Genomic DNA, 118,623 nt, shown 5'->3' on the forward strand with positions numbered 1-118,623 from the left:
TTGTGGGTTGTGATGTAATTGTACTCTGTTTGTGAGTTCTTACAACATGTATACTCAGCAATACACAGATGCTTCATGTCAGAGAAGGAGGGCATGTGACTTAGGGAATGGTTGCATTAGAGTTGTTAACACTCTGAACAAAAAGCGTAGGATTTTTCAGGTTTCATAAAAATAATTTGCATAGTGATTAATGGCCTGAGTACGATGCCGGTCGGACTTACGTACGACCAGCACAGTGGTAGAACCAGGTCCACTGGACTAGTAGTCAGTGGTCCTGCTGTCCGAAATTACAATACAATGCCTTAACTGCTATTGCAATGTGTATACTATGTATTGTGGCGTGTGCTGCCAGCTGCAGCCCATGCTGCATTACAAAATATGCATATCTACATTTCCAGGACCGCAGAGATGAGATACCGGCTTTCTAACAGGATCATGATCTTGACCTACGCCAACACCAGACCTTTGCCTTGAAAAAGCCCACGGCCTATAGGCCAACAGGGCAAAACACGTGTCGGCTGCTCTTTATCCACAGATGTAACATGAAATAAAAACTATGCACATAAAACTTTCAAAGAACGTTTGTATTTCATTTTCGGATTACTGCTGACAAAACGTGAGGGCACAGTCCTCCACTTTTCCTCTATACTTACCCCCGCACTATGTGGCAGGCACCTTTCGGTGCCTGCCAAATGGTGCAGGGATATGTAGGGGGCACCATATGTGCACCCGAGGGCCCATAGGGAAGGCCCAGGGGGCTCTGCTAGTGGCCCCCAAGTCACTTTCCGCCTTCCTTTTCATGGCGGTTTAACCGCCATTAAATGGCCGGTGGATAGGGACATCCTAATCCCAGCTCAGGCACTGCCCAATGTAGGGAATAGCAGTTCAACCGCCGCGCTGATGGGATCCTTGATCCTGTCGGACACAGCAGTCTTTACCCCAACAGTCTTGATCCGACCGCCTGCAGCATAATGCGGCAGTCAGATCAGATGGCGATGGCGGTGGGACAGCCAGAGGCAGCCTGATGGTGGCGGTCCTACCGCCATCGTATTCAGGCGCTAAATGACTAGAAACTGTATTACTTAACCTTTGGCCTGACAGTGGCATCACCAAAAATCATATGGGAAGAAATGTGACTCGAAAAGTGAGTGGAAAAGATCAGGTGACTACTGACCCAGATGACAGCATGAGAAATGAATGGTATGAGAGTGCCCTTTGAGCAAGGATAAGCAAGGGGCCCACATGAACCTCATTACCAAAAACATTACGGGACAGTGCAATGTTTTTATTGGTAGCTAGTGATATCTGACATTGGTGTGGTGTAAATACCATCTGGACACCAAGCAGTGACTAAACCTGACTTACTCGAAGGGTGCTTTCTGTGGGGTTCTCCCAAAAGAAGCTCTTGAAAACCTGGATCCAAAAACATCAATTTAGAACAGTATTTTCGTATAAATATGGAGAAAAGTGATAGGTTTGGAAGTGTCACCTATGAAAAATTCCAATACTTTCAAGATGTGGCAAGTAAAGTTGAAAACTTGGTTTATTGGAGTTTTTGTAACAAGTAAAAACAAGACAGTACATTCAGGGCGACAGCACAACGGTCAGAGCCTGTGGTTCAGAAATCAACAACAAAGTGGGATCAGGAATCTCAGTACAGTGAATTATCTCTAAACGGCTCGGGCAGCTACAATGCAGTAACATGCAAGTCATACATCAGAAACAGGAGTAGATCAGCGGTAAACAAGCACAGGGTACAGTCACAGGGGTAATACAAAAGACGTCATGGGGTCAAAAAACATTCAGAGATACACCAGAGCAACAGCAGTATTTCATCACATAGGTGGCAGGAGGGCATCACAGCAAATGCATTCGATGGACAGTGCAGCAGGCATATTAGCAGAGACAATGCATATGATCGGGTGACTGAGGCACCTTACACTAGGCCATCAATACCAGCACCAGTGGGATCTCCCGGTAGTACTGCATCACACGCGTTCTGGGCTAGAAGATAGGTTACCAAGGGCTGCCAAATGTCTTTCGGCCTACTGGATACGGGAAGGAGGTCAGCAAATGTCGTGTGCTGATCCTGACTGTGTGTCATATCAGCAAGCCAGTCTTTGAACTTGGGAGCTCTGCCACGCCCCCATCTGCATGCTACGCGCCTCTTTGCCAGAAGGAGCGCAATGTCCACAAACTTTCTGTGTAGCGAGGGAATGTGTGGTGTGTGCCCCAACAGTATGAGCAGAGGGTCAGGTGGTATGGCCGACCCAATCATGGATTCCAGAGCAGCACGTACTTGCTGCCAGTAGTCCTGTAAGGGGGGGCATTCCCAGGCAAGGTGCAAAAAATCTGCATGTTCCGCGTGGCAGCGGTCGCAGCGATCTGAGTCAGCTAAATGAAACTTAAATTTTTTGACGGGGGTATAGTATAATCGCTGTAAATACTTATAATGAATCAATTTGAGCCTACTGCTCGCTGATATACGAGCCGTAAGAGTACAGCAGTATATCCATTGGTCCTCAGTGATGTCAATTGCTAGTTCCACAGCCCAACGCGCTCTCGCAGGGGTCAAAGGCTGCGGGCTATCCGTGCGGATATGGCGGTACATTCCCGAGACCAAATGTGAACCATCACTCGAGTTCAGCAGGAAATGAAGTGGAGGCGAGACGGCAGGTTCCGCAGGGTAGTCAGGAAGGATTGCCCGCATGCCCTGGCGGAGTCGCAGATAATAAAATACCTCGAGAGGGGTGCGCGCATTATCCTTGAAGAATGCATCAGCGGGTTTAAATCGGCCCCCAGTAAACATGTCCCCCCAGCTCATGACCTTCAGGGCCGCACAAAGGCGCTGGAAGCCTTTCTCCTGCAGGAGTGCAAGCTCGGGATGATATGTTAGTGGCAGCAGGGGAGAGTATAAAAGTTCACAATGCAATCTCCTAGCCAGCCGTCGCCACGCATCAACAGTACACGTGACCGACGTGTGAGGCGTCGTAATGGCGGAGGGCTGACAGTGCAGTAGACCCTGCAATGGCAGGGGGTCGGCAATCCAGTCCTCCACCGCCAGCTGAGGCATAAAGGGGGTAGGGCGAAGCCAGTGGTACGCATAGTGTGCCTGTGCACAAAGATAATAGGCTTCGAAGTCCGGAAGGTCAAACCCCCCTTTATCGTACGGCAGGATCAGTAGTGACCATTTAAGTCGCGGGCCCTTGCCACCCCAGAAAAGGCGACACAGCTCAGATCGCAGTGTCTTGAAGAAATAGGCTCCCGGATAAAAGGGGATATTAAGAAAAAGATAGAGAAAGCGCGGGAGCACCACCATCTTGATCAGGGAAGCCCTTCCTGCCATGGAGATGGGTAGGGCGATCCAGCGGTCAACCAGAGCAGTGAGTCTTGTTACAGCCACCCCATAATTAGAGCGAAGAATCTCATCCTTATCTCTCGAGATCTGTATGCCCAAATATTTAAGATCAGACCCGCATCGCTCCAGTGGGTAATCCAGGGGAAAGTCTGGTACAGCAGCAGTGAGTGGAAAAAATTGGGATTTCGTCCAGTTTATCTGAACCCCCGACAAACGTCCAAAAACCACAAATTCTCTGAGTAGAGGGTTCAGATTGTGTACTGGGTCTTTAACGAACAGAGTCATGTCGTCCGCATATAAGGATACATCAATTTGGCGTTGGAGGCAGCGAACCGCTCCCTCACCATGGAGCTGGCGGAGCCGGCAGGCCAGGGGCTCGACAGCAATTGCAAACAATAGGGGGGACAAAGGGCACCCTTGCCGCGTGCCCCTGGAGATATCGAGCGGCGTGGAGAGATGACCATTGATCTGCACCCTGGCAGTAGGCCGGGTATATAATAGACGGATCCAGGAGACAAAGATGGTGGGGAATCCCATGCGGGTCAGAACAGCAAATAAATAGGGCCACTCGACAGAGTCGAATGCCTTAGAGGCGTCCAAGAAAATAGCTGCGACAGGGATGTCAGGGTGAATTGTATGGAGTAGGGAAAAAAGGGTGCGCAGATTATGCGAGGTGGAGCGGCCAGGGACAAAGCCAGACTGGTCGGGCAGCACTATCCGGGTCATAAGAAGAGACAACCTAGTGGCTAGGACTTTTGCCAGGATCTTAACATCGCAGTTAAGGAGCGACAGGGGGCGATACGAGTCACAGGACGTGGGAGCTTTACCAGGCTTCAGCAACGAGGTAATGACGACCTCGCGCATGGAACCGGGGAGGACACCGTCCTCATGGGACTCCGTGAAAACCTCACGGAGGACCGGGGCCATGACATCCACATAAGTTTTGTAGAATTCAGCGGGAAGACCGTCCAGGCCAGGTGCCTTCCCATTACGCAGCGACATGATGGCATCCCTTATTTCCTCCAACTCAAAGGGGGCAGCAAGGAATTGCCTGTCGACATCGCTTAACCAGCATAAGGCTATGTCATTTAGAAAATCGTCGTATTGGACGTCAGGAGTGGTGACTGTGGTGTATAGGGTGCTATAGTGGGATACAAAGGCATCCAACAAGTCATCCGAGTCTCTGACAGTATGCCCTTGGCCATTGACCACTTCAAGGACAGTATTGCCCACTCGCGGCGGGCCCGTCAATATAGCCAGCGCCTTGCTGGGTCTATCGCCCTCACAATATTTCCTCGCCTGCCAATATTTATTCCTGAACCTAGTCTCCCTGTTCGCTTCTTCTTCATAGTGTGTGAGCTTGTCCCTGAATTCAGCGTGTACAGCAGTGTGATCGCCCTCCACCATTCTCGCCTCCAAAGCCCTCAACTCAGCCTCAAGCGTCCGAATTGTACGCTGTATGTCACGCAACACCCCAAAGCTCTTAGACATGCAGTGGCCCCTAATAGTGACCTTGAATGCCTCCCAGATAGTCTCGACGGATGCAACAGAGCCCTTGTTCCGAGGGAAGAAAGCAGCGATCTCATCCCCCAGTTCAATTCGGAAAACCTCATCCAGCAAGGCCGTCGGTTGCAGCCGCCAACGCATCCGAGGGTAATCCCAGCCCGGTAGTAAAACCGACAGCAGCACCGGGCTGTGATCTGAATAGGTTCGCGGGAGGTGAGTCACCGCGTTCACCCCAGGCATTGTTTCACGAGTCAAAAAGAAGTAATCAAGGCGTGCCCAGGTGCCAGTCTGAGAAGTGAAGTGTGTGCCCTCCATGCGGCCAGGGTGCAGCTGTCGCCAGGCATCCAGTAGACTGCCCTCTGAGAGCACCCCTCCTAACGCCTCTCGTGATCTGGGTTTGTAAATTGCCACACCATCAGCCCTATCTAAGTGTGGAGTCAGCGCCATGTTGAAGTCACCTCCCCATATGATGTGGCGGGAACCAACGTCCATGATCTTACCCCATAGTACGGTAAAGAAACAGGGCATGTCAACATTCGGGGCATAGCAGTTAACCAACGTGACCGTGTCGCGGCCTAACCGCCCCCAGAGTATTACATAGCGGCCTTCCTTGTCCGCCAATTCTCCACATACCTGAAAGGGGACATTTCGTTTAACCAGGATGACAACCCCCCTAGCATATGAGGAGTAGGACGAGAATGATCGAGCAGCAGCCCATTTACAACCAAAGGTAGAACGCCCCTGTGTCTTCAAGTGCGTTTCCTGTAGCATAGCAATCTGTATTTGTTGGCGATCTAAATATGCAATTACATTTCTACATTTTTTAGCATCATTGAGCCCTCGGACGTTCCAGGACAAGCAGTGTAAAGGTACAGTAGTTCCAGAGTTAGCCATTATACAGACAGGGCCTAACTAAAACACTGCGCAATCTCAGATTCCCAAATTGCAACATCATAGGTACAAAAGCACAGAGCACCGGTAACAGCCACCTGAATGTCGCCTTCAACAAACCAACCATCCCCGAACGATTCTCCACCCCCCCACCCACCACTGCATCCCAATCATGCCAGTAGCCATTCCGATCCACGCCCGCCCACCACCCACTTCCCAGAAATTCCCACAACTTGAATTGAACATCGGGGTACTCCCGTAGGGGGAACATCAGCATAGGCACACAGCCACCCCCGTTCCCAGACGCCTCACAATCGAAACCATCCATGGTTGAGGCTGGGACAGTGGGGGCAGTTCCTACATATCTGAAACCGCCTGGGGTCTCGGTCTCACTCAGCCCTCAGGCCCTATAACTGCAGCAAAGATCGCAACAATTAATAGTTAGTGATAGTAAGGCAGGTAGTAGACAGATACTTATGGGGATGACAGTGTCCGTCAATCTTCATGAACTGCCAGGGGCATGTCCTCCTCGGGTATCTCACGATACTCCCGCCGTTCCCTCTGCGCTCTGAGATGGTGTTTCAGGAAATCTTCAGCCTTATTCGGATCCGTGAAGAAGCGTTGCTTACCCTGGTGTGTCACCCTTAGCCTGGCCGGATATAGCAATGCATAGTCTATCTGAGCCTCTCTCAATTTTTTTCTTGACTGCCAGAAACTTCCGTCTTTCCTCCTGCACAATGGGGGTAAAATCAGGATATAGAGAGAAAGCAACTCCATTGTAGTGCAGGGTGCCTTTGGATCTGGCAGCCCTTAAGGCGACATCCCGGTCACGGTAGTTCAATAGTCGGGCTATGATAGGCCTGGGCGGGAGGCCAGGCTGCGGCATAGGTGCCAGGGATCTGTGCGCCCTTTCCACAATAAACTGAGAAGAGAAGGCATCTTCCCCTATGGACGCCCGGAGGAGGGACTCGATGTATAATTCCATTCTCCCAGTAGCCGTGGATTCCGGAATGCCCGTGACGCGGATGTTGTTGCGTCGGCTACGGGCTTCCAATTCCTCATTCTTGGCCGCTATGACCCTAAGCAGGCCATCCATGCGAGCAATTTGGGAGGTGTGGGTAGCAGTGAGGTCATCGGCGTCCGATATACGTTGTTCCGTTGCGGCCAACCTCTCCTCATGCTGGTCAACTTTATGGACTAGTGCGTTCAACCTAGATGAAATACCGTCCACCTTCTCCACCACAGTGGCAAATCCTTGGCGCATTTCGTGGAACAGGTTTTGTAGATCTGACGCGCTCGTGGGGGAGGGCGCAGCAGCAGAGCTAGTGCCGCTAGTCCCAGGGCCCCCCCCCAGTCGACTTTGAGCCCTTCTTGGCGCTCTCAAAGCTGAGCTTCGCTTGACGGTGCTCCTGGCGCACCATCGTGCCCCTGCGCCGCACGTGAGCCACCGGCGTGGGGTCCGACAGGGCAAGAACCGGTCACTACGCGAGCAAGGATAGAAGTGAGGGTCGTCCCCCGTGGCCCCCGCAGCAGGCAGTGTGGTATGGCAGGGATGCAGGGGAACCACAAAGTACGCAGCACCCGCCCGTTCCACACGGGCTGGAGAATCGCAGGTCAGCCTATGGACACCCAGGGCCCCCCGCAGAGTGCACCCGTGGTGCAGAAAGTCAGCCGGTCAATCCGAGCAGGCCGGAGGGGTAGACCAGTCCACTGCGCCTGCCGGGCCCCGCCGACTCGTAACAAAGGTAGGGCAGGCCGTCCACTGGAGGGACGTCTACAATCGCTAATCAAGCCCACCGCACACTAGCAGCCGCGGCAGGGCACTGCCCAGGGTGTGATCCGGTACTCACTGCGTGGGTCTGGACGCCAAATGGATGTGGGCAGCTCCGACGGTGCAGGTCTCCTCTGCACCCCCATGCACGGCTTGTAGCAAGTGGCCGCTCCCCTCCGTCAATAGCAGTGTCACTGTGGTGTCAGCCAGCACCCACCGCTAGTCCACAGGCAGGGGGGTGTGTGAGGCCCTGCGAGATCGACCGCTGCAGTCGAGGTCCGTGCTGCACAGCCCAGTACTGGTAAACAGGGCGCGGCGGGATCCAGCAGTCAGTCACTTGCCTGGGGCCCTGTGCCTCGTGGTCCGCACCGGCCTCGCGTGAGCGCCGGAGGCCGAAGCCTTCACTTCTGCGGGATCCGGGAATGCGCCGGTGAAAGTACCGGAGCGGTAATCTCGGCGAGGGTAACTCCCAGCGGTCCCAAAGTCGGACCGAGTGCAGATGAGGCCAGTGGTTGTCGGTTCCGCTACTGCGGGGCTGGATAGGTCACCAGACGGCGAGGATTACTGCAGGATCAGTAGCGTAGGAGACGGGAGACGCTCACTCAAGCGGCCATTCCGTTTGCGCGCCAAGCCACGCCCCAAGATGTGGCAAGTAAAGTTGACAGTCCCCAGGGGTGTTGAATATTCACCTGCCTCCAGAAGGCTGTTGCAAAAACAACAATTGATGAACAGAATGCAGCACAATGTCAGACATTCACCCCAGTACAGAGATCAGGGCGTAAATCCATTGTTTTTTTGCTCCCCATGCCATTTCTGTTTGAACCCAGCCTTATGCAAACCAGTCTTGACCCTATACCCACTGGGAACAGTCCAGCCCGAACTGCCAGACCAAGTCCTCCCTGGACTGGAAACAAGCATCCTAGGACCGGATTCAGGATTTCACCTCTCATCAGCCAGGATAGCTTGACACCAGTGGCATGGAGAGCACAGGACCCAAGTCTGGGCATACCCGCCCCACTCGGGGTGATGAAAGCAAAAAGAACAATTGAGGGACAGAATTCAGAACAATGTCATACATTCACCCCAGTACATCGATCTGGGCCTAAATCCATTGTTTTTTCACTCCCCATGCCATTCCAGGTTGAACTCAGCCATATGCAAATCAGTCTTGACCCTGCGCCCATTAGGAACAGACCAGCCTGAACTGCCAGGCCAGGTCCTCCCTGGACTGAAAACAAGCATCCTAGGACCGGTTTCGGGGTTTCACCCCTCATCAGCCAGGATAGCTTGACGCCAGTGGCATGAAGAGCACGGGACCCACGTCTTGGCATACCCGTCCCACTTGGGGTAACAAATGCAAAAAGAACAATTGATGGACAGAATGCAGAACAATGTCACTCATTCCCCCCAGCACAGAGATCTGGGACTTAATCCATCTGGTTGTTTTCCCCATGCTATTCCAGTTTGAATCCAGCCATATGCAAATCAGTCTTGCCCCTGCATCCAATGGGAACAGTCTAGCACAAACTGCCAGGCCAGGACCACCCTGGACTGGAAACAAGAATCCCAGGACCGGTTTAGGGGTTTCACCCCTCATCAGCCAGGATAGCTTGACTCCAGTGGCATGGAGAGCCCGGGACCCACGGCTGGGCATACCGGTCCCACTCGGGGTGACAAATGCAAAAAGAACAATTGATGGATGGAATTCACAACACTGTCATACATTCACCCCTGTACAGAGATCTGGGACTTAATCCATTGGGTTTTTCTCCCCATGCCATTCCAGTTTGAACCCAGCCATATGCAAATCAGTCTTGACCCTGCGCCCAATGGGAACAGTCCAGCCCAAACTTCCAGGTCAGGTTCCACTTGGACTGTAAACAAGCATCCTAGGAACTGTTTCAGGGTTTTATCTCTCATCAGCCAGTAGTATGTGCCAGTAGTATGTCAAATGTGAGTACCAATGTGATTGCAGGCCAAAAGTAAGCGTGCACTCTCTGCCCTGTTGACTCAATAGCTTCTACTTTCACTTTCCCTATCACTTGTGCTTATATCTGACGTCAGGTGGATTCTAAAATGATTACATTTGACTCCTAAGTCCCTATGTGCATGCTATTGCATTTTTCAGTGCAAGACAGTTGTAACTGCTTAGGGCTGTCCAAGGCGCATTAGAAGTGGAAAGAGTTTTTGCTGCAAATTGATAAGGCACGGTGCTGCAGAAAAGTCATATACTTATCGAGCAGGAGATGTCACCAATGCTCAATGCACCACTGTGAGAGTGTCCCTCTGGAAGGAGGCACAGACTACCATATCAGTGCCACAGAGATGTCATATTTTCATATTCAGTGCTTGAGTAGTTCATGCAGCCCAGGTTCTCCCCTGAATTCTGCACTTGCAGTTCTAAATTGATAATAGTTTTAACTAACCTGCAAATATCTTCAGGAAAAATTAAGCGATTAATTGAAAAGCCGTTCACCCATGGAATTAGGAAGCCCATGATATCCGTCTCCTCCCCTGCAATTAAGAGCCAGGATCCCCTGCAGGGCCCTTCTCTGCCCCAAGCCACAGAATGGGCTGTCAACATAGTTTTTCTCTGGAGCCACGTTCCCAAAGAAAAGGCAGACTGAGAAAAACATATGCCACAGGAGAATAGTGATGGGGGTGAAACTATTGAGAATGCATATAGCAGGCCTGGCAACTCACATGATGCCACGGACGGTGTGATACACAATACCTGCTCCTTTTACACGGTTTCCTGGTGAAGAGCCGATCTCACACTTCATCACAGGGTAGAACAAAAGATGATCTGGAAACCCCTTCACGCTATAGGCTTCCAGCTTGTGTTCAGAGTTCCTGCACAGCTGGTGTCCCTAAAGGGGTGTGACATCTGACCAGGATCCCAGCAGCAGCCTTGGAAGCTTTTTGTTTGTCACAGTGTGCTCGGCACTAGGCCCCACCCCATCCAAGGCCCTTCCCCACTCCTCACACAGGGTGACATTTGGTTACAAGTTAGCAAGTCTAGTATTGCAATCAGGTAATGACAGTTACAGGATCAGCAACAGGGCATGGAGTTCCTGACGCCAGCCGTCCACAAACAACTTGATCCATGAGGGGCCTAATGCATCGCAACATTCGATGCACGGAGCTTGATGTTCCCATTATAAGTTACATTATTACTCAACCCCTTATCTTATAAAGCATCCAGGAGGCACTAGAAAGTTTAACAAATTATACATAAAAAATAATAGTTGCTTAGGATGCAGTTTCAAAATGACAACACTTTGTACAAACAAATACATGGTGCATAACTTCATAACATAATTACATAAAAAGAATGGGAGAGAGCTTGGAAATCAAAATGGAGCCAGACTCAAAGTCTATCGGGAACCTGAGCATGTCTTCCTCTGTGGGTGAAACTTGGGGGCATATTATCAAGGACCGGTGTTAAAATTATCGCCGTTTTATCGGCAGGAAACTGCCGATAAAACAGTGATAATGGGCTTGATAATACACCTTTGTTAATTCCCATAGAAGCCCATGTTTTGGTGTTAACATGGGCTTTTATGGGAATTAACAATTGCGTATTATCAAGCCCATTATCGCCGTTTTATCAGCAATTTCCTGCCGATAAAATGGCGATAATTTTAACACCGGTCCATGATAATATGCCCCCTGGTTCTTACATATCTGGCCTAGTTTGGCGGCATACAGTATTCTGCATAGCGGTTTTGGTGATTTGCGTTTGTGGAATATTACCAGTGATTTTTTGACTCTTCGTGGAGTGCTGTGTTTTGCTACAATGGGTTAGCATTCAAGACAAAGGAGGCATGCGGAGTCCTTCTCTTCCTGCCGGGGAGTGACCGTCTCAGGAGAATTATAAAGGAGACGCTGCTGGAGCTTAATGTGGTAAAAGTGCCTCCAAAACAGGTATTTGGCGATGGTTCAGTTGATGTATCCTCTTTGTCTGATCAGGAGCAAACTGCACTCCTGGATGAGACAAAGGGGATGTACATTGGTAAAGGCTTACTTCCTGTACTTTCTCGTGCATTTGGAGAGGAATATGGGGTTCCAGGATGTGGAATACCCTGAACCTCCATCCTCAGGTGTTGGTCTTTTGCATCAGTTCCAGCAGTCATCACAGATGGATTTCACTGTACCTCCTGATATCATTGGAGTGTTGCACAGGCAGGCGTGGCCCATGCAGGTAAGAGCAGTAGGGCGGGGGGGGGGGGGGGGAATTCAGCACACGACAACGAGGGAAACTTAAATTAAAAATAAGAAAACCATAATTTGTTTTTTAATTTAAGTTTCCCTCGTTGGCATATGTCGAATTCCCACCTAAACCACCCCCCCCCGCCCCCGCTCTTACCATCTCAACATTCCAGCAGACACACGGATAAATACAAGTGTAGATCTTTCCAAGATGTCCTCTGAAGTCAAGGATCTGGAGTTTCTTCGAACAGTGAAAATCCAAAACAGGGTAAGAAGGAAATGTACTGAGAGAATGAATCAATCATCACGTAAATCCATTGACAGAGCCATGCCTGACACAACACACCAGGGAGAGGGCTCAACAGTACCAACAGTTCTCAAGCAACACATGGCACTGACTTTAGAGTAGACATTCCACTCAATTTACAGTGGCAATCACTCATTCTATAACAATGACATTAATTATCAAAGTAACTGTGTATATTCAGAAAATGGATTTACAGAAGGAAAATCTCAGAGCTCTTAACCAAATTGTCATTAAAAAGGGAGTAAACTATGAATGTATCATTTATTTAACCTGCATAGGTACGCAGGATGTGAGGCCTTTTTCTTACAGTTTCAGTCTTTTGACCAGCATAAGTAGGCATACACTTATAAGTCTTTCTTTTACCATAATAGTCATTGGGAATATGCTTTCTCTTACAGTAACGGAGGATGGGACTGCATAAGTACACTGACAATGGGTGGGGCAAGCCTTTCCATTGCAAACACAGTTGACCAGCCCACTGTCATGACCACCCTAAAGTCCGGACTATGACTCCGTGGCAATGTCCGTCACTGGTTCTCCTCCTACCTTTTCAACTAACAGCAGTTTGATCACATGAGTACCTCCAGGTCCTGAAAGATTTCTGTCACCTGCAGAGTCCCCCAGGGTTCCACTCTCTCCCCTGTCATCTTTACCCACTACATGGATCCCCTTGGATCTTCACTCACAGATACAGCATTAATATGCTGATCGGTGATGCACAACTCTACTTGAAATTCTCCTCTGTTCCAGACATCCAATACCTAAAACACTGCTTGCATCTCCTCCAGACCGGAATGTCCAGGGTCTACCTGAAGTTCAACTCAACCAAGACAGAATTCCTGCTTTTTGCTAAGAACAACAAGAAGAATTAATACAAACCGGGTTCAACTACATGAACCTTGAAGGCTTCAAAACCCAACTTTCACCCAATGCCTTGCCCAATAACCATGGTGTACCCTGGACACCAACCTTGCTCTCAAGGAACACATTGAAAAAATAACAAGATGGCCTGGTTCCAGCTCTCTTTTCTTATGAAAGTAAAATTATTTCTTCCAGAAAGTGAATTCACAACTGCTGTTTAAGCCCTTGTGCTCTTGCACCTGGATGGTGGCAATGTCCCACTCCATGGCTTTCTAAACTCCACACTGGCACCCTTCAAGTGAGTTCTACATGCTATAGCATGTCTCTTTCAGGGCCCAAAGTAATATGGCCACATCACCCCCATTCTGAACTCCATTGCTTTGCCTTACTGGCCGCACCATATTTAAAATCAGCTAAATCATTTACAAACTCATCATGACCTGCAACCCAGTTTATCTTGCAGAGCAACTCACCATCTCTATTCCCTCGCAATACACTTGCAGCCAGGACACTATCAGACTGGAAGAACTGTCAATACGGAAAAAAGTCAGCAATCATTTTCCATCTTTGCACTCAGGATTGAATAACATCCCTATATACATCAGGACCACCCCAACACTGCAGCAATTTAGGAAATAGTTGAAGACATACCTAATTAAAGAACACTAGATCGCAGTAACAGTCCACAAACCAGCCATCTCTCCTTTGGCTCATTGGCAGTATGCTTGCCTTTGACCAAGTAAAGCATCAGATAGACTAGTGGTGGTCTGACAGCAGACCAATAAGGTCCTGTACTCTCTGTCTGAGGAACCACGAGTGGAGGCACATAATCCCATGATTGCGGGTGACAACAAAAATGATCAGATCCATATTCAGCGTGACACACTGGTTTATTTTTTACTATCTAGTATTATTTTTAATGGGCCCTGACTTTTCTTGCAGAGTGAGAATATGCTAGATTTGGTCCTGAAGAATGCCATACAACTCATAGAGGGGTTTTAGAGGGCAGAAACATTTCAACCTTTTCATAACTGATGTTTAACTTCATATCTCTCTTATATTTTAATATACTCCTTGGGATTTTTAATAAAGTGTAGTTTTATTCCACCAAAACATATTTTTAATCTTTGCACCACCAACACTACACTCTGCCAGACTCATCTATACCCTGTCATCTCGCACAGGGCCCTAACTCTAAGAAAAAGCTGAATAGCCCCCCCCCCCCCAACCATCCCCCCTTCCGAGTCAGAATTTTAGCTCACACCACTGACCTTTGGGATGTGGTGTGAGGAAGAACCCCATGACAAAGTATGCCACCTAAGGGGGGGTGGGAGGGTGAGTGTTTTGTTCCTTAAAATAGAAATGTTTCTCAAATCAATAGACATCCTGGTTTTGCGACTTATTCAATGTGACAAGTTCTATAGACTTGATGCATTTCTTTTATTGTTGTATTAGGTTATTGTGTTGGGAGTTATGAATCCTTGGTCCCCCACTGGATCCCCTTTGTGATTACAAGATCCTTTTTAAAAACAGGCACTGAAGACCTGTTTAGGCTACCGAAGGATCAGGAAGGTCACAAGGACAGGAAAATTATATTTTCAATTAACTTACAGAGAATGAAATAGACACAAAATAAATACAATATCTGGAATTAAGAGCAAGAGATACACATTTTTATTCATAGAAAACACGCCATCTCTCTACAAATCAGTAGATAAAAACACCCAATAAGAAATCAACCAGTTGGACATATTCATTCATCTATTCAGCAAGCTGTAAAAGGATCATAAAGTGTAGCTAGTCTAGTTGGAGAGGCTGAAGGAAAGAGATAGTTTGGTTTATTTTGCAACAATCTTGCAGCAGTGAGCGTTGGTCCAGTCAATGCCACCGCACTGGCAGTGACAGGTCTGTTTGTCTCTGATGTCCCAGGAGCCACAGGCCATCCCACACGCACAGGCATAAGGAGTGTAATCTGCAGAGTGAAAAGACAAAATTGTTACAAAAGACAGTCTGAAAGTGGTCAAGATATCTGGATGCTTGAAAACATTAACAGAACACCGAATGGCAAAAGTGGAAGGTCATTCATAAAAGGCTATATGGTTGAAACTGCCATTTTCATTAATTTTATAGAAGCAGGCAAGCCAGAACATTTCACCTCTAGTGCAAGATAGTAGGCCACATCTAACATATGACTGCTTTTGGGTTCAACAAATGCATATAGACATGTACAAAGAACCAACGGCGTACTCCAGGTGCCGCACTTCCTCTGTGTGTTACCCCAGGTAGTATTTCAAGCATCAGATGGTAGTTGGTGTGCACAATCAGCTCCTGCACCCGCCGTTGTGGGATGCCACCAGTCATGCAGGAAAATTGAACTATGAGGAAAGTGGAGCGGTGCACTCCCAGGAAGGTATTTCATCAATAAATAAGCTCGATCAGTGTCTTCGTTGTATCAATCTTTATTTTTGACAATCCATGTGGTTATTAAAATACATCAGCCAACGCGTTTCAGTCAAGGATTGAACTTCGTCAGGGCGAATTGGATGTAAGAAGGATGATGTAGTGAGGCCGTGGGTGCAGTGAGCCCGGCCTGGGCCGCTCCTGGTTCGTGGAAAAGGAATCAGCGGCACTCAGAGTAAATTCTGGCGTGAGTGAAGAGGCCACCTTGATAAGTGCCGGTGAAGAGAGACCTAGAATCTCCGTCTCAGTGTATCCGCTATCCGCACAGAACTGCATATAGAGCCTGCTGCCAAGAGGCGTGAAGACTGAATGGATTGCCAAATTGACTGTCACCTTGAGGGCTGCTTAGGCTCACAGATTAACAAGACACACAAAACTCATGACATGGTCAGTAACATCACTGATTACATCCTTCAGTGATTGAGAGTGTTTTATAAAGTTAAACATGTATACTAATTTACCACAAAAGGTAAATGTGTATAGTTTGTGCACTACTAATGCGTGATTCAATTGTTTAACATATATTATGTTAGTGGCTTTGTGACTGTGCGTATCCGTGTGTGAGTGGATGTGTGAGTGACTGGGTATGTCAGTGGCTGAATGGGTGAATAAGTGGGTGGGTGAGAATCTCAATGGGTGAATAAGTGGGTGGGCGAGAATCTGTATCAGTGAATAAGTGGGTATGTGAGTAGCCATATGGGTCTGTGAGTGAGTGTGTGAGTAGCTGTATGGATTAGTGAGTGGCTATATGGGTGGATGAGGGGTGTGTGAGTGGCTGCATAGGTAAATAAGTGGCTGTTTAAGAAGGTTTTGGATTAATAAGTGGTTGTTTGAGTAGCTGCATGTGTGATGGAGTGGTCTTTTGAGTAGCTGTATTGATAAATGAGTGGGTGTGAGAGTGACTGTATGTGTGAGTGAGTGGTTGTATGGTTAAGTAAGTGGCTGTTAAAGTGGGTTTTGGTTAATTTAGTGGATGTGTGTGGCTGTACTGGAGACTGAGTGTCTGTGTAAGAGGCTGTATGGGAGGGTGCGTAGACGTGTGAGTGATTGTATGGATGTGTGAATGGATATGTATATGCTTGTATGGATATTTGAGTAACCTTGTGAAGGGCTGTATGGGTGAGTGACGGGGTGTGTGAGTAGGTCTTTTGGTGTGTCGTGGTTGTGTGAGTGAGTGAGTGGGTGTCTCAGTGGCCTCAATGGATTTTGAAGGTTTTCATTAGATTTCTTAACTATAATGTTCCTGAATCCTTTGTTTTTTTCCAATTAGTTTCCAAAGTTTTTCAATATTGTTTCCTAACTATAATGTTCCTGTAACCGTTGACTTCTTTTTTTTATATAGTTTTTTAATGTTATTTCCTAACTATAATGACTTTCTAAGTTGTATTTTAACTTTATTTCCTAACAGTAACCTGTAACCTATGCCAGTGAGTGTGTGAGTGGCTGTATAAGTCAGTGATTGGGTGTGTGAGTGGCTGTCCAGGTCTATGAGTGGGAGTGAGAGTGTCTGTGTTGGTCTGTGACTGGGTATATGAGTTTCTGTGTGGGTCTGTGACTGGGTGTGTGAGTGTCTGTGTGGGTTTGTGAGTGGGTGCTTGAATGTATGAATAGATCTGTGAGTAGATGCATGAGTATCTGAGTAGATCTGTAAGTGGATGTGTGAGTGTCTGACTAGGTGTATGAGTGGGCATGTGAAAGGGTGCATTAGTGTCTCAGTGGGTGTGTGAGTAAGTGCATGAGTGTCTCAGTTAAGGGGGCGTGGCTACAGTGCCGATGTAGTCAGACGTGGGCTCCGGAGCTCCCCCCTGGCTGCCCTCTTCATACACCGATCCTGGCTGGCAAAATCAGGCCCCGGTGCCACATTACACAGCAGAATACCTGCTGCCCCTTCTGAGCTAGGTTGCAAGCGGCGGAGGGGGCGATAATGGGCAGGAGAGTCTCCGTTCTTCTTATGCTACCTTATACCGGCGCGGTGGACAAGATGGCGGCGATGTCCTGAGGGTCCGGAGCTTGACCCTGGAAGTGGCGGCCGAGACCGGAGGACTCTTTAGGGGACGGCGACCCCGCTGCTGGGGACGGAGGGCTGGCAACTGCTTCCTCAGGCCCATTGGGGTGAGGAGACTTTCCCTGTGAGCGGGTGCAGGCGGGGACGCCCTGGCTGAGGTGATGTGGCTGCCTGACCTTGACATGGCGGCCCCCGCGACCTAATGGGCGCCATTTGGAGACCGGCGCGAAACCACTAACTGCCAACAGCCCTCCACAGCATCAGGTAGGGGCCCCTGAGGCCTTGGGACTGCCTTGGGGAGACCCGCTTCCAGATTGACGGGCCGAGGCGCCCAGGAGCGGACGGCGGAGTGCCCAGGACTTAATAAAGGGGTCGGAGAGTGTGGGCTGGGACTGCGGCCTGCCCGGGACTGAATTTGTTGGCTTCGCAGCCCGGAAGCCCCACTGAAGGGCCCCCTGGTGTGGCCCTGTGAAGTGTGCCTTGAGCCCTCAAATTCACCTGTCGCTGACTTACCCCCGATGCTTCCTGGACCGGCGAGTCTCCCTGGGGGTGCTGTTTGTGGCCCCTGAGTCGTGGGTGCGCCTACTCCCTGTACCTACCTGCGGAGAAGGGGGCTTGCCAGGGCGGAGTGAGGGCGAGTTTCTGTGGGCTGCCTGGCGGGCAGCCACTGGCAATGGGGGCGAGATTGATGCATCAGGCTGGGGGATACCTTGGCCGGCGTCCCTAGACGACCACCCTGAAGGACACTTGAGACATAGGAGGTGGCACTGGTAGTGGGTCGGGATACCATTGTGCTGGTGACGAACTGGTGGCGGCCGTGGACGGGTGGAGTGCTGGGCCATCTTTTGACAAGCGGGACACTGGAGGCACCGTGTGAACAAGCTCTACGACGGATCAGACAGCTCGGCGTCGCAAAGCTCCTCTGAGAGGTGTCACTGCGCGACATTGGTCCGGTACCTGCTCGTAGCGGTGTTTGGGGTGGAAATCCTCGGAGCGGACGGCCGGAGACAGTAGGGCCCTGCTGGGGCGGAGTGTGACTGCGGGCTCCCCCGACACTGCCCATTTTGACTGTACCTGACCACTACAATGGGCCGCGTATCGAAAAAAAGAAGGGCTTTGAGGTGCTCTGCCTGGAGGAACCGGACCAGCACACAGAGGACGAGGATGGCGATGAGGTGAGACGGAGACCGGGATGGCCTGGGGATCCCACCCTGGGAGAAATAATCCAGGCCATAGTGGCCTTCCGGGAACGCGATTGAGAAAAGGTTGTCGCCATCGGATCAGATCTTACCCTGCTGAAGGATGATCACCGGAAGCTCAAGGAGAGAGTGACGACCCACGAAACCACCATGAAGGACATTCTGGATCAGGTGACAGCTCTGCATCACTCTTTAAACGAGATAACTCACAGAGTCAAAGTCCTCGAGATGCGTGCGGAGGACAGCAAAGGGCGTTCCCGGTGTAACAACCTCCGTATCGTGGGGATCCCGGAACGCGAAGAAGGAGCTCATGCAGTCCGGTTTCTGGAGAACTGGTTGCAGGCAGAGGTGGCGCCAGAAGGCCTCTCCCCATTCTATGCGCTGGAGCGGGCACATAGGTTCCCGGCCCGTCCACCAAAACGTGGAGTCCCTCCACGGCCAATGGTGGTGAGACTCTTGCATTACCGTGACCGGGACTTCATCCTGCAGAGAGCCCGAGAACAACAGAACCTCCAAATAGGGAACAGTAAGGTGCTGATATTTCCGGACTACACCAGGGAGGTCCAGCGTCCACGGTCCTCCTTCCTGGCTGTCAAGAGAAAGCTGCGTCAGCTCAGTCTCCCTTATGCTATGCTGTTCCTGGCGCGTCTGCGGGTGACGGCAGACGAGGAGACCCATTTCTTTCTTACCCCGCAGGCGGCGTGGGACTGGTTGGAGGTTCGCGGAGGTGCGGCTGTGAGTGCCTCGCGGGCGGCTTCCCCTGCAGCAGCATGAGCGAGACAGGGCGGTGCGAGCGGTGGCGGCCATCAGCCGAGGGGTGGTCAGCCCGGCGAGTACTGACACCGACGCGGAGAAGAGTGTAGCAGGGAGCCCGGGGTCTGGATGTTCCCAAGGACTCTCTGACATGGAACTGCCGAATGTCATCCCACAGACAGCTGATGGGATGTTTGGTTGATGGGGCCAATGAGGTTGTGTGGGTCGTTTACTGCAGGGGTTGTTGCACTCACTGGTACTGGGGGCAGCTCTGATGTGGGCTGTACGGCAGGGGGTGATGTTACAAGGCTGCCGGGGTCCTAGCTGGCTATGCAGATTTTTCATACAGGGGGGGGGGGCCTCTGGGGGCATTGTGCGTGAGCTACGAGTCTCCTCTTGGTTATGGTTATGGATATGAACAGTTCGGTTTGGATGGGAACCTGTTTTTGTGTGCCTGTCCTGGGGTGTGGGAGTTGGGGGAAGTTTGAATGTTGGGTGGGATGGGGGAGGGTCAGAAATGTCGCTAGAGGGGGTTTAGGCAAGCGAGTGCATGCGATGGATCCATGGGCACCTCCATAGGTCTTAAAGTCATGTCTTGGAACATACGGGGGATGCATACCAAGTCTCGGCGACACAAAGTACATACTTATTTAATATGCAGGGGAGTGTAAATCGCACTACTTCAGGAAACTCACTTGACAAAGGCGGAGGGGGTGGCATTACAATTCCGCTGGAGGAGGCAGGTCTTTCATACCTCTTACTCGGCTTATGCAAGGGGGACATTAGTCTGGGTGCGGGCAAGCGTTCCATTTCAGTGTGTGAGGCAGGTGATTGATACAGAGGGTAGGTTTACGGTAGTCACGGGGCGACTGGATGGGCAGGACATTACACTGGGCAGCATATATGCCCAAAATATTGACCAGTCCACCTTTTTTACACAGCTCTCACAGACATTGGCAGGGGTGCTGACGGGTCCTGTTCTTTTAGGGGGAGACTTTAATTGTGTGACAGATGTAGATTTGGACCGTTCCCACCCACCACTCCCTGACGTCCCTACTCACAGACTAGTGGAGGTCAGGAGGGACTGGCAGCGGAGCTGGGGGCTTACAGATTCCTGGAGAGACCATCAGCCTGGGGAGCGCGACTACTCTTATTTTTCCGCAGTCCATGAGTTACACGTCCGGCTGGACTCGGTGCTGTGTTCCCCTGATGTCCATATAATGATCACGATGAGTGAATATTTGTCCAGGACGACTTCTGATCACAACCCCCTACTAGTAACCCTGAATTAGGTTCGCATTAGAACAATGATTCCCAATTGGCGACTCCGGCCGGAGGTCTTGGAGGATCAGGTCTTCCGAACCACCATAGCTACTGCCATAGAGGACTACTTCCAGAACAACGTGGGCACTTCTTCCAGTCTGCACAATGAGTGTGATGCATTCAACGCGGTGATCCGTGGGCGGTGCATTGGGGAAGCTGTGGGAGTGTGCAGAACTCTATTGAGCGAGGTGCAGCAGGAAGTATTACGGCTCCGGGAGAAAGAAAGAGAGAGAACGGGGCGGGACGACCTTCAGGAGGGGCTATTGAAGGCGAAGGAAGAGCTAGCATCATAGGTCGAGAGGCTGAGATGTTTCGACTACAGGGCCTACCTGGTGCGGGCGCATGAGGAGCGCGATAAGTCAGGGGCACCGCTAGCCTGGTTGGCGAATCCGGCACGCAGGGGCACACCGTTCCTTGAACTACGGGAAGAGGGGGGACGACCTACTATGGGCAGCAGGCCATTAATGCGCAATTCCTGGATTACTATTTCACCCTTTATAGTAGCACATTGGACCCCAGGGAACTAGAGGAAGGGGATTTCCTGGACATAGAGTTACCGCAGATCGAGGCCAGAGAGGCGGAGAACCTGGGTCGACCGATAGAATTGAACGAGGTCAGGGGAGCTCTCAAGCGTATGGCCAAGAAGAAAACCCCAGGCACTGACGGACTACCCTCGGAGTTCTACGTCACTTACATCGACGTGCTGGCTCTGCAGCTGGTGTCTCTTTATAATCGTTCAAAGCAAGTGGGCTATCTGCCTGCTTCGACGAGGGAGGCAGTGATTGTACCGCTCCTTAAACCGGGTAAACCGGAATGGGACCGAACCGCGTATCGACCCCTGGCGATGTTAAATATCGAAAATACTGAGCGGTATTTTGGCCAGTCACCTGGTGGCGCACATGACAACTCTGGTGCATGGAGACCAGTCTGGGTTCATCCCTACCCGAAACACGGCCATGAATATTCGAAGGCTTTGTCAGTTACTATACGAGGCGGGTGCAAGAGATGGTGAGGCATGTGTACTATCCATAGACATCGAAAAGGCCTTCGATAGTCTAGAGTGGCCATATCTGTTCCGAGTTCTGAGGGCCTTTGGCTTAGGTTAGGAGTTTGTGGCATGGACGAAGATTCTCTACTCTCGCTCAACGGCCAGGGTTCGGATGGGGGGTGTAATCTTGGCTGCTTGTGACGTGGGCAGGGGGACGAGACAGGGCTGCTCGCTGTCTCCCCTCCTGTTCACTCTATCAAGGGAGCCGATGGCGGTCCGGGCACGGACAGGGGGACATTATAGGGGTCTAGAGGGGATGGGTCAGAGGCACTATATTGCCCTGTTCGCCGACGATTTGTTGATGTTCCTCGCCAATACTACTGATGAGCTCCGGGGAGCCCGGGTTTTGCTGGAGAGATTGGGGAGAGTTGCATGGCTGAAAGTCAATTGGGCCAAGACCTGCCTGTTTCCGATGCATGGGGAGCGCTTGTGATCCTCCCGAGGGGGTAGATGTGAGATGGGAGGATAGGTGTTTGCCGTATCTGGGGGTTAGAATTTACCATGAGGCAGCTGACTTCTTTGAGGGTAACATAGGGCGGGCCCTGCGCACCACCAAGAGTAACCTTGACTTCTGGGCCGCTCTGCCTTTGTCGGTTGCGGGACGTGTGGCATTATTAAAAATGATAACCCTTCCCCGTTTACTTTATTATTTTGTTACCCTGCCAATTTGGATACCTGGAAAGTATTTCGCCCAACTCAACTCTATGGTCTCGAGCTTCTTATGAGGAACGGGAAGACGGAGAGTAGCTCTGCTGACCATGATGCGTCCACGTCGGGAAGGGGGCTTTGCAGCACCTGATTTCGAGGCTTACTACCATGTGGCCCAGTTTCAATGGTTCGCACAGCGGTTGGCCGGGAAGCTAGGAATGGAGGCAGACCAGAGAGGCGGGGACCTAGGGCTCCACCACTTGAGTTGGATTTTGCTACAGCTTCCGGTGCGGGAAAGGGAGGTGTCCAGGGAGCTCTGGGTCTTGAGGCAGTGTTGGTATAGGGCTCTGCGATGCAATAAAGGGAGCCCAGCCTATGTTCCTGAGATTCCGATGTGGTTCTGCGTGGAGCTTCCCCACGGAGGAGACTGGCAGCGGCTACATGAATGGGAGAAGCTGGGGATCTCCTCCATTGGTGATCTGTATGAAGATGGTACACTTCTACCATTTCAAGATCTCATGCAGAGGCATGAACTACCTGCTCAGGACTTTCTCTTACATGTGGGTGTAACGGCCGCTGAGCGCAAACACTGGAAAAAAGGGCTGGAGGAACCCCGGGTCTTCCTCCCTTGCCAATATATGGTCACCTCCGCAGGTAAGATTAAGGCGTTGATGTGTTTATATCAGAGGCTGACGCAGGGCTTGAGGACTCCTCTGGAGAGAAACTGGAAGTTTTCCCGAAACGCGAGGTTTCAACGTACCTAATTCTATGTGTTTCATCGGGCGTATCTTACGCCTCACAAAATGAATGAGTTCTTTGGCTCCCACGCTACCTGCCCACGATGCAGATTGGAAGGTGCAGCATTCATGCACATGTTCTGGGATTGCCCTTTGCTACAGGGATACTGGGGGAGGTACTGGCCAAATTGACAGAGGTGACGGTGAGGGACTAGCAGCATACTCCAGGGGTGTGCCTGTTACACTGGTTTCCCCACACTTCCCGCAACAAAACCACCAGTAGGTTCCTGGACCTGGGATTAGTTCTAGCCAAGCGGGAAATCACCAGCCATTGGAAGGCGGTCACGGCCCCCAGTGTTGCACGCTGTCTAAGAGACGTCATAAAGTGGGCAGACTGCGAGGGGACACTCCGGCTCCAACTGGCTCGGAGGACTGACAATGACAAATTGTGGGACTCGGCGAGATCCTGGGTGGCGATGGTAGATCTGCTCAAAAACCCGACTGATGATGACGACTGATCTCTCTAGCTATGAGTGCCCTCTTTACTACATGTGATCGCAACAACAGGTAGCGTGGTGAGAGAAATGGGGGGATTGATCGTGAAAGTGGATGCGTCCTCTCAGAAGAGATGTGGGCTACTGTCATAGGACTCGAATGGAGTGTGCGGACACATAATGAGCAATAAATGCGCTGTTAGGGAAGAGATATGTCTGAGGGGAGGGGGGAGGTAGGGGTAGGAGGGGGGGTCCGGGGGGGGAGTGGAATTGAGGGGGGAGATGTTCTTTGTTCTCGGCTATGATGCATAGAGGTGGACAGTGCTGACACAAGCAAGGAACAGCGTGATTCAGCCCTGTAGGACTGTACCTCAGGTTAACTAGGATATGCCTCTTGCCACAGGAAAGGCCTCACCCCTTATGTGGAACAGACTGACGGACTAAACAAGTTTAGCTGAGGTGAGGCAAAGTCATGATATGGGCTCAGCTATGAGACAAAGGTTGTAAGGCCAATGTATTGTGTTTGAATGCCTGAGAATTGTTTGAGCACATTATGAAAACTTAATAAAATCTGCTTAAAAAAAATACAAATGATTGTCTCAGTGAGTGTGTGAGTGAGTTCATGAGTGTCTCAATGGGTTTATGTAGGTGTGGAAGTGTCTCAGTCGGTCTGGAAATGGGCGCGTAAGTGTCTCACTGGATGTGTGAGTGGGTGTGTGAGTATCTCACGGTGGTCTAGAAGTGGAAGAATGAGTCACTGAGTTGGTCTGTGACTGGGTTTGTAAGTGACTCAGTGGAATATCAGTGGCTGCATGAGTGTCTGGGCAGATCTGTTAGTGGGTGTGAAAGTGTCTGAGTGGGTTTGTGAGGGCTTCCATGAGTGTGTGAGGCAGTCTGTGAGTGAGTGCATGAGTGTCTGAATGAGTCTGTGAGTGGGTACATGAGTTGCTGAATGGGTCTGTGAGTGGGTGTGTGAGTCTCTGAGTGGGTCTGTGAGTCAGTCCATGGGCCTCTGAGTAGGGTCCCAATATGGTTGCTAACACTTCCTATATTAATTAATGGCAGCCAATCCGAATTTTGCACGAGATTGTCAATATTTGCATAGGTATCACAACTAAAGATATACAAATTTGGATTTTCTTTAATATCTCAAAAATGACAGAACCAATTTACACCAAATAGCAAAACGGGTGCTTTCTCGACCGAGAACTAGAACTTGAACTACCTTTCTGCCAACTTTGGTGTGATTCCGTCTCTGTGTAAAATATATATGTGTGTGTGTGTGTGAGAGAGAGAGATACGTCAGTCAAAACATACCGTTTTACATGGACAAAATCACAGAATTTTACTAGTCATAATTATCTCAAGTAACCATACCTTGTGCCCTAAAGCAACTATAACTCGCTCCCCTGCCATGCACTGCTAATTACCCCATCCATTACATTCCTCATGACATGATCTACGACATCACTGGTAACATCACTGCAACATCTGAAACAACATCATTGATGAAAACACTGTCATGTTTTTCCTGCATGGCCCATTGTAGTTTTCCTTCTGTTAGCCTAATTATACACATTGTAGACCTCATTTTCTTTTACACACGTTACTATATAAACATTCTTGCTTTTGTGCCACATTGTGCTTTGACACAGAACCTGTATATGTTTTCATGTTCTGTTCTTTTCCTTCGATTTAGTCTGAACACAACCGACAAGGTCAAACAACAATGTCCCTTGTTCTTTCTGGCCAGGCACTAGCACCTAGACATAACATAAGAATCCAGTTGTCGCTTATGTGCACACATGTCCTTTCATATAGATGACTCCATGAGCCACAAACAATCACATGAGACTGGAGTTCTGAGACAAAAGAACTGAGCCTGCTGAGATGTAGAGCGTCCATCTGGGTATGCTAATGTATGGGGTTTGTCAGCAACCCCAGAGATGTTTTATATATAATCATTTAGCTTTAGTAGTAGGGGAGGGGAGTTTCGGTCAAAAGTCTTATAATACGACAGGGTTTTACAGGGTATCTGGATTATTAACCATGCTAACAGTATTTCTGGAATGCATTTATTTTCCAATTGTGCTTGAATACTGCATTTCAGAGCACAATAGTTTGAATAAATAATCAAAACTTTCTTCATGTCTACTGCTTATCTTATTGTGGACAAGTACGAGTGAGGGAGCGAAAGGGTGTGCCCTGTTACCTCGACCCCAGAGAGTGTAGAGAGTGTTGTGTTCTTGGTTGCCAATTGACTTGTCTCCCTGGTATGGTTAGGGGGACTATTGCTAGTCAAACTGGGGCCCATTGATACTGAGGTGGTATTGTGACTCAGCCCCTACTTGCTGATGTCCTATGGTCCCAAGCATAGTTCTGTTTCTGAGTAGAATCCATGCAACAACACTGCACATGAGGAGGGAGTTACATGGGGGCTTTGGTGGCTTTGCCCCTCCTGCAGACCCCAATGATTTCTCTGCTGTGGGTGTCCCTGGTGAGAACCGGTGGGACAACGCAAATATAATGCCAGGCTCCTGCCGGCTCTCACTATGGGTGCTGGTTGGAAAGCTGGCAGGGGCTGTGGGGGCCTTGGATCACTGCAGCATCCTCCAACTTAAAAAACAAATCAACACACTAGTTAATAGGAGTCTTGTTTCTAGCAGAGCTGATCTGATTTCCATTGATGTGAAGTGATGCCACTGTTTGTCACAATCCTAGAAAAGGTTGAAAATTAATGTCGGCGGGATTGTAGATGTTTCATTCGAAAGTAAACATGAGCTTGGTTCATCACACGAGGCATGAGCATTATCTCTGACAGAACTGGAGAAGATGAGAGGGAAACATATCTCCCCACACCACCTGTAGTGACGTAGCAAGCGGGCATTGACGCAGCGGCAAGCAATACAAATGAATCCCTGTTCACTGATTAGATGGTCTAATACAGCCATAACTTGGTTGAAGTGGATACCTAGTGGCCCAGACTCCGTGCCACTACTCCTGCTGCACTATTGATAACCTTCTTCCTAATCACCAGGTGTTTGTGTCAAATTCAGGTGTGCAATGTTGTTATTGCGTAAGCAAAGTTGACGCAGTTCATCGTGGTCTAATCATAATTGTACTGTTTGCTTTTCCTTTATTTGCCCCATGACGTAGATTTTCCAACATTTTGTCCAAATTTGTAGCTAGTGCTAAAAATGGTTCAGCCATTTTCTAGTCTCCTCAAAATCTCATATTCCGCCTTTTGCCTTTCATGGGCCAATATTGTCCCTCAGTGTATTTAACAGTCATATAGTTCACTGAGTGAGCGCCATGTTTTTCACTAGCAGAGCACATACATCTTACTCCTGTCACTGAACCCATACAAAGGCTGGCTCCTGCCCTATCACAACCACAGGGACACTGCTGCAACCTCAGTGAGGGACATTGACCTTTTAACTGTATCTTGGGCAGACAACTCTAAAGCCATCTCAATGTAAACTCCACTTAATCCCCATCATTTGAATCTGTAATGTGCCTCTGTAAGTCTGCAAGTAGAGGATAAGTTGTGACATATATCATACTTACAGGGCCAGACTGGCCGGACCGGGAATCGGACATTTTGCTGGGGGGCTGGAATGGTGGGGGCCGTTTTTGTTAGTGAGGCCCTGTTTTGTAGCAGTGCAGCAGTTTTAAAAACACTGGTTTGTGTAGTGGCAGCTTTAACTCATCTAAGGTAGCACAGAGGGTTAATATACCTGCTACAAAGAGGGTGTAACATGCATACCAAAGAACAATATTTTATGAGGATATCTCAGTTGGTTACTGCTTTTGTCACTGCAATTGTTTGGTTACTGTGCAGTCCATATTTTGCAATTGTAATCTACACAGTGAGCTATGAACTGCCATCAAAAAGCTGCATGCAAGCTGCATGGTTCAGGTTAGAAAGTTATGTTTTTTTCACAGTCTTTCATTACCCTGATGTTTCTAAAAAGCATTTGTTTAGGTAGAAATGCCTTCTTATTATTAAAGCCAACCCTGAACTCCCTTGTTATGCTCAGAATCCCGAGTTTGTGGTTCTCCAGGCCAAACCCAGCACAGCACATGTAGTTTAAGATGGAAGTTTGATTTCATGTTTGCTTGTGGGTGTGATATTCTCTCTCCTGCCTTTTGGCTAGTTTTGTGCTTTAGACATACCACATGTATACATACATTCCCCATATAGGCTCCCGTGCAGATCTCAGTAGCTCACATGGAAGGGCTGTGAAAATCCAATGTCAGTCTCACCAGGTTAATGATGGAGAAATAGAGGGAGATCAAAACCAGTTTACTGCTTTTGTCAGCTATCTCTGCAGGACTGCCAGGCAACAGGCTGATGCATGATAGTGTTGGGCCCATCTCTCCTCCAATTCACATCCTCTGGCAATCCATGGCCTTTCTCTTTTGACTTCGACTGTGAGATGTTGGTAAATCACAGACACCACTCTCAGGATGCCTACGGTTCACCCTTGGAATATACATTCCAGTGACTTGTAGTTACTCCTCTGTGGAATAACTTATGAAATAAATAAATATTTATATGCCTAACAGTAAAACCCCTAATTGTCAGGAAATGTTAGTAGCCCAATTGGCGAGTACAGAGATACAAGCTAACAACAAAGCTGTGCTAACTACTGAATGGGACTACTAAAGTTGATACTTCAAGGTATCAAAATGATTGTTGCATTAACCTAAATTTGATGCCCAAGTCAAATTTAATTCAACTTTGTAAGAAATGCAACTTTTAGAAAGTTGCCAATCTGTTGCCCAAGTTTTCCTGTGGGCATTTGCAGGTGTTGGCCACAATTCTTAAACCACCAAACATAGGAAGAAAGTGCTTAAAAATGTGTACTATTGCTTCATAATCCATGCCTGATAGTTAGGCAATGGTAGCAAAGCCATGTTAAAAGTGAATTTGGACAATATTTGTATCAAGTCTTATTTAAATGTCACGCCCAGGACTATGCAGAATCTTAAAACATTTGGCCAGTATTTTTTTCTGGGAAAAGTGGCAATCCTACTTGTGATAAGTGGTGACCTATTTTCTTTTTGAATCAAGATCTCAATGAAAATGTTTGCCGCACCAAAATAAGCAACATGACATTATCTGGCAGTTGCAAAAGTGAGATGTGGTTTGTGATGAAACCTAACAGAATTCCACTGAAATTGGTCATCTGTCAGGCATAGTGTTTAGAAACAGCAAGAGTTCAGTATGAAGCACTCTAAAAACACATATTATTATAGTATGCGGGCTATTCACTTAATAAGGTAGTTCACCTTGTCAAACAATTGGGCATTCTTCTTTGATATGTGTGGTGTGCCTGAGGACCTGTGGAAATAATTCTTCCTTGGGTCTTCCAGGGTGGGCAGGTGTAATCCCAATATATGTGAACTCTTGTTCGGAAAAGTTTGTCAGGTATTGTTGCTGAAGCCCTCCTCTATTGCCACTTGAGTGAACTGTGACTTCTGTCTGACAGGTTTGTTGGTGCCAAGAACTGAGAGATCAGGGCCCATACACTGGGGTAGATTTACTAAATTTTGACGCAGTGCAGGAAGGGAAGGTGCTGCCTTGTGTCAAAGAGATAGAACAGAAATATGCCATGTCTACTAAGATGTGGCACAGTTCTGCTCTCCTGTAGCTGGCACAGTTCTGGCTGCCTAGCGCCAACACAGACACTCTTGTGTCACGATGCAAGGGTACATGCATTATATCACTATGCGTTAAATGGCAGGCATAGGTCATAGGAGTAAATGTTAGCAGTGAGGCCCAATAGTATATAAAAAATAATCATGCATCTTGACTTCTAATAAACAGCCATGCACACTCTGTGCCCAGGTGAGCACTTAACAAGAGTGGCTTTCACCTACTTTCTAATAACAGGACAAACTGTCTGACATGACTGCCACCACTTTTTTCATATTTGTCCCTCAAGTAAGTTACAAGCTAAGAGTGGCAATTCAGTGCTGTGGATTGCTGTGTCTGCTGCCTTCCTTCCTGGTAATGAGCCATCACTTTCCGAAATATGCAACGGTGTTACAATAGTTTACATAATTTTTTTCAGGAATTAAATTTGTATTTGATGATGTAGTTTCACGTTGGTTTACAGTAGAGTGCTCCTAGCACACCGGTGCTTCATCTTTATGTATATGTTTATGCATAATACAGCTTCCTATTAGGGAAGCCGTGTAGTCTAAATAAAAAACATAATATTACAGTGGAGAAATAAAGTGAGTGTTGAACTCACCTGACATTATTGTGTCCAGAAGTGCGGCGCCTCAGCACTGGTTGCCATGCAGCTGTTCTGCTTTGACACCATCAGGGCTGGCAGAACCAGAGTGTACTTCCGGTGAAGTCCTGTTTAAGCTGGCCAGAGTACAGTGTGCTAAGCTTGGCCTGCGACGGTGAGAAGAGGCAGGCTGGAGCAGGAATGGGCTTGGGAAACGACTGATGCAGCAGCAGGTAGGCCCACAGAGAGTGGCATAATGTGAAAGCATTGGGCTGAGCCCACTTTGACCAGCATGGGCACAGGCACCGCCACTTGGAGGCCAAGAAAAGGTTGGTCTCAGGCTTGAGTTGCCGCGAGTGACCATTAACTGTGTGGTACGCCTGAAAAATAACAAAGGCGCTGATAACTCCCCTTGCGTTGGGCCTGGCGCTCGCTTGCTGCTGTTGTCGTTTCGAAGGGCGGGCAGTCATGAGGGACAGCCCAGTGGAGAATCCAATGAATCCCCAACAAGACTGGACCGGACCACTTCTTAGCCACAACTACCTACGATGAAGCGTGTGTGGATTTCTAACCTCAGATCCATGGAGAATACTTTAATAAATGGTTGCAATACAAAGCAGTTTCTGTCTTCCCCGACTTCAGCCACGGTCTGAATCATGATTACGATGGCCTTGCGGTTCAAGTTGCAGCAGGCTCCTGGCTAGTCAGGCTGGCTGCCAAACAACTGTGCTGCGCTTGCGCCATAGACTGGCCGCCCTCCTAGAGGTGAGTGGGAAAATCATGACATCATGAGACTAAAGACTCTGATGTGACGACGTTAGCAAATTTAAATTGCCGCTAAATCCTGAAACATTGTGGCCACTACCAGTTGCGAGCTGAGCCATCCCCAAGCACTGCTTAGAGCTTTGTACAGTCAGTGGAGGTGCTCATAATAGTACTATAGCACACAGCAGAGCCTCTTTAAATGTGTGACAATGCATTTCAGTGCAGTGATGCGGACCACCTCACTGAAAAGCGTTAGGCTAGCGCCTGACGCATGGTACTTGGAAGGGCTGATTAGGGTTGGTCTCATGTTCTTTCTTTCTTCATTCCACTAATGCTCTCAGGCAGGGATGCTGGTACATGAGAAATGTGATGGCAAGATGTACCATTTGTGAATCAATATTATCTAGTTATAAGCTTAAATGCATTAATTCATCTAAATATGTGCAAATAGGGCCCTTTCAATACATGCAGTTAGAATTGAACACTAAGGGCCCTATTTTGATGTTGGGCGGAAAGGCATTCAGCAGCTTATCAGAGGTTTCCGCCCGACCGCCATATTAAGATACTGGAGGTCGGAGGGAAACCCATGCTGGAATTCCGCTCTGCTTCCGACAGGCTCACATAGCTGTCGGGCAGCGATTGGAAATTGTAGAGTGCGCATTCTAGTTTACGTACGTCACGTAGACGTGACGTGCGGGGGGCCATGTTGGCGCGCTGCGCGCGCATCGTGATTAGCGCGCTGAGGAAGGCTTATACCGGCAGCACTGGCCGGCGCTCCTGATAACTGTTGAAATCTTAATAAATAACACCTGTTAAACCCTCAACCAGCTTCCAGCATATTATTGAGGAAACGAACTTTACAGTGGCGACGAGGACGGGAGGCTCCAGCTGAAACCCAGCAGGAAAGGGAAAGCAGGAAAATCGGACCCCCCCTCCTCCCCCCACGTGGGCAGCAACAGGGTAGGCGACCCTCAGACCATCTGGGCACAGCACAGAGTTGACACACACGGCCAGATGCAGAGGGCATAAGGGGGCACGGCTGAGCCCACCAAGGAACGACAGGGTTGAGGAGCGTGGCAGAGCCACAGCCATCTGAGGGGCGGCGAAGGGGCCGGAGAGGCAGCACCGCGCCCCGCGAAAGTGAAGCCATTGCGCAGACCTCCCCACGACACAGCGGAAGGGCAGTACAGCGCTGGCTACCAAAGAGGAGGAGGCGGGGACCAACACTAAGAGTCCCCAAGAAGACGCCATTACAGAAGCGAAGGACAGCACCCCAGGGAGTCCCACCAGCAAAGAAGTCAAAACGACAACGACCAGGGAGGTGAGAATGAGCACACCAGCAGGCTATGCAATTGCACCGGTGCAATTTTTACCGAAACCTGGGGACCCCCTGATGAAATGGGAGGACTGGAAAGAATATATTGATAATTTCATAGGGGTCCTGGAGGACGAAAATGAAGAAACATTCACACCCCAAAGGAAGAAACGTATCCTATTACTGCACCTGGGACCGGAGGGTCTCAGGATTTACAAGAGTCTGGTGCCCAAGAAGAGAGAAGACACTGATAAGGACGTGTATGCCCATGCGTTGGAAGATCTGGATGAACGTTATCGCCCCACCATCTGTGTGTCAGTGGACAGGTTTAATTTCCAGCAGAGGAAGCAAAGGGCTGGAGAAACCATAGAGGAATACGTAGCGGCCTTGAGGAAGCTGGCTGCCCCATGTAAATACGCACTGTGGGAAGACGAGTTCATAAAGGATCAGATCGTGATGCACACCACGAGTACAAATGTCCAAGACAAGTTGTGGGCAAGCGGAGACACCACGCTCAAAGATGTAATGGTCATCGTAAAGAGGGCGGAACTCGCAAGGAGGTGTGCTGTCGCAACCAAGAAGGACGTAGCTACCCCAATGATGGTGAACAGAATACAAGAGGGAGACCACCGCAAAGACCAGAGAGGCAAAGACCCAGCAACCAAAGGAACCAGCAGATGGCAAGGGAAGCAAACAGGCAACGACGGCAAGAAATCATGTTACAAGTGTGGCAGTTGGTCCCACGACGCACGAGATAGAAGATGTCCCGCGTTCCGAGCCAAGTGCCTACACTGTGGTATCTTAGGCCACTATGAGAAGGTGTGTAGGAAGAAACATCCCAAGGAAACGGTGAAATGTGTCGATCAAGGCGAAGAAGATCTGGAGGAGGTTGCAGAGGAAGAGGTGGTCACCGTCTTATGCATATACGACCAGGTAATGAGCGTAGAAGGGAGGAAATCCACAAAACCCATCCTGGACATGTCTATGGGCGGAATCACCATCACCGTGGTGGCAGACACTGGATCCCCATTTACCATCATCCAAAGGACAGTGTGGGAAGAAACGTTCAGACCCAAGTTGGGCCCGGAGTTGGAAAAACTAGACATTCGGCCGGTCACTTACAATGGCGACCGCATTCCAATGGTGGGGTTCCGCCGCCTATTGTTCGAATTCAGGGGCCGATCAGCATGGTGCAAGCTGTACATCGCAGAAAAAGGACCCTCCGTCCTGGGATGGCTAGACCAGGGCGACCTAGGAATAAAGCTGGATCCAGGAGGAAAGGAGCAAATATTACTCACAGAGCAAGAGGAATGGCCAGACCTGAACAAATGGAAGGAGAACTACCCGAAAGTGTTTGGAGGCACAGTGGGACGGATGGAAAACTTCCAACACAAGATAGTGCTCAAGGAAGGGGCCATCCCGGTAGCTCACAAAGTGAGGAATGTACCGACTGCGGTAAGAGAAGTAGTCCAGAGAGAACTCCAGGAGTTGGAAAAGAAGGGAATAATAGAGCCGATAACCTGTGCAGAATGGTTGGCGCCCTTGGTGGTTGTAATGAAGCCCAATGGGAAGGTCCGGCTCTGTGTGGACCTGAGAGAACTGAATAAGAATATTGTTGTGGAGAAATTTCCCCTCCCCAGAATCGAAGAAATGTTGGCCAAGACCAGAGGGGTAAAGTGGTATTCCACTATCGACTTGACCTCGGCCTATCACCAAATAGCACTTCACCCGGACAGCAAACGTCTCACATCCTTCATCACTCCGTTTGGGTGTTACCAGTTCTGTCGTATGCCATTTGGGCTGGCCTCGGCGGCTGCAGTCTTCCAGAAAATGATGCATCAACTATTTAGAGACTGCAAGGACGTCCAGTATTTCCAGGATGACATCCTGGTGATGGGGCGAGACAAGCATGATCACGATCAGAAGCTGGGAAATGTGTTAAGGACACTAGAGAACAAAGGTCTCACAGCAGAGTGGACGAAGTGTTGGTTGGGCCTGCAGTCAGTAACGTACCTAGGACACGAGATCGGACAACAGGGCGTCACCCCCAAGTTGGAAAACGTTAAAGCCATCGCTGAAGCACCGCCGCCCAGGAACAAGGAAGAGGTCTGGTCGTTCCTGGGGATGGCGGAGTACTACAGCAAGTTTGTGGTACATTTCGCCTCCAAGACCCACAACTTGAGGCTGCTGACCAGGGAAAGCACTGTGTTCCAGTGGACACCAGAAGCCCAAGCAGAGTTCGAAACTATCAAAAAGGATGTCACAGGAGCAGTTCCCCTCAAAGGTTACGACCCACAAGGCACCACCGTACTAACGACGGATGCCAGCGACAAGGGCCTGGGCGCTGTACTTATGCAAGACAGGGGAAGAGGGGAAATGGAGACCACCAGTTTTGCGTCCAGAGCATTGACAGATACGGAGAGCAAATACAGCGTGATTGAGAAGGAGATGCTGGCGGTCGTATGGGCCATGGCGAGATTCCGGCAATTTCTGTGGGGAACACGCTTTCTACTCAAAACAGATCACAAGCCTTTGGTGAAGGTGCTAACATCGAGTGGACACGCCAGCGCCACTCCCAGGATATCCAAAATGTCTCTAAAGTTACTCGAGTTCAGGTACGACGTGGAGTACATTCCCGGGAACCGGAACCGAGTAGCGGATTACCTGAGTAGGGCAGCCGCCATGGAGCCAGGAGAGGACGACCCTGCTGGCAGCGGGGAGTTGGTAGCTCTGATAGAAGACCAAGAGAAACTAATCAGTCAACAAGAATGGGCAGAGTCATACGAAGAGGACATCGACATGAAGGAAGTGAAAGGGCATATCGTACAAGGATGGCCGGACAAAAGAAACGTGAGGGCGAGCCTCAAGCCGTACTTTGAAGTGCGGGAAGAACTGTCGGTAGGAGACAAAGGGATATTCCTGTACAGGGGAGATAAGGTGATCCCTCCAAGGAACCTCACCTCAAAACTGTTGGACTTGCTACATGAGGGACACCTGGGCATAGGGAAACTCAAGGCAAGAGCAAAACAAAATTACTGGTTGCCAGGCATGGACATAAGGGCCGAAAGGCATGTCAGGGAATGTCCACAATGTCAACGGGCGGACAAGTCTTTAAAGCCTTTGAGGCCAGCGATAGGGAAGTTCGATCCTCCTTCAAATCCGTGGGAAGAATTATCTGTAGACATTTTGGGACCGGTCCTAGATGACCAAGGCACGCAGAAATATGTGTGTGTACTCCTGGATCGATACTCAAAGTGGCCGGAGTTCAGAGTAGATGAGTCCATGGACACGGAGAACATCATTAAGTTTCTGTCAGAGACTTTCACTAGGGAAGGAATACCAAAATCGATCTTGAGTGACAATGGGCCCCAGTTCACGTCAGAAAGGTGGAACAAGTTCATGCAAAGAAATGGCATCACTGTCAAACACACGGCAATCTACCATCCGGCCGGTAACAGCTTAGTGGAGAGATTTAACAGAGTAGTGATGGGAGCCATACAAGCAGCCATATCAAGTGAACAGAACTGGGAGAAGGCGCTAGAGAACATGGTATGGGCCTACAGAATAACCCCCACTGGCACGGGGTATAGCCCATTCCAAATATTGAGAGGACGTGAACCATTCACGCACGACAACAGGGTTTGGAAGGAAAAGCTCATCACCAGTGAATGGTCCCCTGCAGTGGTGCGGGCCAACCTGGAAAGAGCACAGACAATTTACAGCAACCACTACAACAAACGAAGGAATGTCAAAGGTACCGGCCTGGAGAAAGGAGAGTGGGTAAGAGTAAAGTTGGCCACTCTACAGAAGAAAGGAGACAGCAAGTACAGCAAGCCGATGCAAGTTGTGGAAGTGTATGATCGAGCGGCCCTGCTGAGTGACGGGAATGTGTGGTCCCAGGACCGCATGGCCAGGTGCAACAAGGTTTTGGGCTGGGAGCAACAGGGAACAGACTGGGAAGACAAGGAAGGTTCGGACGCGGAGAGGAGGCAAGATGCCTGTGAGCAGCAAGGCGGAGTAAGAGCTGGAACAGAGAGTGAAGAGGAAAAAGAGAACGGAAGTCAAGGAATAGAAAGGGACAGGTTGGAGAGATGCATGAATGAAGATGGAGCCGTGAGTGAAGGAGCAGTAGACTTTGAGATGCAGAGCCAAGAGACTATGGAGAACCCCGTCAGGGTCACGAGGAGTGGAAGGCAGGTGGTAAGACCCTCCAGATATCGAGATTTCGAATTGGACAATGAACTGTAAGTGACTCAGTAAAGTTTGATAAAAAGGGGAGATATGTAGAGTGCGCATTCTAGTTTACGCACGTCACGTAGACGTGACGTGCGGGGGGCCATGTTGGCGCGCTGCGCGTGCATCGTGATTAGCGCGCTGAGGAAGGCTTATACCGGCAGCACTGGCCGGCGCTCCTGATAACTGTTGAAATCTTAATAAATAACACCTGTTAAACCCTCAACCAGCTTCCAGCATATTATTGAGGAAACGAACTTTACAGAAATGCAATCCCTAAATTGCAGCAGAGCCAGGCTCGGCTCCGCCGTCGGGATTACAATGCCGCCCAATTTTTCTATTGTGGCTGCTACTGCAGCCCGCAGCACAAGACGCAATAGGAATAGGAAATTTGCACTTTCTAAACGCTGTGAAGGAGGTTGCATCTTAATTAGGGAAGCGGGACGCAAACTCCTTGTCGGGTGGTCCCGTTTTCGACACAATGCCGGTCAGATGCTCGTTTGACTGGCATTGTAATGGGGCCCTAAATGTCGGCATTTCAATATTTTTTAACACCACAGTTTATTTTTAAATATGTACTCCCAAGTAGCAGCACACAAGTGTCACCTAATTCGTTGTGTGAGACGTGGTTGTGCCATCGGTCGTGAGATGAGGTTGTGTAATTGGTCATGAACACATTCTGTTTTCCTGCCAGTGTTCAAATGGAACCCAACAGAAATGGCATACTGCTCAGTAACAAAGGCTTCCAAAAGAACCAGATCCATACAGAGTGAGCACAGTGTGTTCCAGCCTTCCTGGGACGAAAAATATATTTTTGTGGAATGCCCAAAAGAGAACGCTACTTGTCTCCTTTGCAGGGAAAAGATTAATGTCCTCATAATATCGAACACGTCGCGGCATTGCAAAACCTGGCATTCTGACTTCACAGAAAAAATCAGAATGTCCTCAAAACTGCATTCTGCGAAAGTGGTATCACTGAAGCAAGCCCTTTTATCCCAACAAAAGCTCTTTCTGTGTCAGATGGAAAAATCTGAGGCTGTAATTGAAGCATCTTTCAAAATGTGGTGCTCACTTGCAAAGCATTTAAAAACATTTACAGAGGTAGAGCTGGTTACGAAATGTTTTCTTTTGGCAGCAGATATTTTATTTTCCAACTATTCTAATAAATCTAATATTATGAAGGAATAGGGGCATAACAACTGTCTCATTCAACATGCGCACATAGAATTGAGTCACTGGTTGACAATGTTCTAGAACAGGCCATTAATGCACTCAAAATGCCCCCTTTCTCTAGCACTGATGAGTCAACAGATTTACTCGCCATTTTCTGTCAACACTGTACTTCTTGTGCCCAAACCCCTAATATCTGCCACAGCACTGTTTATTGCTGAATGTGCGGAGGGAGATGAGGGAGATTCTTTTGTGCAGTTTTACCTTGGCGGCCACCATTTTAGGACGGCTGTGGTCTAGCTGTTTTGTTCGATGTGCATAAATAGAGCCTGGCGCCGAAGCGCAGTGAAAACACTAGTCCGGAAGCAGCTCTACAGGTCTATATGTCTCCTCGCTGAGGTTTTAACAGTTTTTATTGCACTTATGTTAAGCCCAGCACCCTACCTAATACTGAATTTCAGTTTCATTCCCTTTTAAATTTCACTTCTTGCATATTTTCTGCCACACTGGTATACACGCTACCTCTACTCAGCACTCTGTTTCTTGTGATCCCCAGTCTGCCACTGCACTGTTCATTGCTGATTGGGTGGAGGGAGTTAAGGAGGATTCTTTTTGTGCAGTTTAACCTTGGCAGGCACCATTTTAGGATGACTGTGATCTAGCTGTTTTGCTCTATTTGCATAAATAGAGAGCCTGGCGCAGCTGCCCAGTAGACGTGCACAGCAGCTGCATCGCCGGAGCCCCAAAGTCACGCGAAAGACAAGCCCCTGCATTTATGCCCCCAGAGATAAACCTCTTATTAAGGAATTTTCATGACAGCAATTATATCAAGAAACTTCGGATCAGTTATATGCACTGCTCCTCCCAGCCTTAACTCTGTCTGAATGGGCCATTTTCTTCCGACACATGTAAATTCTTCTGTTCCATTGGTCGCGCAACCTTGCCTTCTGGCAACAGAGAGAGCCCTATCTCTCCTGGCTTGTGGCCTAACACTCCAAACTATTTCTGCCTCTCAAACTAATCGCTCACCTATTGTGCCAAAGTCTAGTCCTTCTTCATTAAAAAGTCTCTCCTGTAACGCTAGGTCCATCCATAAACATGGAATAGAAATATGTGACTTACTTACACACCTACAGCCAGTCTTATGCTTTATTACGGAAACCTGTCTCCACTCTCTAGCACTTCCCTGCATTCCCACTGTATTTCCAGACAATTACAACCTAGTCAGACTGGACACGGAATCAAAGCCAGGAGGTGGACCATTTCATGGCCTTCTGGGGGTTCCCTTAAAGTGGAAATCATTGACTCTGCACCTATTGACTGAGCGGAGATAGCGGTATTTAAACTTGAAACCCCCAATGGCCACATATGGAAAGGTGATTTAGTATATCCCCCCCAACCTGGCCCCCCAAAAAGATTTGGTTTTAAATTAACAGAACAAATAGCACCTCACAGGCTATCCACACGGAACTTCCTTTTGATCTGGGATTTCAATTATCATGTAGACATAGCCACTGACTCGGACGTATCCATCCTGCTGTCCAACCTTGAAATTCTTGACCTTCACTTGATAAAGACAGGTCCTACACACTCAACCGACCACACTTTGGACCTCATTTTCTCTATCTTCAAACCCTCAGGCTGAAATGTATGTACCTTTAACCAGGACTGATCATTTTCTGATCAACTTTCAAATCCCTACTAGGGCGCTCTTTACAATACCTAAAACAGTAAATTGTTTGACATCAAGACCATGTAAGCAGATTACTTTGGAAGGTTTCAATCTACTTTCCAATCTCCCAATTTGGATAACTCACATGATATTAACTCTGCATTAGCCATGTTTCAAGATTCCTTTTCCCAGTCTCTTGACATAGTTGCCCCCCATAAATTACAAACCCCCAAAACCTGCTGAGTCAATGCTCCTGGGTACACAGCTGAATTGAGAACTGACAAATCAAATAGCAAAAGACTGGGATAAAAATGGAGGACCTCAAAAGATGACTTGGACGAACATCAATGCAAATTAGTGCTAGTAGCTTATCATAGCAAAATTAGGACAGTACGTTGACACCACACCATCAGTAGAATTGATCAAGCGGGAAATTGTGCAAAATAATGATTTAAGATCCTAAATGACTTTACTAAACCACAATGGGAATATATAGGCCTGCCTGTCAGACACTCTGCGATACTTTAGCCACCCGCTTCGAAACTAAAATATAGAATATCTATTATAGTTTCCATACCAATTCTACTTTGCCAACATACGCCTGTCCTAAATACCCTACCTGTAATGACACTTTAGTAGTGTTTGAAAGGTTTGAGCCCATTACCCAAAATCAGCTGCTGGACTTGCTGACAAACATCAAATCTAGTTCTCCCTCCAATTTGTGTTCCCCACATGTTATAGCTACCATTTCCACCCTTCTTGTGCCCACCGTTACATCTTTGTGCAACAAATCTCTGACCCTAGCAACTGTCCCTCAATAATGGAAAGCTGCCCATGTTACACCTATTTTAAAAAATCTTCATGCTGATTCTAAGGAGCTGAAGAAATATTGCCCTATGTCTCTCCTCCCTCTGATAGGCAAAGGTTTAGAGTCCTAACTAAACAAACAGCTCTTCTTCTATTTGGAGAACTACCATCTGCTGGATGCCTCTCAATCGGGCTTTTGATCCTCCCATAGTAACGAGACTGCCCTTTTAGCGGTAGCAGACTCACTTAGTCTAGCTTTGGATGCCAGAAAACCATCTATGATGTTTTTTCTTTCCCTGTCACTGGGGTTTGATATCGCTTCACATTCTATCTTGATTCAATTCCTCTATGAGATAGGGTTTCAGGGCATTGCCCTTAATTGGTTCATAGACTTTCTCAAAGACAGGGCTCGAACGATTTCCATTGGCCACCTTCAACCCAAAACCCTTTACCTGGACAAGAGGGTATCCATGGCTCTGCCTTGAGCCCCAAGCTCTTCAACATCTATGTTGCTGCCCTTGCCCAGGTTGTCAAGTCCTGTGGGTTTGAAATACTTTCATATGCGGAGGATACCTTTTTCGTTTGGTAATAACATTGAGAATATTAAACATCGTTTTATTGTCTGCATGCAAAAGTTGCCACTTGGATGACCCTTAACTGTCTTCATATAAATGGAGATGAAACAGAGATCCTTCTGTTTGGCAAAGCTCAGCTCCACTGGACTGATGAGGAATGCTGGCCCTGCTCCGTCTCCCAGAGACACAGCCAAAAACCTAAGTATAATGCTAGATAAGAAGTTATCAATGAAAGACCAGGTTATGTCCACCCGTGGCATGTCTTTTGGGACAATGCGCCTTCTCAGGAGGATTTTTCAGTGGCTTCCACTGAGCTCTCGAAAAACCCTTATCCAAGCTTTGATAGTCACCTGCCTTCATTCTGGAAATTCTTATGTTGTAGCGTCTAATGAGTCCCTTCTATCCAAAATGCAGATGGTTCAAAACACTGCAGCTCTTTTAGTTAATAAACTGCCACCTGGTGCACCTTCAGTCCCATTTCTCAGAGCCCTTCACACGTGAAGAAAAGACAATTGTTCAAATTACTCTGCCTGACTCAAAAAGCCTTGTCAGGAAATGGACCCAAATATTTTCAGGATAAACTCACCCTTTATCTCCCCAGAAGAAATCATAGATCAAAAAATCAACTTCTTATGTGCCCTCGGCACATTCAAACGTCCAAGTATGGTGGCCGAGCATTTTCTTATCCCACTCCCTACCACTGTAACAGGCTCCATGTGTTCATCCAGGCATGCACTGATTTCACCGGTTTTAAAAACATCTCAAGAACTGACTGTTCTAATGGCTGCTTCTCCGTCTGTCTGTCGTCTCTGAGCCGAGATGCTCTTCCTGAGTCGAGCTGTTGCTCTACATCAAGAATGTATTAACATAATATAACATGTGGCTCAATTAATGGTTTGGGTGAGGTATTTGGAAAAAGCAATCATTTCAATGGGAGAGCTCCTCTGCCTTTTGCAATTTCATTGTCATACAAGAAGACAGTATGTATTGAACAGCATGTGCAATTTTTTTTAAACTCATCACCTGACATTTAACAATCTTGTAAGTATTTCTACAGATGGAGTACCCGCAATGATTGGACATGAAAGGGGCTTTGTATCGCTGTTAAGAAAAAACTTCCATCACCCACATTCATTGGTTATCATTGCATAATCCTTCAGGATGCATTGTGCACAAAAATAAAACTAGGATAACTAAATGATGTAATGAAGCAAGTAGAAAGAATTGCCAATTCTATTCAAGCAAACACACTCAACCAAAGACTTTTTAAATTATTGCTGAAGGATACAGAAACTGGATATACAGACCTGTTGTTGAATGACAAAGTAAGGTGGTTGAGCAAGGGTAGACTTCTAGAAATATTTATTACTTTGCTTCCAGAAATTGAACCATTTTTAACCAGTCAAGGACAGACCTTCCCAGAACTGTCCGACTTCCAATGACTCACCATGCTCCATTTTCTGTGTGACATTTTCTCACATTTCATCACTTTTCAAACTGGTACATCAAGGTAGACAGAAACGTGTATTCTCAATGGTGAGTGCTATATATATTCTTTCGAAAGTAAACTTGACCTGTTCAAAAAGCAGCTGGAAGACAGTGATCTTACACACTTTCCTAAATTGCAGGCTTTAAACCCAGAGGGGTGAAGAAGCTCAAGAAATATTGTTGAGTCTCATTATGTGAGCTTATCTGGAGGAAATTTATGGGGACATTAAGAGGCGATTTTCTCAGTTTAGAGTTCTCACCCCACTTTTCAGGCATGTGAAAAATCAGTGGATGGTTAGTGCAAGGAATCTTGAAGCTGTTGAACTTCTAGGTTTGAAAAGTGCACAAGCTGAGATGGAACTAATTGACATGCAATACAGCTCTATGTTTGAGCCTGCTTTCTTGGGGAAGGAACCAGAGGATTTCTGCCAAAGTGTGCCCTCTGAAAAATTCCCTCTTCTTTTTACTTTGGCATAGAAAACAACTGTGTTTGTTTGGCTCCACATACGTAATCGAGTGTTCTTTTTCCAGAATGGCCATTCCTAAAAATAATAAACTAAGAAAGACACTGACTGATGTACATCTGTATCACCTCTTGAGACAAGATATTGATGCATTTGCTTCTTAGAAGTGGCGCAGTGAAATCTCATAGATTTTACTGGGTCACTTTTTCAAGGCTTACTTGCGTCGGAACGCCCACCCTGCATACATTATACCTGGCACAGGTATAATGTAGCGCAGAGGTTTACAAAGTGACAGATCTGACAAAGTGACGCATCTACCTAGATGCGTCACTTTGTAAATATGATGCAACATGGTACATTTTTTACCTCGCTGGTGCTCTGCATGCCTTCTCCATTGAGGGCCTCCTTTATGAAAAGTGATGCATCACTTGCTGAAAACAGTGATACGTCACTTTTCATTGCACCCTCCTTGCGACATGCTGGATGCGTCATATTTACAATATGACGCATCATGTCACAAAGAGTTACAGATACGTCAGTATTTCTGACGTATCTCTAGACTAAAAAATGATGCATTGCTGGAGTGTGTCACAAAAGTGACGCAACTTCAGCAATGGGTCATTTAACATGGGCAAGTCCCATTTCAATGGACCTAAATAAGTCTTACGCCTGCTGTGAGGCAGGTGTAAGATATTAATGCATTTGCTTCTTAGAAGTGGCGCAGTGAAATGTCATAGATTTTACTGGGTCACTTTTTCAAGGCTTACTTGCGTCAGAACGCCCACCCTGCATACATTATACCTAGCACAGGTATAAAGTAGCGCAGAGGTTTACAAAGTGACAGATCTGACAAAGTGACGCATCTACCTAGATGGGTCACTTTGTAAATATGACACAACATGGTACATTTTTTTCCAAGCTGGTGCGTCACAAAAAGTGACGCACCGACGGCGCAAAAGTGAAGCAAGGGCTCATAAATAAGCCCCTGAATCTTTTCATATATCATATGACGGAACCAGTTATACCTCAGCTACTTTCCATCTTTGTCTTTCAATATTAATTTAATTGACGTTTTTCCAACATTGCCAGCAATATCTAATAATCAAAATGCATTAAGTACCTAATCTGACCGCAACTCTTTATCAGATTAAAAATCATTTTTAAAAGTGTTCATTCTTAAACCAATGTGTGTGGTTAATATCACAAGGGGCACATTCTCTATGAATTAGTTGAATATCTTTTGGAATGGTTACATTTCAAACCTATCCACATGTTTGTTTCAAAATGCATCATTCTCTCAATCTTTTGAACATTTCATTTAAAAGATGTACTTTGTGAGTGTCATGCATGCTTTTACTTCCCGTTGTAGAATTTGTCCACCAAACTCCCCACCATGCCATGTTCAACCCACCACGGTTATCTGTGTGGCCCCTGAAAAATACTCAAGACAGTGCATTTCGACCCTTGAGAAAAGGTTTGTGAGCCCTGTTCTAGTGCTAGTTTCTTCATCTACATTCTTCTCCTAACTTCCTCTGCTAGCCTTTTTGGCCAGCCTCCTCTGCTAGCATTTTTCAGCAGCCTCCTCTGGCAGCCTCTTCTGAGAAAAGAGGCCTCAGCTGTGGAGGAATTCGACCTTTTCTAGGACTAAGTACCACTATTGTCTACAGAAAAGCTGTGGGATCTTGGTGAGGATGCTGGTGTACTAGGCCATTAGTGCACCCTGTGAAGTGAAAGGGCACAACCCCAGGTCTGGGGCAAGTAAATGCTTCGGAAACAAAGAGGGACTTCTCACCTGAAGGGCAGGATGCCAGGGCTCCAGGGGCATTGACTTCCACACATTCTGTTTTGGCTTGTTCCAAAATGATAGATGCTAGAATTAAAAACAAGAAAAACATCTGAATGACAGAAGATCATCTTTACTCTGCAAAGCATAGTGGATAGGTGAGAGTGCTGGGAGAGCATAGGAAACATGGAGGAAGAGAGTGCATGTAGGTGGGTGTGAAGATGTGCACATATTAATCAAGGGTATTGTACTGTGGAGGACAATGCGTGTGTGCCTACCAAGCGGTGACCACCTAGCGTCAGTGCTCTGCCAGACAAGTACGAAGAGGCTGGTCTGCTACTCTCACTATATTCACCTGAACACATGTTGAGGACAACTTTTCATATCTCACCTCTTCCTCTTCTCATTGGCTTACCTCTTTACATGGCAGCCAATGAGTGGAGAAGGGCAGGGAGGGGCAGAGTGTGAATAAGCCATTGTGTCCCTCTCCTCACACTGCCACCTGCAGATATAAATGTGAGGAGCAGGTGTGCATGTGAGTGAGAATTTGTGAAACACAGTGTGTGAATGCATATACTGATGTATCTGCCTGACTTAGGGGGTTTACACAGGTTCCTGCAACCCCTGCAGCGCAAGGAGGGGAAGCCCTCCAGGGACCCCCAACCGTTTAAGGGGACCCCCATTCAGACCAAGGCAAGGGAATATGGGAGATCAGGGGGCCCTCATTTATTTATTATTTATTTATTAAAACACTTATAAAGCGCGAACGAAGGCCCTAGGGCATCTCGGCGCTGAAGTTTCTACAATGTATAACCACCAAGGGGACGGATCACATTCTGCCACTTTATGTATGTTTATGACTAGTGTGTGGCGGTGGAGGGTTGGCAGAGGGGCTGGCGACAGGTCAAGGTTGCAATATCCAATGGCATGTCATGGTCATTTGCACATCTTTTATGAGCATTCCTGGTGGCATTCTGGGTTGCACAGACCTAATAGTGGTCCACCGATGACATCCTTTGCACATTTATTGTGACATTGTGCTATCTTAGGCATATGAGTGAGACAGCATGAACATTTCCTATAGAAGTAAGCACTACAAATTACAAATGTGCCTCGGGCTTCAGACATAAAAATGCATTTTAAAACGTGACACGTAGACATTTGGTGCTGGAAAATGAAAATGAGGCCTTTACTCAGACGCTTTCCCCTTAATAAATCATGTGAAACATCCACAATTAATTTATAGTTTGGCTTTAATGTGACTAGTTTAGATTTTGTCACCACTATAGAATGTGGCTTCACCTTACAAAAATGTTTAAACCTGTGTGCTGTGTATTGAATTAACACGAATTGCTGGAGAGGGCTCCAACTTGACCTTCTAGTTAACAGAGGAATGTTTCTTTTTGTGTGAGAGATGCCTTGTATAATTTACAGCATGTACCCTCGGAGCCTTATGGTATTTAGTCCGTGGTAAAATGTTTCAAAACAAAGCCTCGTTTAATTATTTGCCTCAGACAGAACTGGAAAGCAACGTATTTTCAAATGTATTTCCATATTATGGTTTAATGAATCCTGCTTAAATAGTTATTTTTCAGCTAATGTTATGTGTTTTGTAAAAAATAAAATGCTTCTTTACCAGAAGGTTAGGAGATGAAGTCATTTTAAGTAAGATTCAAATGTGCCGAGAGAAGAAGTCCAGCGCCTGACGGATGACGTGTGGAGAGCAGAGGAGAGAGGTTTAGATGAGCTTTTGAAGAATGCTGGATTTCATTGGCTGTGTTCCTAGTTTAGGGGTTTAGGACTCAGACTTAGATTAGAGACGAGACCTGCAGAGGAACAGACTTTGACTTAGATGCAGAACAGAAGGGAGAAGAACAGAGGTGATTCGCAGATGAAGAGGAGAAGAGGGCAGACTTTGATGGAGAGTAGAACAGATTCAGATGAGGGCAGATTAGATGCAGGGCAGGCTGTGTTCATTTTGCCTTTTATTAAAAACCCCAAGCTTTATGCTTTGACTAACTGGCTTTGCCAAGACTTATTTGCTCTATGCTTTAATTCTCTTCATAGAAGATTCTGTATTTTTTAATTATTGATTTAGCTTCATGCTAATCAAACTCTTGCTTTACTTTTGAACCGTTCTGACTGACTTCCTTTGCCCCCCATTGTTTTAGAATAGGGAGTCTTTCCTTTATGGAACGCACTGTATGCAAATTATGATATGCTCTGCACTAACTTTATTTTTTCTATGATCAATTCTGTAACCTGATTAATATATGACCAATGAATGAAGAATGAAAGAACCATAAACTTTAATTAGAAAATAAAACACTTGAAAACCAACTCTCATTATTGACTAAAATATTTATTTGCATTTGATTACTTGCCAGTGTTTATGAGGGAGCTCTTTCGGTCAAAATACTGTGGCCAAGATTCATCACCTTGAGAATAGATATTGGCTTGGAAAGAGGGTAATGGTAATTAAAGGTAATCCTGCCACATTTATACAATCTTCCAAAGAGAGATTACCTCGAGATTTCCGCACCAGCACTAGTGATCCATTAATGACATCCATCCTGTAAAATCTACTGTTTTTTCACCATTTTGCCAAGGTTTTTGGAGGGGATGGTGAACCTTAAGTACACTGTGGAGGGTTAGGCTTGCCTGGCATACAGCAAACAAAAATATTGGAATATTTGTTATTTGCCGTTTCTTAAGCTTTGGTTTTTGAACAGTTTTGGGAAAATTGTGCTGAACAATGCCCCATTTGTTCTCATGATTTTCTAAATGCTTCATCCCTATTCCCCCATCATCACTGTAGAAGCTGAACATAACGAGAGTGTGGGAATAAGTCTAAAGGTTGTAGGAGTTCTAGATGTAGTGGGGTAGGAGTTTGTTGAAATTGTTTTTTTTGTGTGTTGCTGATGATATGCACTGACACTGGCTGTATATAGTATGGCAGGGTGCATGAGTGTAGTAATGTTGCATCATTTAGTGCAGTGTAGTTAAATGATTGAGGGCAGGCATGGTGAAGTGTGAATGCAGCATGGATGAAGAAAGGGAAGTAAAGGCTTGCATTGACAGGGTATGGGTGAATGAATGAAGAGAGACAGGTAATTTGTTTGAGTCTAGAAACAAGGAGAGTAACGTATTGGCATTGTGTGTGGAAGGGTGACTTCAGTGGGCCTGGTGTTTTATGATGATAGAGCAAGCTTCGCATCGCGACTTGCTCGAGTCATGAACCTCGCCCGTGTGTAATCAATTAATAAAATTTGTACGTCTTACTAATCTTTTATTTTTATATTCGAACGAAGTAGAGGAAGCTTGCGTACGTGTATTTCTAATAAAACTAATCCGTGTTTCTAAAACATGGCCGCCGCTTGGTAAATGGCTTCTGCGCATGCATCAGTCACACTCACGTGACATGACGTAGTTATAAGTTTGGTGGGAAAGGGTGCGCATGCGTAATACACAGCTCTCGTGAATAACGTGGTGATGCTCTTGTGACAGTGTATATGTTGCTAACATTTAAACTGCATAGTATATTTTTATAATGATAAGTTTAAAGTACAAAACCAATGATGTGTTTTTCATACCGTCACTTCTATGTTTTAATTTGTTTTCGCTTACTTTTCATGTATCCTCGACTCGGAGGGGTGCTGGGCTGGGGAGTCCATCTTGGAGGGTATTTCTGCGCAGAATCTAGAAGCTACCATGGCATTGAACTCAGGCCAAAGAAGGTTGATGCCAGAGCCACCCTGGGAAAGAGCACCTTCACCCAGCAGAAGCCTCATGATTATGTTCTATTGTATCGAAATGTATTCTTTTCATTGTATTCTGTGCGGCTTTCTCATGGGAACCCCAATCTTGCTAGGCGGTGCCCAGAGATGTAAATTAGGCCTCCAAATAGTCTATTCTGATTGGTGTGTTACCCAAAGCCTACCTTAGGACCAATCCAAATTGAGGGATTCTGACACTTTGCAACATTGGGGGGTGGTACACCGTCCCAAAACAGTAGATCTACCCTGGGTTCACCTAGGGAAATTGTCCGACTTGTCTGGTTTAGCTGACCTGTCACTGACCCAACGCACTCAATAGGTGACTGAAGATACAGATTACTGCGGAGCACTCTGTCCGAAATTGACCATAGACTAAGGTTTTACTAAACCTTAAAAGTGCTGGCGGAGCACTTTGCTGGGAGTTCGCTGACCCAATCGGGGTCGTGATCGATAGCTGCAGAGAGGGTGGAGCGCAGGCGTTGCTTCCGAACTGCGGGTGCCGGTCCTGTCCTGAGGGTCCTGTCCTGATCCTAATCTGGTCTTCCTGTCCTGTCCTGGGTGTCCATTCTGCACCTGCTGTCCATTGAGGGGTATCCTTCCTTGAGGGTTTCCTGTCCTTAACTGACCCGTGGCCAGGGTTTGGTTTCCACACCAGTCTAGGTAAATATCACTCTGAAAACTCTGAACCTTGCACCTTTCTGAATTTCTGTCTTTTGCTTCAATAAAGACATACCTTTGCATATGTTAATTTTCCATGCTTTCCGCAACCATTGAATCATAAAGTCATTTGCATTTGTTTCATAACGTGTTCCTATGTTACCCTACCTGTTAGAAATTATATTTTGCATTGCAGTTTGTCATTTCCTGATATGGTCTAGAACCTCCTTACTTAAACTGTCTAAAGAACTTTTGCCTTAAAGCATAGCGTGTCTCTCTCCATAGACTCTCCTATAGTTATATGAATGTCCCGAACTCCTGTCTCATTCCCTTGAAATAATTCTAGAATACTAGTCCTAATCAAAGCCTATCCCATCTTTAGTGATTCATCTTAAACGTTCTAATTCTTGATCCTTCATTTAAGTGTGTCCTGGTTCCATTAGTTTATAAATGGTTGCTCTGACTTATTTGCTATTCAGCTATGTACTTTCTGTTATTCTGATTATCGATTGCTTAATTACTGTGAAGTTGATGATTTCTGAATTTTACTAAATTAGATAAAGACTTTAAAACTTCCAGTTGTCTGTGGTCATTTTACAAAGAGTATTGAATGTTATTTGGTGGGTTTGTATTTTGCTGCCTTTCCTTTTACAGCTAGCTCCCTGATCCATTGTGGTCATAGGTACCCGCGTCGGTGGATGGTAAGTCGGGTACGCTGAAGAATAACGAAAGGAACTCCCAAATATCTGATAGCAGACCGTGAGGTCATCCGATCAATGTATATGGTGATTTGAAATATATTGGTCGGGTGACCCGCGCGCTCTATCAGTATTTTCTGGTAGCAGAGTTATGGTTAGGGAATAGTTAGAGGTTAGGTAGGAAGTCGGTAGCTGCTAGTATATTGATGCTGCTACAAGAGCGGCCATTTCGGGGGACTTGATCACTCTCTTGAGATGAGTTGCTTTTGAAATTTATGAATTGTTTGAAATTTGTATTTCTTGTTCTTATATTGTTATATGTATTAATCCATGCGTATGTAAAACGTTTTGTTAAGTGTTGTCGGAACTCCCCGGGGAATTGAATGGCAAAGTGGTGAATAGAATCCATTTGCCTTGAGGTCGCAGGCTCAAGGAAAGTTAGGTGCAGGTTAGGAAGAACCGGAAGCACTAACTAGGGTTTTTTCTGAATACATGTGTGAATAAATGTTAGTAACGAGGTTCATTGGCAAAATTCCAATAGTGGCGTAACCTAGTAAGGGTCACATCGGAAGAGTAGCAGGTTCATCGGAGCTTGGGTGAAAGCAAAGGGGTCCGCTGGGAAACCTTAGACTCGGATATATCCCGGAAAGAGTGGATGGGTCTAGGGAAGTAACAGGTTCACTGATGCTAGAGTGAAGGGTAGGCGGAAGAGATCTACCCGCAGCGTGTGAAAAGTAAATGGAACAACTCTTTCCTGTCTAGACACTTGAGCACTGTGGCGAATGTGTATTCGTTGTAAAATAACCAAGCACTAGCACTTTAGAAAGAAAGAAAGTTTCCGTTACCTTGTGAAGGGAGGGAGTCAGTCGCGAAGCGTCTCTGACGTCACTCCGAGCCGCGCTGGGATTGGTAGAAACAGCGGGCGGGTAGCGGGGCTGGAATTGTGAAGGAGGGGTGAGCGCCGAAGCGTGAGAACTGTCTCGCGAAAAGGCCGCGCACCCATTGGCCGAAATTATTTGAACTCGTGCACCCCATTGGTCGCACGGAATTGCAAGACGCATTCTGATTGAAGGTAATTTTGTAAACAAAGTTAAGCGTAGAAATCGTAAGTGGCACTCGTATACTCCAGAGACTAGACCCGATCCAAGAAACCTAGGGTTTGAAAGGGATCAGTGGAAGGCTAATAGATACGGCATTATGTACGGAAATAAGCGAAAATTGTCCCTTGTAAATAAGGTAAAGAATTACTTCAAAAAGGACAAGCCGATTAAAACTAGAGAGGGCATTGTTATTCCACCACCAAATACTCCCGCCTCTTTCATGATGTTTGACAGAGGGTACAATACATGTGTGTGGCTAGAAAATTGGGTGAAATACACAAAAGACGACGGAATAATGGCCTTTCCGTTAGAAGGTACCTTTAATGGTAGGATCTTATTCAACTTAAGAACCCGAATGAATGAATTACATCCCAGACCGAGACTAACGCAGTATGAGGCATTAGAGGAATGGGAGATTGAGGCTTTCCAAAGAGAAAAGCCCCGAATGGATAAAGGGCTGACAAAGTATTACCCAAAACTGAAACAAGAAACCAGAGACAAAAAGATGAAACAATGGAGACAGAGTATGATTGTTGAGGGACTGTTTCCCATGATGCCATCAGAAGATCCTCCTGGGGGGGGGAAAGAGCAGAAAAGACCAAACATTGGGGGCCCCTGGGAGAATCAGATGACGAATTGTTAGATGACATATGCATGAGAAGTCCGCCTCCTTATAATGAGGGACACCGACCTTCGAGTGCAGGAGATATTCCCCGGAGACCCCTACAAAGGGAGGAGGTCAGGTCCGCAAGTGTAGGAGGGGATTATCTAATTCCTCCTTATACTGAGAATCTGGGACCCGTAGAAACCAGAAGTATTTACCCCAGGAGACCCGTGGGTGGGGAGACGGGATATTCACGTGAAGGAGATTTTTGCTCTCGTCCCCCCTACGGAGGAGAGGTGAGGTCCTTGAGTTCAGGAATGCCACGATTACAGTCCCGGGATGAGGAAGATCAGAGAATTCTAGGCACAGGAAGTCTGTTTCAGAAACCTAATTATGGCGGAGGACCAAGTGAGACACATCCCACTGCCCCGAGTTATGCTCCCATTCTAACCCCGCAGGTGTTACATGGAAACACTTTAGACAGGTTATTAGAAGAGAAGGAGCGGGAAGCGCTAGGAAATCAGAGAGCTGAGATAATACAGAAAATGTCGCAGCTAAATGCAAGTCCTGAAGCCTTGACGATCCCAGTAACCATCGGACCGGTGGTTCCGCTGTACGGGGACCGTCAAGGAAGTCCGAAACCTCCCGTAATTACTCCTGTCATTGCACCGACCAGACCAGAACCCTTAATTATAGATGACCAGACAAGTGAGTGCGAGTCGGAGGTCTCGCTAATAGATCTGCCCATTAGAAAGACTGGAAAAAGGATACCGAAAGGACAGAATACTTTTAATGCGAGGGAAATTCAGATGGAATCGACCTCAGGTACTAAGAGTGTCACATTGGTGACTCCTGAAGAAATCGAAAGATGGAGTCAAGAATTGGAAAAACAAGCGTCCCCAACAAAACCTTTAGATCTCTACAAGCTGAGAATAGAAATAGAGGAATTGATGGCAGGAAACGTAGGATTAGACAGATTAAATACCTACTCTGAAGACGAAATGCTGTTTATCTGCAAGAGTCTCACTCGAAATACCCGAGTGCTTCATGAAAAACTGACAGACACTGCTGCTAGCATGGGAATAGATATTTCAAAATCAAAACCACTGCAGAAACCATATAGGGCAGATTTCTCAGACAAGGATTTGGAAAACTTGAATGTTTCAGGGAAGAAAGCACAGGTCAAGGAACTATTGACAGTATTGCAAAAATGGGGAGATGTGGAAAGGTGGAAAGCCAGATGGGTCAAGAAAAAGGATGAGGCCAGGTCTAGGCAGGCAACTCCCGAATTCTTGCTAAAAGAAGCTGAAAAACCAGAACAGTTATGCCCTATGCGCGAAGTACCAGGTGGAAAGTATGTGCACGTTCCATGGTCCAGACAGGATATTGTGTCTTTTACTAACGATTTCCCGAAATTGCGCGAAAAGCCAGTTGACTGGTACAGGCAGGTGGAAAGGTTCGTAAAGGTGCAAAAATGCCTGTGGAAAGACCTGGATGGGTTTTTCGACATTGTGGTCCCGGTAGATCTGTGGACCGAGTGTAAAATAGCCATAGCTTGGCCTAGTGAGGAATACCCAAGAGATGACAAAACAGGGGAACCATCGAAGGAAGTAATGAGAAAATATGAGCAGGTAATACAGCATCTGAAACTAAAAGTGCCAGCAAAGGAAACTGATTGGACCAAGATAGATAGAACCACACAGGAAAGAGACAAGACAGTGCACTCCTTTTATGAAAGGCTGTTGCAGGTGTTCAAAACATACAGTGGTGTAGATAACATCGAGATGAAGGATATGACACATTTTATTTACAGGTTTGTAAATGGTTTAAGACCCGAAATTTGTCTGTGGATAAAAGATAACAAAATCTGTTGGCATACTAAAAAGATGGATGAGGTCCTACGGTACGCAAAGTACTGTGAGGACGAGATGGCAGAAAAGAAAAAGGCTCTCAAGGAGAAGGTTATGTGGGCTCAAGTGAAGCTCGCAGAACAGCAGGAAAAACAATTGAATAAAATGGCCAAAACTACTCAGAACCAAGGTCCTGGGGGTGGGGGAGGAGGAAAGCCCCGGCCCAAAATGAGCAGGGAGGAGGCTAAGAAGAAATTTCCCTGCCACCAGTGCGGAGAAATTGGACACTGGCGAGACGAGTGTCCCTATTTGCCGGATGATAACTCCAAAACACCTGATTTAACTCCACAGACGCAGAATGAAAGACCAAAACGATTCAGTTGCCCCGAGCACCAAAGCAAGTATTTAAGGGAAAATCCACGCAGGGTGATGACGTAGAAGTCTGGGGGAGCGATGAGAACAGAAATACAGCAACTTCGCAGTATTTACTAAATGATACCTTCCTTTGTGATGACCAGTACTGACGGGGCCTGAGAGGGGAGGACGAGGAGTGCGTACTTGGCGCCTCCTTACCGGTAGACCAGTCGGGGCCATACATTGAAGGAAAGGTTGACGGAAATGATGTCACTTTTCTGTTGGACACTGGCGCTACCCGTTCTACTGTGAGAACAGTGGACGTTCCAAACCTACCCCTCTCGGGAAAAGCCATCCAAGTAGTGGGTGTATCTAATCAATTGATTAGTACTCCTGTTACCGAGCCCATGGAGATCTCAATTGGAAACTTTAAAGAAATGCATAGATTTGTCGTTTGTGACACCAGTCCAGTGAACTTACTGGGACGTGATTTGCTGTGCAAAATGAACTGTACCATCTTTTGCACACCAAAGGGTGTTGAAATTCAGACCCCAGATGAAGATGGCATTTATAAATTAATGTTAATCAGACCTGACTCAGAAATTAAGCGAATGACTATGCAGGATTTGCCCAAAGAACTCCAAGAAACAGTGAAGCCAGAGGTATGGGACTTTACCGGAAAAGATGTAGGATTAATGAAAAACGTAGACCCCATACAGATAGCCATCAAGGACAATGCAGTATACCCTAATACTAAACCCTACAGAATGAATGCAGAAGTGAGAGCAGGTGTTGCCCTGGAAATACAAAAATTGCTAGAAGGAAACATCATACAGGAAGTAATGAGTAGCCCATGCAACTCACCGATTATGGGCATCAAAAAGCCTAGTGGCAAGTACAGAGTAGTGCAGGACCTAAGAAAGGTAAACAAAATAGTGGTTCCTTGCTGCCCTATTGTCCCGAACCCAGCAGTGATTCTGTACCAGATTCCCTGGGATGCTGAGTGGTTCACAGTGATAGACCTATGTCATGCATTCTTTTCCATTCCCTTGCATCCAGACAGCAAATTTCTTTTCTCATTTGCCTTCAACAGTCACGTGTATGTCTGGAACAGGGTCCCCCAGGGGTACACAGAGAGCCCCTCTATCTTTAATCAGATCTTGAAAAAATGCTTGGAAACTTTGGTCTTACCTGGAAATTCTGTCTTGGTGCAATACATTGACGACCTCTTGGTGGCGTCCAAAAGTCATAAGGACTGTGTGATTGACACCATTGCCCTACTGAATCACCTGAGTGAGAAGGGACATAAAGTGGCCCCTGAAAAATTACAGTTCTGTGCAAAATCAGTGAAATATCTGGGGCACCAGATAGAGAAAGGCATCAGGAAAGTAACATCAGAAAGAGTGAGAATAATTCAAAAGATGCAGTTACCCCGTACTCAGAAAGAAATCAGAATGTTCCTTGGAGTGATAGGATACTGCAGGCAATGGATTGTGGGATTTGCAGTCCTAGCTAGGCCCTTGATAAAAATGACCAAGAGAGGAACACCAGATATTGTAGAATGGGATGATGAAAGCTTAACAGCCTTCACAAAATTGCGAGATTGTCTGTGTACAGCCCCTGCGTTGGGAATGCCAGACTATTCCAAGGAATTTGCCCTGTTCTGTGACACGATAATTGCGCGTTGTCAGTCCTAACTCAAGAACATGGCACAACCAGAAGGCCAGTGGCATATTTCTCTGCCACCCTGGATCCAGTGGCTGCTGGATTACCAGGATGTCTGAAAGCAGTAGCTGCTACTTGCACAAGTTTAGAGCAGAGTGAATCCATTGTCATGGGACATCCTGTAACTGTGTATGTTCCACATGGAGTGGTAATTTTGCTAACGAGAACGAAAACTCAGTATCTCACCCCTAGTCGGCTGACTAAATACGAGAGGATTCTCGTGAGTGCTGCAAATATAACAATTGTCAGGTGCAACATTCTGAACCCCGCCACTCTGCTTCCCAACTCAATGGATATGGAAGATGGGGAGGAAGATGAGCATAACTGCATTGATTTAACTGAATTTTGCACAAAACCACGCCCAGACATTAAAGAAACGCCTTTGCCTAAACATGACATGGAATTGTTTGTGGATGGTTCATGCCTAAGACATGAACAAGGAGGCCTGAGTGCTGCCTATGCGGTAGTCTCCTTAACCAAAATTGTAGAAGCAGGTTATTTATTTGAAGTAAAGTCTGCACAAGTAGCCGAATTGATTGCTATGATAAAAGCTTGCAAATTGGGGAAAAACGTACGCCTAACAGTGTATACTGACAGTCAGTACTGTTTTGGAGTTGTGCATGACTTTGGCCAATTATGGCTACAGGGGGAGTTCCTGACTTCATCAGGTACCCCTATTCGAAATGGAAAAGTTGTTCAAGACCTTTTAGAGGCAATCCAATTACCAAAGGAATTGGCAGTGGTCAAGTGTGTTGCCCATAAGAAGGACTTTGACCCTGTATCTTTGGGAAATGATTTTGCTGATCGAGTGGCACAATTATGCGCCAGGGATCGATATATCATAAATCCAAAACGGGGGGGGCCCGGAAACAGCTGCCAACTTCGAGTGTTTGAAGAAGTGCCTACATGGGATGAAGTGAGAGAATGGCAGCAGGCGGCACCCTGGCAAGAGAGAGAGAAGTGGAAGGAAGAAGGGTGTAGACCAAGACGTGAGGATGGTGTCATCTTGGGCCCAAATGGTATGCCTGTGTTACCCAGACACTTGCTTGGCACAATGGCGAGATTGATACATGAGGGATCACACATTGGTAGGGACGCCATGATTCTGGTATTCCAACAGACTTGGTACAGCAAAAAATTCAGGAAAGTAGCAGAGTCCCTCTGCCAGAGGTGCCTGTCATGTCAACAGATGAATCCAGGCAAGAGAACAATGGTGGAACTGGGGAAAATTGGGAGGTCAGCGGGTCCCTTTGTGAGAATACAGGTTGATTTCATCACCATGCCACGTTGTGAGGGGAAGCGTTATGTCCTTGTCATTGTCTGCCTATTTTCAAAGTGGGTGGAAGCTTACCCTACTCCCCAAAGTGACGCACTGACAGTAGCAAAGTGCTTACTGAAAGAACTGATACCTAGATTCGGGGTTCCAGTCACTATTGAATCAGATAGAGGCTGACATTTTCAGAATGATGTGATCGACCAACTCTGTAAGGCATTTGGGATCTCGCAAAAACTCCACTGTGCATATCATCCAGAGGCTTCTGGAGTGGTGGAACAAATAAACGGGACTATCAAAACAAGACTAGCGAAATTGTGTGATGCATCTGGCATGACCTGGGTAAAGGCCCTGCCTCTGGTTCTGATGGGACTCCGAAGTATTCCAGACCGAAAGACAGGCCTGAGCCCTCATGAAATCCTGATGGGAAGAGTGATGAGACAAGCATGGGTACCAGGAAGCAAATTGTTGAGTATTTCTGATGATTTGGTGCTTGAATACTGCAAGAGATTAGGTGACCAAGTGCGTTATATCTCTCGCCAGATCGGAGAAGACGCCGTCGCCAATCCAACGACTCCTCTCCACAAACTGGTTCCCGGGGACTGGGTCAAAATAAAGAAGCATACTCGGTCGAGCTGCCTGGAACCAAGGTGGGGACAGAAGCGCCAAGTGATCCTGGTAACGACCACAGCAGTGAAGTGTGCAGGTGTTCCCCATTGGATCCACGCCAGCCACACCCAGAAGGTATTACCCGACAAGGAGCCTGGAGAAGAAGGCCGTCCAGCAGAGGGGCCTGCAGAAGCAAGACCAGAAGTAACTGACGACGTACAGCCCAGTACCAGTCAAGCTGAGGGGTCCGCAGACGTTGGTCCAGGAGTAGTTGATGACGAGCTACCAAGAGTCCAGCCTGCTGAGGGGTTCCCAGAAGTTGGTCCAGAAGTAGCTGATGACGAGCTGCCAAGCATATGGCCAGATGAGTGGATACCCTTGATTGACCTCACCGAAGACCCAATCAGAACAAGAGAGCGAATTTGGAAAGGTAGAGAATGGAATAGAGAGGAAAAGCAAGGCACAGGCGAAGAACCTCAGACTATTGAGATTCACATCAAAACTGAGGAAGGAGAAGGTCAGACAGGGACATAACAAGTGATCGATACTCCTCCACTGACTCCTGATATCGAAAAGGGACAGATTAGACCTAGTAAAGAGATTCGAGCGGAAGAAAATCAAGAGAACGAAGTGCTCGAACAGGATCAGACAGGATTAGAAGAACGTGTTCAGGACACAGAAACAGAGACAGTTGAAAAGCAAACCCAAAATTCTCCTGAACAAGGCCAGATTAGTAACCAGACAGAAGAAATAGATGCAAGTCCTGGAACTAGTGAGATAGGAAGGGAAGAAGAAGCAGAATTGCCACAAACTAATGAAAATAAAAGGGCAAGAGAAGAGAACGAAGTCTCAGTGCCAACTAAAAGACTTAAGAAAAAAAAAGCATATTGAGCCCGGATTCATAAAGAAATTGAGACTGAGGATAAAAACGGTAGAAGAAAAACGTGCAGAAGAAAGGAGAAGTTCTCGCATAGCAGAACAACCAGAAGACACTTCCAAAAGAAGGAGCGATCGAATAAAAAGACAAAACAAAAAGTACAAGTCTCCTGAATGGACGCTCGTTTTGGAAGAATTTGAAGATCTTGATATAACTGACGAAAGCGACGGAGAACCAGTCGCTGAGTACTCTGCCGAAGAAGAAGACGAGCCACCGTGAATTTGCACAAAGTAAGCTACTCGTGTAAAGACACAAAGAGGGGTCGAGAAACTTCTTCTGAGCCAAAATGTCTGATTCAAACGTGAATGGTAGACCTAGTCGCAGTTGTTGCAAAACATGCTGCAAGGTATGTGTATGTAGTATAATTATAGTGATATTAGTTTGGATAGGACTAACAGTGTTCATTCCTTTTGCGGTGAGCAAAAATACTAATGTTGACCCTACTGAGATTGTAAATACTGACAATGAAGAACTGACAACACAGAGTGTAGCAAGACATGAGAGAGCACTCAGACAAACAAAACGAGACCTAGAAGCATCAGATGAGGGAGGACTACATTATCATGGAGTTAAGAATAAGACACATTTAAATGTTTTCGCAAACTTGTTAATACACTATGTAGAGACTATGGAAATTGAGGATTGCTATGTCTGCATGAAGCTACCTACCTCTGTAGCTGAAGGCGTGACATACCATCACCTGCCCCTGACATATGGAATATCCTGTAGCATTTTAGCAAGCTTATTTTACAAAAGAGGACCGTTACAGTACTATTACTCTAACAATGACGTGATTTTTTCTGAACTTCCTATACGTGGGAACCTGAATCCTGTACATACCAAAAGGGACGTTACTCGCTACATGGGCGAATACTTTCTGACTATAGGTAATATCGACATAGGTGACGCACACAGGGATAACTTGACCTGCTCTTTGCGTGAACAGGAAAAGATGTTCCTGAACATGGCAGAGAAGAGGAGAATAAAAATACAAAGAAAGGCAGATGACGAAAGACAGAAAACGCCAAAATGGGCTGAGAACATGGAAGGCACCTCAAATGGTGGGGCGGGACCTGCTCTGTTGCTGGATTTTGAAAAGAAAGGAAAGCTATGTCTTCACCGCGAGAAGACTAGCTATTATAATAACATTTTCATTGGTTCCAGTGAATGCGAACATAATTACAAGGTAATTGGAGGATGGGGTTTCAAAAATGGGTCAGAGCCTGTGTTTCCTGGAATTTATTATATATGTGGAGACAAGGCTTATTTCAAATTGCCGGATCACTGGTATGGAAGCTGCTATTTTGGCATTGTCTTCCCGAAAATATACCATGTGAATGAAGTTGCTGGAAGCAGTGAAAATACTAATGGCTTAGTGCGTAGTAAAAGAGAAAGCGTAGGTGAAATAATGGGTAGTATTTTCAGTGCACTGATACCTGGAGTGGGAGTGGTTCTGAACACTCACAGAATTTGCAAATTGTCCACTATAGTGGATGTGTTGTCTACGGACACAGCTCATGGATTTCTGCTGGTCAATACCGAGACGGTTACGATCAGATCAATGGTTTTGCAGAACAGACTTGCTCTTGACACCTTATTAGCAAAAGAGGGCGGAGTCTGCCGGATGTTGAAGGCGCAACATTGTTGCACTTATATTCCGGACAAAAGTGTGCAGCTCAAAAGATATGTGAAAAACATTACTAATTTGGAAAAGGAACTCAAACCACTCGAGGTTGACAGTGCCTGGAAGAGACTGGTAGATGGTCTCTCAAATGTAGGTCATTGGCTTGCTAGTTTAGGTAAAAGCTTATTGTTTAAGGTACTGATGCCAATTGGAATTATAGGTCTTATCCTATTTTTCATATTTGTCTGTTGCAAATGCCGTAAGCACACCAGAAAGCATCAAGTGAATGCCAGAGGAGTGAAACGAAGTGTGGATGAGCTTGAATTAGAGGAAATGAATAATCAGATATACAAAAAGGTGAAAAATTCTCACCCTACCAAAAATGAGAAAGCGAAGCTGAATCGCTTGTTGGAAGAGATAGAGTTGTATAAAGTGTGAAGAAGTTGGCATCTGGTTCCATTATTTTTGTGATGATAGTAAATATCATCAAAGAGGGGATTGATAGAGCAAGCTTCGCATCGCGACTTGCTCGAGTCATGAACCTCGCCCGTGTGTAATCAATTAATAAAATTTGTACGTCTTACTAATCTTTTATTTTTATATTCGAACGAAGTAGAGGAAGCTTGCGTACGTGTATTTCTAATAAAACTAATCCGTGTTTCTAAAACATGGCCGCCGCTTGGTAAATGGCTTCTGCGCATGCGTCAGTCACACTCACGTGACATGACGTAGTTATAAGTTTGGTGGGAAAGGGTGCGCATGCGTAATACACAGCTCTCGTGAATAACGTGGTGATGCTCTTGTGACAGTGTATATGTTGCTAACATTTAAACTGCATAGTATATTTTTATAATGATAAGTTTAAAGTACAAAACCAATGATGTGTTTTTCATACCGTCACTTCTATGTTTTAATTTGTTTTCGCTTACTTTTCATGTATCCTCGACTCGGAGGGGTGCTGGGCTGGGGAGTCCATCTTGGAGGGTATTTCTGCGCAGAATCTAGAAGCTACCATGGCATTGAACTCAGGCCAAAGAAGGTTGATGCCAGAGCCACCCTGGGAAAGAGCACCTTCACCCAGCAGAAGCCTCATGATTATGTTCTATTGTATCGAAATGTATTCTTTTCATTGTATTCTGTGCGGCTTTCTCATGGGAACCCCAATCTTGCTAGGCGGTGCCCAGAGATGTAAATTAGGCCTCCAAATAGTCTATTCTGATTGGTGTGTTACCCAAAGCCTACCTTAGGACCAATCCAAATTGAGGGATTCTGACACTTTGCAACATTGGGGGGTGGTACACCGTCCCAAAACAGTATATCTACCCTGGGTTCACCTAGGGAAATTGTCCGACTTGTCTGGTTTAGCTGACCTGTCACTGACCCAACGCACTCAATAGGTGACTGAAGATACAGAGTACTGCGGAGCACTCTGTCCGAAATTGACCATAGACTAAGGTTTTACAAAACCTTAAAAGTGCTGGCGGAGCACTTTGCTGGGAGTTCGCTGACCCAATCGGGGTCGTGATCGATAGCTGCAGAGAGGGTGGAGCGCAGGCGTTGCTTCCGAACTGCGGGTGCCGGTCCTGTCCTGAGGGTCCTGTCCTGATCCTAATCTGGTCTTCCTGTCCTGTCCTGGGTGTCCATTCTGCACCTGCTGTCCATTGAGGGGTATCCTTCCTTGAGGGTTTCCTGTCCTTAACTGACCCGTGGCCAGGGTTTGGTTTCCACACCAGTCTAGGTAAATATCACTCTGAAAACTCTGAACCTTGCACCTTTCTGAATTTCTGTCTTTTGCTTCAATAAAGACATACCTTTGCATATGTTAATTTTCCATGCTTTCCGCAACCATTGAATCATAAAGTCATTTGCATTTGTTTCATAACGTGTTCCTATGTTACCCTACCTGTTAGAAATTATATTTTGCATTGCAGTTTGTCATTTCCTGATATGGTCTAGAACCTCCTTACTTAAACTGTCTAAAGAACTTTTGCCTTAAAGCATAGCGTGTCTCTCTCCATAGACTCTCCTATAGTTATATGAATGTCCCGAACTCCTGTCTCATTCCCTTGAAATAATTCTAGAATACTAGTCCTAATCAAAGCCTATCCCATCTTTAGTGATTCATCTTAAACGTTCTAATTCTTGATCCTTCATTTAAGTGTGTCCTGGTTCCATTAGTTTATAAATGGTTGCTCTGACTTATTTGCTATTCAGCTATGTACTTTCTGTTATTCTGATTATCGATTGCTTAATTACTGTGAATTTGATGATTTCTGAATTTTACTAAATTAGATAAAGACTTTAAAACTTCCAGTTGTCCGTGGTCATTTTACAAAGAGTATTGAATGTTATTTGGTGGGTTTGTATTTTGCTGCCTTTCCTTTTACAGCTAGCTCCCTGATCCATTGTGGTCATAGGTACCCGCGTCGGTGGATGGTAAGTCGGGTACGCTGAAGAATAACGAAAGGAACTCCCAAATATCTGATAGCAGACCGTGAGGTCATCCGATCAATGTATATGGTGATTTGAAATATATGGGCCCGAAGCCGGAAGTGGCGAAATTATTGGTCGGGTGACCCGCGCGCTCTATCAATGAGAAAAGCTATTTTTGAGATGAACGATGCCGTAATGTGTTATTTGCATGTGCATGCTGTTAGCAATAAGATGATGTGTGATTGTACTGTCTGCATGAGGGTGATCAGCTTAGATCCCTAAGGGCCAAATTCATTTCAGGATATCCATATAAGATTTGCAAACAATACATTTGCTTGTAATGAATCTAAGTGGAAATCGTGTACATTATCTGTGATTATCCTAAAACTCTTGAAAGGACTCGGACCCCATGGATCTATGTTGGAATAATTGGCAGCCAGGATATGCCAGCAAAGAATAAGTTGGTAAGATCTCCAGTATCTGCCAGTTTCCCAACTGTAATTACAATTTTGCTTGACAAAATGTCCAAGCCAGAAGTATGAAGCATTTGCCCAAAAAAAAGACTCTTTGATGCAATAGTGTTTTGTGGAAAGCAGATTGCATTGCCAGCCTAGGGCTGACAACTTTCTGCACTTCCTTATTCTGAAATCACCTGTACAGCAGATCACCATGGAGCAGCCAACGCCCCTTCCAGTTGCACAGAGCAGAACCAATGTGTTGACACACCGGCAACGGCTCTAAAGAATGGGTTGATGTTGTTCTTAGTCTGATCTTGGTGGCCAGTGAGGGGGTGTTGTCTCATCAGTGATATCTTCATCCGAGAAATGTAATGACCACTATCGAGAAGAAGCCGAGCCCGGGAGGTGGTTATTGCTCTATTCACTTTGATCGGTGTGTTGGAGAGGAAGGACCTTCACTGTTAGGTGGGTTGAAAGGTAGGATCTTTAGTTTCTATTGTATGAAAAAAGATTAAATCATGGTCCTCAACTCTGAGGTTTAACCTTCCCAAGAAATAACAGAAATAACAAGCAGATAGTTTAAAATAAAGGTAACTCCATATCTCGTCCAGTCCACCATTTAAATGACAGCCAGCAAAAAATACTTTCTATAAAGATCTTGTTCTTGATTCTGCAGGGAATGTTGGGATTTATATCTTCTGACAATATCCCACTCGCTGGCACTCGGGATAACTTGGTCTATGCATGGAGTCCTACAACTGTGGCTTTGGGCACTTTGTTCAAGAAAGTCTTACATGTATCAGCTCTACTGGACCTTTACCACATTCACCACCCTCCAGTGCTCTGTTGTAGCCGCATCAACACACTAGGTTTTAGGTGAGGGTACGGGCACTTGGATTTCCGGACTGCTATCTGCTGAAGGCGAGCTAATGCTTTATTGAGGACAGCATTTCGAGGAGTGGGGCCTGGAGTTTCCCAAGCCTAGGGTGCTTTTTGCCCACTCATCAGTCTAAAGAGGTGAACATCTTCATCAGGGAAGTTTCTCTTCCAGAGTTGGCTTATATGGTGACCTGCACCAGATTCCACCTCAAACCTATGGTCCAGTGTGTCTTGGAGATCGCGCTTCAAGCATCTCTAAACTACAATTGCCTCATCCCAGTGCCTTCTTTCATGAGGATGCTTCTCTCATGGTGGCTAGTGAAACCCTATTTCCGTGTGAGGTAGAGCTTAACCTTCCTCATCTCAGGCATAGTAAGTATAGTGAATGTGGATGAGTGAGTGTAGAGCAAGTGTATGTGAAAATAAAGTGATGGTGAATGGTTAGTGCATTGTAAACAGTTAAAAGAGGGCCAATTTTATCGGTGCCTGTCATCAAACGTGTTCTACTGCTGGACAGTTCATGAATTTAAATTGCTTCAAGTGTTCTAAAAGAGTTTTCAAAGCCTGAGTCTGGTATACTGGTAAAATGTATTTTGTTTTTTTGAAATGTGTGCACCCATTTAGGGCCCATGGCTCGGAGACCACTGTGTGCATCATACTAACAATGTTGTTATAAATACACGTTCAAGATTTGTCTCTCTGGATCCCTTAGTGAAACTGTCAGGAATGCAGGTTGAGAAGGCCCTTCGAGAAAGCAACCTGTCATGAGGTATGGAAGGTGATAAGGGTTTGTGAACTTTACAAGTGCTAACTAGCAGTAGCAATTTTGGGATTAAATGGAATGGAGTTCGTCTATGCCCCATGCAAAATGGTGGTGGGAGGAGATAACCTGGTTAGGGTGAAGGAAGCAAACCAAGGTGTGGTGGAAAGGTCTTGGGAAGTATATTGTACACATGACAAACAAGGGCAGGAATAGAGCAGAATTACTAACATCAGTGGAGAATCTTCTGGGCGCCGCAATGCTTTGTTAAATGGCTACTATGTGTTAGGTGGCTAGTGATATTAGAGTAGAGATGGCTAGTCTAGTTTTTGTGAGAATAGGTAAGTTGTCGGTCAACAACCCAGTGGAGAGAACCATTGGCTACTGCTACAATGAGCAATACACACATAATAACTTACTAAAGAAAGGAGTGTGATCACTCAATGACTTTGAGGGTGAAAACACTGAACTGATGGACCGAAGGAGGTATTGAATGGAAATAAAGTAGTAGGGCTAACAGACAAATGCACAAATGGAACTCACACTCGCTCCTTCATTTGCTCATTCACTCACTGAAGTTCATGCATAGATGTATAGAAGTTCATATTTCCTCACCCATAGATTTTATTAGGCTGTTTAATGACATGAGGTCACTGAGTGTGCAAGACTCCGAAGAGGCGTCGAGAAAGCCAGGCAGGAGAAGGACAACGATCAGGAAGTGGGCCAACATCATAGTTTAAGAAGTCTTGTTTCTGCAAGAGAAGAATCGGAAACTTGCGATCACAGTTCAATTCTGCCTATACAATAGAACAGGATATGTCAGATGGCTCTAAAACTGGTATGGGTGGAGGAAGGCCTGTAGGGTTCTAGCACAGGAATAGCGTCAGATGCAGGCTTCAGGGGTCTAGCTCTGGAATGGGATGGGGTGCAGACCTGAAGGGTGCAGGTCTGCGGTTACTGAGACCAGAAAGATGATGTCCCCATCTTCTTTTTTATTACCAGATAGGGATGGTTTTTTTTTGGACTGTGACTGTAATGATCCAGGAATTGTGCTGACATGAGTCCATTTCACTGGCTTTACTTATCTCCAGTAGTGGATGAGCAGGAAGAGGTTATGTTTCGGACAGATAGGCAATACTACAAAGGTAACTACTGCACATGAGACCAAATACCTGGTCGGGGGAAACAGCTGGTGCTAAAATTGACAAGAAACATCTTGGCCCACCCGTACCCACAATTCCAGAATGAGGGGCACCAGTACTACAATAGTAGTTTACACCGGAGTTCAGGGGCTAACTTGTGTCCCCATTTACAGGGCTAACAAATTGAGAGAGAGGGAAAAGGACACTCTTGGTCCCCCTGTTAAATCTTGTAAAACAACAAAAGAGTGTCGTGAGAGAAGTGTGTAAGCACTAGACACAGAGAAGAAATCTCCCTGAAGAAGTCACAGTGGAAATCAGCGTTTTTTTTTAGGAAGCCCTCACTCACCACCCTGGGTGGTGACATGCTTTATCATTGGGCCCACCAGAAGCCGAATGCCTCCCTGGTGTGCTACAACGCCAGATTACTGCGGAGCAGGTTCTTTGTGGCAAAAGTATCAAAAAGAAATGTGAATTAAAAATGTCAGAAACTGTACCATAAGGAAATGTTTTTATTCAATGGTCAGTTTGACATAAGTAAAATATGTGTGGGAAACTTACCAGTTAATGACTCGGTTGTTTCCACTTAAAGTGGGGTCAACATGTTTCTGCCCGTCTATGTGTCATTTACTGGGCCTAAGGCTGACAACTTTCTACACTTCCTTATTCTGAAATCACCTGTACAGCAGATCACCATGGAGCAGCCAACGCCCCTTCCAGTTGGACAGAGCAGAACCAATGTGTTGACACACCGGCAACGGCTCTAAAGAATGGGTTGATGTTGTTCTTAGTCTGATCTTGGTGGCCAGTGAGGGGGTGTTGTCTCATCAGTGATATCTTCATCCGAGAAATGTAATGACCACTATCGAGAAGAAGCCGAGCCCGGGAGGTGGTTATTGCTCTATTCACTTTGATCGGTGTGTTGGAGAGGAAGGACCTTCACTGTTAGGTGGGTTGAAAGATAGGATCTTTAGTTTCTATTGTATGAAAAAAGATTAAATCATGGTCCTCAACTCTGAGGTTTAACCTTCCCAAGAAATAACAGAAATAACAAGCAGATAGTTTAAAATAAAGGTAACTCCATATCTCGTCCAGTCCACCATTTAAATGACAGCCAGCAAAAAATACTTTCTATAAAGATCTTGTTCTTGATTCTGCAGGGAATGTTGGGATTTATGTCTTCTGACAATATCCCACTCGCTGGCACTCGGGATAACTTGGTCTATGCATGGAGTCCTACAACTGTGGCTTTGGGCACTTTGTTCAAGAAAGTCTTACATGTATCAGCTCTACTGGACCTTTACCACATTCACCACCCTCCAGTGCTCTGTTGTAGCCGCATCAACACACTAGGTTTTAGGTGAGGGTACGGGCACTTGGATTTCTGGACTGCTATCTGCTGAAGGCGAGCTAATGCTTTATTGAGGACAGCATTTCGAGGAGTGGGGCCTGGAGTTTCCCAAGCCTAGGGTGCTTTTTGCCCACTCATCAGTCTAAAGAGGTGAACATCTTCATCAGGGAAGTTTCTCTTCCAGAGTTGGCTTATATGGTGACCTGCACCAGATTCCACCTCAAACCTATGGTCCAGTGTGTCTTGGAGATCGCGCTTCAAGCATCTCTAAACTACAATTGCCTCATCCCAGTGCCTTCTTTCATGAGGATGCTTCTCTCGTGGTGGCTAGTGAAACCCTATTTCCGTGTGAGGTAGAGCTTAACCTTCCTCATCTCAGGCATAGTAAGTATAGTGAATGTGGATGAGTGAGTGTAGAGCAAGTGTATGTGAAAATAAAGTGATGGTGAATGGTTAGTGCATTGTAAACAGTTAAAAGAGGGCCAATTTTATCGGTGCCTGTCATCAAACGTGTTCTACTGCTGGACAGTTCATGAATTTAAATTGCTTCAAGTGTTCTAAAAGAGTTTTCAAAGCCTGAGTCTGGTATACTGGTAAAATGTATTTTGTTTTTTCGAAATGTGTGCACCCATTTAGGGCCCATGGCTCGGAGACCACTGTGTGCATCATACTAACAATGTTGTTATAAATACACGTTCAAGATTTGTCTCTCTGGATCCCTTAGTGAAACTGTCAGGAATGCAGGTTGAGAAGGCCCTTCGAGAAAGCAACCTGTCATGAGGTATGGAAGGTGATAAGGGTTTGTGAACTTTACAAGTGCTAACTAGCAGTAGCAATTTTGGGATTAAATGGAATGGAGTTCGTCTATGCCCCATGCAAAATGGTGGTGGGAGGAGATAACCTGGTTAGGGTGAAGGAAGCAAACCAAGGTGTGGTGGAAAGGTCTTGGGAAGTATATTGTACACATGACAAACAAGGGCAGGAATAGAGCAGAATTACTAACATCAGTGGAGAATCTTCTGGGCGCCGCAATGCTTTGTTAAATGGCTACTATGTGTTAGGTGGCTAGTGATATTAGAGTAGAGATGGCTAGTCTAGTTTTTGTGAGAATAGGTAAGTTGTCGGTCAACAACCCAGTGGAGAGAACCATTGGCTACTGCTACAATGAGCAATACACACATAATAACTTACTAAAGAAAGGAATGTGATCACTCAATGACTTTGAGGGTGAAAACACTGAACTGATGGACCGAAGGAGGTATTGAATGGAAATAAAGTAGTAGGGCTAACAGACAAATGCACAAATGGAACTCACACTCGCTCCTTCATTTGCTCATTCACTCACTGAAGTTCATGCATAGATGTATAGAAGTTCATATTTCCTCACCCATAGATTTTATTAGGCTGTTTAATGACATGAGGTCACTGAGTGTGCAAGACTCCGAAGAGGCGTCGAGAAAGCCAGGCAGGAGAAGGACAACGATCAGGAAGTGGGCCAACATCATAGTTTAAGAAGTCTTGTTTCTGCAAGAGAAGAATCGGAAACTTGCGATCACAGTTCAATTCTGCCTATACAATAGAACAGGATATGTCAGATGGCTCTAAAACTGGTATGGGTGGAGGAAGGCCTGTAGGGTTCTAGCACAGGAATAGCGTCAGATGCAGGCTTCAGGGGTCTAGCTCTGGAATGGGATGGGGTGCAGACCTGAAGGGTGCAGGTCTGCGGTTACTGAGACCAGAAAGATGATGTCCCCATCTTCTTTTTTATTACCAGATAGGGATGGGTTTTTTTTGGACTGTGACTGTAATGATCCAGGAATTGTGCTGACATGAGTCCATTTCACTGGCTTTACTTATCTCCAGTAGTGGATGAGCAGGAAGAGGTTATGTTTCGGACAGATAGGCAATACTACAAAGGTAACTACTGCACATGAGACCAAATACCTGGTCGGGGGAAACAGCTGGTGCTAAAATTGACAAGAAACATCTTGGCCCACCCGTACCCACAATTCCAGAATGAGGGGCACCAGTACTACAATAGTAGTTTACACCGGAGTTCAGGGGCTAACTTGTGTCCCCATTTACAGGGCTAACAAATTGAGAGAGAGGGAAAAGGACACTCTTGGTCCCCCTGTTAAATCTTGTAAAACAACAAAAGAGTGTCGTGAGAGAAGTGTGTAAGCACTAGACACAGAGAAGAAATCTCCCTGAAGAAGTCACAGTGGAAATCAGCGTTTTTTTTTTAGGAAGCCCTCACTCACCACCCTGGGTGGTGACATGCTTTATCATTGGGCCCACCAGAAGCCGAATGCCTCCCTGGTGTGCTACAACGCCAGATTACTGCGGAGCAGGTTCTTTGTGGCAAAAGTATCAAAAAGAAATGTGAATTAAAAATGTCAGAAACTGTACCATAAGGAAATGTTTTTATTCAATGGTCAGTTTGACATAAGTAAAATATGTGTGGGAAACTTACCAGTTAATGACTCGGTTGTTTCCACTTAAAGTGGGGTCAACATGTTTCTGCCCGTCTATGTGTCATTTACTGGGCCTAAGGCTGACAACTTTCTACACTTCCTTATTCTGAAATCACCTGTACAGCAGATCACCATGGAGCAGCCAACGCCCCTTCCAGTTGGACAGAGCAGAACCAATGTGTTGACACACCGGCAACGGCTCTAAAGAATGGGTTGATGTTGTTCTTAGTCTGATCATGGTGGCCAGTGAGGGGGTGTTGTCTCATCAGTGATATCTTCATCCGAGAAATGTAATGACCACTATCGAGAAGAAGCCGAGCCCGGGAGGTGGTTATTGCTCTATTCACTTTGATCGGTGTGTTGGAGAGGAAGGACCTTCACTGTTAGGTGGGTTGAAAGATAGGATCTTTAGTTTCTATTGTATGAAAAAAGATTAAATCATGGTCCTCAACTCTGAGGTTTAACCTTCCCAAGAAATAACAGAAATAACAAGCAGATAGTTTAAAATAAAGGTAACTCCATATCTCGTCCAGTCCACCATTTAAATGACAGCCAGCAAAAAATACTTTCTATAAAGATCTTGTTCTTGATTCTGCAGGGAATGTTGGGATTTATGTCTTCTGACAATATCCCACTCGCTGGCACTCGGGATAACTTGGTCTATGCATGGAGTCCTACAACTGTGGCTTTGGGCACTTTGTTCAAGAAAGTCTTACATGTATCAGCTCTACTGGACCTTTACCACATTCACCACCCTCCAGTGCTCTGTTGTAGCCGCATCAACACACTAGGTTTTAGGTGAGGGTACGGGCACTTGGATTTCTGGACTGCTATCTGCTGAAGGCGAGCTAATGCTTTATTGAGGACAGCATTTCGAGGAGTGGGGCCTGGAGTTTCCCAAGCCTAGGGTGCTTTTTGCCCACTCATCAGTCTAAAGAGGTGAACATCTTCATCAGGGAAGTTTCTCTTCCAGAGTTGGCTTATATGGTGACCTGCACCAGATTCCACCTCAAACCTATGGTCCAGTGTGTCTTGGAGATCGCGCTTCAAGCATCTCTAAACTACAATTGCCTCATCCCAGTGCCTTCTTTCATGAGGATGCTTCTCTCGTGGTGGCTAGTGAAACCCTATTTCCGTGTGAGGTAGAGCTTAACCTTCCTCATCTCAGGCATAGTAAGTATAGTGAATGTGGATGAGTGAGTGTAGAGCAAGTGTATGTGAAAATAAAGTGATGGTGAATGGTTAGTGCATTGTAAACAGTTAAAAGAGGGCCAATTTTATCGGTGCCTGTCATCAAACGTGTTCTACTGCTGGACAGTTCATGAATTTAAATTGCTTCAAGTGTTCTAAAAGAGTTTTCAAAGCCTGAGTCTGGTATACTGGTAAAATGTATTTTGTTTTTTCGAAATGTGTGCACCCATTTAGGGCCCATGGCTCGGAGACCACTGTGTGCATCATACTAACAATGTTGTTATAAATACACGTTCAAGATTTGTCTCTCTGGATCCCTTAGTGAAACTGTCAGGAATGCAGGTTGAGAAGGCCCTTCGAGAAAGCAACCTGTCATGAGGTATGGAAGGTGATAAGGGTTTGTGAACTTTACAAGTGCTAACTAGCAGTAGCAATTTTGGGATTAAATGGAATGGAGTTCGTCTATGCCCCATGCAAAATGGTGGTGGGAGGAGATAACCTGGTTAGGGTGAAGGAAGCAAACCAAGGTGTGGTGGAAAGGTCTTGGGAAGTATATTGTACACATGACAAACAAGGGCAGGAATAGAGCAGAATTACTAACATCAGTGGAGAATCTTCTGGGCGCCGCAATGCTTTGTTAAATGGCTACTATGTGTTAGGTGGCTAGTGATATTAGAGTAGAGATGGCTAGTCTAGTTTTTGTGAGAATAGGTAAGTTGTCGGTCAACAACCCAGTGGAGAGAACCATTGGCTACTGCTACAATGAGCAATACACACATAATAACTTACTAAAGAAAGGAGTGTGATCACTCAATGACTTTGAGGGTGAAAACACTGAACTGATGGACCGAAGGAGGTATTGAATGGAAATAAAGTAGTAGGGCTAACAGACAAATGCACAAATGGAACTCACACTCGCTCCTTCATTTGCTCATTCACTCACTGAAGTTCATGCATAGATGTATAGAAGTTCATATTTCCTCACCCATAGATTTTATGAAGCTGTTTAATGACATGAGGTCACTGAGTGTGCAAGACTCCGAAGAGGCGTCAAGAAAGCCAGGCAGGAGAAGGACAACGATCAGGAAGTGGGCCAACATCATAGTTTAAGAAGTCTTGTTTCTGCAAGAGAAGAATAGGAAAGTTGCGATCACAGTTCAATTCTGCCTATACAATAGAACAGGATATGTCAGATGGCTCTAAAACTGGTATGGGTGGAGGAAGGCCTGTAGGGTTCTAGCACAGGAATAGCGTCAGATGCAGGCTTCAGGGGTCTAGCTCTGGAATGGGATGGGGTGCAGACCTGAAGGGTGCAGGTCTGCGGTTACTGAGACCAGAAAGATGATGTCCCCATCTTCTTTTTTATTACCAGATAGGGATGGGTTTTTTTTGGACTGTGACTGTAATGACCCAGGAATTGTGCTGACATGAGTCCATTTCACTGGCTTTACTTATCTCCAGTAGTGGATGAGCAGGAAGAGGTTATGTTTCGGACAGATAGGCAATACTACAAAGGTAACTACTGCACATGAGACCAAATACCTGGTCGGGGGAAACAGCTGGTGCTATAATTGACAAGAAACATCTTGGCCCACCCGTACCCCCAATTCCAGAATGAGGGGCACCAGTACTACAATAGTAGTTTACACCAGAGTTCAGGGGCTAACTTGTGTCCCCATTTACAGGGCTAACAAATTGAGAGAGAGGGAAAAGGACACTCTTGGTCCCCCTGTTAAATCTTGTAAAACAACAAAAGAGTGTCGTGAGAGAAGTGTGTAAGCACTAGACACAGAGAAGAAATCTCCCTGAAGAAGTCACAGTGGAAATCAGCTGTTTTTTTTTTAGGAAGCCCTCACTCACCACCCTGGGTGGTGACATGCTTCATCATCGGGCCCACCAGGAGAAGCCGAATGCCTCCCTGGTGTGCTACAACGCCAGATTACTGCGGAGCAGGTTCTTTGTGGCAAAAGTGCCAAAAAGAAATGTGAATTAAAAATGTCAGAAACTGTACCATACGGAATTTTTTTTATTCAATGGTCAGTTTGACATAAGTAAAATATGTGTGGGAAACTTACCAGTTAATGACTCGGTTGTTTCCACTTAAAGTGGGGTCAACATGTTTCTGCCCGTCTATGTGTCATTTACTGGGCTTTCATCAGGACCGTCAGGTGGTGTACCTCGGTGGTATGGGCGCGCTAAGGCCCACCCTTACCAGAGGACGTGAAAGTTAAAAACAAGTGTGTAAAATAAAGTGCAAAAACCAAAACAAAGTGATGGGAAACCTTCAATTTGAGGTCCCTGTACTGTTTGTAATGCACAAGATCCATACCCCATGGGTCTCGGGAGGGGGGGGAAAGCGACAATGGCACACCGCCCGCAACGCCTGCCACCCGTTTTGCACCTAGCGTCTCCTGCTACCGGGAAAAAAAATACCAAACCCCCCCCCCCCCATTTACAGGGCCTCATTTGCGATAGGCATGCACCACCGGTGAGGCAATCATATCTGCAAGGCCATGTAAAGCCACCCTGCTCGGCTTTTCTTGGCCTTATAGGCGTGGTGTGAGGCAATGATGCCTCACACTGAGATAGGGAGGCATGCCATGAGTGTTAGTGGGGTGTTCCAGCGTAACACCCATGACGTTTGGCACATTCCACAAGCTGTAAACCTGGGAATGCTTCAAAAGCCTACGCCCCCCAAAAAACAACCTGATTTCAATGCAGGCACCTTGGTTCAAGGGTGCCTGCGTTGGCGCTAGGCAGTCATTTGTGCGCTAACTCAGTAGAAGAGGAAAGGAATGCACCCCATCTCATAGATATAGCACAGTCCTGCCATTTTCTTTTGACGTAGGAAAGTGCAGCAGGAAGGCTTGTGGCGCTGCCCTATGCCAAAAATGTGTAAATGAGGCACACAGTGCGGCATGGTGGTGTGTGTTAATATGTATAATGAAATAGCTAGAGACATAGGGGCTTATTTACAAGGGATTGGCATAAGGCAGCGCCACAAGTTATTTTTCTGCTCTGCCCCACACCAATTCAAAAGACAGGAATGCACTGTATTTGCAAGATACAGTGCATTCCTGTCCTCTCAGCCAGCGCTGGCAAACAATTAGCAGCTGTTATTTCTTCTCGTTATGCCACCCTTTGGGTGGAGCGCGATTTTAGCGCATTCCCAGATTTATATCATGTTGTAGATCTGGGATTGTTTCAAAACCTATGGACGTTGCTGGGAACACCCACTGCAACACCCACGGCATGCCACAGAGTGAGGCATTCAGCAACTTGCCCTGCCTTGCCACCCTCCATATCTGCCAGGCCGTGAAAAGCCACGCAGGGGACCTTTATGTGACCTTGTAAATATGGCTACGCCCTGTACCATTCCTGTGGTGCTCAGGGCTTGTAAATAAGCCCCATAGAGACTTTAATTTGGCCCAGATGTACTTGTTGCGTCATTATGTGTGCACTAGTACTAAAAAGGTAGCCAGTAATTCATACCTGGAAAGGCATTCCTTGAATGAAAGGTTATGCTTTCGCTGTACCACTAGAGTACTGAAGAAGCTGCCGGTACTACAAAGTAACTCAGAGAAATAACAGACTAGATGTAGCATGTTTGCAACTAAAATCACAGTAGTGATGCCGGAAAGCAGTAAAACAATACAAAATGACCCATCACTACTTGGGATGCCAACCAGCGTGCTCCATCAGTACTGGAAAAGGAACAGAATCACGTACAGATTTAGGTTTACTAAGAATTATGTTGTGTATCACAAAAGTGTGCAGCCACTGCAGCGCTCCATCGCACGAAGGGCAAAAAACAGTGCAGTGTGTGTTTACCAGCTGTAGCGCATCGATGGTGCTATTGGCGATGTATGTGCTAAATGTGCAGTGTTTTCATCACACCAAACATGAATGAGTGTTGCACCTGGCAAATGCCAATGGGCGGTGGCATGCTGCATTTTGCACTTGAAACATACACTCAAGTGCATCAACTCGCGCAGGCGGCCACCCAAAGAAAGGTGAGTCATGCAATATACAGGGGTGCTGGACCAATTTTCATAGAGGGTTTCATGTCAATGAAGTCAAAGGGAGAGTGTAAAACTTATGCATCACACAAAGAGCAAGTGTAGCAAAAATGCCCTCCCATCCTGCAGGAGTGGAAGGGAAGCAATATTGTGTACAGTGGTGCATTTTGGAGCATACTTTCCCGAACATATGACTAAAGCATGTGGTGGTATGACCCTGCCATTTTAAAAAATCGCTTCCCCCATTTAATGAACAATAAGAGGAATATTTATAATGCCCCTGCAACACTTTGTCAATCCGGAGGCGAGTGTAATGGCCCAAATTTACAAGGTCACACAAAGCCACCCAGCCCGGCTTTTCATGGCCTTGTAAATATGGAGTAAGGCAAAACCTTACTCTGCGTGGAAGGGGCGTTCCATGGGTGTTGCTGAGTGTTCCCCGGCAACACCCATGTTTTTTTTACTCCAGCCCAGATTTAAACATAACACAAATCTGAGCCAGTGCCAACATAAATGCATTCCCAAAGCGGGTGTAACAAGGAGGAATGTTACATTTCTCATTGTTTTTACTCTTTCGACATGTGCTGCATTCTGCAGCACACATAGGGGCATTTTTATAATAAACTGGCGGAGTGCGGTGTTACTCCAAAACTGGTAAGCTGCGCCCTAACAGTTTTAAAATGCAGAGATGCGCTGTATTTATAAAAATATGGTGCACCCCACATTTCCCATAATGCTGTCGCAAAAAAAGCTGCCTAGCACCAGCGCAGGCACCCTAGCACAATTTTTCTAGGGTGCCTGTGCTTTGTGGGTGATTGTTTATGTGTAGGAATGGACACCTTCCTGCACATAAACAATCTTAACAGGCGATTTTCTCTATCCATGTGTGCTACAGAATGCAGCACACATGGAAAGAGCAATATACGAGGAGAAATAAAACATTTCTCCTCATATCGCCTGTATAAGACTGTATCTCCTGGTCTTATTTTGATACTGCTCCATACCTTGTAAATATGGGGCAGCATCAAAAAGCAATGGGTGTTGTTGCGGAAAACCCACTACAACACCCACTGCACGCCCTTACACACTAAGGGGCCTATTAGGATTGCAGACGGAAATGTGTCCCGTCCGCCATGGTCGCAGCAAAAACACTCCCGACCGCATCGCGGATAATCCGCGGTTGCGATTAGGATAATAATGTCAAGAAACTCCGACCGCGGCGGACGGATCACATCAAACACCGTCCGCGGCGGACGGCGCACACCAAAGACCGCCGCAAGCGGACGGTAACAAAGAAACACCCTCTGCCACGGACGAACATGACCGCGGGAACAGGCACAACCAACGCCATACCTGCGGAGGCTCCGTCCGCGCGATTAGGATAACGCCGCCATTCCAATGGAACTCACCACCATCCTCTACCGCTGCGGGAACAATGCATCGACAAACGGAGCATGACTGCGGAAGGACCACACGAACACCATCCCTGGCGTCAAACCGATTACAAAATGGCAGACGGAAGTAAATAGAAAACACACTAAACAGGACACCCACCCACCTGAAACACCCACTCCCAGCAACTACACGCCCCAATGACACCCCCCCCAAGCACCGAAAAATGCACCCAAGTCACCACACCCACAGAACACCTGACTGGCAACAACCATTGGGACACAACCACCACACAGATTATAAAATGGATCCCTCCCACAACCACAATCCTTTGCATCACAGCATAGCTGCAAGCAAGAGGCAGAATACCACTAACAGCAGACACACAAAAACACACATACAACCTGCACACAAACACACCCACCACACAAACACCCACCACACCATCCCAACACACCACACACCTGCACATCCCACCCCACCCCACCAACACCTTGCACATCATACACCATGGCACCAAAGAAAAATCCCAAGTTCACAGACAGTGAGTTAAAGGTCATGGAGGATGAAATCATCCGTGTCGAACCACATCTCTTCAGTACCCTAGTCCAACAGACCACCTTGGCAACCAAAAACAACATGTGGGACAGGATAGTGACCAGAGTGAATGCGTCAGGGACCGTGCCACGCACCAAACACGAGATCCAGAGGCGGTAGCACGACCTCAAGACAAGGGTGAAAGGCATCAGGGCAAAGAACCACCTGCGGGCACACCACACTGGCGGCGGCACTCCCCCGGAGCCCATACCATATGCAGAATGGGAGGAGAAGGTGCTGGGCATACTGCACCCTGAGAGCCTGGAAGGAATCGAAGAGGGACTAGAGGCTGGTAAGTACAAACCAATGACCACTATCACACTGCCATGGTCTGCCGTGCACAACTGCCAAGACACATCTCCCAGGCTCCAATCCATGCATGTGGGCCACATAGTCACCCAAATGTGAAGTCCTGGGCTCAAATGCACCCACCATGACCAAACACAAATGTTGCCTCCTACGTTCCCAGCCTTGCATGTTGTCAAAGCAGCCAGCACCACAACTCCCAACAGGCCGCCATGTCTACCGGGAGGGTGGTGGTGGGTGGGGGGTTTGAGAGAGGTGGGTGGGGTGTGTGAGAGACCAGCACTACAACTCCCAACAGGCTCCCATGTCTACAGGGAGGGTGGTGGTGGGTGGGGGGTGTGAGAGACCTGCACTACAACTCCCCACAGGCCCCCATGTCCACAGAGAGGGTGGTGGTGGGTGGGGTGTGTGAGAGACCAGAACTACAACTCCCAACAGGCCCCCATGTCTACAGGGAGGGGGTGTGAGAGACCAGCACTACAACTCCCAACAGGCCCCCATGTCTACAGGGACGGTGGTGGTGGGTGGGGGGGTGTGAGAGACCAGCACTACAACTCCCAACAGGCCCCCATGTCTAAAGAGAGGGTGGTGGTGGGTGGGGGGTGAGAGACCAGCACTACAACTCCCCACAGGCCCCCATGTCCACAGGGAGGGTGGTGGTGGGTGGGGTGTGTGAGAGACCAGCACTACAACTCCCAACAGGCCCCCATGTCTACAGGGAGGGTGGTGGTGGGTGGGGGGTGTGAGAGAGGTGGGTGGGGGGTGTGAGAGACCAGCACTAAAACTCCCAACAGGCCCCCATGTCTACAGGGAGGGTGGTGGTGGGTGAGGTGTGTGAGAGACCAGCACTACAACTGCCAACATGCCCCCATGTCTACAGGGAGGTTGGTGGTGGGTGGGGGGTGAGAGACCAGCACTACAACTCCCAACAGGCCCCCATGTCTACAGGGAGGGTGGTGGTGGGTGGGGGTGTGAGAGAGGTGGGTGGGGTGTGTGAGAGACCAGCAGCACAACTCCCAACTGGCTCCCATGTCTACAGGGAGGGTGGTGGGGGTTGGGGGGGTGTGAGAGACCAGTACTACAACTCCCCACAGGCCCCATGTCCACAGGGAGTGTGGTGGGGGTTGGGGGTGTGAGAGACCAGCACTACAACTCCCCACAGGCCCCCATGTCCACAGGGAGTGTGGTGGGGGTTAGGGGGTGTGAGAGACCAGCACTACAACTCCCCACAGGCCCCCATGTCCACAGGGAGGGTGGTGGTGGGTGGGATGTGTGGGAGACCAGCACTACAACTCCCAACAGGTCCCTGTCTACAGGGAGGGTGGTGGTGGGTGGGGTGTGTGAGAGACCAGCACTACAACTCCCGACAGGCCCCCATGCCCACAGGGAGGGTGGTGGTGGGTGGGGTGTGTGAGAGACCAGCCCTACAACTCCCAACAGGCCCCCATGTCTCATCCCAGAGCAAGATTGAGTCATCACACCATTTGCTGACCACTGCATCTCCTCCTGCAAACTAACAGGTAGATAGACATCTTCACAGGGGGAACATCCAATAGCAGGAGAGGACCACACATATCCAAGTATTGCCTTCCCACCTCCACGCCATCATATTGGCCTGTACTGTCAACCACAACAACATGATGACAACAACAACCATGTCCTGATTACATAGTGATTTGCAATGTTGGTACCAAAAACACGTCATGTCCGTAGCATTGATTCTGAAAATCTTGTTCCTCAGGTGATCGCAACTTGACGGGCGAAAGCAGCAACCGCCAGCACCAGTCGCCCCCCTCACAGCACGGACTCTCTGGGGACGATCCCATTGACGGCTCGGGTGCAGAGGACGATGCGGGCCCAAGCAGACTCCCAGGGCCATCAGGCTCCCAGGACATCCCTGCCTCCACCACCTTGGCCTGTGTCACTACACCAACACCTGACATTGTGAGCTGTGCAGCCACCAACACCACCACCACCACCACTCCTGCCTGTGCCACCCTGCCTGACCCATCGCCCGATGATGGGCCATCAACATCCCAGGCAAGCAGGGAGAGTTGACGGGAGAGGACACAGGTGAGACCACAGCTCACAACCAGGAGTGCAGTTGTTAGGTGAGGTGGGGAAGGACACCCACCCCATCCTGGGGCCGAGACCCTGTAAGCCATCGCCAGAGTCCAGGCCTCCTATGAGCGGTCGCAGGCACAGTCCGATCGGGCCCATCAAGACTCGCAAGAGAGCAGCCAGCTGTTGCGGTCCATTGACACTCGCATTGGCCAAATGGTGGACCTCATGGGCCAGCAAACTGCTCTGTGGAGGGATTGGTTATCCCGCGCCACACCACAACCCCCTCACCCAAGTGCCCAGCGGGACAGGTCACCGACACCACCGACACCCACACCTGAGCCCACGGACAGGGAGGTGGCCCCTGACCAACCTGCCCCCACAGCTGTCTCCGCTCCGGCTCCAAGACGGAGGGGCCGTCCGAGGCTGGGTCCAGGTGAGAGCAGTGGAAATGCCTCATCTACCCGCTCTAAGAGGGGCCGCAACTGACTTCACCCATCCTTGAGCCTGCCATTCACCCTGACAACTATCCTGTCCCTCAATGCCAAGCATTGGCACACGTCTGTTGGACTAGGTGGACATCACACAATGTGGTGTCCCCACGGTGTTTTCATCTGCCATGACCTTCAACTCTCACTTCCCCCCAACACCTAATTGTAAATAGGCACCAACATCAATCCACAACCTGTTAATAAACACCACCTAAACACTCAATGCTGTGTGACCTCCATGTTTAATCACATGATTGTCTTAGAATTTGTCGTTACCAGGTGCAGGGATCAATGTTGTTGAGAATCATGCCTCTGTGGGAGTGACCTAGGGATAATGAGAGAACAACAAACACAGGTCAGGAAAGTGATTCACACCCATCACAACACACTGTACTGCAACATCCCACAAACCACACTCATCACCGATTAAGTGGATCACAGGACACACATCAGGGAGCTTTGCATGTACACCATCTACCACACACATTTGCAAACAGAACATACCAGAACAGGCAGCATAGACACACCACATCCACACTCCACCAGCAAACATACATCACACATTGTCTAGCTGCACAAGAGGTAGTTACTCACATTCAAGGAAAATAGTGATCAATGAGCTGACGCCTCTGGTCCACACCTTCTTCCTCACCACTATCCTCAACAGTGGACATGGGTGGGATGGGAGACGGAGCAATCTGTTGGTCTTCAGGGTCCATGATCAGTTCAATGTTATTGAGTTAGTTAGTGGAGTGGTGTGGCTCACTGGTTAGAGGCGGCAGACCCGTAAGCAGAGGACGGCCCGGGACCAGGGTTCGATTCCCGACGCGGCAGGGTTGTGGACCAGGGTCAGCGGGCTCGATAATTCTCGCCTCGGTGCCTACTCTAGTCAGGGACCACACTCGGCAACTCTGGGCATTAGCTTGCCTCATCTTCACAACGGCCCCCCAGACTGCCGGGGATGCTTGGTCGCACCTTAGAGATACCCATTAGGGACCATCTCTCAGGGTGAGCCAGGACGGGTTCCCCAGCGGTCGAAGCACGGAAATACTCCTCCGGGAGTTGATTCTAGCGCTATATAAACCCACAATTAAATTAAATTAAATTAAATTAAATTGCGCAAGGCCAGGTTGTGGAGCATGCAGCAGGCAATCACGATTTTGCATACTTTGCCTGGTGAGTATGGCAGGGCCCCTCCGGTTTTATCCAGGCAGAGAAACCTAGACTTCAGCAGTCCAACAGTACGTTCCACCACTCGACGTGTCCTCCCATGGGCATCATTATAACACATTTCACCAGGGATTGTAGGATTCCGTATGGGGCTCAGCAGCCACGGCCAGTTTAGGTACGCAGAGTCGCCTAGGTGGGTGGATGACAGACACAAATATGATTACCAGGATTGGTGGGAACACCATGCCACACATACAACACGATTGTCCTCACAGCATACTCACCTACAAGCCACGCACATTCTGGACACAGATTAGCCATCAGTTGGGGGACAATGCTGCTCCGCAGGATGTGTGAGTCATGTGCGGAGTCTGGAAATCTGGCACACACATGGGAGATGATGTTGTCAGCCAGGCACACCACTTGCACATTGATCGAATGGTAGTGCTTTCGATTGCGATATACAGGTTCACGTGCCTGGGGTAGAATGAGACCAATATGTGTGCCATTAATGGAACCCACTATGTGTGGTATCTGGGCCTGGGCATAGAAGTCCCCATTGACTGCTGCCAACTCTGCTGGCCGTGGAAAATGGATGTTATCATCCTTGTAAAGCATCATGGCATTCAGAACATCCCGCAGTACCATGCTGAACATGGATTGTGACATCCCCCCGGCATGTCCAACTGTGTACTGGAAAGTGCCAGTTGCAAAGAAGTGAAGTGCCGCCATCACCTTTGCTGTGGGTGTAATAGCTCCTGGATATGTTCTGCGTGGCTGCAGATGAGGTGACAATTGGGCTACAAGCTCCAGCAATCTCCGTCGATCAAGCCGGAATTTGCGGATCACCTCCTCGTCAACCATGTCCTCCAGCACAGTGTATGGTCGATGCACATTTGGAGCCCTCCTGTGTGGGAGTGGATGGGAGCAGATGTCAATTGACCAACAACGCATAGCTGTGCCACACTATCACATGTTGACCAACACATTGCAAATAAGACATGTTGCAGACAATGATTATATGTGTGACGTGACCAATATTTAATGCAATACAGATAACTACACACACAATGTTCACCCACAAACAACATAATGTGTACAAACATGTCCAATGTAACATGCACACATGCCGAAATAACTGCCAACAACACATGACTGAGGGCCCAAATGTGGACAAGCATCACCACAGACACACATGCACGTGCACACACAACACGAACATTGAAAACACACCCTCCTTGTCTTCATGCACCCATGACCCCACCTACAATGCTGGGCATCCTCACATGACATGCATGGGCACACAACAGGCAACACACATACGCATATACAGAATGCATGTATACCCCCATCATTGTTACTTGCACACACAAACCACACACTCACAACATCTTCTGAATGTGGTTAGACACCCTTGATGTACTGTGTAGATGTGTACAAATGGAAACGTGTGTCCGCCAAACCAAGACGTCAACACGTCGCCATGCACATCTGACGCAACTTGGGTGCACATCAATAGCCTTTGTTAACCACTGGCAAGGTCAATAGTATGAACACACATGCCAAAAATGGACATGAAAGACACACGTGGCCACAGGCCATTGACTTGACATCATCATTCTTGCAGCATTCTGGACATGTCCTAGCACACATGTACAACTATCAACATTACATGTGTGCGGAAACATGCAGTGTGTGTACATACGCCATGTGTGGACGCCTTCCACCTACACAGAAGTTGATCGTTGATCCTGCTATTGTGCATGACATATGCTGTATGGTTAAGGACCATCACGGTCACACCCCGCAAAACGCATGTGCGTACTACCGCGACGGTGCATCATTTGAAAATGATCACTCAGTGGCGTCGCTATGGCGGTGCACGCATTCCGCGGGGCTGTGCAGGCTAACACATACTTTTGAATATGCAATTCGAAATGGCAGTTGATACCCCCCTTACAGTCACATTGCAGCACCCACCGCAGACCGCCAGTCCTGGCCGGTGACCCACCGCCGGGTGCTGGTGGTGGGTGAGCGGCCTGTGCATTGAGGTCACCATGGCATGGATGGGCCTGGCCGGTCACCCACCGCCGGTCCTGGCCGGTCACACACCGCCGGTCCTGGCCGGTCACCCATCACCGGTCCTGGCCGGTCACACACCGCCAGTCCTGGCCGGTCACACACCACCATTCCTGGCCTGTCACCCACTACCGGGTGCTGGCCGGTCACCCACCGTCGTTCCTGGCAAGTCACCCACCGCCGTTCCTGGCCAGTCACCCACCGCTGGGTGCTGGCCGTGGGTGACCGGCCAGGACCGGCGGTGTGTGACCGGCCAGGACCGGCGGTGGGTGACCGGCCAGGCCCATCCATGCCATGGTGACCTCAATGCACAGGCCGCTCACCCACCGCCAGCGCCCGGCGGTGGGTGACCGGCCAGGACCGGCGGAGTGTGACCGGCCAGCACCCGGCGGTGGGTGACCTGCCAGGCCCATCCATGCCATGGTGACCTCAATGCACAGGCCGCTCAGCCACCGCCAGCACCCGGCGGTGGGTGACCGGCCATGACCGGCGGTGGGTGACCGGCCTGGACCGGCGGTGTGTGACCAGCCAGGACCGGCAATGGGTGACCGGCCAGGCCCATCCATGCCATGGTGACCTCAATGCACAGGCCGCTCACCCACCGCCAGCGCCCGGCGGTGGGTGACCGGCCAGGACCGGCGGTGTGTGACCGGCCAGGACTGGCAGTGGGTGACCGGCCAGGCCCTACTATGCCATGGTGACCTCAATGCACAGGCCGCTCACCCACCGCCAGTGCCTGGCGGTGGGTGATCGGCCAGGACTGGTGGTGGGTGACCGGCCAGGACCGGCGGTGTGTGACCGGCCAGGACTGGCGGTGGGTGACCGGCCAGGCCCATCCATGCCATGGTGACCTCAATGCACAGGCCGCTCACCCACCGCCAGCGCCTGGCGGTGGGTGACCGGCCAGGACCGGCTGTGTGTGACCGGCCAGCACCCGGCGGTGGGTGACCGGCCAGGCCCATCCATGCCATGGTGACCTCAATGCACCGGCCGCTCACCCACTGCCAGCACCCGGCAGTGGGTGACCGGCCAGGACCGGCGGTGGGTGACCGGCCTGGACCGGCGGTGTGTGACCTGCCAGGACCGGCGGTGGGTGACCGGCCAGGCCCATCCATGCCATGGTGACCTCAATGCACAGGCCGCTCACCCACCGCCAGCACCCGGCGGTGGGTGACCAGCCAGGACTGGCGGTCTGCATTGGGTGCTGAAATGTGACTGTAAGGGGGGTATCAACTGCCATTTCGGAATTGCATATTCAAATGTATGTGTTAGTCTGCTCCACCCCCGCGGAATGCGTGCACCGCCATAGCGACGCCAGTGATTGATTTTTTCAAATGATGCACCGTCGCGGAAGCGCGCACATGCGGTTGCCGTTGTGTGACCGTGACGGTCCGTGCACATGTAGCCAATGGAAACAGGTAACGCTGGGCGCGTATGCGCATTCAAAAATAGCGATTGAGGCATCCAGGGAAAACCAATTGCTGCAGACGTGTGCCACTGATATGAGCTCAGGGCCCTATATATGTGTGAATTTCTGCAGCACACATTCACTGCTTTCAGCCACTGCTGCCTGCGACCATCACCTCGACCTGCTGCTGCTGAGCTATCCAACAACTGCAGCCTGCGACCATCACTTCGACCTGCTGCTGCTGAGCTATCCAACAACTGCTGCCTGCGACCATCACCTCGACCTGCTGCTGCTGAGCAATCCAACAACTGCTGCCTGCGACCATCACCTCGACCTGCTGCTGCTGAGCTATCCAACAACTGCTGCCTGCGACCATCACCTCGACCTGCTGCTGCTGAGCTAACCAACAACTGCTGCTGTAGTGCCACAGTCCTGGACCTTGCCATGCAGAGAGTGCGAGAGATCCGGTCTTGTCCCTTCACCGCAGTGGAGCTGGATGTCCTTGTGGACGGTGTGCTCAGCCACTATGAACGGCTCTACGGTGCCCCCGGACAGGTGGTAAGTGCAGTGGGGAACATGTTGGTGGGCATGAGGTGGTCACTGACTCCTGGCTTCTACAAGCTTGGCGGTGGGCTGTGGGACCTTCACATGTGTTGTACTGAGCATGGCTGCATGAAGATACGTGTTGCTACGATGTTTGCGAATGTCAAACTGTCCACTGATGTTCCCCTCTTGTCTCCAATCAAGGTAGGTCAAGCTGCACCTTCGCAAGGCCGTGTGGAGGACCATAGCACGTGATGTACGGGCAGTGGGGGTGTGCAATAGACGACACTCACACTGCCGCAAGCGCTGGGACGACATATCCAGGCTAAGCAAGAATGTTGCGGAGATGACACTGGGGATGATTCCAAGATCAACCCGTCTGGCCCGACGCACCATGAGCCCTCTAATGCACCGTATCATTGCTGTGACGCATCCTGACCTGTCCGCCCGGCTGAGAGGGGATCAACAGCAAACTAGCGGTAAGCAGACTGTATGTGTCTGTGACTTGTGAGTGCATGCATGTATTGGTGCTCAGACACAGTAGTGACATCCGTGGTGCGTTTGTTTTGCTGAAATTGCATGTTGGTGCCATTAGCGGAGTGAGAGGTAGCATCCATGTCCACCAGGTGGACATACCACTTGCTTTGTAGTTGAGGGTTCCAGAACATGCCGTTGAGGTCTGTGGTCCCATGGCATGACATGTGTGGTGGTCTGCATGCACTTGTCCTGTTTGTATGATGTACATGTTTCACAGCCCCCACCTGTTCTTTGATATGAGGATGTCTGGTAGGGGTGGGTCGTGTGCAGGATTGGTGCTGCATGTTATTCGACTGTAAGGAAAGTTGTGATTTTGTAACCTTCAGTACGTGAGTGTGGCACTTAGGTAAACCTCTTTTCTCTCTCTTTCAGCTTTGGCAGAGGGCACTGACCCACAGACGACGGAGATGAGTGGTGGCAATGCATCCGGACCCGAGATCACACACACGCATACTGACACTGAAGAGGGCAGCCCCGAGAGGGGGACAGAACCGTCCCTGAGGACTCACATGTGGAAACACCATCGTCCTCATCTTCAGACAGTGTTGGTGAGTCAGCACTGTTGTCACAGACAGGGAGTGGGCAATCAACACCTTCAGTCGGGACACAGCACACAGGGCCCACACTGCCACCAACTGCAACAAGTACTGCTCGTGCTCGCCAGAGTAGGGGGAGCAGAGTTGCCTTCGGTGCAGGCACCGCAGACCCTGCCCCTGTGACACAAGGTGCACTTTGTGCTGAGGCTGTTGATCTGCTGCGACAGCTGTGTGTAGGGCAGACCAACATGATCAATGCATTCCAAGACCACGATAGGAAGTTGGGGCAGGTGGTGGCATTCATGGAGGGGATGCATGGCGATGTTGCTGGTGTCCACAGAACAGTTCAGTCATTAGCAAACACTGTGTCTTCAGCCATTCTACAGTCGCATAGACAGGGTGCTACTTCTAGTGACTGACACATGAGCCATAGACACACTGCCAGCACCAGAAACAGGAGTGTGAGACACAGCCACAGCTCTAGTGACTGACACATGAGCCATAGACCCAGACACACTGCCAGCACCAGAAACAGGAGTGTGAGACACAGCCACAGCTCTAGTGACTGACACATGAGCCATAGACCCAGACACACTGCCAGTACCAGAAACAGGAGTGTGAGACACAGCCACAGCTGTAGTGACTTACACATGAGCCATAGACCCAGACACACTGCCAGCACCAGATACAGGAGTGTGAGACACAGCCACAGCTCTAGTGACTGACACATGAACCATAGACCCAGACACACTGCCAGCACCAGAAACAGGAGTGTGAGACACAGCCACAGCTCTAGTGACTGACATATGAGCCATAGACCCAGACACACTGCCAGCACCAGAAACACGAGTGTGAGACACAGCCACAGATCTACTGACTGACACATGAGCCATAGACCCTGACACACTGCCAGGACATGTCCCTGTACAGTGACCAACGAATACCATGCCAGCATCTGACACATGAGAGTGGCGGACACACACAGTGCCAGTACCTGCAACAGGAGAGGGCACAACTGACACAGTGCTACTACATGATGCAAGACAGCGAACAACAGACACAGTGCCACTATCTGACACATGAGAGTGAACTGCAGCTGCGCCACTAGGACCACTGAAATAATGTGCCACAGGGCTGTATGGGCCAGGAGGCAGGGTGGCTCTGGGAGCTGGGCATAGCTGTACTGGAGCGACATCGGGGTGGCCAGGTGTCAATGGTGTGTGTCTACGTTTCTTAGGGATATGTAAGGGCACCCTGGACATGACTGGACTGGTAAGTGGTGCGGCCTCATCTGAAACATCACCCATCAAAGGTGGATCATGTGCTGGTGGGGGTCTGCTCTCTGGGGACGTGCTGGACCCTGCTTGTCGTTTGCTGTGGGCCTGCCTTCTGCCCTCTGCATCATGTGTAATGGGGGATGCAACAACAGTGTACTCCTTCCTCTGCTTCTGCGGGGCGTGGATGGGAGTAGAGGTATGGGGGGACTCCACAGCTGACACATGTGTTTTACGTTCCTTCAACATATCAGCCTCAGTGCAGCCAGGGGTGATGTATGCCTGTCCTTGATGGAGCTCGTGTCTATGGGAGAACCCTTGGCCCTGGGATGTGCCTTGGCCGTAGGAGGTGTCCTGTCTCTGGAATGTCCCTGATCCTGGGCGGTGCCCTGTCCCTGGGTGCAGCCTTGTCTATTGTAGTGTACCTGTCCTTTGAAGCGACCTTGTCCTTGGGAGTGTCCCTGCTCTTGGGAGTTGCCCTTTCCTTTGAAGTGTCCTTGTCCTTGGGAGTGTCCCTGCTCTTGGGAGTTACCCTTTCCTTTGAAGTGTCCTTGTCCTTGGGAGTGTCCCTGCTCTTGGGAGGTGGCCTTTCCTTTGTAGTGTCCTTGTCCTTGGGAGTATCCCTGCTCTTGGGAGGTGGCCTTTCCTTTGAAGCGTCTTTGTCCCTGGGAGTGTCCCTGCTCTTGGAAGGTGGCCTTTCCTTTGAAGCGTCCTTGTCCTTGGGAGTGTCCCTGCTCTTGGCAGTTGCCCTTTCCTTTGAAGCATCCTTGTCCTTGGGAGTGTCCCTGCTCTTGGGAGGTGCCCTTTCCTTTGAAGCGTCCTTGTCCTTGGGAGTGTCCCTGCTCTTGGGAGTTGCCCTTTCCTTTGTAGTGTCCTTGTCCTTGAGAGTGTCCCTGCTCTTGGGAGTTGCCCTTTCCTTTGTAGTGTCCTTGTCCTTGGGAGTGTCCCTGCTCTTGTGAGTTGCCCTTTCCTTTGTAGTGTCCTTGTCCTTGGGAGTGTCCCTGGACTTGGGAGGTGCCCTTGCCTTGGGAGTACCTTTTGTGGGGGATGCCTGTGTAGCATGTGAAGCCATTTCCTCCAACACCCCTTGAGGATCCTGTGTGTCAACTCCAGTGTAGCTCACGACGTCTTCGGTGAAAGATTTCCCTGTCCTAGGGGATGGTGTCTGTGCCCTCCGTGCCCTGCCTTGCTTCCTGTGGCTGCTTCTAGTGCAATAACCTGTAAATGAGGCCTGGTCTGAAAATTCACTCTCCCCTGAGACATCAAGTGGTGTGGATGGGGGAACAGAAGTAGCACCCTGTCTATGCGACTGTAGAATGGCTGAAGACACAGTGTTTGCTAATGACTGAACTGTTTTGTGGAGACCAGCAACATCGCCATGCATCCCCTCCATGAATGCCACCACCTGCCCCAACTTCCTATCGTGGTCTTGGAATGCATTGATCATGTTGGTCTGCCCTACACACAGCTGTCGCAGCAGATCAACAGCCTCAGCACAAAGTGCACCTTGTGTCACAGGGGCAGGGTCTGCGGTGCCTGCACCGAAGGCAACTCTGCTCCCCCTACTCTGGCGAGCACGAGCAGTACTTGTTGCAGTTGGTGGCAGTGTGGGCCCTGTGTGCTGTGTCCCGACTGAAGGTGTTGATTGCCCACTCCCTGTCTGTGACAACAGTGCTGACTCACCAACACTGTCTGAAGATGAGGACGATGGTGTTTCCACATGTGAGTCCTCATGGACGGTTCTGTCCCCCTCTCGGAGCTGCCCTCTTCAGTGTCAGTCTGCGTGTGTGTGATCTCGGGTCCGGATGCATTGCCACCACTCATCTCCATCGTCTGTGGGTCAGTGCCCTCTGCCAAAGCTGAAAAAGAGAGAAAAGAGGTTTACCTAAGTGCCACACTCACGTACTGAAGGTTACAAAATCACAACTTTCCTTACAGTCGAATAACATGTAGCACCCATCCTGCACACGACCCACCCCTACCAGACATCCTCATATCAAAGAACCGGTGGTGGCTGTGAAACATGTACATCATACAAACAGGGCAAGTGCATGCAGACCACCACACATGTCATGCCATGGGACCACAGACCTCAACGGCATGTCCTGGAACCCTCAACTACAAAGCAAGTGGTATGTCTACCTGGTGGACATGGATGCTACCGCTCACTCCGCTAATGGCACCAACATGCAATTTCAGCAAAACAAACGCACCACGGATGTCACTACTGTCTCTGAGCACCAATACATGCATGCACTCACAAGCCACAGACACATACAGTCTGCTTACCGCTAGTTTGCTGTTGATCCCCTCTCAGCCGGGCGGACAGGTCAGGATGCGTCACAGCAATGATACGGTGCATTAGAGGGCTCATGGTGCGTCGGGCCAGACGGGTTGATCTTGGAATCATCCCCAGTGTCATCTCCGCAACATTCTTGCTTAGCCTGGATATGTCGTCCCAGCGCTTGTGGCAGTGTGAGTGTCGTCTATTGCACACCCCCACTGCCCGTACATCACGTGCTATGGTCCTCCACACGGCCTTGCGAAGGTGCAGCTTGACCTACCTTGATGGGAGACAAGAAGGGGACGTCAGTGGACAGTTTGACATTCACAAACATCGTAGCAACACGTATCTTCATGCAGCCATGCTCAGTACAACACATGTGAAGGTCCCACAGCACACCACCAAGCTTGCAGAAGCCAGGAGTCAGTGACCACCTCATGCCCACCAACATGTTCCCCACTGCACTTACCACCTGTCCGGGGGCACCGTAGAGCCGTTCATAGTGGCTGAGCACACCGTCCACAAGGACATCCAGCTCCGCTGCGGTGAAGGGACGAGGTCGAGGTGATGGTCGCAGGCAGCAGTTGTGCCCTCCCATGTGCTGCCTCAGATGTACCTGCTCTGTTACGACCACTGCCCTGTTGCTGTTCTGATACTGCATTGTGCCCTCTCATGTGCTGCCTCAGATGTACCTGCTCTGTTACGAACACTGCCCTGTTGCTGTTCTGATACTGCATTGTGCCCTCTCATGTGCTGCCTCAGATGTACCTGCTCTGTTACGACCACTGCCCTGTTGCTGTTCTGATACTGCATTGTGCCCTCTCATGTGCTGCCTCTGATGTACCTGCTCTGTGCCATGGACTGTAGATGCACTTAGCCCCTCTCATGTGCTGCCTCAGATTTGCCTGCTCTGTGCCATGGACTGTTGATGCACTTAGCCCCTCTCATGTGCTGCCTCAGACGTACCTGCTCTGTGCCATGGACTGTTGATGCACTTAGGCCCTCTCATGTGCTGCCTCAGATGTACCCGCTCTGTGCCATGGACTGTTGATGCACTTAGCCCCTCTCATGTGCTGCCTCTGATGTACCTGCTCTGTTATGGACACTGCCCTGTTGCTGTTCTGATACTGCATTGTGCCCTCTCATGTGCTGCCTCTGATGTACCTGCTCTGTGCCATGGACTGTTGATGCACTTAGCCCCTCTCATGTGCTGCCTCAGATGTACCTGCTCTGTGCCATGGACTGTTGATGCACTTAGCCCCTCTCATGTGCTGCCTCAGATATACCTGCTCTGTGCCATGGACTGTTGATGCACTTAGCCCCTCTCATGTGCTGCCTCAGATGTACCCGCTCTGTGCCATGGACTGTTGATGCTCTTAGCCCCTCTCATGTGCTGCCTCAGATGTACCTGCTCTGTTACGACCACTGCCCTGTTGCTGTTCTGATACTGCATTGTGCCCTCTCATGTGCTGCCTCTGATGTACCTGCTCTGTGCCATGGACTGTTGATGCACTTAGCCCCTCTCATGTGCTGCCTCAGATGTACATGCTCTGTGCCATGGACTGTTGATGCACTTAGCCCCTCTTATGTGCTGCCTCAGATGTACCTGCTCTGTGCCATGGACTGTTGATGCACTTAGCCCCTCTCATGTGCTGCCTCAGATGTACCCGCTCTGTGCCATGGACTGTTGATGCACTTAGCCCCTCTCATGTGCTGCCTCAGATGTACCTGCTCTGTTACGACCACTGCCCTGTTGCTGTTCTGATACTGCATTGTGCCCTCTCATGTGCTGCCTCAGATGTACCTGCTCTGTTACAAACACTGCCCTGTTGCTGTTCTGATACTGCCTTGTGCCCGCTCATGTGCTGCCTCAGATGTACCTGCTCTGTTACGACCACTGCCCTGTTGCTGTTCTGATACTGCATTGTGCCCTCTCATGTGCTCCCTCAGATGTACCGGTGCCTTGCCATGGACTGTTGATGCACTTAGCCCCTCTCATGTGCTGCCTCAGATGTACCTGCTCTGTTACGAACACTGCCCTGTTGCTGTTCTGATACTGCATTGTGCCCTCTCATGTGCTGCCTCTGATGTACCTGCTCTGTGCCATGGACTGTTGATGCACTTAGCCCCTCTCATGTGCTGCCTCAAATGTACCTGCTCTGTGCCATGGACTGTTGATGCACTTAGCCCCTCTCATGTGCTGCCTCAGATGTACCTGCTCTGTGCCATTAACTGTTGAGGCACTTAGCCCCTCTCATGTGCTGCCTCTGATGTACCTGCTCTGTGTCATGGACTGTTGATGCACTTAGCCCCTCTCATGTGCTGCCTCAGATGTACCTGCTCTGTGCCATGGACTGTTGATGCACTTAGCCCCTCTCATGTGCTGCCTCAGAAATACCTGCTCTGTTACGAACACTGCCCTGTTGCTGTTCTGATACTGCATTGTGCCCTCTCATGTGCTGCCTCAGATGTACCTGTGCCTTGCCATGGACTGTTGATGCACTTAGCCCCTCTCATGTGCTGCCTCAGATGTACCTGCTCTGTTACAACCACTGCCCGGTTGCTGTTCTGATACTGCATTATGCCCTCTCATGTGCTGCCTCTAATATACCTGTGCCTTGACATGGATTGTTGATGCTCATAGACCCTCTCATGTGCTGCCTCTGATGTACCTGCTCTGTTGTACCCAATGTCCATGCTCTTGGCTACTGTAAGATTATACCCCTATTATGTTTAATAAAGCAAGTCAATCATGTGTAGTGGTTTGTCGTTGTCATTCCTGGTTGTGTACTTGAATTGTGGATAAATTGGCGCGATCGTAAAGGAAGTTCCTCAAACATGACACTCCCCCTCCCAACATCACAGCCCTGGCAGGTACTCCCCTTCCGACAGCAATTGGTGTGTTGGCGTACCTGCGTCGTCGTCGGTGATGGTCCATGACTTGCTGGTGGAGGAGCACGAAGAGTATCGTAAATGCGTTTAGCGCTGGGTCCATGACGGCGAGCTGCTTGTGGTGGGTTTCTCTGCAATGTGTTGTATCTTCGCTGTGGGGAATCCGCCGTGGTCAGGCAGGTTGTTTTTCCGCAGCGATTTGATGTGTGTTTTCCGCCATCGTGATTTAGAGGACAGTCGGAGACGTCATTCCGTACGGCGGTGTCTCTGGATTGGTTACGTCCGCCGCGGGGTCGGGTGTAGTTCCGCGGCGGTGCGTGCTCTTCTGCCGCGTATGGACTTTTGACAGTGTTTCCCATCCTAATATGGCGGACGGAGTGACCGCGGCAGGCGGACTGGAAAAAAGCATTTTCCGCCTACTCCAGGCCGGCGGTCGTCCTTCCGTCCACCATCGTAATCGACCCCTTAGAATGTAAAGGGACAAATACACACCGGGAATAAAATGAAGAATTCAATGTCCTAAGCCAAGAAAAAGTCCTAAGATTTTTCAGAAAATGTTTTTTTGCATGTATCACATTGTGGAACCACATCCTCTTCACTTCTCTGTAAAGGAACATGCTTGTCTTATTCAGCTTCAACATCTAATATAATATTTCGAGCAATCAGGAAATCCAATCGCATTAGATCAGCTTCCAAACATCAACAACACCCTGTGGGTGCAGAGACAGAATATTGAGTATAAAAAATCGAGTTGCACAAATATCGAGTCATTAATATTGTGGGTTAGAAATATTGACAGCAAGGATATCGTTGTCCTGAATATCGACTGAAGGTAAGTAAAATCGATTTTAAAAATATTGAAGTATGGAGGGGCCCATTATGATAACGGGCGGTGGCGATCCACCCGCCAAAAAACCACCGCCCGCCTCTACTTTCCCCCCGCCACATTATCTTAGCGGGGGGGACCCCAGCGGACGGGGAGACCGTCTGCCGGTTTTTCGCCGGTAGCCAATCCGCCCAATTGCCTACCGGGCGGAAAAGCAGTTTATATGGTGGCGGTGTCTGGTAGACACCGCCATCCATATTTGTATGCAGGCTGGGATGTGCTGTTGCCGCCACAGAAAGGCAGGCGGTTCTTAACATTGGGGACCCGTAGCGGGCCCGCAGGGATTCTGGGGGGGTGGGGGGTGCACATTGGGGGTACCTATGGTACCCCCCCAGCAGTTCAATGCACAACATGGCAGGCACCGCGCGGTGCCTGCCATGTTGTGCATGGAAGTACACAACATGCCTTCCTGGATTGTGGCGGGCGGTGCTGACTGCACCGCCCACCACAATGTCAGGAATGCTGGATGCACCTGCCACTGTGGTGGGTGCATCCTAATGTCTCCCACAGGACCCCCGCCTTTATGGCGGGCGGTCCCTTTTTGCGTCGGGATGGCGGGCGGACAAAGTGCCCCTTAGTTGTTAAAAATATCGTTTTTTATTATTGTTATGTATTTTAGTAAATATTTTATATGCATGTGATGTATGTTTTTGTATAAGTATTGTTTGTATGGTTAATGTATGTGTTAAAGTTTTAGTAGTTAGAAATGTTTATTTTTATTTGGTGCTTTTAGTTTCGTAGTGGGTTGTGGGTTTATAGGGAATAGGGTGGGAAGTAATTTAATTATATTAAATTAATTAATTTTATATTATTTGAATTTTACCTTTTTAGTTCTGTAGAGGGTTGTGGGTTTATAGGGGAATAGTGTGGGAAGTAATTTAAATATATTAAATGGATTGATGAATTTTTATTTTTAATATGTGTTTAATTGAGATGTTATTGACAGAAATGTTCAAAGTGATGTATTATTAATTAATTAATAATTGGTTGTTAATTAATTTTAATTATTAATTGGTAATTAATTATGGTACTTGTGTAATTAATTGTTTCTGTGTGTGTTGCGTTTATAGGTGTAAAGGGTGGGAAGTAATTTATTTTTTATTTATGAATTAATCATTGTTAATTAATTTTAATTAATTAATTTTTAAATAATTTTGCTAATTGTGTAAATAATTTTGGATGTGTGTTGTGGTTTTTATAGGTGGGACGGGTGGGAAGTAATTTATTTTTAATTGATGAATTAATAATTGGTTCTTAATTTTAATTAATTAATTGGTAATGAATTATGGTAATTGTGTAATCAATTTTAGGTGTGTGCTGTGATGTTTATAGGTGTAAATGGTGGGAAGTAATTTATTTTTAATTTATGAATTCATGATTGGTTGTCAATTAATTTTAATTATTATTTATTTTTAATTCGTTTTGCCAATTGTGTAATTAATTTTAGGTGTGCGTTGTGGTTGTTATAGGTGTAAACGGTGTAAAGGTGGGGAGGTGTTTTGTTTTCATTTATGAATTAATGATTGGCTGTTAATTTATTTTAATTAATGTAATTGGTAATTAGTTATGGTAATAGTGTTATTAGGTTTAGGTGTGTGTTGTGTTGTTTATATGAGTGAAGGGTGGGAAGTAATTTGTGTTTAATTAATTATTATTTAGTTGTTATTTAATGTTTGATATTTATTTTGGGTAATTATTTATTTTTGTGTGTGTTGTTTTACTTTTAAAGGGGTAAAGTGTGGGTATTAAATACATTTTAATTATTAAAATATTAGCTGTTAATAGTAAAAGTTTTTAATTTTAAAATATGTTTTAATTGTGTTTTCTTATTTTATATTTTAATTTAGGTGTGTTGTGGATCTTATGTGTGTGTAGTCAATTAATGTTTATTTTTTATATTTTTTTAATTCATTATTAATTGTGTTAATTATGTAAAGAAATGCAATTAACCCCTTAGCTGCGGCGGCTATTCCGCCGCAGCGCTAAGGGGGAGGCGGGGACGCGCGGCGCTCCCATACTCATGACGGAACCGCTCCGTCACGGCCCTCGGGTGAGCTGTGCTTGTGTCGGAACGGTTCCGTCTCGGCCCCGCCCGCTCTTTAGAACGTCGGCGCAGGCGCAGAATTCGCGCCGTGCAGGCGCGGCAAGCGGGCCGTGATGGAACCGTTCCGTCACCAGCACAGCCCACCCGAGGCTCGCGACGGAACGGTTCCGTCACGAGCACACAAAGGGTTAAAAAGGTTGAAGTGTTTTGTTATTGACGTTGTGTTATAGGGTTGGAAATAAAATAAATACATTTGTTTTAATTAGTTTTTGTTTGTAAATACTTTCTAGTTTAAAAGAATTATTATTTGTAAATGTATTTATTATTTTATCTTATATAATATTGGTAGGTTTTTGTTACATGTAATTAATATTATAATAGGTGTTCTTTTTATATGTTTAATATTCTTTCAATTTATTTTTTAAATGTTATTAATTTGTATTATTTTTTATAAGTGTTTGAGTGTGAATAGTATTTTTTCTCTGTTATCCAACACTTTCTCTACTGTTGCATTCATTGGAGTGGGAATAGTATTTTTTACCCCTCAGTTATCCAGCATTTTCCCTAGTGTTGCACTCACTGAAGTTGGAATAGTAATTTTTACCCCTCCGCTATTTAGCGCTTTTCCTGCTGTTGCACTCACTGGAGTGGGAATAGTCAATTTTACCCCTCCGCTATCCAACACTTTCCCTACTGTTGCACTCACTGGAGTGGGGATACATTTTTTTATCCCTCTGCTATCCAACACTTATCCTACTGTTGCATTCAGTGGAGTGGGAATACTAATGTTTAACCCTCCACTATCCAGCATTTTCCCTACTGTTGCTCTCTTTTGAGTTGGAATAGTAATGTTTGCCCCTCCGCTATCCAACACTTTCCCCACTGTTGTACGCACTGGAGGTGGAATAGTAATTTTTAACCCTCCGCTATCCAGTATTTTCCCTACCGTTGCACTCACCGGAGTTGGAATAGTAATTTTTGCCCCTTCTCTATCCAACACTTTGCCTACTGTTGCACTCTTTAGAGTGGGAATAGTAATTTTTACCCCTCCGCTATCCAACACTTTCCCTACTGTTGCACTCACTGAAGAGGGAATAGTAATTTTTTTTCCTTCCGCTATCCAACACTTTCCCTACTGTTGCTCTCGCTGGAGTGGGAATCGTAATTTTTACCCCTTCTCTATCCAACACTTTGCCTACTGTTGCACTCTTTAGAGTGGGAATAGTAATTTTTACCCCTCCGCTATCCCTTTCTCTACTGTTGCACTCATTGGAGTTGGAATAGTAAATTTAATTATTTTGCTATCCAACACTTTTCCTACTGTTGCATTGATTGTATTGTGAGATATAAGTTTAAATATGTTTTATAATTTAATGCATTTTATTTGTATTTTAATCTATTTATATATATATATATATATTATTTTTATATAATTTTAAAGTTTTAAAAGAAATTAAAGATAATAGTTCATTAATTATTTTAAAGTAAATTTATATATATGTATAAATTATTATGGGGCCTATTAGGACCCTTGCAGTGCTGGGACCGGCCTCCAGTGGTGCGGCGCTCCCGCACCGGCAATTAGGATGCCACCACCATGGTGGCAGTGGCAACCCATTCACATCATTGTGGAGGCGGTGCACACAGCCACACCCGCCACAATGCTGTGGCTGCACCCTGTGCATTTGCATGCACAATGTGGCAGGCACCGCACAGTGCCTGCCACGCTGTGCATGCAAATGCAGGGGGGTACCCCCCTATGCTTCCCCCCACCCGCCCAACATCCTGGGGGCCCGCAGCTGGCCCCCAACTGTGAAATCCGCATGCCTTTCCGTGGCGGCAACGCCGCCACAGAAAGGCTGATTCCCGCATCCATAGTAATATGGATGGCGGTGTCTAACAGACACCGCCACCATAATCAACCCTTTTCTGCCCGGTCGACTTATTGACCCGGTGGAAAAGCGGCAGATGGTCTTACCGTCCGCCGCGGTACCCCTGCCATCATAGTATGGTGGGGGGAAATGGAAGGTGGGAGGGCGATAATGTCGGGCGGATCGCCACCGCCTTAGGGGCAGTGGGGATCTGCCCAACATTGTAATAGACCCCTATGTTTGTGTGTTTATTTTTTTAATTAAGTTTATTTGAATTATTTTGTAAAAATGTATGTTAAGTTAAATTTATTTTGTTAAATTAATATTAATATTTAATATATATTCTTTTATTTTATATATATATTTAAATCAATATTTTTGATTCAATATTTTTGTACTTGCCTTCATGGATATGGGAGTCAATATTTTTGCAGTCTATTTTTTCTCTATATATTTTTAACAGCGATATTTTTAACATCAATGTTCTATCAGTGTACCCATTATGTGTATCTCTTGACATAATGGCACAGTGCCATCTCTATAAATGTCAAGATATCAGTTGCATTCATGTTGTGCTCATTTTGGTCAAACAAGAATGTCATCCTCGAATTCCATTGCAGCTATAGAGTTGACTACCTGAAGGCTGTAGGTGGAGAGGGGAGGTCTTGCCAGTTCTCAGATTTGGCAGCAGTCAAAAACGTAATGGGTCTCATCCGGGCTCTCCATTCATGATCTTTACTTTTTAGACAAAACACTGATAGATCTCTTAACAAGCACTGCAAAAACCCATAAGGTAATCCATGTCAGTGTTCACATTTAACGTTCCCAGTTTCACGAAGGTCCTGGGATTCTGATCGTGGATGGTATTGCCCAAATATGGTTTGGGTGGGTGGAGGAGATTGGCTCGAGGCACTGGACCTTTCCAGTCTCGTTTATGTAACAATATGGAATGAGTTGAGCATATTCTCCTCCTTAATTGGCATGTGTTTTAGTAATCAAGAAAGAATCCCATTTGATTTATTTTGGGTTACATTGTAGATACTGCACTTATTTCGCCCCAAGTGGTCAATAGGACCAGGTCCTTTTTACCACTTAGGGCGAAACATGTGTCAGCTGTTGCAGTATCTACAATGTAATCCAAATAACATTCTGGAAAAATAAGGATTAACCAATATGTTTGTTCAAGACAAGAATATAAAAAGAATAAAAAAAGTTTCTTTCAAAAAGAAAAATACATCAAATGGGATTCTATCTTGATTACTAAAACACATGCCAATTAAGGAGGAGTATAAGCTCAACTCATTACTATGGGCCCCATTAGGATGGCGGGTCGTACAAAGGGACCGCCGGCCATAAGGGTGGGGGTCCCGTGGCTGCCATTAGGATGCACCTGCCACAATGGGGGGACGCATCCTGCATTCCTAACATTGTGGCGGGAAGTGCACAACATGGCAGGCACCGCGCGGTGCATGTTGTGCATGGAACTGCTGGGGGGGGGGGGTGAACCCCCACCCCCCAGAGTCCCTGGGGGCCCGCAACAGGCCCTGCAGTCTATTCCCGCATGCCTCGTAGTGTTTACATTTAACTTGTGTTTACTTTATCTTGCATTTCGTAGGATCATTTGCTTTTTCCATATGTGGTGTTATTGTGGTTTATTTTCTTGCTACACATGACCATATGTAATATAAGTACAGTTTGTGTTGTGAAATGTATAGCCTCTCGATTTTGGGGTGAGTTCAGTTTGTGTGTTCATGACTGGGCATTATTGAGAGCTTGGAGTTGAGGCTGTAGACAGTGCTGGTTTCCCACTATGCCCCACAGTGGATCATAAAGGTGTTTAGACCTTGACAACAATTCAGGATGTACAGAGCAATGGCTACATATGTGCCATTTGTAATTACAGTGTTGAAGGAGGTTAACAGCTGTTGATATATTGACAGAGCTGAAGGAAAAGAGGATGCAGTGTTTACAGGTGAGGATAAAGTTGCAGTATACAATTTCCTTTTCTTTTTGCAATGATATGTCTATATGCTAATCTCTGAACACCTAATTACCAAAAAAACAGATAATAGAATTGTCCTTATTATAGAAATGTGCACAGCTTTCCCTCTCCTTTTTTCTTTCGTACTCCCTACATGCTGGTGTAGATGGTTATTACATCTCTTTTGATTAACTTAGTTCAGCCACTATCTTTAGGTTTATTATTTTGCAAAATTCAATAAAAATTATTTGTACTGAAGAAGTGTGTGCGTGAGAGAGAGAGAGAGAGGGAGGAAGAGAAAAGAGAAAGAGTGAGGGAGAGAAAGAGGGAGAGAGACCTGGGATGGATGGTGAAGGGCAGCTGACTCAAGAAAGTACATGAAGAAGAACAGAGTGAAAATTCGGATGATATGGAAGGAGATGAGGTGAATATGGAAGGAGATGACGTGAAAATGGAAGGAGATGACGTGAGATATACAGATGGGAATTTCAGGCAGAAATGCAGAGAAAAGAGGACTAAATGACTAACAGACTAAAGAGGAGGTGGTCTAAAGGGGAGAGCAGGAGTGACTGCGACACTCCAAAGACCACTGCACCCTTCCACAGCCCTTAGTAATGTTTAATTCACAGTCACATGTTTTCACAATTCTTTCCATGTGGGTGCAAAAAATCATTTTGTTACTCATCTGATACTGCAAACAAGCTTAAGCAAAGCCAATAGGATTGGCTTGTTTTAGGCCTATGTTTGTCATTGTGTGATATGTCTGGATAAAATAACCAAAACTCATAGACAGGCACCAAATGCTAGTCAGATATTATGCTGCGAAACACTGGATTTTAATTCACATGTTTTAAGTCCTTAGTTACATGACCAAGTATCTTGAAAATGCTCCTAGTTATGCTTCTTTGGCCACACCCTTTTAGAGTCCCCCATATTTTTTAACCCGTTTCAAGCACTGGTAGAGTAACCAGGCATCCGCGATTTTCCCTGACGGTCCCAGTGTTTTAAAAACTTTTGTCCCAACGCAGGGACCCCGAGTTAACAATGGCCAGGGCTTTAAGTGGGATAAAAAAATTGGGGGGGGTCTCTCTAAGGGGCGAGGCCAATGTAATTAAGGGTGTGGCTTAAAAACATGTAAGCTAAAAATCTGTGCTTAGCATAGTGTGCCGCCCGACTTGTATTTTGCTGTTTCTATCGTTGCATCCACATATATGACACAACAAGTAACATCATACCTACAACAAGGCGGGACTATTGGCATTGTCAATGGTTGTTAGTTGCATAAGATAAATAAGCAGCAGCTATGGCATGTATATAATATTGAAAAAGCTTCCACTTAAAGCCGTGGTGACACCACGACAATGTTGCTGCTCCTGCGTTTTCAAAAGAGAAGGGAAATCCAGAGAGAAAATGACTCTTTGGAGGAGTTCCCTTCCCCTACAACACTTACCTGGCATGACGTCATGGCGTAACTTCTCCACTAGTGAGAAGTGAGCAGTGTGAGCACGCGCACATCCATGTGCCTGCTGTCACTGCTGTCTGGAAATAAACGGACCGCCTGTGCCAGGGCACAAAACAGAGCCCGTTTCGAGGCCCCCTTTAAAAAACAGCCTGTGCTCAGACCCAGTGGGACCCGGCTCACTAAAAGCCGTGACAGAGGCTCATGGACATCAGCTACCCCTGGAAATGCTTTGACGAGCACTCTGAGCTCTGGAAGATCGCCTTGCCTTCCTTTGCACCGAATCAAAGGCTGCTGAAGAAACCAGTCCAACAGATCAGACCCTCCAGATTAGCACAGAATCACCTCCTCCACACCCCTGCAAAACATTCAGACACATTCCAATGAGGGGCACTGGCATTATTCACTTTTCTGGAGCTCAGAGGAGGAGAGAGGGGTGCGGTGTTCAATCTATGGCAGTCAACAGATGAGATTTGTCCCTGCCAGGTACCCGTAGGCTTTGACTGTGACCAAGAGAAGGCCCAGTGACATAGGTGGTGCACGAGACGATGTAATGTTACCGAAAATATGGATATCCATACGATTATTTTACTGCTTATGTGCAGCAACTTGGAGTACTGTTCACACTCACACCCCAACCATGTCCTGGTAGAACTCAGTCCAGGAAACCTTGCCAGATATCGCAAGCCAGGCTTGGCCTTATAAGGAGCTGTTATCTGTTTGGAGTTTCTGAAGGAGTGGACATTGAGTAAAAGAATGGTATGCGTCTGTTGAAAGACTAACTGACGCCAGAAAAGACCTCAAACACCCCTCCCCGCCCCCAGAGCTATTTAGAGAGGCGGCAGAGGCCCGCGGGCAGGAGAGAGCAGAGAGACAGCACGCGCCCCCAGCACCAGGTAAGGGAAGCTGCTGCTGTGGTAAGGGAACAGTCCTAGCCGGGGCTCAGTTAGGAGCCTCGTGCGCTGCTGGAGCGTCACTTTTAATGACGTTCTGGCGGCGCACACTGCAGGGCCATATCTACGAGGGCAAAGCCACCCTGCCTATGTTTTTATTGCCTCCTAGGTAAGGTGTGAGGTCGCTGCGTTGCCTCACACTGAAATGGGTGGGTCTGCCATGGGTGTTGTGGTGGGTGTTCCCAAGTAGCACCCATGTCATGTGACACCTTCCCAGATTTGCAACATGCTGTCAACCTGGGAATGCGTCAAAAGCCTAAGTCTCCTCAGGGGTGGTGCAAGGGATTTTTTTCTGAAAGAAGGTGTCCCTTTTCCCACAAAATCAACCTGATTTCAACGCAGACACCCTTGCACCTGCGTTGGTGCAAAGCATTCATTTGTGTACCAGCGCAGTGGAAGTGGACAGAAATGCACTGTATCTCATTGATACTACTCGTTCCTGCCATTTTACTTTGACATTTGCGGAGCAGCAGGAAGGCTTGCGGCGCTGCCCTATGGCAAAAATTAGTAAATTAGTAATACCCTGAGGGAACTGATGCAGGTCAGCATACTCTCAACCCTACACTTCGTAGGAGAGTACTTTTCCCAGCAGTGCTTTTACAGTACCCTGGCCCAATTCATAGCACCGACAAAACGGGTACAGCTTGTTCATTTTTTATCACTGCAATTCTATTCCAGAACAAACACTGATTATAGCACAAACAGCCCGGATACAGCTGAGGCACTGTGGCCCACATTTACTAAGACGGCCGCCGTCCCAAGTGAGGCAGAGCAGCACAAAGCAAGGCACTGGTATTTACAGCGCAGTGCAAAAGGAACATAGGGGCATATTATCAAGGGGGTTTATCTCCGCTTTTTTGGCTTTAAAAGCCAAGAAAGCGGAGATAAAATTATCTCCCTATTACCTAGCTGTCGCTAACACCAGTTAGCGACAGCTAGTAGGAGATAGCGACCATCTTGGGCCCCACTTTGCATGTCAGTGATATTCATCACTAATGACATGCAAAGTGGGCGTGCCAAGATGTTAGCGACTGGAAACAGTCGCTAACATCGCTATCTCCTATTACCAACTTTTGGAGATATTCGCGCTAAGCGCGAATATCTCCAAAAGCTAACACCTGCCCTGAGCAGTTCTTAGCCATGTTATCCAATGGGAGGTGGATAACATGGCTAAGAGCATTAGCTCGGTAATGCAAGAATATCGCGGACTTTTCAGCGATATTCATGCATTGCGGCCGTTTTTTATCGCATTTGCGATAAACCTTGGTAATACCAAGGTTTATCTACGGTAAAAATCGCCGCAGCTTAGCGGTAAGATTTTCTCTCTAACCAAGCAATAGCGATAATTATCGCTATTGCTTGGTAATATGCCCCATAGTGTGTCACAAACAGTAGCTCTGTGCAAGATTTTTGTACAAAAAAAAAATATGTTATGCTGAAAGCAAAGCTTGATGTGAATTCCGCGGTAAATGCCGTTGCGCTGTGTCCTTTCAACCCCTCTGATAACTCACGCAAGGGTGCCGCAAAGGAGAAGCAAAAACACACGCACCACCCCCGGGATTTCCAGGAAACGTCAAATAGTCGTAAGTTTTGCAAGGTAACGTGACCTGTTTTTTAGTGGAATCCTAGCTCCAAAGGAGAACATGTCCAAATAATGGACGGAAGAAAATTGCTGGGTACTACCTCGCATAATAGATGTAATTTCAGCAAAAATGACACCTCTTGCCATGGGCGCTGGCAGTAGGGGCGTGGGAGGGGTGCCGGACCCTCATAATACCCTCGAAGGAGGAGAACGAGCAATAAAGAGTTCTTTACATTTTGTTTTAAATAATCATGTTTGCATTTTCAAAGGCAGAGGTCAAATGTCAGGCAAACTATTCTGAAGAATGGCTGATGATTCATTTAACATGGAGATTGCTGTTTTCTTTTCCTTTCCCTAGCTGCAAGGTGAGGGAAATTTGGAATGTAAACCTAGTGTCACTCTTACTAGGGTACCGGAAGCTGTGAAAGGAAAGAGTGCAGGTCCTAAAATGTTTTCATACACAATACAACATTTAAATAGTTGGAAATAAACTATTAAAAATATTTCAAAATAGTGGAGGTTCCCAAAGTTCAAATGAGGCACGTTGAGGCGTTTTTTTGTAATTCTGAAGTGTGATAGAAACAAGGATTTCGACAGGATCAAAATGAATTCAAACAAATCATGACACTTTACTTGAGTGATGCGCAAATGATATATATTCGAAACTCGGGGGCATATTTACAAGCCCCTTGCGACACCATTGTGCCTGCGACACAATTGCGCCTCCTGAGCTTCACTTTTGTGACACTACTGAGGCGCAGTGTGTAGACCCATATCTACGAGGTCACGCAAAGCCATCCTGCGGGGCATTACATGGCCTTGTAGATAAAAGTAAGGCAAGACAGCGCAAGTTGCTGCTTTGTATTATTATGAGTTAAAGAGGCGTTTCATGGGCGTTGCGGTGGGTCTTCCCATGCAACACCCATGGGTTTTGATGCATTCACAGATTCATCACATGGCCGAAATCTGGGAATGTGTCATATTCTTACGCCTTCCCAGATAGGCTTAATGAGGATTTTTTTTTCATTTTTCCTAGCTAAAGAGGATAACGCCTCTTAGGATTGTTTTTATGGAAGAATGTGCCCTTTCCTGCACAAAAACAATCCTGCCAACAACGCAGTGTTGGTGTTGGCACTCAGCTGCAGATGTGCTCTGGCACTGGCTGTAAGGACAGGAATGCACCATACCTTTTAAATCAAGTGCATTCCTGTCTTTACGAATTGGCGTAGGGCCTACGGCAGTTTCTTGTAAATATGCCCCTCTATTTCCACATGTTAGTTTGTGTGCGCCATATAAGTTTGGAAATAAAACTGCATGTCTGATGCAAATGTGGGGGCATGGTTACAATATTTTGGTGTAGGGCAGCCCTACTTCATAACAAAACGGTTGGAATGCACTCTATCTAAAAGATACGGCGTATTCCTGTCCTTTCTGCCGGTGCCAGCACACAAATTGTAGCCAAGCGCAAATGCAAGCGTGTCTGTGTTGTTGGCATGTTTGTTTTTGTGCAGGAAGGGACACCGTCCTGCACAGAATCAATCAAAGGAGGCGTTTTCCTTGTTCTGTGGGTCATATTTACAAGGACTTAATGCCACCAGAGCGTCACTTTTAGTGATGTTCTCGTGGCAATAACTCCTTCACCTTATTGACAAGGCAGCCTTAAGCCACTTAACGTGGCTTAACACCGCCTTTTAAAAAATGCCCTTATTTACGCAGCACATAGAGTGAAAGGGGCATGCAATGGGTGAATGGGTGTTGTAGTGGGTGTTCCGCAGCAACACCCATTGCTTTTTGATGCTGTCCCGTATTTACAAGGTATGGAGCAGTATCAAAATAAGACCAGGAGATACAGTCTTATACAGGAGATACAAGGAGAAATGTTTTATTTCTCCTCGTTTATTGCTCTTTCCATGCGTGCTACGTTCTGTAGCACACATGGATAGAGAAAATCTCCTGTTGAGATTGTTTATGTGCAGGAAGGTGTCCATTTCTACACATAAACAATCACCCCCAAAGCACAGGCACCCTAGCAAAATTGTGCAAGGGTGCCTGCACTGGTGCTAGGCAGCTTTTTTAGCGACAGCATTATGGGAAATGTGGGGTGCACCATATTTTTGTAAATACGGCGCATCTCTGCATTTTAAAACTGTCAGGGCGCAGCTTACCAGTTTTGGAGTAACACCGCACTCCGCTAGTTTATTATAAAAATGCCCCTATGTGTGCTGCAGAATGCAGCACATGTCGAAAGAGTAAAAACAATGAGAAATGTAACATTCCTCCTTGTTACACCCGCTTTGGGAAGGCATTTATTTTGGCACTGGCTCAGATTTGTGTTATGTTTAAATCTGGGCTGGAGTAAAAAAAAACATGGGTGTTGCAGGGGAACACTCAGCGACACCCATGGAACGCCCCTTCCACGCAGAGTAAGGTTTTGTCTTACTCCATATTTACAAGGCCATGAAAAGCCGAGCTGGGTGGCTTTGTGTGGCCATTACACTCGCCTCCGGATTGACAAAGTGCTGCAGGGGCATTATAAATATGCCTCTTATTGTTCATTAAATGGGAGATGTGATTTTTGAAATGGCAGGATCATACCACCACATGCTTTAGTCATATATTCGGGAAGGTATGCTCCAAAATGCACCACTGTACACTGTACATCCTGCAGGATGGGAGGGCATTTTTGCTACACTTGCTCTTTGTGTGATGCATAAGTTTTACACTCTCCCTTTGACTTCATTGACATGAAACCCTCTATGAAAATTGGTCCAGCACCCGTGTGTATTGCATGACTCGCCTTTCTTTGGGTGGCCGCCTGCACGAGTTGATGCACTTGAGTGTATGTTTCAAGTGCAAAATGCAGCATGCCACCGCCCATTGGCATTTGCCAGGTGCAACACTCATTCATGTTTGGTGTGATGGAAACACTGCACATTTAGCACATACATCGCCAATAGCACCATCGATGCGCTACAGCTGGTAAACACACACTGCACTGTTTTTGCCCTTCGTGCGATGGAGCGCTGCAGTGGCTGCACACTTTTGTGCTACACAACATAATTCTTAGTAAACCTAAATATGTACTTGATTCTGTTCCTTTTCCAGTACTGATGGAGCACGCTGGTTGGCATCCCAAGTAGTGATGGGTCATTTTGTATTGTTTTACTGCTTTCCGGCATCACTACTGTGATTTTAGTTGCAAACATGCTGCATCTAGTCTGTTATTTCTCTGAGTTACTTTGTAGTACCGGCAGCTTCTTCAGTACTCTAGTGGTACAGCGAAAGCATAACCTTTCATTCAAGGAATGCCTTTCCAGGTATGAATTACTGGCTACCTTTTTAGTACTAGTGCACACATAATGACGCAACACGTACATCTAGGCCAAATTAAAGTCTCTATGGGGCTTATTTACTAGCCCTGAGCACCACAGGAATGGTACAGGGCGTAGCCATATTTACAAGGTCACATAAAGGTCCCCTGCGTGGCTTTTCACGGCCTGGCAGATATGGAGGGTGACAAGGCAGGGCAAGTTGCTGAATGCCTCACTCTGTGGCATGCCATGGGTGTTGCAGTGGGTGTTCCCAGCAACGTCCATAGGTTTTGAAACATTCCCAGATCTACAACAGGATGTAAATCTGGGAATGCACTAAAACCGCGCTCCACTCAAAGGGTGGCATAACCAGAAGAAAGAACATTATTTCTCCTTGTTTTTCCTCTTTCTGTATGTGCTGCATTTTGCAGCACATATAGAAAGAAGAAAATGCCTCCAATGATTGTTTTTGTGAAGGAAGGTGTCCCTTCCTGTACAAAACCAATCATGCCAACAACACAGGCACCCTTGCACAATGGTGCAAGGGTGCCTGTGCTAGCGCACAGCTGCTAATTGTGTGCCGGCGCTGGCTGAGAGGACAGGAATGCACTGTATCTTGCAAATACAGTGCATTCCTGTCTTTTGAATTGGTGTGGGGCAGAGCAGAAAAATTACTTGTGGCGCTGCCTTATGCCAATCCCTTGTAAATAAGCCCCTATGTCTCTAGCTATTTCATTATACATATTAACACACACCACCATGTCGCACTGCGTGCCTCATTAACACATTTTTGGCATAGGGCAGCGCCACAAGCCTTCCTGCTGCACTTCCCTACGTCAAAAGAAAATGGCAGGACTGTGCTATATCTATGAGATGGGGTGCATTCCTTTCCTCTTCTACTGAGTTGGCGCACAAATGGCTGCCTAGCGTCAACGCAGGCACCCTTGCACCAAGGTGCCTGCATTGAAATCAGGTTGCTTTTTGGGGTGCGTAGGCTTTTGCAGTATTCCCAGGTTTACAGCTTGTGGAATGTGCCAAACGTCATGGGTGTTACGCGGGAACACCCCACTAACACTCATGGCATGTCTCCCCGTCTCAGTGTGAGGCATCATTGCCTCACACCATGCCTATAATGCCAAGAAAAGCAGTGAAGGGTGGCTTTACGTGGTGTAGTGTAGTTCCTATTATCCCAATAGGCTCTGCGCATTGGAATAATATCTTCAATAGTATAGACCTAGGGCAGAGGTTAACTAGGTCTTCTACCGACGATATTAGACTTAAAGTTTTGTGTTTGCCAGCTAGCTCAGAGTTCACTAGAAACTTTCTCGAATAGGCAAGGAGGGTCTGAACCTCCCTGGATAGACAAGAAGGGATTTAGTTTCTGACAACCATAGAACATGACAACTTTGCTCTCCCCTAATCAAGAGTGTATCTCTAGAGTCGTGTGAAAACAAAAGACAACTTATTTTACTCAGTCAGTTCAGTGCATTCTTAGTTTCACCAGTTTGTAGAGAAAGGAAGAGATGGGCGTGTTCAATAAAAGATGTTATTTATTGATCAGTCTCTTTTCTCGTACAAGAGAAATGAATCGCTATTATTGCAATACTTATAGTTAAGTAAAGTGCATACAGTAAAGACAGAATTATAAAATAATACTGTAAAAGCATTGATATGGTTTCTGAGCCATATGATACTTTAAAATGGATAAAATAGATACATACATATATACATTGACTAATCGTACTCAACTGGTGCTTCTAACCATGCCTACCCCAGTGTACCTGACCTAAGCCTAATACGTGGGCGGGAGTAGATAAGTAGCAGTTTAAGTTAAGTTTGTTTTGCCAAGGGACTGACTCAAGAATTCTCTGCAAGGGGTTATTCAGTTCTGTACCTGGGATCTAGAAGGTTGGAGGGCTGGTATCTCTTATCCCAGGTCTTGATATTCCAGCTGCCTGCGAGGGCGGCTTGGAAGCGCCGGAGCTGGATTTCTCGGCAGGAGAAAAGCAGCGTCTCTCTCTCAGCGCGTCAGGAAGGAGGGGCAGCGTCTGTGGGCTTCGCTCTCAGCTGGGCTCCTCGGCAAGTCTCGCTGCTCCAATCTCGTCACCACCGCGTGTGTTTGCTTAAGGCAATGTCGGTAATATTTATACCTGAAAGGTGCCGAGATTGACGTAAGGATGGACATAAATACGTCAATAAGGATGTCATACGAACGGGTTCGTTCGCACATTCTTTACTGAAGTTCTCGATGAAATCAAAACAATGGCTGCGGGGATTTTCCCAGGTCGCTGTAGGTTTGATTTGTTTTGAGAACTCCGTATGCCTATCAGGGGGCTGGAGGAATATTGCTTGCCTAATTAGATGGCATGCGTTATGACTTAATCAGATAACGCGCTTCTGTGCCGTGGTGTGGCTCAATCAGATAACGGGTTTTTGCGCCGTTAGATGGCTGCTAGTTAATTATTAACCAAACCAGGGTCAGGAATAGGGGGATCGATACAGTACCCATAGAAATACATCACACCCACTCCACGTAGACTATGTCCATATTTACAAATCTAGGCATAGTAAAAACTAGTAGTGCATGTGTATACCGTACCACTCCAAAATACATTCATATGCATTCTGAAAACTGGAAATATACGAAAGATAATTATATGTACTATATGCACTCAAGCAGTATAATAATGCTAAATCTATAACGCATATTTTAAACTCAGCATGAATAAAATGCGAAAACTACACATGAAATGGCTCTTAATACAGAAGAAAAGTGCGAGACCATTTCATCACAACATAAAATTTGTATGAACATGCTAGAGGGTAGCTAATGTCTCTAGAGTACCTAAAATAGAAATTCAGTTCTTTAAGAATAGTTTCTACTTTAAGCAGAAGATAAGTGTCCCAAAAAATTGTAAATATTTTTGGATTGGGGAAAAAGGTTCCCGCTGTCTGAAAAAACTGATGAGAAAAAATTCCCATATCGCTTTTTAAAAGTTGAAGGCCAAATTCAGGATGTAGGGAACTCCGTGTGCTAGCTTGCTCAAAGTCATTCCTTCTGTTCTGGTGAAAACAACATATCATTCAGACTGTTGAAAAAACTGTCAACAGCTTCTTGCGAAAGATCCACTAACTCGGAAAAAGTTGTTACCATGCATTCATGAGCATGATTGCCTCCATTGATGTTTTGATCAGCATAGCTCACTGAAGGTCGTACCTCATCGATGCTGCTTTCATCTCGTACTTCACTACCCCTCAATCGCAGTGGTGAAGTCTCCACGAATGCCGTCATCAGGATAGGTAGCCGCAGGGGACAGCACAATGTATGAGCCGTTACCGGACCCAACAAGGTTTCTGCGTCCATTGGCACATCCGATTGTAGTGTCAGACAGGTGTCCAACACGCATTCTTCGCCACATAGCAAGCACCTTAATACAGGCATAACACAACGTTGCCACATCGGTCTAAATGAAAGAAACCAAGTCATGTTCAAGTCCCGAAGCCGTGCTAGTCCAAGGACTTTAGTTATGCGGTCCCGGTAGCCAATGGCTAGGATCGTTTCTTCCCTTGTCGCAGGTGTTTTTTCTGTGACATGGTTTGCCATAGCGAAGTAACAGGATCAAAAATAGGATGCCTGCCACTAGTCCCAAAAGGAGAGGAAGTCCGCCAAAAATGGAATGGACAAAGTCTGGAAAAATACCCAGGATGGCTTTGAATGGTGTTAAAGCTCCTGAAAACACTGTCTTAAATACACTTGAGACACCACTGGTATCAGAAATATTTAAGATTTTGTTCAGTATTTCTGCGAAATGTATGGGGGAATTAGTTGATAACAATGAATGAATCTCTGCCGTTGTCCTTGCAACTTGGAGATCATACGTTTCTTTAGATGACGTTAGCCTGGTCGGCGTCTGTAGGAGCACTGTCTTCATTCTGCTTAAAGTATCAATTCGAATAGAAGCAATTTTCAAGTTGGGCCATAACCTTGCCTCCCTGTCTGGAGAATCGTTAGGGAACAATACTCGTTCACAGCACATGACCTTCCTAGTCACGGTTATGAGATAAGGTTTTCCGGGCAGCAAACTACAACATCTGCGATCTACTATTAGGATGTAACTCCCGTTCGAGAGCCTCCTAAAGAATGGTTCTATTTGTGTTGCAGGTGTGCCTAGCTGGTAACATGAAAGGTTATTTGAAGTCCCTTCACAGGCTCCATGCAAACTAATACCCTGACACAGAAGTGTACCGCTTAGTGACCTCGCACAATTATTGCCACTAAGAAACACACTCTGGCCTTTATTACTGACACATGCGTGTGTATAGGGCAAGTTCCATGTTGTCTTAATGTACCCTTTACCCAACCTTTCATACTGGCCTGCCTGTATATATTTTTGGCAGTATTGAAACCTGAAAGTTGATATCGGAATATTAATTATCCCATGTATTATCCATTCAATGACAGGTCGTTCTGACATTGTCAATGGTAATCTCTCGAGTTTCTCAATGCTCAGAATTGTATAATCAGCACCCTTCTGTGCCATACTGATTTGTTTATCAGTAAGGTTAAAGATATTAAATAATGACGTTGTGTTGATTAAACGCCAAGGCACATAGCCTGAACGCAGATTTTGTAACGTCCAGCCAAGCTGTACAATAGAACGCAATTGGGACTGACCGTGTTGTAACAACAGTAAGTCTTGCGATATTATATCGATTGCTGAAGACACAATGCTGTCCAGAGAGTATATTCTGGAGGACAGAGTCATTAACCCATTGTCCACCACAGAAAGTGATGTTTCCAAATTAATACGGTCAATTTCCCGTATTTTCTCTGCTGTCTCAATTTGAGTTTCTTTCCAGGCTTCGTTATAAGCTGCATATATAGAGGCCGCTATGAAACGTTTTTGACGCTGTTTGCGTGGTCCCATAATGAAATCACGCAAGTCAGCACCTTCTGTAAGTAAAGTTAGGTGTTGCTTAATTTCTGCCAGTGTGGATGTTTGTAGCCATTGAAGGCAGAGCTTGCCCACACTGTAGGTGGTAACTATCCCTGGATGTTGTCTTTGGGAATATCTAGGGTCTGGCCTGGTCAATGTGAACCCCTGTATTTTGTTCAGGAATCTGTCTTGACAGTTATTTGTATCTGTCGGCCAGATCAACCATTTTTCCATTCAGGATGTGTTCTGTTTTGGTTTAATATATGGTTCACGTCTATCTCAACATCTATAGAGCTATTACTGTTCACTGTTGGCTTTGGAATAGACGGTTTGTTTAAATCTTTGATTTTGGCTAAGCCAAGACAGGTAGTTTGTTGAATAGTGTCATTCAAAAATATAATTTGTTCTGGGATCATGCAGGCTCTAAACAGTGATTCTATACCTTGTACTTGCCAATCTCTTGTACCCCAAACAGTTTTTGCTTCAATATTATTGTTCCAGAAATCAAAACCAAATGTATTCATTTGCTCAAAAAATGAATCTGAATATATCAATTTTGTGTTTGTAAGCATGGTCTTCATACCTGTCTTATTTGACAATTTGAAATAAAATGTTTCTGCTTCACTTGTGTTAAACCCTGAAAAGTATGAATATTTATCATAAAATGTTTTCGAGCTACCTTTTGGAGGAGTAGCACAATGTTCCCATTGGTTATAATTTAAAACATTTCTAGGTTGTGCAGATTTATGTAGATAATGGTTACCATAGTGGTTGTAGCAGAACATCTGATCATAATTAGACGAACCCTGCAAATAATCATGTTCTGTAAATTTAGCAGACATCACTAGGTCAGACATCATATCATTAATACTTTCAAAGTCCCAATCATCAGCAAATGTGCTTGGTTTAACAAAATCACTCAATGAGATCTTGAATTGGTGTGGATACTTCAGGATTTCAACCGGACCATAGATTTCATAATCAGTATTGTCCCATGCTACCCCGCCGGGTATAGGGTTGGCTGTGAAGTTGACTGAAGAAAGTTCTCTTTTCTCGACGTGTGAAGATGTGTGTGGTTTAAGGACCAAGTTGATTTTCTGGCTTGCTGTGTCCATTTTAGCATATTTTCCCTCAATGAAATGTCCCAAGCATAGTACCATGATGAGCCAAAGTATGAGGATAAATGCACCCTAAGGCCACCCAAAATTCAATCCATGGAGAAATCAGATAGGTTTCTTTCAGTTGTTGAAAAAGTTCCTTAGATTTATCTTTAAAAGTTTTTGTTGATGGCTGTTTCTTAGATTCACTCAGATCTTCAGATGAATCATCGAAGTTGATGAAGTAGCCGGATGCTGTTCTGTCAATTGTTCCAATTGCTTCTGGATTACTTTTTGTTTTATGAGTTTGCTTTGTTTCATCAGCATAGTCTTTTGTTACATCATCGTAGGTTGGTGTGTCTTGACTAAATGTTTTTATTTGGGTTTTTAGAGGTTTAAGTTCCATTGCTTTGTTGCATAGTCCTTGTTGATGTTCTGTAGGCATTTCGAATGTGATTAGCCTCTTAGTTTGAACCTCTGGATTTGTAGCAAACATTGGTGTTCTACTACTTCTTGGGAGTCCACTTGGCCTACTGTTTGTTATCGGCCACATGATTGTGGTTTTACCAGGTCGATGGATACAACTCTGTTCTCCTTTTTACCAGCAAGGGGCGGTAGTACTACTGATCTTGTCCCGTTGACAGACAAGACAGGAACTGCTTTTCTGTAAGAAGGCCCAAATTCCTTCTTTACCGCGATCTTCTCTCTGACTAGATCCCCGACTTTTGGAATCCAGACAGGCCTTGCTGGGACAGGTGGTTTCTCTTCAGTGGTTGTTGGCTGCTGTTTCAACGTTATGTTGCTCAGGTCTTTCCTTGTTTCATTTAAGTCCTGTAAAATAGCCAAACGATCTTTGATATCAAAGCATTTATCTTTAACCACTGAAGTCTGACTATCAAGATCTTGGATCATCATTCTAGTCCCGAACAATAGTTCGTACGGACTGAATCCTTTCAGAGAATTTCTTGGCAGGTTATTTAGACTACGTTGGACACTTATTAAATGTTTGATCCACCCAGCTCCCGAACCTAATACCTTTTCCATTATAGATAGCTTTATGCCTTGGTTTTTTCTTTACACCATCCCGTATCCCTCAGGAAGGAAGTGAGAAGAGTCCCGCTATGCAATGCTCATTTGGCCATGCTTCCCCATAAGCTTGAGGGCTAAAGGGAAAATATTAGTCAAAACGTAGCATGCTCCTAGCGTATATTCCATTATAGACTCGCAAATCTTTTTATAACAGTCCAGACGTCAGCCGAGCGCTGGAGTCTACATTATAAGTGAAAATTAGTCTTTTTATGTTAATATGACGCTTTTTTTCATGATGGGTACTTTCTTATTGTTGTTGTTTATCTGGAGCGAAATGCCATGGCAATAGTCCTCCTCGCTCGCCACTGCGATCTCTGTTACAGCCTGGGCAGTTTTTTGCAAAAATGTGATGATGCAGACTCATGCCTGGCCACCAGTACACTGATTGTAATTCTTCTAGGGAATGTTTTAGCTTGAGGTGTCTAAGACCCTCACCCATATGTGCGTCTGCGATTAACAAGCCTCTCCTGTCCATGTTTGGAATTACTCTGTCCCCCACTCCAGGGATTCGAGCAAAAGGAACGGAGTTTGCATCGATTATGTATGTATAGTTGAGTGGGTAATTGATCGGTAGCGCTGAGCAGTCTCCTTTTGATGACGTTCTTACCGCCAGCACTGTCTCACCGTCAATGTATTTTACTGTACGCTTTTTTGTAGCTACGGAAGCCGATTTAGTTGCAACCGCTGTGGCTGTCTCAGCCAATGAATTCCCTGCAACGTGAACGCCATCACGCCGATGACTCACTGAATGTATCACGTGAGTTTTTGGTAGTTCTTTCTTTAAAAGAACTACTTGTTCCCAAAGCGCTTTCTGCTTTATTGTGGCACCTGTGTCATCTTTGTAACCATTCTGAATCCATTTCTGCAAATCGTTATTGTATGATTTGACGCAGTAATGCGAATCGCACACTATAAGTGTCGGGAATTCGCGATCGGCATCATCTAGTGCCATTTTTAACGCTATAATTTCAGTTTGTTGTTCTGAATTATTCTCCACTGAGTGTGTTTTTGTCAATAGAGGTCTTAATTTACCTCCGCGCCACACTTCTTTTGTAACTTCACATGTGGGGTTGTATGCTTGTTCTCCCCAAACTGAGGGTTGAGCATATCCGTCTGTATAGATTACACAGGCGTACTGTCGTAAGGGCAGAATGTCGATTGGCAGAGGGTATGTTTTTTCATAATCTAGATATTTTAATTCTGGATCAAAATAGTAGTATACTTTCTCTGTAGTAATTGAATTTACCCATTGTATCCACTCTGGATTCAATGCTGTGGTTGGTAAATTACTTGGGGTTGTTAATGCCTCAAAGGCTGATTCTGCTGTTCTGACTGTGATACGTCTACCGTCAGCTTTGTCTTTTTCTCTTGCTATAGCCGTTTGAACTGCATGAACAATATTTTCTTTAATACTGAACTTCTTTTCAGCTTCTGTGTACAAGTGTGATTTGTATGCAATTGGTACCTTTTCTCCCTCATTGGAGGTCAGGTATGTGAATCCGCATCTTCCTGGGATGACTCGAATCACAAGGTTGCGTGTGTTATCACGTGTTTGTAATTTTGTTTTAACTAACATGTCTGTTTGTAAAGATCTCAAAATTTCTGTGTGTTTTTGAGTCCAGTTGATTCTTTTAAAATCTGGTTTTATTAGATCATAAAGGGGTTTGACCCTTTCTGCGTAATTTATAATGTAAGTTCTTCCGAAATTCAGGAAGCCTAGAATTGATTGTAAGTTTTTTAGTGTTCTAGGTGCTTGGATTACAGCACATTTCTCTAGAAAATTGTCAGCCAGGCTTTTGCCTTCACTTGATAGTTCATATCCTAAAAACAGGACTGTTAGATGGGCAATTCTTGACTTTTTAAAGTTGAATTTGTAACCCTCTGCTGCGAACCCAAGTATTATGGTGTTCACTCGCTTCAAGTGAGTATCCAAGTCATCATCTGTTAGATAGATGTCGTCGACATAAGATAATGCCTCGTCATCATATGTTTGTAGTAATTCTGTTACTCTCGCTGAGAATAATCCTGGGCTGTTCTTGAACCCCTGGGGCAAACGACAGAAATTATGTTTGCGCGCCATTTATTGAGAACGCCGTCAAATATCTGCTCTCTGGTGCTATATTTTGACAAAAGAATCCATTAGAGATGTCTAATGTTGTTTTGTATTTTTTGCGCACTATGTTATTCATTAGTGCAGCACTATGCGAGTTTTGTACTGCAAAGGTTTTGCAACATGAGTTAAGATGTCTGTAATCCAAAACAAGACGATATGAATTGTCTGGTTTGGAGACAGGAAACAAAGGATTATTCATTTGTGAGGTGCAAGTTTCAATCACCCCCTGGTATTCAAGTTGATCTAGGATCTCTTTTACCTGTTTTTTAGCTTCTTGCTTAATTGGGTACTGCCTCTGTGCAGTAGGTTGTGATTTTAACTGGATTTTGTGAGGAGGAGAGTCCTCATCCCATCCCACATGATTTTTATATAAGGCAGGGGCTTGAGCTACTGCCCACTTTCTTGCCGGTGTATATTTTTTATGAATTGGAATATGATTTGAGAAGGCAGGCATAATTATTTCTTCGCCATGTGGGCACTCCCTGACAAACTCGGGTGGCCAGTCTCGTTCAGCTAGAAGGATGTCATAGCCCTTGGAGAGATTATCCCAAAATAGACCCCTTATTTTTCTAGTCTTATCCCCCTCTATACGCAATGTTATTTCATATATTTTATGAGGTTTGCTAACTCTGGTATCTGCAGTTTCCACTTGAATGTATTCATTCGTGTCCACTGTCTCCAGATGATTCATAAGGACTTTGCGAGCTATGCTCACTTCTGCTGCGCTGTCTAGCATTGTCTGAGCCCATTCTCCGTTTTTCAGCTGTGTCCTCAGTATTCTCGGCATGATTTATTACTTTAATACTGGCTACCTTCTTCTTTGGAAATTGTAATTTTTTATTTTGATGAGCAGGTTCCTTGTCTTTGGACTTGACGTGCTCTTCCCTGTGTTCTGATCGTCCTCTTCTTTCCGATTTCTGCGAGGAAGTCTCAAAAGATTGAGAGGGACGTGTATCAATATCTTGATATCTATCAGGTTTTTTTATATTATCCCTATTTCTAAGGTTGTATTTTTTCACAGAGTGCTCCCTTTGGGGAGACTTGCGTCCTTGGTCAGGAGATCTTTCTCTCCGCCGAAGAGACATTCCTCTGGATTGGAATCTTTTTTCTTTTGGATTGGATTGTTTATTTCCATCCCAGCTCTTTTTTTGAGTGTTCAGATTATTTTTAATAAATACCTTTTCAGGACTTTCAACTAGTTGGGGTTTCACTGGTATTCCACCCAAACTATCTCTTCCTAGTTCTTCATAGGATTTTTCTATCATTCTGGCAATTTCAGATGGTTGCTCTGCTATATTTGTCTCTTTTAACCTCTGGCGGATCGCCACATTTGCTGCTTCTCCCTTTATGTTGGCTAATAATATTGCCGAGACCTGCTTGAAGTCTTTCAGTAATTTCATACCGAGAGTTAAAGCGGGCTCTGGACTGTATTCGTCTTGAATTTGTTTTAGCGCATCTGGTATTACTGACATGGATGGTACACCATGTGTTTTTGTGTAAATGGAAGCAAAGACTGTTCCCCAAGTGTCGCAGTCCTCCACATGTGGTGCGATTCCCATTGGAAGACAGATTGTCAGAATCCTGTGTTTCTCAACAGGGGTGGTATCTGGAAACACCGCCTCTATTTGAGTGATTTTTTATGCTAAACAGAATGGAATTTGTTCCCGTTTTGCGGGTACTTTACCTAGACAGGACTGTATGTTCTTTGGTGTAATTTTATTTGTGTTCCCCTGATGAGGGGTCAGCTGTGGAATTTTAATTGCTGGTTGGACTGTTGAAGTCCGCATTACATATTGGACTAATTGTCTATGCATTTTTATTAATTGTTTTAGCTGTGCTAAAAGGTCTGCTGCAGGCATTTCTTCAATGTCTGGATGTGGTGTGTATCCGGCTAGGACCGGCCACGTCGCTCCGGGTCTACCTAGTGGACCGAGCCTGGTGATGTGATTATTATGTTTTAGGGCGCCATTGAACAAGAGCAGGTGCTCTTGGAATTTGAGTGGTATTTCCAACTCCTCGAAAGGAGTGTACTCATTAGGAGGTTCCTCTATTTTGTAATAGTGGAAGTCCTTTGTTACAGCGTTTGCTGCTGGAAAGTTTATCCATGAATAGGATACCTCTGTCTGCCGATATTCGTGTGCCTCAATTACGAATATGACTGTACCACCTCTTGGTGTCAGCCCATTTTCTATAAGTTTTAAAGTTATAGATTTTCTTATGTTGACCGGGATGAGTATTATATCCGGGTCATTTTGCAGCAGAGTATTATCAGCTGCTATGAGCTCAGCTGCTATTATAGCTGTCTCCCTTTCTACTTCACTGTCTGACATTTTACTGTTAGAAAGGTTATTTTGTCTGTTTGCAGATCAGGTTTCCACGGAAACACAGATTAGATGCACAATATTTTGGAACAGTATATCCTTCAACGTTGAATAAACCAAGAATCATACATAGGAGTCTCCTCCTGCGAGGTTTGGCGGATATGACCTTTCACCCACTCCAGACGTCTTTGGAGTATTATGGGAAAAAAGGGGCTCTGTGTGAAAAAGCACGACTGAGTTACTCAAATGTCTTGCGTTAGTTTTATCGCCTTTCCAAACGGTTGGGCGCCATGTAGTGTAGTTCCTATTATCCCAATAGGCTCTGCGCATTGGAATAATATCTTCAATAGTATAGACCTAGGGCAGAGGTTAACTAGGTCTTCTACCAACGATATTAGACTTAATGTTTTGTGTTTGCCAGCTAGCTCAGAGTTCACTAGAAACTTTCTCGAATAGGCAAGGAGGGTCTGAACCTCCCTGGATAGACAAGAAGGGATTTAGTTTCTGACAACCATAGAACATGACAACTTTGCTCTCCCCTAATCAAGAGTGTATCTCTAGAGTCGTGTGAAAACAAAAGACAACTTATTTTACTCAGTCAGTTCAGTGCATTCTTAGTTTCACCAGTTTGTAGAGAAAGGAAGAGATGGGCGTGTTCAATAAAAGATGTTATTTATTGATCAGTCTCTTTTCTCGTACAAGAGAAATGAATCGCTATTATTGCAATACTTATAGTTAAGTAAAGTGCATACAGTAAAGACAGAATTATAAAATAATACTGTAAAAGCATTGATATGGTTTCTGAGCCATATGATACTTTAAAATGGATAAAATAGATACATACATATATACATTGACTAATCGTACTCAACTGGTGCTTCTAACCACGCCTACCCCAGTGTACCTGACCTAAGCCTAATACGTGGGCGGGAGTAGATAAGTAGCAGTTTAAGTTAAGTTTGTTTTGCCAAGGGACTGACTCAATAATTCTCTGCAAGGGGTTATTCAGTTCTGTACCTGGGATCTAGAAGGTTGGAGGGCTGGTATCTCTTATCCCAGGTCTTGATATTCCAGCTGCCTGCGAGGGCGGCTTGGAAGCGCCGGAGCTGGATTTCTCGTCAGGAGAAAAGCAGCATCTCTCTCTCAGCGCGTCAGGAAGGAGGGGCAGCGCCTGTGGGCTTCGCTCTCAGCTGGGCTCCTCGGCAAGTCTCGCTGCTCCAATCTCGTCACCACCGCGTGTGTTTGCTTAAGGCAATGTCGGTAATATTTATACCTGAAAGGTGCCGAGATTGACGTAAGGATGGACATAAATACGTCAATAAGGATGTCATACGAACGGGTTCGTTCGCACATTCTTTACTGAAGTTCTCGATGAAATCAAAACAATGGCTGCGGGGATTTTCCCAGG

The 118,623-nt window shown here is 46.7% G+C and overlaps 1 protein-coding gene across 2 annotated transcripts; it reads right to left on the minus strand.

Annotated features, from left to right (window-relative positions):
* Positions 1 to 14,557: 14,557 nt before the first annotated feature.
* On the minus strand, positions 14,558 to 67,844 carry LOC144823741 (resistin-like). 2 transcript variants are annotated; one of them, XM_078682534.1, is made up of 3 exons: positions 67,705 to 67,844; positions 44,100 to 44,177; positions 14,558 to 14,878 (listed from the first exon to the last, which is right to left on the minus strand). In XM_078682534.1, exons 1-3 carry the CDS (start codon positions 67,820 to 67,822, stop codon positions 14,745 to 14,747), a joined length of 330 nt encoding a protein of 109 aa, XP_078538660.1. In that variant the 5' UTR covers positions 67,823 to 67,844; the 3' UTR covers positions 14,558 to 14,744. The 2 variants fall into 2 exon arrangements, with proteins under 2 accessions (XP_078538660.1, XP_078538651.1); XM_078682525.1 differs by lacking the exon at positions 67,705 to 67,844 and adding an exon at positions 64,443 to 64,582.
* Between the last annotated feature and the right edge of the window lie 50,779 nt (positions 67,845 to 118,623).

The sequence above is a fragment of the Lissotriton helveticus genome, chromosome 1_1 (genome assembly GCF_964261635.1).
Source record: "Lissotriton helveticus chromosome 1_1, aLisHel1.1, whole genome shotgun sequence".
Classification (NCBI taxonomy): domain Eukaryota; kingdom Metazoa; phylum Chordata; class Amphibia; order Caudata; family Salamandridae; genus Lissotriton; species Lissotriton helveticus.

Coding starts and splice junctions, on each gene's coding strand:
- LOC144823741 (XM_078682534.1), bottom strand. CDS start 67,822: ATGATGTTGGCCCACTTCCTGATCGTTGTCCTTCTCCTGCCTGGCTTT. Junction 44,178..67,704: donor CAGCCTAATAAAATCTATGG/GTGAGGAAATAT, acceptor TTTTAATTCTAG/CATCTATCATTTTGGAACAA. Junction 14,879..44,099: donor CCTGGCATCCTGCCCTTCAG/GTGAGAAGTCCC, acceptor TTCACTCTGCAG/ATTACACTCCTTATGCCTGT.